Genomic DNA, 144,179 nt, shown 5'->3' on the forward strand with positions numbered 1-144,179 from the left:
AAATCACTTGGGAGGTATAGCAAAGGGTTTAAAATTCAGGTTAATTTCCCATAAACAGTACGATATCATGAATTATTTATTTTCAGAATTTCAGCTGACTGCCTGGCTGCCAAATTTCTGCTGTCATGCAAATTGTAAGATAAATACAATAAGTAAAGCCCAATATTGCATAACAAGAAATGTTTCTCATCTCCACCACTTGAAACTGAGAGCAGGGGCAATTCAAATTTTTCCAATTTATGTCAATAATGTTTTGGTGTCCCACACAGAACATCTCAAGGCACTTTCCCAGCTGATCTGCTCCCAATAGCACTTACCTAGCTATACCCAGAATCAAAGGATTCAGTCTATGTAACTTTTCACATCTCATTCTAGAGAGACCATCCAGGAAAAAAAGTAAAAATCAACCAAAAGTTACTTTACATGTCTCATCTATCTTTGCTGCTTTTTTTCTTCAAACCCCCAATTCTTGTTTACCCTTGGGAGACTAGTAAATTCCATATGAATAATATAATTAACCAAGTAAAGATCTGCTTCAATTGTTAGTATTCCCAGAAATCTGTTAAACACCTTTTTTTTTTTTACTATGTCATCTCAAGGATTGGATGAGTAGAGACAATATAACAGATTTTCCAAAATTAAAAAAAGATAAAAGTAAGCATTTAAGTGCTTGTCATTTATGCCTTTCTTTTAACTCCACAAACCTGTCCTGTGAAGGAAGAGAGCAGGAGACCCTTCCAGTGTCTCCAGTCCCCACTCAGTGGAGTTCATAATGTATCTTAAGCAAATGCACTTGTTCATGAAGGTAAGTCATCAGAAAGTAGGTTTCTCACATTTTTTTTCTCTTATAAAATGCTTTTGATTAAAAATAAGTCTGTGAAAAGCTCCAACTCATACCTGTCACATTTTTTCTCAGTTGTCAGGAACATTAGAAATCATTTCTGATGGTCATCCAAGTAGCTTCAAATAATATATGTTTCCAGCATAAATCTCTTTCCTGAGAGCGTCCATTCTTATTTTCAACTCATATTTTTACTTTAGTTTTGCCTTGACATAAAAATAGTGACATTTGCCCTCCAGAACATTCACACCATCAGTCACTACACAGCACTGAAAGTACTTCAATACATGTAGATATTGTTGCTTTATGAGATCTTCTGTGTCTTAAATCTGTTTATTGACACATTTTGCAAATGTGCCAATAGTGAAAACTACATTGTGCTAAATAAATATGAAATTGTTTTATTACTATAAAATGACAAAAATCAATTTCAATAGCAATTAAACAATTTAATTGTTTGGATTATATAATACGTGTTATATATAATATGCCTGATATGCTGCATTTTATAACACATGTTATGATACAAAATTTCCATTAATTAGAACTCTTCAAAAAACAGAATATCCTGATCTGATATCTTTTTTTTTTTCAACGTTTATTTATTTTTGGGACAGAGAGAGACAGAGCATGAACGGGGGAGGGGCAGAGAGAGAGGGAGACACAGAATCGGAAACAGGCTCCAGGCTCTGAGCCATCAGCCCAGAGCCCGACGCGGGGCTCGAACTCACAGACTGCGAGATCGTGACCTGGCTGAAGTCGGACGCTTAACCGACTGCGCCATCCAGGCACCCCCTGATCTGATATCTTTAAGTAGCAGAAAATTGTAGTATAAATAACTTCAGCATTAGATAAGCAGGTTTTAGAATCTGCTCCTTCTACTTACTACTCTGAACTTGTCTTCACAAAATCTTTACTTCCATCAAAGTGAAGCATGAGTTAAAAATACCTTCTTTCCACAAAACAAAACAAAACAAAACAAAACTATTTGGCACATGTGTCTCTCTTTTTCCATGTTTATTAAGAACATTTAAAAAATAGAATAAGCTATGTATTAAGTAATAATTAAGGTAAACTAATATAATTCTCTCTCTTCAGTCTAATTTCATTTTCTGTACTGGTTATAATATTGAAAACAAAAATAAGCTATTGGGACTAAATCGAAATAAAAAGCTTCTGTACAGTGAAGGAAACAACAAAACTAAAAGGCAACCCTTGGAATGGGAGAAGATATTTGCAAATGACATATCTGATAAAGGGTTAGTATCCAAAATATATAAAGAACTTATAAAACTCAACACCCAAAAAATAAGTATTTCAATTAAAAATTAGCAGAAGTCATGAATAGACATTTTTTTTTCCAAAGAAGACGTGCAGATGGCCAACAGACACATGAAAAGATGTTCAACATCACTTATCATCAGGGAGTACAAAGCAAAACTGCAATGCTGAATCACCTCACACCTGTCAGAATGGCTAACATTAACAACTCAGGCAACAACAGGTGTTGGCAGGATAAGGAGAAAGGGGAGCCCTCTTGCAGCGCTGGTGGGAATGCAAACTGGTGCAGCCATTCTGGAAAACTGTGTGGAGGTTCCTCAAAATTTAAAAATAGAAATACCCTACGATCCAGCAATTGTACTTCTAGGAATTTACTCCACCCCCCCCAAAAATACTAATTCAAAGGAATACATACATTCCCATATTTATAGCAGTATTATCTACAATAGTCAAATTATGGAAACAACCCAGTATCCATCTACTGATGAATAGATAAAGATAAATAGATATATACAATAGAATATTACACAGCCATAAGAAAGAGTGAAATCTTGACATTTGCAACAACATAGATGGAGTTACAGAGTATTATACGAAATGAAATAAGTCAGTCAGAGAAAGACAAATACCATATGATTTTACTGATATATGGAATTTAAGAAACAAAACCAAAGAGCAAAGGGGAGAGAGAGAGAGAGAGAGAGAGAGAGAGAGACGGAGGCAAACCAAGAAACAGACTCTTAACTACAGAGAACAAAGTGATAGTTACCAGAAGGGAGATGGATTGGGGATGGGTTAAACAAGTGATGGGGATTAAGGAGTACACTTGTGATCTGCACCAGGGGATATAGATGTATGGAAGTGTTGAATCACTGTATTATACGCCTGAAACTAATATCACACTGCATGCTAATGAACTGGAATTTAAATACAAACTTAAAAAATGATATTGATAGTGAACATAATAACCAATATTATTTAACATTCATCAGTATTTTAAGACTTTGTCAGAATTTTCAATGTTGCTTATAATACTCATCTCAATCAGGAAAGCCTTGGTCCTCTCTGGCTTCTAGTGTCATGACATTGTTGCTATTTCCCAAGTCCCCATTTGCCCTCAGTAAGTTGCATTCTCCATTGATGGGGCATGAGTTGTTTAGTGGTAAGAACACATAAGGATAGTTGGTCTATGAGGCAGAAGACATTGGTCAAAAGCACTGTAGCAGTTTCTTCTTTCTTCAGATGGGCTTCTGAGGCTTGGAAAAGGATTAACACACATGAAAATATAAAAGATAAAAGAAAATATCTGGAGCAAAAAAGACCTCCTCTTATAGATGTTCTCCTTTATGCTAAGATCAGTTTACAATGACAAAAGGGTCAATCCTTCAAGAAGACATACGAGTTATAAGCCTTTAAGTACATAAGAGTAGAGCCCCAAAATACATGAAGTAAAAAACTGACGGAATTGAAGGAAGAAATAAACAATTCAACAATAATAGTTGGAGTCTTCAATATTGCATTTTCAAAATAGATACAACCTCTAAGATCAATAAGGGAAGAGAATACATGAACACTAGAAGCCCACTATCTTCAGAACATTTCATATTTTATGTTTTGTTTATCTCAATGTAAAAACAGAGAGCTTCCATTATAGAATAATTAACACTAATAGTTAACATTTGCTAGGTCCCAGGTGCTATCCTAAGTGTTTTGCATGTTTCTTATTTTTTTAATAGTCACAACAATCTTAAGAAGTACAAGGATTTATCTCACAGCTGGGAAATGATAAGCAAAGATGTTATAGTATGAATTATGTCCCCCCACTCCCAAATTCTTGTATTGAAATCCTAATCCCCAGTACCTAAGAATGGGACTACATTTGGACATAGTGCCTTTAAAGTGGTAATTAAATGAAAAATGAGACTCTTAGAGTGGGTTCTAATCGAGTCCCACTCCTGTCTTACTAGAAGAGGCTCTTTGAACATGGAGAAATGTCAGGGGAGTTCCTGCACAAGAGGATAGACCATGAGAGGACACAGCAAGAAGGCAGCCAGCCATCTGCAAGTCAAAGAGACAGGCTTCAAAACAAACAAAATACACCAACATCTTGATCTTCGACTTCTGCCTCCAGAATGGCAAGAAAATAAATTGGTTGTTCAAGCTACCCAAGCTCTGCTTTTTCGTAAGGCAGCCTTAGAAAACTAATACAAAGGACTTAAACTCAAGAGTCTGATCTGAGAGACCACAGTTCTAAATACTACTCTAGAATGCCATGGCTTACATGATTATTTTTCTTTGTTCTCAATTTCTAAATATGTATGTGTTATTCTAATCCATCTATATTACTAATTCTTACTTTGAACCTTTTTATCCAAACAACTGTAGAGAGTTATTTAAGAATAAAAGTTACCTTAGGTTCTGAGTAACCTTAGCAACCTCAGGTTTTGTGATGATTCAAAAATGTTGAATCCTATAAGAGACCACCCCTGATTCTGGACCACCCATTCTGAAAGGCATAAAAGGATTTTGTTAAAAATTGTTTTAAAGGCAACCTGGAGGTTTCTGAACACTAAAGAATTTAGAGATAGAAAGAATCCTACTTGAATATTTTGGTTACTATAACATTTCCTCCTATAATCCTGCAATGATTTTATCCTTGTTATATGATTATTTGAAGAGAAGAAATCAGGGGCACCTGGGTGGCTCAGTCAATGAAGCCACCAGCTCTTGATTTCGGCTCCAGTCATGATCTCACCATCATGTCAGGCTCTGTGCTGAGCATGGACTCTGCTTAGGATTCTCTCTCTCTCCCTCTCTCTCTCTCTCTCTCTGCCCCATGCCCCCACCTCAAAATAAATAAATAAACTTTAAAAAAAAAATAAAGAGAAGAAATCCAAGGGAAATTACTGCCAGTTGAATACTTCCTGTGTATCCATGACCTCAGAAAATCCTGACTAACATTATGAAAGAGTGCATAGAGTGCAAGTAAAATCTGAGAGCTTTTTGCCTAGGCTAATACATAAATTATCTGCAAGGGAAAAATAAGTGACAAGGCAATTGTTATTCCAAGAAAACTTACTGTCCATCCCAACTGATGTGGACTGCCTCGCTTAATGTGCACCAACAATGTCTATGACATTTATTATTAAATCAGTAGGTATTTAGCTTTCTACACCCATAATATCTTTTCTTTTTTTTTTTTTAATTTGCAATATGGGAACACATTACATTGAGGTACATATCAAAAATGTTAGTAATAAAAAACACATCACAAAGGGAACTCCCAAACCATGAGATCATGACCTGAGCCAAAAATCAGAGGCTTAACCGATTAAGCCACCCAGGAGTCCCAAAAAGTTCTTAAAATGGCAATCAATTTAAAAGACTTTTGCACTATTGATATATAAATACTCTGGCAATACCTTCCTCTACAGAACAAGTAGAAATGCTATATTTAAAAAAAACTATTTAAATGCTGCTAAACTGTCAATAAAATAAGGGAAATCCTCAGAGGATATATATAAGGCAGGTGTGAGAATCCAAAGAAGGATACCAAAGACTGATGACAGCCATTGACTTGGGATTTTTTACAAATACTGTTTCACCAGAAGTTTTGGTTTGAATAGTTACTGAAGGTACAGGAGATAAAGGAGGAGGCCCGTACAAGCCTGGAGCATTGGAAACACAGAACAGTGAATGAATTCAGGACTGCCTAAGACTGTTAGACACTTGATGGAGAGAAAACAATATTTGATTTCCATCATTCACTACATAGAAACATCAATTCCACTGAGGTTGTCAAAGGCAAAGGTACAATATTATGAAAAAAAAGAGAAAAAAAATCATTTCCTACAAGAAAATCCATAGCTTTAACAATGTTTATTAAAAATAAGAAAGACTAATAGTTCAAAACCCAAATTAGAAATTTATATTAAAAAGACAAGATTCACAAAATTTAACATTAAGAGGCAAATTAAAAAAAGAATATAGTGAAATTAATGAAATAGGAAGCAAAGCTATAATAGAGTTTCAACTAAGCTACATAAATTTATAAAGCTATATAAAGAAGGTCTAAGACAATACTAATAAAGACACTGTGAATAATCTGAGGAGTAGGAAAAGGAGATGAATACAAACAAGGCATATATATGTTAAAAGGTAGAGATTATTATAAAATTTCTGCAAATCAATTTGAAAACTTCATTGAAAATGGTCACATTCCTAGAAAAAGAAAACAGTAACTGAAACTAACTTAACTACAAACTGGAAATTTCAATTGTCCTAAAATCATTGAGGATATAGGATTAAGAGTTTAAATATTTACATAAGGAAAATGCCAGTCCCAGATCATCTTAACTGAGTTCTGCCAGACATTCAAAGAAGAGATAACCCAATTTTACATGAACTAGCTGCAAAACTATGTTTTCTAGAGATATATACATAAGTGGTAAACTAGAAAGTAAAATTAAAAGTCAACATAATTTGAGACAGTTACCTTTAAACAGGAATCAGAGGGCATTGTGTAGAGACATAAAGGAGGATTTAAACTATTGGTAATGTTCTGTATCTTAGGCTGAGTGGTGGATACATGGTGCTCCTTCTGTTTTCTATATGTATACTATATGTATTAGCAATGTCAAAATGCTTTAAGACAGTAAAAAATTCTTAAGCTTTTTTAATTTGATTTTCAATAAATAATACATTCACAAAGTTCAACAATAAAAAAATGTAGAAAGGTGAAGAATGAAAATTTCCTTCTCACCCTTACCTTAATCCATCCAATTTCCAACTCCCCCAACAAACAACAAATGTTATTAATCCTTTATATTTTTCTGCATTTCCTTAATATACAAGAAAATATGAATTTTTTATTTCCCACCCCACTTTTTTACATTAAGCATAATATAGTCTCTACAATACTCTGTCCCTTGCTGCTTTTCTCAGCAACATATTTAGAGAGATATTTCAGCACACACAAAAAATGTTTCCTCATTTTTTAAGATTTGTATGGTATTCTCATTTATTTAAACAGATTATATCAGATCTACATAGTATCCTTTCCATGGATATATCATATATTTTTGTTTTTTCTTCCAAATTTTTGGTTCTTGGAAACCATTATCCTATAAATATCTTTGGAAATATTTATTCTTGGAAACACATTTGAATATATCTTATGAAATATTTCTCATGTGTGCAAGTATGCCTGAAGGATAAATTCCCCAAAGAGTAGGTGGATCGAAGTACAGTCTCATTTGTAATTTTGATAGATTATGCCAAATTGTCATCCTTCCTAAAAGCAATATAAGGAGAGCTTATGTCCTCATAGCTTCCTTGAAAAAGAGTAGGTTATTAAACTAGTCCATGGTTTCAATTTCTATTTCTCTCATTATGAGTATGGCATAGCAGTTTTTCATATTTTTAAAGACACTATATTTTCTGGGAACCATCTGTTCATATCAACTGCCTATTTTTCTACTAGGGTTTTCCTTTTCTTATCAATTTCTAGAAACCTTTTAATATATTAGAAAACTTGACTCTATGTCTGTGATATAAGTTGAAAATTTTCCCCAGCTTTTCATTTGCCTTTTGTTTTGATTTTGCTTATGTTTATTCCATGCAAAAATTGTCAAATTTCATTTTTTAATTTAGTCAAATGTGCCCTTTTTTAAACCTTTTCGGAATTTAAATCATAGTATAAGGCCTCTATTCTAAGATTATAAAGGCATTCTTTCATGCTTTCTACCAATACTTCTGTGGTTCCCTTTTCTTAATTTGAAATTTTTAATATATTTGAAATTTATCATAATATATGATGTGATGTATGGAGCTATGCAGTTTTTCACAATTTCCTTTCCTGAAGAGAAATCATATCTAAAGTAGATCACTGTCCATCTAGAATATAATAGTATCATAAGTACATTTTAAAAAATGCATTATTTTAAGAGAGCACGACTCTGTGTATTATTTATATTTTCAGTATGTGTCTAATACAAGGTCTTCACATAGTATTTTAAAAGCCATAAAAAAGCAGTTAAAAAGTCGCATAAATTGATTGTGGCCAAGTGATTCCAAAGCCACTGTCTTCCAAAGTCAGCAATAGCAATGCTAAAACAATCTCAAGTAAAATCTGATGCAGAGCCTTTTTTACTCCCTTTTAGTGAACTGAACTAAAGATTTTTTATGTTTAGATTAGCCAATTTATTAAGACCCGCATTTCTCTCCATTTTTTTTAAGATTTCAGAAAATCTCATCTGTTAAAAAGTCCATTCCACAAAACTCCTGTAGGATATCCTATGAGAACTGCCCATCATAAATCAATACAGTAGGGAAAACACCTGAATAAACTCATGGGAAGCTCCCAAACAGTACCTCAGCTCTCCTATACATCTGCATGGTTGCTTGACAGGCATCATGGTAGTAACATCCTGTCCCACCTGCCCTAACTTACCAACAAATATAGAGAAGATGCTCAAGAGCTAAGTGGAGCACCTGTGTTGAGATGTTCCCAATCCCATTTTCTTCTTGAAATCAAGGAACACATGCTTCTAAACACAGTAGTTGGCTTTGTTGAATGATTCTTTCTTTTAGAGATAAGCCTGATAAAGTTTCATCTTCCTTTAGGACTGGGCTCATCCTGAAGCTATTGATTGCTAAGATCCTGAATGGTTGGGAATAGTGGATACGCCCAATCATCCGCCTCTGATTTGAAAATCCCTGAGTCCTGCCCTCTTTGCATGAGTAGATGTTTACCGAATGTAATGCCAGTGGAGAATTCCAAGCACAGTAAACAGTATGGAGAAAATGAAACAGGTTCATTATGCAGGCAGAACAGAGTTACATAGAAAAAGGGTTAGGGGAACAAGGGAAAGTTATTAAAAGGAACAACAATATCACTGGAATGGTTGAGTCTTGGTTCTACCCTTAATTTGTTGTATGACTTCCAACAAGACAGAGTATTTATAGGCCTCTGTTAATATGCTAATAAAATTGGCAGCTTGGATTAATCTCTAAAGGATCTTCCAGTAGTGGCATCTATTATTTTCAAAGAATGCAAGAACAGAGGTAGTTTTTGGTTGAGGTGAGGGTGCCATAGCTGAGGGATAATAATAAACTTCTTTTCCTTTTTTACTGAAGTGTTCATAATAATCTGTCAGTCTCCATTAATCAAATATATTTGTAATTGGTAAATATTCTCATAATTATTCCAATTAAAAATATGTATACTTACATATCTTTAGTTTTTTTTAAGTCTTGAATTATACATAGTTTGTTTTACTACTCTCGAGAATAGATTGTTAAAACATGTTTACAATGCCCATTAAATGACATAAGAGCAGCTGTGGCAAAATAAGATTTGAAATTCTTTTCTATAGAAAAATGTTTTCAATCACCCTTTAGTAATAAAGTTGTGTAAAAATCACTATTTTTTTTCTGAGACTGGCTAAAATCCCCAGTATATATAAGCAATGAGGGAAATAAATTTATAGAGACTTCATAAACAAATAAGTTCACAAAAGTAGGCAATCTGAATGGTGTCCATAACTTCCTGCTTCTAGAAACAAGATGCTTTATTATGACCATACTAAATTATGGGTTTTTTTTCCTTCATAAATGTAATGAGTCAATTGCTGGTGTTCTTAAATATCTCTTTATAAAAGTCAGTATGTGAAATAACTCAATTTTTCTGTTTATTGATTAACATAGAATCAGCCTGCCCTAACACAAGCGCTCACCTTTAGTGATTTTCTATACGAATGAAAATAGAGAAGCTCCGTTTCCTTAAGATGAAAGTCATTTGCTGGTTTTTTTTTTCCTATGTTTCAAAAAGGGAAACTTTTATTTATTCACAGCTCCTTCTATCTAAGTTATAATCAATATTCCTGATACCCTTATTTTGAGACTTGCACATGGTGAGTTATTAAGGTATTTTATAATACGACCACTTTATAAAGGCAAAGATTCTCGCTTCACATACCAAGCAGGAAATAATCCTTTTAATGCTACCTACATTAGCGCCTCTGGAGCTACAATGGTCAGAGTTCCCCCTAACAGTGGGACATAGAATACATCCAAACATGTCCAGGAAAATAGTGGCTTTGTGGTTCAGATTAAATGGAAAGATTAAATTGAACAGTCTATCGGAATTTGTTTATCTTTGGTACCTCTTTGTCTTCTTTTCTGATGAAAATCAGTGTTCATTTTTCAGTTATAATGAATTAAAGCAGTAGGAAATTGCCTGAAAAGGGGCAAAACTGGGCAAGAGCTGACACCTCTGGGTCACCCCGAGAGGCAGATTGTGAGATGCTATACCCCTGAGTGTTGACAGCTTTGAACTACTACCAGTGCAGAGCAGAAAGGAAGGAACCAAAAACTGTAACAGTCTTCCCCAAAACAGCATGGATATGAGAAGATGATACTGCATTTTTCCATGAAAAGGAAGGGGCCAGGTTATCAAAAATTAGTTCCTGATTCTGTGCTGACAGCTCAGAGCCTGGAGCCTGCTTTGGATTCTCTGTCTCCCTCTCTCTCTGCCCCTCCCCCACTCATTCTCCCTCTCGCATGCACTCTCTCTCGCTCTCTCTCTCAGAAATAAATAAACATCAAAAGTTTGTTTAAAAAATTAGCTCATATTGTTGAAACAATAATTGCCCCATTTCACAGACGAGGAAATAGGGCCAGAGGTCACACAAATTAAACTAGGTGTGTTCATCACACTTAACACACTATCTGATTTCCGGAAGGGCAGGAACTTTGTTTCACTGCCACGTCCCTGGAACTTAGAACAGTGTCTGGGGCAGAGCAAACACTCAATAAACATCTGTTAATGTTAAAATGAAATAAACTGAAATCATCATTCAACCCACTCCACTGCTTTGGGGCTGGACTTTATAACTCATGCTGGTTTGTATCTCCATTCCATCATTCTAGAAATCAAGATGTGACTTTACAGTGATTTGGAGTTTATATCAAATTTTATCAAAGATATTGGATCGAATCAACAATAAATTCAAAGTAACATTAAAATATGCCCACACATGTTTAAAATCCATTTGAAAGCATTATATATTCCCATATGCTAATATCAATGCCATATCTCCATATTTTAATAACAAATCTATTCATAGCTATTTAATATGATAGGTTTTCTAAATTTACAGGAGTTTAGTTTATGATAAAAAGATTGAAAGAAATATATACACATTCACATTTCTGAATCTGAAATTTCATTTAGTGACATTTTATTTAGCAGAACTTCATTCATCTTCAGAGATCCAAAGGGACATGAAATAACCTTGACATGAAGTGACACATTAATACTATGGTTTTAAGAACATAATAGAGGAACTGTAAAATTTCTAAATCCATTTGAAAGCAGATAGAATTAATAAAATTTACCAATGAATATATTCCTAGGATTCAATCATAAAAATGACACATTAAAAAAACAACAAAATTCAGTATAAGATGATGTGAACAACAGCATCTTCCATGCACTGTGTATACTTGAACTTGAACCCTTTATTTCTGATGTAATGCTAAACACATTCTTGGAAACTGGCAAAAAAGGATGTCACAGAGGCAAATACCTCCCACTGTCCAGAGAATTCACACAAGAGAATTCTGCCTTTTCCCAAGCACAGGCCATTTAGTCTCTTCTCTATAGAAGGTTTTCCACATTCCTCATTAACCCTGTCATATATTTGGGTAATCGGCAAGAAATATGATCTACACTGATTACCAATATGCTACATCATGCCTATTACAAAGCCACTGAAAGACTGGTTGTCTTCCGAAACATTTTCAAACATCTATTCTCATTTTTCACATTATAGTTCCTTCTTCAATTTCACATTCAACACCATACTTATTCTCAGTGTCTTGTTAATAGAAGACCTGGTAGCAGATTGTAAAACTGGAGGCTTGAATTATTACAATGTAGAGAAAGGCACACAGTGCAGTGGAGTAAAGGGAATAACATAGGTTTGGCGAGAAAGAGAAGATAAACTGCAAAGGATAAAAATCAGAAACCTATCACACCAAGAACCAGTATCGAAGATATTTAGTTACTAAGATTATGCCGAAGTCAGTCCAAATTGTAGGGATACAAAGTATGGGGATAGTTAGGGGTAACAAATGTGATTATGAGTTTCAGAAAATGATAGCTGCAATTGTACAGAGGAGAAGGGAGTAAACCAGTTAGAATATATGAACAATTCCTGCCATGTGGTGTCAGAACTAAAATTTCCAAATTAAAAAATATACAAAAGGTATCAAATATAAAACCCAACTGATATGACTTCTGTTAAAGTGTTCCCAGACTAAATAGTTATAATACCTATTTCTAAGATCATGAAAAGATTATTTAGAAACACCATAAAACTTCATTTATGTTGTAATTGTTTCAGAGAAGGAGTGATCATAATTTCTTTTCCCCCTTCTCTTCTCCTCTTTCTCCTTTCCAGTTAAACTAACTATCTTGGTGTTTTCTCTTAATCTAGTTTCCAATATTGGAAGAGTTATGATCTTTTAACTTGCAAATTTTAAATTGGAACTAAGATAATCAACAAAGAACAATTTACTATGGTTTTGACCTCAAAGTGACTTTTCATCTGAGCTATCTTGTAGTCTTTCCAAAACTGAGTGTAAGCTATGCATATTATAGGTCAAGAATCAAATGATCTTAGAGTAACTTCCAAAGACAAAGCTCAAAGAGTCATGTAAAACTGAAGTTCTGGGGTAGAGACCAGATCTGAGGGAGAGGGGAATTTAATTATTGGTTCATGTTTCCATCATCATCAGAGAGGGAAAAATTCCCCCTTTGAAGATGAATAACAAAAAGAGGTTTCTTATTAAGGAAAAAAAAAACTTTTCCTTGGGGTATGTGGATGGCTCAGTTGGTTAAGCGCCCAACTCATGATTTCAGCTCAGGTCATGATCTCATGGTTCATGAGTTCGAGCCCTGAATTGGCATGGAACCTGCTTGAAATTCTCTGTCTCTCTCTCTCTCTCTCTCTCTCTCAAAAATAAATAAATAAATAAATAAATAAATAAATAAATAAATAACTCTCCTTAAAAGCATAACATAACATGCTGAAACAAATTAAGATCTTCATGCAGTCTTTTTGGATTTGCTGCTAAGTCCAGGCACTATTCAAGGCACCAGTAATGAAAGGACAGGCAAAAACCCCTGCTTGTGTGGAGTTCATATTCTGTTAGAAAAAGATGTAAAATAAACAAAATAAATAAGCTATTTGGTGTATTAGAAGGTGATAAAAGCTATGGGGAAGCAATAGACCAGAAAAAGGAAGTATGAAGAACCATAGGGCCATATAATCTTAAATAGGGAAATTTAGAGAGTTCTAAGAAGGTGACTTTTGAGCAAAGATGAAGGAAATGAGGGAATAAGCCACATGGATTTTGGGGAGTTGGGGGAGAGGCAGAAAGAACAGAAGGGCAAAGGTTCTGAGCTGGAGGAATGCTTAGCAAAGTCTTGGCACAGCAAGGATGACAATTTGGCCAGAGTATAAAGAGTAGAAGAAATATTCTTAAGAAATCTCTAGAAAAGCCAAAGTCATGGGTGAGGGGGTATATTGCGTAGAACTTTAGAAGCAAGAATTAAAGTATTTAACAATTACTTTTGCATTACACAGGTGACAAGATGCAACCCAACCAAAAAATCTGCTATTCTGCTCTTCTGGTGCTTACAAACTTCTTATCAACTCTCCTCATTCTCCATCATAAGGACATTGGTTTTTAGTCTTGTGGGTTTTGAGAAAGTGAAATGATCTGAGCTCACTCTCGCTAATGTGTTATAAATCCACTCTAGGCGCCAAGGGCAGAAGCAAAGAGACCACTTTTCAGATTATTAAAATATTCCAGGTGGAAAATGTTGAAGTCTTAGGACAGGGTAGTGATGTCCTGGTTAGAGAAGTGGTCAGCATGGATATTACATTTTGAAGGAGAGCCCACAGTATTAGTGAGCTGATTGGATGTGATTTTGAGACAGAGACAGGGAAGAGAGGATGATTGGAAAGTTTTGAGTCCTGGAACCCAGAAGGTTCCAGGACACTTGGGGAGATGGGAAGGCTAAAGGGGAAGCAGGCTCAGAGTGAGAGAAGAGAAGTTTGTTTTTTTTTGTAAATGTTAAACGTGACATGTTCATTAGACACCCAAATAAAAACTTTTAGATAAATGAATTCAAAAGAAAGAATATTACTGGTCTTCTCTGTGGATTGAAGATCCAAAAAACATTTCATAATTTTCTATCATGAAAATCTTATATATTTTTGAAAAACATTTACTTAAGCATTTACAAATCAGTAGGCAAATACCCAATCCTATACAACTGACTGATTTATGTTTTTATGTGTATAATGGCACATTTTTTCTTAAAACGTAGCAAAGTGTTTATGGTTTCTGATACTTTTATGATTCCAGTTAGAAAAAAAAAAGGGGGCAGAAGAGAGCATACTCATTTTTAGTTTTAGAGAGAAGTGATATTCAGAGACAAGGGTTTTTGATGTTGTTGCTGTGTAAAGACAGACTACACATCAGAGCCTTGACCATCATGTCCCCATGGACTCTTTTATTGGCCAAGTATTTAAGTCTTGATATCAGAAACCCTTGACATTTTGAAAACGTTTTCTGTATGTACACTTTAATACACTTTAATGTACTTTTTAGTGTGGAAAGAATTCCATATCTCTGGTTTTTCTTGCATTCTTTGGTTGTCCTGAATTCATTCCCACTTGTGATGCTTCTTCAGTTGCTGCTAGAAACATGGCCCCTTCCTGACATGGCTTTACAAAGAGGCAGCAATAATGATCCTTAATAATCTCAAAAGCTGTGTACAGGAAAATCATCTGCATCTGAGCCAGAGAAAGTCATAAAGTCTATTACAGAGGGTTCTAGCTAAATGTCTCTTTTCCCTCATTAGATAACTTTTCATCTATAGGTAAGTTAAATGAGGGGAACTCACAGAAGACACAAATGTGTATTTATTAAGCATTTTTTCCAAGTCAGGCTGAATAATTTTATTTTATTTAATAGTTTGAAATGGAGTTATGTTTAATAGAATTTATTTAAATCAATGCTTCTTTATAATTTTGAATGTATGTCTAATCTCACAACTTTACGTCAAAAGTGAAAATATCAGCTATTTAATGGTCATCCACATTGCTATATGCAACTTAAAAGTTAATTCACTTCTTCATTCAAACTATCCTTTGAAATCTTGTCTAAAACTTACAGAATACTAAAAATGATGTTTTGATTAAATGAAATGTTTTCTCCTTTAAGCTCCAAACATGTAAATGTCAGAAAATCTCAGATATCCTAACCTAAATAGCTAACTAAAATTTCTCTAAAAAGTATTGTCCATTTTTAGATGATATTTTAGAAATTTACATTTCACAGGTGCAACAGATCCAATACTACCAAATTCAACATTCACCATATGCAAAATTATTTTTAAAGCAGAAATGTATTTATTCAAAAATTATATTATACCATTTATAATGTTGTATTGGAATAAATCACTCCCTCAAAAGGTCATAGGTATTTAAACCAAATAGTAAACAGTGTGCTTGTATTCTTATGTAGGACTTTTATAAATTACCTCTTAGACATCTTGTTTTGTTTTCTTTCTGGACAGTTTGGGAAAAAAAAGTTTGTGGTTTTGGAATTTTATTTATCTTCTAAATAAGTCTGAAAGCTGAAAACTAGATTAGAAATAAGACAATGCTTGAAACTCTATTATATGTAAACCATTTATAGTCCATTGCAATTTTTCAAAATAGTTGGGGATTGATTAACTCTTGAAAGTTCTATTAACATTTATTTCAGTTTTCACTGAGGTCTCTCTCATTCACCACAAAAATAATTTTGACAGAATAAATGAATTGATATCATTAAAGATACAAATATTTGCATTGAAACTTGAAACTAAGCCAAATATTGACCAACACCTTCTGAATTGTAACATGTCCACTATCTACTAGAAAAGTGTATTCATTGTATTTAAATCTATGCATATTTGGGTTTTTTCTTAATTTAAAAAGTATCATTTGCACCCTCCACCTTTGAAAAACAGTAAAATTTGGCTGTTTCAATCCACAGAATTGCTTTGTATTTTTTCCCACAATGCAAAGGAATAAATTCCCACACTTATCACAGAATAGACTCCATAATAGTATCTCCATGTGTGGGGTTAACCTATGGATGTTTACAAAATAAAAACTTGAACTTGTGAAAACTTACATTCTTTAAGCCACTAAGATCAAGATATAATAATGTTTCAAAGTCAAGTCTCCTTTTGTAGTCTTACTTATTTGCCACCTTTCAACTAGCAAATAGTGTTAAATAATTCCAATTGCACGTTGAAATCAGTTTTCTTTCAACTAAAATGAACACAAAAAAACAAATCCTTTTTACTACTGAAGATAATTACACATCCTGGATATTTAGCCAATCTTGTACTTTTGTGCCAATATATTTTATGTAACTTGCTGATTCTTAAATGATCTAATGGTATCATAAATTTAAAATGCACCACTATTTTTTAGGCTATATATCTATATAGCATACTTAAAAAGGAATATATGCCTATGAGCTTATTGATGTAAAAATGTAAATACTATATCTGAAAGTTCAAATATCATGCCAGACCTTTGCTCCTTTTATTTTGTGTGTTGAAAATCACTCTAAAATGTCCTGATGGCTGATGGCAGCTTTCAAGTAATCATTAATAAATACACACAAAATAAGAATCAAAAAAGTTATTAACTAACCAGATCAGTTAGACATTTAGATACAACAACAGAATACATAGCCTCTCAGCAGGTTTTCTTCATATAATTTCTCTAAGGGGTCACAGACACATCCATAAACCTTTAGGTTGTTTGTAGAAGGAAAGGAAATCTGTTCCTGAAGATACACTCTGCCATGGCTCTAAGGGTTTCTTTTTGTGAGTGATAAACATGTTCCCCGAGGTCTAAAACAATGCTCCATTTTCTTGATGCATTAGAGGGACCTCTGCTCCCTCGGGAATAGTACAGAAACTTCAAATATTTACTTTAACAATGTGACCTAGTTAACAATATTAGAGAGAACCTAGCTGCTTGGCTTTCTTGCTTATGAATGTATGAATTTTCAGTATGGTAAAATAAACAAGCATTTTTCTATGAAAAGACTCAAGGAATGTCTGCCTACACTAAGCAAACTATTACCGAAATAAAAGAAATCATGCATGCCCACTTCAAAAACTTCCTTGAACAAACACTTGTATATTGTTTTAGCATAATGCCAGACTTGTCAATAACATGTTCAAGTTACGGTATTGAACTTACACAATAAAGACTTAATACTCTATGGGAATGTTCAAAGCAAGGCCTCAATATCCTTCTTCAAATGATATTTATATTTCACCCTTATGACATAGATGCATGTATTTACTTTTCCAAAGAGAATATAAATAGAATCCATATTCTAGTATCACTGCTTTATCTCATTTTTAAAGAGGCACTTCTTCATATTTCTTAGAGTGTATTTTCACGATAATCTCTTCCTTTAAAAATATCAGGCAAAAATGTGTATAAATATCACTGACAATAAAAGGAAAGCTATTTATTTTTAAACTAGCTTTGGAAGCAGCCGCCCCTGAAACAATGGAAGGAAGAAAGGATATAAGAACTAGCTGGCAGAACAGGCAGGGTGCGAGAAGTATGAACAACTGGCCTATTCCAAATGAAATGTGTAATTCTTTGATGTCTACTATTTTCAATAACGACGGCTACAAAAGTAAAGCATAGATCTCAAAATAGGCAAATCCATGAGGGCAAACAGCTGTGTGTGTGTGTGGTGTGTGTGGTGTGTGTATGTATGTGGGCGTGTGTGAGACAGAGAGAGAGAGGACTATCACAATTAAATTGAAAGAATATGGGGGTGCTTATTTATGAAGTTATGTGACAATAGATATAACACAGAATATCGCATCAGGGAAAAGCATCCCGAAATGGTGCAAGTTAGCTGGTGCTGAAGGGAAAATTTATAGAGTTGACCAAATATCCCTTGACCAAGCAGCTCCAAAAACATTCCTGGAAACGAGTCTACTCACAGATTGAACTAGATAAAGCAATTTCAAAAGGCATCATTGTTGTAATTTTTTCATTCACTTAAAAATATTTTACACAATGCAGCCAACTCTGAATTGCTCATTTGAAGAAGAACAGACACACAGCAATGGGAAATGAAGTTTCCAGATGTTGGGCAAGGGAGAGAGTGGGAATCATACTTAGATAGGTATGTATACACATAAAATATGCCTTTCTGGTTATTTTTACATATGACACTAGCCTTATGAGAGGGGAAAGAAGCTGGCTATACTGGTTGACATCTGAAGCTGGTAGAATCCTAAAAAATGCCAATAAATAGTGTATTTCAAGAGAAACACATGAGACTGAAAAGTTGACAATCCTTCTGTACTTTGTTTCTCTTTTATCCTAATGCATCCTATTGCCTAACACTTGCTTCTGTAGTATATGAAGTCCAAGACTATAAAATGTACATCAGGTAGGCAAAAACGTAAGAATCTCATGGGTAGGGTTCTAACAAAGATAAGAGTTGCTGTGGCTTTTTATCCCCAGGTCATGCTAATCTCTATCATATTTATGGGCAGGGCAGAGTACCTGACAGTTGTTATTCTTCTGCACTTCCTTGAGGTTGGCATTTCTAAGGTGTATTTCAATCATATTATTTATGTATAGATTATATATTTTTACAAATGTTAGATAGGCCATCAGTGAGACTGCAGATTGGTGTCCTGATCTTGATTTTAAGACTTTTGGCTATAGAATTGTCACTGGAATTTTTGAAGCTTTTGGCCAAAAATATATAAAAGCTGCTACATGCCTTTATTTCTGTTGGTTTCCAGAGCTCCTTGAGATATGTTTCTTTCAAAAGAATATTTTAGTGGTAAATTTTCGATCTCAAAAATTGTCACTCTGAAGAGGTGGTAAAAATCTTGCTTTTTCACACTGGGATTTGAAATTTAAAGTAAGATTTTTAAAATGTGCTATAATTGTACAATTTCTATGAAATAAAAACTAAATAACATAAGGATTCCACATCTAGATTTGAATTATAATATGCTATCTCAGATGCCCTCAGAAGCTTTCATTATGTCTTATGGATGCAATATGTTCCTTCAGTCTTTTCTGAAAAGAAAATCTGTACTTACAGAGTCATTAAGATAATTACTTGGATTTTTGAGAAAAATTGTATTACTCTTGGTCACCTAAAACCTATGTTACGTTGAGACCTGTTGTTTTTTAAAGGAAAATTTTTTTTCACTAAAATGGCACAGATTCAAGATTGCATTACAAATTAAATTGGAATTCCCTTAAACAGGTTCACTGAAAGTCTATTTCACTAAACATCATTTTCATTAACTTTAGCAGAAGTAGTTTTCCAGAGTTAGTATCTCACATAATCATTTATAACATCTCTAAGACCATTGAATATGTATGATTTATTTTATAAGCCTGTCACATCAGGAATTTATTAGAGCTCAATAAAAATATATATGTGCATGTGAATATATATGTTTATGTTTCCAACCAGTGCACAAGAATTAGAAACTAGCCCCTTATCCGTACATGGCAACTTTTATGCCCAAAATTAGCTGTCAAAACACTATTCACATATGAGTTCTCTTTCTCTTGGTCAAAGAGTTTTGGGGGGGGGGGAATGTTCTTAAAGTACATTAGACAGGGATACAATGGGGTCTTAAATACTACATTTGATCTTAGCCAAAAGGCCGAGAAACGATACAATGGGGTCTTAAATAAAAGACACGTTGTGAAGACAGCAGTTAAAAAAAAAATCCACTCTCTTTCAGAATTCGACATCTTAATATGGGGAACATATCCTTTCACAAGACTCCAGGAATTAAACAACATAGAAGAGTTCAAGTGTTTAGTTTACCAGCTCCTCTGCCATTCCTTGTCTACAAAATTCAAGGCCAGTGATAGTCACTAGGACACATTTTGTGTGAAATGAAAATCACTAGACAGGAAATACACTTATCATACTAATTTCCTAGAATCATCTAGTTACCTGTGTCCATTAAAAGTACATTGGAATATGACAATTTCAGAGAAAAACAATGAAACAATCACTATGATAGCTGAAATATGGCTTCATAGGAAACAGGGCTACATTTAATTAGCTTCCATTGCGTATGTGTCTTTTCTGGTTTTTGTTATAATTCATATCACTGGTATGGTCTCGAGCCAATCTTTTCCAATTTAAGTTACTACCAAAGTTTACAAACGTGACATGAAGATTACATTATATTTACAAAGAACTTGGCACTTACAGAATAAATTATTGACTTTTTTCTTTAACTCCAGACCAGGGCACCCATGGTTCAGGCAAATGGGAAAGCCCAATGCCTTATTATATATTATGCTACATTAACATGAATAAATAAGTTTCCAGCTGGTCATTCTTCCACAGTGCTGTCCCTGTTGCTGAAAACAAGTACCTTCCATTTCTAATCCATGGAGAGTGTAGAGAATTTATCAGTCCAGAGAGAGCAAAGGTTGCATGTTTTCTTCTTCATTTTTATCCATGCGTTTTAGTACTGTAGGATCCACTACCGACTGGGATCTGGAAATGATAAGGCTAATGTCAGAGAGTTATTACCAAATAATCATGTTCCCTTCTCCGTCTTTTCTCCATTATTACTGCTCTCATGGATGCGGATTATCTTCCCTACATCAAAGGCTTTATGAACTGAGAATGCTGCACGTTAACAGAGGGACATGCTTACCATAGGTTTCGCATCAGAGGGAGAAAAAAATCCCCTCTGAGCTCTAAATAAAATAATGAGCAGCAAAGAATTCTAAATGTACCATAATAGGCTTAAGTTCTACTCTTCCCAATCGATCAAGAGTCTTTTCTTTGAGAGTGAGAATTTATAGCGTAGGACAGATGGATGATAATAGCACATCCCCAAGTGGAAAATTATTACAGTGAAACTATTGTTATGAGAAATGGTGTAGAAGTGATAGGAGGCTTGGTTCCTGTTTTAAAGAGCTCTTGGAAACAAATTCAACACGAATGTGCATTTTAACCACCTTTTAAAATGTTTGTTTATTTATTTATTTATTTATTTATTTATTTATTTATTTATTTTGAAAGAGAAAGTGAGAGCAGTGGAAGGACACAGAGAGAGGGAGTCCCAAGACAGACTTTGCGCTATCAGCGTGGAGCCCCATGCAGCACTAGACCTCACCAATCGTAAGATCAGAACCTGAGTGGAAATAGAGTCCATTGCTCAAACATTCGAGCCACCCAAGCGTCCCTAACCATCATTTTTCATTTTGGATGACCACAATAGGAAAAGAAAAGGAATCAAAATTTGAATGTGAGCTTTTGTTAAATTTCCCACCAGAGCATCTGAATAAAATCAGTCTTACTCTGGAAAGTTTCATGAAATGATTTAAGGCTTTAAAAGAGTAAAAATCCCTCTTGTTGAGGCAGCAGCACTTTGTGATTACAAGAGCAATCATTTGAACTCCTTATACATGCCTTTGATAGTAGGTAGGGATTATATCTCAATTCATCATTAGGAAACAACTTGAAACTGGGCAGAGGGAAAGTCAATGAAACATACTACTGTTATGGCAGGAAACTGCATTCTTAATAGCTATGGCATTAAAGAAGCAGCTGCCCTTTTAAAATTCTCCTCAGCAATGAATTTCCCCCCCCCGCTGCTGCATTCCAGCCAATTGGCTATTGCTGTGGCAATATGCCTCTTAGCAGACCTCATTAACTCTCAAAAAAAAGACTGTAAGCTAAAATACAACTGCACATGCTAATGAAAAAGAACAGCAATGGAACTAATTATCAAAGCAAAAATAATTATAGGATTAACTGATTAATTGACTCTCTTATTTAAATAAACCTAAATTCATCTCTAAAGAGGGAGTGAAAAGAAAGGGGAGGACATTAAAATAGGAATGTTTTATTTCCTAAGTCATTTTCACTCTTTTATCTCAGTAATAGGTTATACATGTGTATATCAGAAAGGAGACCAACTAAAGTTGAATGAGCAGATGGGTGAGAGAGAGACAGTGGAGGAAAAAAAGGGAGAGGGACAGGGAGGAGAAGGGGAAATAAAGGAGGAGGAAGGAGAGAAGAAGGAGGAAGAAAAGGAGGAATAAAAGATTGTGTATCATTTTTAAAGGCAATAATAATTTATCTTCAGAAAAATAATTTTTAATGTTTATTATTTTGGAGAGAAAGAGAGGCAGAGCATGAGCTGGGAGGGGCGGAGAGAGAGAGGGAGACACAGAATCCGAGCCAGGTTCCAGGCTCTGACCTGTCAGCACACAGTCCGATGCGGGGCTCGAACTCAGGAACCAAGAGATCATGACCTGAGCCAAAGTCAGACCTTTAACCGACTGAGCAACCCAAGCGCCCCATATCTTAGGAAAAATAATTTATTTGATGAATAAAATAACATTTTAACACAGTGAAAAATGGCACAAAACACTTAGGAATTAGACCTTTAACACTGTTTTACTTGGACTCAACTAAAAACAAACAAAAAAATGGTCTCCTAAGAAAAATCCATGTTAAAACAAAAAAATTTCATTTGATGCCCTGCACTAAAGTATTAACGTGACTACTAGTAAATTCCATAAGCAGGGACATGATCAGTTTCTCTCCTTACAGTGAACACAATGTGTATCAGTCTGTTACACAACAGGATCTTAATATCTTTAATTCTACCCAATAAATAGTTTCCATAACTGAAAGAAGTTTGGTATTAAGCATTTAAAAGCAAGAGTAATAAAGATAAAGCCATTTATCCTATAAAAAAGAAATTCTTAACAGAAAATCCATTTTAAAATTCTCACCAATTAGATTTATTCTATGAATGTTGAAGCATAACCTAATAATATTGAATAAGTACATGCCAAAGCTCTTCAGGCAGCATAAAGTGCACAATTTAAGCATTTGCCAAAAGGTTCTATGAAAACATATATCATACACACACATGTGCACACACACACATACAGTCTTTTAAATCCTTAAGTTCCTTGACTATTTTTAAAAAGTGATTAGAGAATATGGTTATTTTAATAAAATATTTTAAATTACAGTGCACTATTCAACCTGGGATTAAATTCTTAGTTTGCTTTTATCATGAACTACCAGTATCAAAATTGTTGGATGATGAATGTTGGCTCCATATGTAGAATAATTCCTCAATAAAACAAGCCAGGCAGAAACGATTTCCGATTAAGATTTTTTGGTATTTAATTGTCCCAAGTGTACCATTATTTTAGTCCAGATTTTTTTTTGCTGTGTTATACAAAACAGCAGGGCGTTTTTGTTTTTTTTTTTTTTTCTTCAGTTCATTTATTTTTGACGGAGAGAAAGAGCATGAACAGGGGTGGGGCAGAGAAAGAGGGAGACACAGGATCTTAAGTGGGCTCTGCACTGAGAGCAGAGAGCCAGATGTGGGGCTGGAACTCACAAACCGTGAGATCATGACCTGAGCTGAAGTTGGATGCTTAACCAACTGAGCCACTCAGGTACCTCATATTTGTGCAGGATCATAATTGTGCAGGATCATAAGTGAATGCACCTGTTTCAGCTACAATAGAAGGAGTTGTTTATCATTAACTCATAGTATATGGGAACCTTCTCCACATAGCCTCTACTGTCTTTGCAATGAATAACTTCTATTTTTTTTTTGCATGAATCCCAATAACTTAAACTTAATCACTCAGTTGTAATTTATTCATTTATTATGCACCCACAATGTTGCATTATACTTGTGTTTAAGAGGATAGATTTTGGACAGAAGTGGATTCCAATTCCAGGTCTGCTATTTGCTAGCTCTGTGACTATGAGAAGGCTATTTAAACTTCCTAGATTTTGTTCTCTTAACTGTAAGAGGGAGAATACAACACCTACATCATACAGATGTACTAAGGATCAAACTCAATAATGCATGCATAAAGTCCAGCACATACTTTGGCAGGTCACAAATGGTAGCAGTTAAGGAAACGACTGATGGAATTGGATTGTTGGTGTTCCAATATTAGCAGTGCTACTTTGTGTCTATGTGACATGTGGGAGTTATTTATCTTCTCTTTATCTGGATCTCCTCACCAATGAGAGAGGAATAGTACTAACCTATTAGTTATTTATAGAAGCAAACGAGTCAATGTATACAAAGCATTAGATGGAGTTTGACATGTAGTAACAACAGATGTGGAATATTATTCAAAAAAATCAGAGCTCATATTACCATGGCAATATTAATATTGCTACTCACTCAACTGTTACGTGCCTACCCTAGGCACTATCCTAGGTACTAGAGATATAAGGCAAAAGACATTCCTCCACTTTGAAACACCCACAATCTTTTGAACTTTGTATCTTTTCATGGACCATGGTATTCCTCCACAAATTGACACAGAGGCAGAGTCTTCTTCCTACACCTCTAGCTAAATGCCCCCAAAGGAGGAAATATCTACAAGTCTTTGGTGAAGTAATGATTTTTTTTCCCTCTCAATCTAATGATAATATAAAACTGGGGGGGAAAATAGACAAAAGGAGACAATTTTCTCCCATTCTTAACAGGGAACTGCCATTCCCTGACTTAGAGAAGATGAGACTCAAGTGAAATAACTTTCTTAGGCTCATTCTTCACAAGTTTTCAGATAACACCCTAAGAACTTCACATAATACAAAACCTACCCCAAACAAAGGATGTCTGAAATTCTAATCAATCCATGTCAGAAGCAAGAAACTCAGGGTTGGGAGGTCAATGTGCTGTGAGCCAAGTCGTCAGAGGACAGAATGGCCTAATTAATTGGAGAAGAAAATCAAGACCCAAAAAGACTTCAAAAGGTGGACAGACTGAGCCAAATCTAACAAGATGGTGTTAATCAATTAAAATTGTCTGCTTGGAGGAAAAAGCTAAACACAGAAAGAGAGAATTATGAGGATATGGATCTGTAAGTAAAGAGCCTTCTAGTGTTAGGGAGCTCAAGATGACTCAGCAATGTGCTTTCGCTGCCTGAACCATAGCAATAGAGTCAAAAACAGAAATCAAAGGAAGCCACTGAGGACAAAGCTAGGGTTCTGGAACCTAAATGCAAGTAGTGATAGCATCAGATGTCACCTATTCAATTCTGGACATGGCACCTAAAAGGGGCCACTGACAGCAGAGCACTCCTTCATTCACTCCACTAGTACCCAGTGAATACCCTCTCTTTGTGCCAGGCCCTACTTCAGGCACTGGCAATTCAGAGAACAGGACAGACAAAGCCACTGAAGTCTTCATGAAGCTTAAATTTGGGGAGAGGAAATAGAATTAAATAAAGTCAGTGATTTGACAGACAAAAAAATAAAGGAAGTGACTGATAAGCAGTGACCAGAATGAGGAGGATGTAGAGTTGATTAAGACCAAGTGGTTGAGGGGCGCCTGGGTGGCTCATTCAGTTAAGAGCCTTGTTAGAGTCTCTGTGAATATGGAACAAAACTGTGCTGACATTACCTTGTATGACTTTATCTTTGACTTAACTTTCTTAGACATCTAATGATGGAGGCATAAAAGGATTTAAAATCCCACCAAATATATATTCCCCAAAAGTATAAAACCTGGAGTTAACTGGGGGCACCCTCACACTGGCTCCAGCCCACTTCCCAGCCACCTCCAGCATACCTCTTCATGGACTTGGGAGAGAGTTCCTTTTCCACCTCTTTTACAGGCATACTGTAGGAGTCCACATTGTATTCACTGTCATCATCGTACTCGTGATCTAGCAGTGTTCTTGCCCACGTTCCCATATCATAAGGGGGCAGCATTCCTCCAAACTCAGAAGGCAGGATCTCAGGATGAATTAGTTGGTGTAGACTGTTCAGGTTGTTACCATGCAAAAATATCTACAAATGCAACAAGGGTGAGGGGAAACACACACAGGAGAATAAATACAATCCAAAGGCTAGGAGCAGGGAGTGAGGCTAGGAAAAGCAAAAATAAGGGTTTTCCATGTCTGTTAAAATATTTAAGTCCTTCATCCACTCTGTAAAACAGACAGGGATGGTATAGTTATACTAATATTTCATATAAAAATCCTGAGGCATAGGAATTTTAAGTAGTTTCTAGAAAGTCAGAGGGTGGTTAGGTTAAAGAGCTGGAACCCAAAATTTATAGTTTGAGGTCATGAGTAGAATCCAATGTGCATATTGATCTGTACATCATCCTGATGTTAGTTGTGCAAAGCTAATGGTGTGCATAATGAATGCTGTTAAAATAGACCATTCTCATAAGGGACTCATCAACTGTAGAGCCCATGCAAGTTATTAAGCCCAAAAGCTGTTACTACTTTGGCTTTTTCTTTATCATCAATAAAAATAAGAACACTGTAACCACTAAATTACTGCTTTGTAATGCAAAGTGTGTAATGTAAATAAAAGTAGATTAGCATCATCATAATGAAAGGTTGAGTGAAGGTTCACATCCCAAAGGACTTAAGTTCTATAATGTTGCCAGCATCTTCTCTACTAGTGGTTTCTATATTTATTGTTCAAATAAAAATAAAATAATGGAGTGAAAATGTAAAGATTATGTATACATTAATTATTGGTATTACTGTCTACATCTAGCTTTTTTTTTAACTGGAAAATTATTCAAGCTACAGATGCAAGATTTATTCCTCCATGAATTACTACCTCTTTCCTCTTCTTTCATTTCAATCTCAAAACTATAGATTGGTCTTCTCTGAAAAAGCATTGTTGTCATCTCAAATAATTTATAGAACATTTGTTTAAGGATTATAGTTTATAAGTAACTTAGAAATAGTCACTTATAGTTTAAAAGTGATTCATATTTCAGGTTCATGATGAACAAACAGGCTAATATATTTATCTTCGCTGTCTGTATTTTTAAAGTCCACTAAAGTAAATATATGGGAAAACAAAGAAAAACTAGTCTACAGTATTCAAACAAAATGATAGGGATGGGAATGATCAATCAACAAGTAATTTCAACAGATTATGGACCAGTAAAAGCAGGTGAGAGAGGGTCACTGGCCAAAATAGGCAGAGGAAATGGCTGCCTGAAATCCTTGATGTGGGGCCAACAGAGGGCGAAGATGCCATCTGCTGCCAAGTACATCGGGCCAATTGCAAACTTCACACACTTCCACTCCTCTTTGCAGAGCACAACAGTCCCCTTACCTACCCCCACCACACAATACACACACACACTCTTAGGTTCTTCTTAGGAGAAATTAAAATAATTGAGGCCGGTGGTAAGTTGAGTTCTGGCACCTGAAACTCTTATTTTATTAGTTATACAATCTTATTTCATTAGATGTGTTTCTTCACGTAACAAACCTCCTTTCAAGTCACGCATGAGTTATCATCATAAATCCTTAGGGAGGTAAATGTAATCCTAGCACACTACTTCCTCTCTCTTTGCTAACATTCTGCTACCTCCTCCCTCAACATCATTTTCAGCTTTGGCCTTGCTTCCTCTTTCACTGAAAAAATAGGGCAACCAGATGAGACCCACCCACCAGCATCTGTGTCCCTATGCTGTGCCTCCGCTTCTAGTACAATGGAAAGATAAACTCTACAAAGGCCAACCTCTCCACCTGTGCACTAGAATCCATCTTCTCTCCTCTACTCAGTTATGCTGCTCAAGCAGTTCTTTCCAGTCTCTCTCACATTATCGCACTTCCTCCGTCTGGTGGATCTTTCCCATTAGAGAACAAACCTGCCAACTCTTCTCTTTCCATTCCCTCTCAAAAAGACACACAAAACCTCTCACGGCCAGATTTCTACTTCCAGTTATTCTTCTATTTCTCTCCTTCTCTTTATAACAAAACTCATCAAAGGAGTTGTTTATATTCACTGTCCAAATACTCTAGTCCTATTTTTCCTGAATCCGGTCCAAACAGGCTTTTCCTCCCACGATAACATGGAGATAGTTCTTGTCAGGCTCTTTCTCATTGCTAAATTCAGTGTCCAATTCTCAGCCTTTGTTTTTCTTGAACTCTCAACAGCACTGGATATAAATGACTCTCCTCATTGAAACATTCCCAGCATCTCACGATTTTCTCCTACTTTGACAGATGCTTCTTTTCGGTCTCTTTTGCTGATTATTCCTCATCATCCCAACATCTTAATGTCACAGAGTTCCAGGCTTCAGTTCTTGGATTTGTTCTCTTCTCTAAGTGTACTTACTTCTTGGTGACCTCATTCAGTCCAGTGGACCTAAATATTGTCCATACACTGAAACATTTATATATCAAATCCAGACCTCTCCTTTGAAATTTATATCACTATTTCTACTCTCTACTTAACATTTCCACTTAAAAGTTCGATGGGCACCTCAAACTTAATATGTCCAAAACTGAACTCACAACTTTCTTCTCAAAATCAGCTCCTCCCTGTTTTCAATGTCAGTTAGTGGTATGACTGCTTCTAATTTCTCAGGCTAACACCTTCAACCCATCCTTAATTCCTCTCTAAGTTGTCAGTAAATCCTTTTGGTTCTTTCTTCAAAATATATCATGAATCTGAACACGTGACCAACTCCGCCTCTACAACCCTAAATAAAGCTATCATCATCCTTCAAACTGCATTACTGCACTAACCTTCCAATTGTTCTCCCCACTGCCACTCTGGCCACCTGTGCTCTATTCTTAACACAGCGGCCAGAATGACCATGTCAGATCATGTTATTCCACTCACAATTCCCCATTGGCTTCTCCTTTCTCAAAGAGTAAATCCTGTAAGGTCCTCCATAAACCTCTTCTTTGAACACACCTACCCCTTTACTTCCTGATAAAGCATACCATGCATGCATTTGTCCCAGGACATTTGCAATGGATGTTCTGTCTGAGGATTTTTGCCTTTAGATATTCCTATGGCTTATTCTCCCATCTCCTGCAAGCCTTTTCTTGCAAGTCTCCTTTCAGGAAGACCTCCTCTGGTGAGCCTTTTTAATATCATAACCCTGCCTAACCTGGAAAGTTCTGTTCACTTTCCCTACATCATGTTTCTTTATATCATTTCTCACCATCTAGCATATTATATAGTTTACTTAGTTTTACTGTGCATTTACTGTTTTGACAATTCATAAAATACTGTCATGTCTCCAAACCCAAGGTTTCTTGAAAAATATATACTATATGAAGATTCCAGAACTCTTAAATGTGAATGCACCTCTGGGATGGGCAAAAGGATGCATTGCAATAATCCAACTATTTAATTTTTGCTTTAGATATTTCTTTGTTTTAACTAGTTGTTGATAGCGGCATGATTTATTAAGGTTTTGCTATTTTTTTTTCTCCTTATATTTTTCTTTTCCACCATTTCATTCAGGAAGTCTTGTCTTTGTGGGCTCCCTAGCTTCAGTGTACCTTACAATTCTACGAATTAGCCTAAATAATGCTTCTATTTTATTTCCCTAAACCATGCCATTAAAGAGATTATGGCAAGTGACCTGAGTGGAAGGGAGGAAAGTGAAATACATTTGGGAATTAGCAAGGAATAGCAGAGTCCACCATATGGAGGCACAGGTGGAAATCTGTACCCATCAGTAGGGAAAGCTATATCCTGTCATCTCTTGGTGAGTGGCAAGACCACAGCCCTAGAATAGCTGAAGGGTGCATGAGAGTTGAAGCCTAGCCATTGGTTTCTAGCTTAATTACAGATAACTTGGGAGCAGAAGGAAACCTTTATTCAAGGAACTAGTACTGGCTTCAACAATGAAGATGTCAAGTGGCCATGATGGATGGGAAGTTTGGTTCTGCATGAAAGACTCCAGATATCAATGAGATTTGGGGAAGAAGGGACCCTTCTACCACTTTGGGTTCATATGCCTATCCGTCCAGCATGTTGGAGACTCAAAGTCAGATTTCGTTTAATGAAAATAAATAAATAAATAAATAAATAAACAAACAAACAAACAAACAGATAATCAGGTGTTTCCTTTTTGTGACAAAAGATTCACAATTATTCCTTGAGTTTTCTTTTACCAGTTTTTCACAGCATAGATTTATAACATCTGAGGAAGTGTTTGAGTAATGTGGTGATGCTGAATGCATCACTTGGAATACCTGTAAAGAAATATAATTGCTTTGTACATTACATTAATTATTTAAGTAAAAATTAAAAGTGTTTTAACCTATAACTATTTATAAGTCATATAGTTTTAATTAAAATGGTAAAGCTCAGATACCTCACTTCCATCTGGAATAATGCTACCAAAGAATTTTTCTAGGCATTGTCAAAACTGTTCAGTTCACTCAAATAACCGCAAACCTGGAACTTTCCTCATTTTTTAGACTTGATCCTCTTTAGTCTTTTTCAACAGAGCAGAACATTGTGCTCAGAACAAGTCATCCCTGTACTCATAGTCTTTCAAAGTATTTCTCATTTCACTCTGACTGAAAGCCCAGACCCTTGCAATGGAATACAAAGCCCCATGTGATCTGCCACGCCATACCCCCTTCTATCCCATCCTCTACTACCCTCCTCAGCAGCTCATTCTGCTCCAGCTTTCTGAGCCTCCTTGCTTTTGCTAAGTGTATATCCCAGGCATGTTTCTACCTAAGGGCCTTTGTCTTTGCTATGCCCTCTGTCTGGCACTGTCTTTCCCATAAATCCACATATTCAGCTCTACTACCTCCTAGCTGTGATTTAGAGCAATTTGCTTAACCTTCTGTAACTCATTTTCCCATCTATAGAGGGAGAAAAATAACAATGCTTCCCCTTGAGCCATTGTTGTAAGGATTAAATGAGTTAACATATGTAAAGTACTTAGAACAGCATGTGGCATAGAGTGAATACTACAGAAGCATTCACTAGTATAATGCGTACTAAAAGCCCCAGCAGGTGTTTTGGATCACCTGATCATCTCTTCATAAAACAAAGTTTGAAAGTGTTACTTGTGAAGCACATCAATACATTTTTCTGAATTCTAACACATTTTTCTGAATTCTTAAATCTAATACACTTTTCTTAATTCTAGTAAATTAATTTGACTCTCACTGGTAGAAACTATTCCTGATATAAATTATAATTGTTTACAGAATTCTTCCTCCTAAACTACTGAAACATTTTCAACAAACTCATATCCAGAAGACCTTCTGCTCACTAATGTTTGATACAAACACATACTGAACAATTACTTCGCTTTTATGCTCACAAGGAGGCTTCTACAACATTGCATGGAAATACCTGAAGTGCCTTCTCATTCATTGGGAAACATGGAAAATTGCATTCAATAAAGATTTAGAAGTAAAGTATACTTTACTTTGGAACTAATCGTTTGAAAATTGGTCACAGCACGGTGGTAAAAATAGCTCTAAATCTGGAGATGTCTGGATTCCTATACGAGCTTTATAGCTGTGGAACTGAGTAAGCAAGTTGCTCCATCTTAAGACTTTCCTTAGCTCCGAGATAGGAGATACTGCTTACTAAATTTACACTTCAGAAACTTTTGGAGGCTAAAATGAAATAATGTGCGTTAAAACACATTTTAAAGTCTGTATTATTAATAATGAGAAATGCGTTCAGCATTTATCACGTACCATGCACTGTGCTAAACGCTTTATATAAATCATCTTATTTGCAGAAAAAATGATTATTTTGTTGCATGTACTTTGAATATCCTCATTGTTAAATGAAACCGAGCCTTAGAACTCAAGTAACTTGCAATCTAAACAAATATTAATATTTTTAAACATCAGCATTCTTTCTGAAATGTGTGATCGATCATGATGATCACTACAAAATTATATTAGATTTCACAAAATTCACTGTATTCAATATGATACACATTGTGAAATAACTAGCATTCATATATCCACTAATAAAATAATAACTTTTCTCTAGATCTTACTTGAAATTAGGTGTACTAATAACAATCTAGTAACATGGCATAATTTTTTTTTTTACTTTAAACTGGGGCTTTATCATGAATGTACTGACATGTTCTCCCAATTTGTGGGAAAATAGACAAGCAGGCTTGCGGGCTTTTGAATATTTCTTTTATATGGTCTTTAAGAATTTTTAAATATCTTGTATGTTGAATATTTATATGCAATATAGAGGTACATTTACCACACCCGATATTATATACACATTATGCATCATAATTCATTGAATGTGGGAGGAGAAAAAAGTATAAAAACAAAGAAACAAACAAATACCCTTTTCCGAGTCTTCTCCTTTAGGAAAGGCCGGATCACGGTATACAGGGCATGGATATACCATGGCTGATTGACAAAATGAATTCCTCCAAATCGTGCTGGGAAACTATCCTAGAGTAACACGAAGCGGGGAGAAAAATCAAAACATGCTTTAATATATTGAGAAGGCTTAAGGAAATCATATGGTATATAAATTTGTTATTCCACACACTTAAATGAGATTATTTGTATAGTTAAGATGAATAACAAAGACCCTTACCATATTAAACATTATAATGTTCATACCGAAAGTGAAGCAATAGTAATAAAGCAAATCCTTCTCAAGAACAGTTAATTGCTAACTTCAGCGCTTTTAAGAGTGCCATATTTTAAGCCTACAAACTGTTAACAGTCATTATAGGCCAAGAAGAAGAAATAAATACTTTTATTTATTTGTCAAATACTGAATCTAGTTAGATAAGTGTTGTATTTAAATCATTTATATTTATATTAAAGTGTACCTAATTTAAAATATTTTATTAAGTTCACTGTAGTCAACAACAATGTGAGCACCATCATATTTCAAAACTCACTTTATCTTATTTTGTCAACTTCATTGTAAACATTCTCCTTCCCTTATCTCAGCCATAAAAAAGGGGAAACAGACTTACGCAAAATAAAACGTTAGCGTTGTAGTGTAAGAAATTTGGGGTTGTATTTTGCTAGGTTAAATTAAGTCAAAACCCTTTGAGCTCACCCCACAGGATGAAAACGGGCCTGTCAGAAAGCCACCCTCCTCTTCAACAAGAACTCACTTGTGTAAGGTTCAAATCTGAAGTGATGTAGAGAGGTAGAGAGGGCTTTTCTTCCTATCTGTAACTAAATAGGTGCATCCCATTCACTCTATATTATGAAGGGAATCCTTCAGCTGAATGAATTACAACATCTCACAGTGCACTTGAGGAAGCCACATAAATGGACTGATTCTTGCTACTAGTTGAAAAATTCCACACTGAACTGACTACAAAAGTCTTCTTTAAAAAAAAAAGGGCTATATCACTAGAAGTCTCTCTCAAGGCGTATCATGATAATTAGCATTCTTCTGGATTCTATTTAGAGCATGAATGGGAACAAATGAAAAGTAAAGGAACTGAAATAATCAGATGCATTTTTTTAATTTAATATTTTCTTAAACAAGATTGTCTAGTCAAAAACACACATGGCATAACCCCATTAAAATATTTTAGTTTTGGGGGGACACTTTGGAACATTAATAATTAATTAGTGGTTTTGCATATTGATTTTCAGAGCGAATAAGCATTTTTTTTTTTGCCAAGCGATATCTATCTCTGAGACTAACACATTATAAAAAGACAACAGTACTGGCTGCCTAGGTGGCTCAGTCAGCTAAGCATCCAACTCTTTATCTCGGATCAGATCATGATCTCATAGTTTGTGAGTCTGAGCCCCACATCGGGCTCTGCAATGACTGTGTGGAGCCTGCTTGGGATTCTCTCTCTCTCTCTCTCTCTCTCTCTTTCTGCCCCTCCTCTACTTCCTTTCTATCTCTCAAAATAAATAAAAATAAACTTAAAAAATAAAAAGAGAACAGTACTAGATAAATAAATAAATAAGAATAACTAAAGATAAAATTTGTCTCCTTTAATGCCAGTGTCTTACTTCTTTTATAAATATATAGTTTTCATTTATCAAGAAGTTATTACAATAATAGAAATGAATCAGATAGAAATACAGACATAGTATGTTTTTAAGTTATGACATTTTTATACATAAAAAGAAAATAATGTATATACAATAAAGAGAATGCTAAGATAAACACCCATGTGCCCTCCACTCACCTTAAGAAATAGAACATGGTTAATAACCTTAAAGTTTATTGTATTCCTATTCTTTGATCTTCTACATTTTAAAATTTATATTGTAATTCTTTTGTTTATATTTTATTTTCTAAACATTATAAATATATAAATATAATATTTTACTTGTTCTATAGTTTATATCTTATATATTTTATTTATTTTTATATATTATAGTTTTTGCTGGCATGTATATATATATATATTTTAGGGATATATGTGTTTATATATATGTATGTATATATATATGTGTGTGTGTGTATATATATATATAGAGAGAGAGAGAGAGTTAAGTTTTCTAACTACTTAAACTTTATCAAAATGTCAGTGAATATATTTTTCTGTTGTCACATAACATTGTTTTTAAGGTTTCCTGTATTTGAGTTTTCTACATGCATAGGTATAGTTCATGGTCACTATTGTATAGTATACCATTGTATGATACCTCACAATTTATTTTGTATTGTCAATGCATGGTGTTTTCCAAATATTTTGTCTATTTTGCCATTACCAGTACAGCTGCTCTGCAGACTTCATTCTTGGACATGTCTCTTGGGCATGTTCAAGTGTATATGTGGGGTATATATCTGAACTTTTAACACTGAGTCATAGAGTGCAGAGACTTCAGCTTTACACAACTGGTAACACCAAGTATATCAGTTTATACCCCTCCTTCCCCCAGCAATGAGGAAAGTTCCAGCTCTTACCCATACCACACTTGGTACTGTCAATCTGTTGAATTTTGCCAATTTATTGGGTATAAAATAGATTTTCATGTAACTTTAATTCCCTAGTTACTTGGTCTTTGCTTATTTTAATTCCATCATTAATAACATTATTTAGTAACATAACCATTTAATTAATACATACTTATTTTGTTTTATAGTCCTTGAGCACATGAATTTGCTTACTGTCTCTACTGATCTTGCTTACAGTATCTTGTTTATGGTGAACTTATATTTGGCTAATATTAGCCATTGGGAATCCTGAAGGAGCTGGCTTGAGGATGCTTTTCCCCAGATGAGATCTGTATCAGCTCCTACTCAGTGCCATCAACCTAGTTTGGCTTTAATTTAATTTCCCATCTTGGGGTTTCTGATTGTACAGTGTATATTCAAACCTCAGCCTCATGAGATAATTATGGCCTCAGACTATCACAGAAGATAATTACCATTATTATTAATACCAATATTATCATTATTATTATTTTCCCACCTGCTTATGGGAAAGGCAGAGAGGTTTACCTAAAGGTTTCCTAGCCAGCAGTGATTTTCCTAGCACAAACCTTCCCTAAGGGTGCCACACCTGGAGGAATGCAAAATCTCACATCTAGTCCCCCATTTACCCTCAACTAGTGCAAATCTAGTCTCTGCTTCTGCCCACCCCACACTTTAGGCAATCATTACACTAAATCTGTAGGCTCCTGCAGCCAACATTTGCCTCCAGAACCACCCAGGCTTCACTTATTCCCTGGGTTTTTTTGTTTGTTTTGCTTTGTTTTTTCAGTAGACTTTGTGTTCTTGTCTCAGGGTCCAGAGGCAGGTGAGGGGTAGGTGTGATTCTTTTGCTGTGATTTACCTAACACCTTTGTGTTTCCTGGCAGGAAGATCTTCAAGAAATTTTAACCTACTGCATTACCTGAAGCAGAACTACTTGGAATGCTTTTAAAATACACTCTTGAATGAGCATTTAATCTCTAGAACAAAACTGAATAAACACCAGCTATCAAGTTTTATGCCAAGTGTTTAAGACTGTGATTTTTAAACAAAATCACACGGAGGCCATGCTGCTTCTATTGAAAAATGAATATGCACACATATACACAAAACTTAAGCATGAGTTTATGGGCATTCTTGACTGTATCTTTACATAAAGAATGACTTAATCAGTACCAAATCACATTTAAGACAGGGTGAAAGTGGAGAACACTGACTTTGCAATCAAATTAATCCAGGTTAAAATTCTGATTCAATGCCATCTCTCAGGCATCAAGGTCCAAAACAAGGATGACATAATCCCTGATTCCTTCCTTCTCTTTACTGTGATGCCCTTGTTTCCTTCCTCTCTCTCTTCTACTTGTGGTATTACAATTACACATATGTTATACCTTCTATAGCTGTCCTCCAGTCCTTGGATACTCTATTCCATTTTTCTTTTCAGTGTTCTTTCTCTTTGCTTTTCAGTTTTGGAGGTTTCTATTGATATATTCCCAAACTCAGAGATCCTTTCTTTAGCCATGTCCAGTCTAACAGTAACTCCATCAAAGGCATTCTTCATTTGTTACAACATTTTTTATCTCTAGATTTTTTTTTCTTTTTTAGACTTTCCATTTCTCTGCTTATACTATCCATCTGTTTTTGTATGTTGTCTACTTTATCCATTAGAGCAGTTTGCTCTGTCTCTTCAAGTTGTGTTTTTGGACTTTTTTTAGTATACTTTATAATTTTTTTCTTGATAGCCAGACATTATGTACCAGATAAAAGGAACTGCTGTAAATTGGCCTTCTGTAATGTGGTGGTGAGGTGTCATGGGAGGGAAATGTTCCACAGTCCTATGATTAGGCTTCAGTCTTTTAGTGAGTCTGTGCCTCTGGACTGTGAACTCCCAAGTGTTTCTCAGTTGTTTTTTTTCTCTTCTCTTAGGTGGGACAGGTAGCCTAGAGTTGTGTATTTCCCTTCTGCCACCAGAAGGCTGGAGTGTGGTATCTCCCTACCCCTAGGTCAGTTAGGTTCTATTAATACCCTTGCAAATTATGCTCTGGTTAACTAGCTTCTCCTGAGGGCAAGCCCTGTTAGGAACAGAGGATGGCAATTGTGATGAGCACCAGGTGCTTTATGTAAGTGCTGAATCACTAAATTCCACACCTGAAACTAATAATACACTAAATGTTAACTAAATGGAATTTAAATAAAAACTTGGAGAAAAAGGCAGTAAAAATAACAGAGTGCTCTGGCATATTTCAAAGGTTTTCTTCTCCTTTCCCCCTGACATAAACACAAGGGGATTTTTCCCTAATATTTACTGTGAGAACCTGGTCCAGCTCCTAGAAGTAAATCTCACAAAAGCGTGAATGGCCCCCTATGACTGGGCCCCCTGGAATTTTTAACTCTCAAGTTCATTCCCAACGAGACTCCAGCAATTTGTCATTCAAATTTCATGAGGCTGGACACTGATTCTCACCATGGTTTGTTTCCTGTTAAGAGTCTCTGCTCCAGTAAGCCAAGACTCCCTGTGTTCACCTGTCTGCCCGTCCAGTCTTGTTGATAGTGGTGTTCTCTGATACCTCACCTCTCTTGTGAATCTAAGAAGAGTTGTTGATTTCTCAGTCTGTTCAGTTGTTTACTTGTTAAGACAAAGTGGCGACTTCCAAGCTTCTCACAAACAGAACTGGAAACCAGAAGTCTGATTCTCTCACTTCCAATCATGCCCGACGCCCTGCAGTATTTATATCTTCAGCTCTGTGTAGCTTCACATTTTCATATTCACCCTCATGACCACAATAAAAACCCAAACCCCACTGTGTCCACTCCCCTGTTTGGCACCATGTCACTTCCCTGCAGCCTCTTCATGTCTGTTTATGTTCAAGTGCAGTTTTATAGCATGTTGACTTTGTTCTCTCCCTCATGCCTGACATGGCCTTCCTCCCTCTTTGAATTGTCTTCTTGTGCTGATCTTTTAAGGCCTAGCTCATGCCACACTATCTCAAGGAAGCTCTTTTTGATCTTTTCTCTCATTTTTCCATGCCCTACTCTCTCCGTGAAAAGTCCATTCTGTCATCACGAGCACAGTGTCTAAGTACCTTAGCATACTTGCCACAAGACCCTTAAATTTTCTATTTGTCTGCCTCCACTACTAAACTGTGAGCTCTGAGTGTGCGATTGTGTGTTGTATATGGTCTGTTGGTGCTTGGCCTGGCATCCATTTCCACCCACTTCATGCCCCACCCCATAGGGCAGGAGATGGAAGGCTAAAACAAAAGAACTTTACAACTGCGATTCTAAATAACAACGTTCTGTCATTCTGTCAATGAGAAGCCCTTCAGCAAGATTTAAAGAACCAGTCATTACATTTACATACGGAGGCCACCATTGCATTGTTGCTGCAGTGGCAGCTGCTAGGCAAGCTCTAGAGGGGCAATTGTTTATGGCAGTGTCTGAACACTACCTTCCACTTCCTAGGTGGCACTTTGGAGAGTGAGAGACTCCTGGGATGGGAGTAGTGAGAGGGTGGAGACAGCAGTTTCTTGACCTCTAGATCACATCTACACGGCTGTGACCTCAAAACCAAGAAAGCGGACATAGTCTGCTAATGACATTGTCATCCCTCCCATTCTTCCAATGAGGTTTTAAAGCGTGAACTCCCTGTATTTAAATCCATTTGTCTTTGAACTATCCAGAGAGATTTCTGTTTTGTGCATCGAACTCAGTTCCAGACTGTGTGTAATTCATCTTCACATTCCCAACATTTTGAAAACGTGTGTGTGTATGTGTGCATGGGTCTGTGTGTTTGTGTATATGTCCTATAGCAAAGCTAGGTGGATGTTTCTTGAAAAGAATAGATTCTGATATTATTTAAGTAAACTATTTAAGTAAACTGAGCCACAATTTCCTTATCTGCAAAATGAAACATTTAATAGGACTGCTAACAGCCAACCATAGCTGTTAGCCATTAAACACACCTCCTAAGTACTGGGTTACCATATTAACAATCTATTTTTTTACTCTACACATATAGAAATGACTATGAAGGCAATTTTATAATGTGGTTTAATGGGTAGTTATTTGGTCCTAAAACACTGCATAGTACAAAATAAATCAAAATAACAATATACAGCATGCTGATCATTGACTCTGCTGGCCACAGTGTAATTCACGGGAGACAATGAAATAAGAAGTACATTGCAATTAGTGAGAGTGCAGTCAAGATAGGTGGAAGAAAGTTAACAGAATTTCTACCTTCTGAAAGCTTTTGGCAATTCACCTGCTTCCATTCATTTTCCTCTTGAGTGGTAAACTTTGTTGTGCTGGTTGCACAGATTATCTTGCCTGAATGCTTGAGTTAATGGAAACTTGGCCCACCAAAGCTCCAGTGGAATTCAACATTTCTCCAAGCCTCTGTTGACCATATGCTCAAGTAAATATCTTTCTTTGGGAGAAGATAGATTTGGAAGTACTCCCTTCATGCAATATGTGAGTTTCCTTAAAAGTTGATTGCTATTGCAAACAATTACAAAATGATATCAATCAAAGCAAAACCTCTACCTTCTCCTCATTGGCATATAAACAATATACACATTACAGATATTGACACTATGGGCACTATATAGAGAGGTAAATATATGTATATGTATCAAATATACATAAGTAAGTTATTCACATATTTCTAGCAAAAATATGTATGCCTTACATGTCTAGCTATTCAAGAAGAAAAATTAGAAAATGAACCATTAATATATTATTCAATTTTTTAATTGATTCTTATGAAATAAAAAAATTACATGTTAGGATAATACTATTACAAGTAAATTGTTAGATCTGAAAACACATAAATCAAAATAATGTCTGGTGTAATTGCAGTACAGTTTGTAGTCATAAACATGAACAAAATGAACTCTTCCATGAGAATTAAATCCACAACTTTGGTCTTGTTTCACAAGATTGTTTAAGGTTCCTAAAACAATCAAGTGTGTTAAGAAGTATCCTCAGTGTGAGCATAGGCAAAAATTGTATGTGTAACTCACTCATTCAAAACCAAGTTCATTAGTCTTTTTTAAAAAATATAACTTATTATCAAATTGGCTAACATACAGCGTGTGCAGTGTGCTCTTGGTTTTGGGGGTAGATTTCCATGGTTCATCACTTACATACAACACCCAGTGCTCATCCCAACAAGTTCCCTCCTCAAGGTCCATCACCCATTTTCTCTTCTCCCCCACTCCCCCATCAACCCTTGTTAGCCTTTTTTCAATGCTTGTTTTTCTTTTCTACCTTTACGGTACTTTTTTGAAGCACATAATTTCAACTATTATGTGCACTATAGAAATTACTCTTCTAATTCCATAACTCTCTCTCTAAAATTATACTGAGATTAAATATATTGCACTATTCTGTTAATGTTTTTAGTATAATTAGAGAACATGATTATTGTAGAAATTCTGAACATCAAATAATGTGTAATTTTTTAAAAAAGCTACTCATAACTTTACCAACCAGAGACAAAAGCAATATTTAAGCATTTTGGTGTGTGCTTCTAATTTTTTTTAGTTAAGCTTTATATAGATGACATGAAATTCTATATAAAAGCCTGGAATTATGAGAATAATTATGAGAATAATTTTTACAATGCCTCATAGGAATACTATATATATATATGTATATATATATATATAGTCTTTAAAAATATATATATATATACAATATACATACAGTATATATACTATATATATATATATATATATATATATATATATACTCTCTAAAAGTGTGCCCAGGTGTAGAAAGAAGAAGGTGGCTATTATAGCAGATGGTACTACTAGTTCCTTAGATCTTATCAATATTTCCTTCAGATATATTTAAACTTATTAAGATTGGTCTGCTTTACAAAGAAGTGTTAGGAAGAGGAGAAATTGGGGAAGGCATCCCTCAGGCAGAAAGATCTAAACGGCAGCCCAGAACATTGAAGAGAATGGAATGAAACTACAAGAGTGACTAGTGAAAGGTTGCCATTGTGAGAATACAGATCTAACATTCTGGATGGTTTTAGGAAAGGCTCAATTAAGAGTTCTGTTAATAAAGAATTCAGAAAATTTTATTAAAAAGTTTTCTCGGCCAATCTAGTAAAGAAAATCAAGACATGGCCAAAAAAAAAAAAGAAGAAGGAGAAGGAGAAAACTTTGATGTGTCTTGATGTGCTAACCACACCATATTTTCCCAAATATGTCTTTTGAGGGTATTCTTTCTAGCTGGTATAATAGCATTTGAATACTTATATCTACCTTTTTGAATGAATGTTGTATAAGCTATTTGTATACACACTCTACCTATCTTGTAAAAGGTTAAGATTCCTGAAGAAAGTCATGTTTGCCCTACTTCCAAAGCCTTGCTTCCATTCCCCACCTCTAGTATTCTGTTCAGTGTCTGAAACTAAAGAGAATGGAGCTACCTCTATAATCTTATATTTTTAGTCTCATCAATACTAGACAGGCAAACCTAGGCAAGTCATTCCATTGCTTTCATGAGGTAAACAAGGATTTTTACCAAAATATGCTAACTAGCATATTTTGCCAAATTGAAAGAAAATAATCAGGAAACTATTTAATGACCAGCTAATTGGAATGTCTTTTTCTATGCCTGCTTCATAACTGGTAATGAGCCATGTGTAAATGTATGCAAATAACAGATTGAAAACAAAGGCTCTTGACCTGGTACAGAGAGATAGCAGTTTAAACTGGGGGGTACAAATACAGAAGGATGCTTCACCTCCAATCTCTTAACTTCTAAATGCCCATTAAAACCTCATGTTGCCCAGGTAGCCAGACAATAAAGGAGATGGGTTAGATACAAAGTATTGTGTAAGAAACAAAATTTCACCCAGATAGGTATTGCTCTGACATGTAGGGAAACAATAATTATTAACATTTTCTATAGTTTACTTAACACTTAAAAGGGAAAAAAATAAATAAATGGTTAAAAAATGAATAGTCAATTCTTGATAGAGGAAACAATCAGCCTTCAAAGGTATATCACATTGTATTTCAAAACAAGCACTTAGAAAGCCTTTCTATTTGATGAGCAATCTCTGAAACAAAATGCACATAAATTACATGCTTAAATTCTAATGATTTCTCAGCAAATAGTGTCTTAATTTTAATAAGTGTTTTAAGAAACATGGATTAACTGTGATGGATCATTTAAAAAAGTAATTAATAGTATACATTAACTTTTCATTAATGGTATTTTTATAATTAAATTTTTTTAAGATATGAGGGGCACCTGGGTGGCTCAGTCATTTGAGCATCTGACTTCAGCAGGGGTCATGATCTCACAGTTCATGGGTTCAAGCCCTATGTCAGGCTCTCTGACTGTCAGTGCAGAGCCTGCTTCAGATGCTCTCTCCCCTCTTTCTGCCCCTCCCCCCCTAAATAAATAAGTTTTTAAAAAGATTTAAAATTTTATGGGGCACCTGGGTGGCTCAGTCGGTTGAGTGTCTGACTTCGGCTCAGGTCATGATCTCATGGTTTGTGAGTTCGAGCTCCGCATCAGGCTCTGTGCTGACAGCTCAGAGCCTGGAGCCTGCTTCTGCTTCTGTGTCTCCCTCTCTCTCTGCCCCTAATCCACTCGCATTCTGTCTGTCTCTCTCAAAAATAAACAAACATTAAAAAATTTTAAAAATAAATAAATAAAGTAAAATTCTTAAGATATGAATATATTTTGAAACTATTTTGCCCTCTCAAATGGTAAAATCCTAATCTAAATATGCATTAAAACAAAGATACCTTCTTAGATTAAATTTTTTAATTTAAAAATAATGTCCCTATTTGCATTTGCATACTTTACATACATAATATCTGTTTGTTTTAAGACGTTTGGCAAAATGTCAGCTATTGTTTAAATTGTCTATCATGAATACAGATGTGTCAACATGTATATCTCTTAAGGGTGGTCAACAGAATATGCTCTCCCCAAAGGCAAATACATACCATTTATGACATTTTTAATTAAAAAAATAGCCATCTCCCCCTATATACATAAATATTTAGCTAATGAAGACTTCATGACACTGTGACTCCTAGTAATTCTCTTTTGCTCTGTCATTCTCCTTTTATAAAATCCAATTCCTATTATAGAGATGTGTTAGATTTTCTCTTTTTCAGTTTTGTCTGAGGGTGTCCTCTGGTTTAATTTTTAAGTTAATTAGAAGGGCGCCTGGGTGGCTCAGTTGGTCGAGCGTCCAACTTTGCTCAGGTCATGATCTCACGATCTGTGAGTTCGAGTCCCACGTCAGGCTCTGTGCTGACAGCTCAGAGCCTGGAGCCTGTTTCAGATTCTGTGTCTCGTCTCTCTCTGACCTTCCCCCGTTCATGCTCTGTCTCTCTCTCTGTCAAAAATAAATAAACATTAAAAAAATTTAATTTTTAAGTTAATTAGAAGTGGTGCCCATGTACGATAATGCTGCCGGATATTCTCCTTTATAGGGTGCATAAAAGAAAGTATGAAGGGACTTACTGAAGGGCTATGTCTTCTCAACGCAAATTACTAGGAAACCTGCCATAGGATTCTAAGGTGTTAAATAATCATGGCTTTTAATTGTGAGTGGACATATGCTGTAGGAAGCTCAGGTCTCACGCCAACATTTTGAATGCAGAGGGATTGGATTGCATTGCTTTCATGATGCTACAATCAGCATCTATTGTTTGGACTGAAAGAGTCTTTTAACTTCCATTCAAGAGGACTAGGAGGAATCTGCTTGGGTCACTCAGAACACAGTGGTGGTCAAGGGCTACTCCAGTTTATAAAACTGCAAGCCTAGAGAAAAGCAAGGAGTTACACTTTCCTCATCCAAGATAGCACATGATTATCATCTGCTCAAAGTGAAAACAATGTAGTCTTAATATAGACGATCATTTCTAAATTTTTACTTTTGTTTTAAAAATCTTAAATAACGGTAAATTTGGCTTGTTTAAATCTATAAGCAACCCCAATTCCTCTTCAACCAGTAAATTACCATTTATAAATAACAAATACAACAATCGCTTATAAATAACATTTAAATATATTGTAAATAACAATATAATAATTTGTTTTATCCTGATGCCACAGGCAAAACACAATGTTATTCCTTTTTGTTCTTTTCCTGCTAGTTATGAACACATGTATTGAAGGAATCCATACACTCTTGGCTTCTAGGTTCCAATGATAAATCTACTTACCCACAAGATAAATGAGTCTCTGTCAGCAAAAGTATCCCTGCCACATATATAGAATTACTAAATAGAACAGAGAGACTATAATGGAGAGAAAGCCTCCTAGAGTACACTATGACTATATGGTCAGGACCTCTGAAATTCGTGGACTAGAACTGACCAATCTATCTCAAAATCTCAAGTATATTCTAATTCTAGACAAATCATTATTTTGTTATTTTTTCCTGTGCTCACCATTAATCAGTTAATGCTGGCTAACGGGGCTTCAAACACAACCCTCCTCACCCTACAGGGGTCCCCGGGACACAAATTCTGGGGTATTCATTTAGATAAATCCCTACACCTAGATAAAATTCTTAAATTACACTGGTGACTCACTTTGCATGTGGAGAGGAACATCTGAGTCTTTTGGGTTTTCTTTTTTTCAGTAGGCTCCAAGTGGAGCCCAATGCAGGGCTTGAACTCACGACCCTGAGATTAAGAACCGAGCTGAGATCAAGAATCACATGCTTAACCAACTGAGCCACCCAGGTGCCCTGATCTGAGTCTTGACTAGGGTAAAATATAGGCAATTTAGTGGGATACTTATATAAAATATTCCTCCTTAAAAGAGTTCTTTCTAGACAAAACTATTTCTTAAAGTAAAACCAACAAGGAAAACTAATTGCAATACGTTTAGCCATCATGTAACTGAATGGGCAGGAAGATCTTTCTTTTGTGAACAAAAAAAGTGTGGTATTCTGCCCAGCCACTTTTTCTGTCAGAGAAAGTTGATAACAGATTGAAGCAAATCACAGCTATTGAGCCTTAACATGGAGACACAAGGCTTATTTAAGTTTGTCGCTGCGGGTGTGTGCCTGGTACGTGCGGAAGTCAAGACAACCTGGAGAACATGACACCAGCCATTGTCACAACTCTTCACAATCCATGAAATACAAGTTTCAATCAAGTATAATAGCAGGAGAGAAACCAAAGTAAAAACTACCAACTTATAAAATTGTTACATCATCATGTTTCTAAGTTAGGTTCTTCTATTAAAAGTGAATGCATAGCAAGAGTAACAAATAATGGTGACATTTCTAATCAAAATAGAATATGTAGTCATTTTCTATGACCTGTATCTTGAGGCCTGTAGCTCCAATCTCTAAGTCAGCTGCAACAGGCCTTACTATCAATAATGGATTAGGTCTCTCACTTGACTTTTAAACTACTTTAGTAACACACATTCAGAAGTGCTGACATTCTCATATTCAAAATTGCCAAAGGGGAGTTAAACTGCAGAACTTCAGCTAGAGGAATTGAGAAGAGCAAATTATAAAAAGAATTAGGCAGAAGTCCTTAAGTGGATATTTCAAGACACTCCTGCCTACATCAGGCATGTGCAACTAGACCAGATTGTTTTTAATGATGAAACTCAATCCTGCAAGGGTTTGGCAAGATGGGAGCCATCAGATTCTGTTGAGGGGATATAAATTGGTAAAACATTCCTGAAAGAAACCTCAAAATATACTTCTTTTGTTTCCTAATACCAGTATGAGAAACCAATTATAAGGAAATCATCATAAATTGGGGTAAAATTTTATGCACACCAATGTTTCATACATATTTTGTGGTGAGGAAATCACTAGAATCAATTTAAATTTATTTAAAACGAAATATAAAAGAAAATATTTAGGAAAATATATCAAAATATTAACCTGGTTAATTCTGTGTAATTGAATAATAGATGACTTTTATTTTGTGCTTTGTGTATTTTATACTTTTCAAATGTTCTAACATGACCATGTACCGTACACAAACACACACGCTTGTTAATATGTATAATAGTAAAAACACTATCTACTTTAAAAACATCAACACAAGGACAACAACATAGCCCTCTAAGCATCTATTAAATTTAGCAAATATGTACTGCACACTACTCAAGCTTGGGAAATGTAAGGGGAATGTGAATGAAGCAAAGTCCTAACTGAAGAAACTTATATAATACTGGTAAAGAGAGTAAGTAACATAAAGCAAGAAAAAATAATTTCCACAAAATGTGATTGGGTTTGAAGGAGAGAAACAATTCCATCCTGAAGAGAAAATTTGGAATGATGATGAAAATACTCTCCAAAGAGGTAGTACATGGAATAGATCATGGGGCATCAATGAGAATCTGGTACTTGTGGATGAGGCAATGGAGTGAGTGTAAGAATGTCCCAGGGAGAAGGAGCAGTAAAACCAGAGATGGGAAGACTGGGCCACTTTTAGAATATAGTTTTCAGGAATGTTTGTCAGGAGTTGAGGGTGAATGTGAGGAAATGGTGGCAGCGTGGCGAAGAAGACAGTTATGGGGTCTACTTGGACCGCCATCCAGGTTGTCTTGCCAAAGGGCTTGTAGTGGGCATTCTTGAGAAAAGAGTGGTATGTTACAGTTGTGCTGTAGGAACATTAGTTGAGTAGGGGTGTGTAGTCTGTTATGGAATTCTGACATTTTAATGTTTATGTTTTAGTGCAACCACTTTGATGTGGAGACATTCTCAGGTTAAAAATAAAAACCAGGTAGATGTTTAGTTTAATTATTTTTTAAAATGACCCAGTAATGTGTGACCCACGATCTACCAGGTCTTCCATCATGGCCACCTACCACAGGGCAGCAGGAATGAGGTGGTGAGGGTTAGAGATGGATAGGGGTGGAGTTGGACTAGGGAACTGTTAGAGTTAAGGATGAAATAAGGGTTATGGGTGTCTCGGGTGCATATTTCTTGAAATAGAAAACGGTGATTTGATGCTTTGACCTGCCCAGTTTGTTTGATGAAGTCTTGTGAAATGTCCTACTTTATTTGATTTCAAGAAGATGGAGACATGCAGTCAAATCTATTATCACTATACAGATAACTAGAGCTGAATCTGAGTCCTATCATGGTGGTAAACCATAAAAGGAAAACATGTGACATATGTTAAGAAATGATTGGATACGGAGAACACCTGCCATAGAATGGCTGAAAACAGGTTGATACTTTTTAATCTTGCTTAGTTCACCGCTAATTGTACTAGAAACATATAACAGAAGGATCATAGTTAAGAGGAGGTCTGAAATGTTGAGCTCTCAGTGTTAGCAGGCCATACGTGTGAGATATCCCCAAGCTTGGATAGCTCACACTGAAATAAAGACATAGAGAATCAGAAACAGAGAAAGAAATTGAGATTCACGAATACATTGAAAGGCTCCAGTAATCTGTGTACTATTAAAATAGTAAAAATACACATTTTTCCCCTAATTGAAGTCCCTGACCAATATCATGGAGCTGGCTTGAGTCAGGGGTTGGAGAGAGGAGGTCACTGAAGCCAGAATGATGTTTTCCAATCATTTGCCAGAACGCTTTTAGCTCTACTACCGCCTTCCAAGACTGTGTGGTGTCCATATGGGTTGTGAGGCAGTGGATTATAAAGACAGCTTGAGAGAGTCTAAAGATGTTTCAGGCACGTGTCCTTCAGAGAAGCACACATGAAAAACAGCACGACTAGGGCTCATGATGTAAGCAATCCCCCATCCACCTGTCTGCTAATGAGGAATTCCCATTCAGTCTCTGAACATCTCCTGCAGGGCTGGGGATAATGAAGACGATGTCACAGTTTAGCTAATCTTGGAATATTTGCTTGTTCTTACTTGTTAGTTTTATAATGGGAAGGAAGCAAGGGTTCAGATTGGGATCATCATCCCCTCTCCAAAATTCAGAAACACTTAATAAGTGTACCTCTCACTACAAAAAGAACTTTTAAGTTAATGCTTCAAAGATTTCACTGTGCTCTTCTTGTGTTTATCACACAATTTTATAGACACTTAAAAATTTTCGCTAATTTGAGAATATTCTAATTAAACACCAGGAAATTCATGTGGCCTCAGAAAGATCCTTTTTCCTTTTGCTTTACTCCCTGTTTCTTTGTTGGCAAATAATAATCATCCAAAGCTATTCCTTATAAGTTTTCCTTTCCATTGCTGCAAAGTCTTTCTACAAATAAAGTTCCTTAGGAAGTAATACTCAACAAGTTGTTTACCCATGGTACACTTCATTGGATTAGCAATGTCAGTGATTAGCCTTTACTGTCTCCCCATTGTGGTACAATGCACTCAAGGTCTCCATTCATTCTGGAAACTTGCAGTGTAATTGGAGAGTTCATATTAGTCTTTGGTCTGCCAATTTGCATAAACAAGATATGCAAGCATCTATATCTGATCAAGCATTGACATCAGGGCAACCATACACATTTGCAATCTGTCTTTCCATAATCTCAGTAATGGCATGTAAATAAAAAAACAAAATTTCCAGCCCAGCCACATAAAGTTGCATAAGATCTCAAGGAAACACAGATTTTTCTGAATTAAGAAATGTTCCTGACTATTGCTGTGTGTATGGATATGTGCTTGTGTGGTTAAGAGAGTTCCGTGGCTTTGACTTCTTCCTTGCAACTCATGAGTAGAAGCAAGAGGTTACATGCCTTGCCTTCACTCATCCTTGAAACCTAAGCGAACACAACAATTCTGAATTAGTGGCAAAGCTGATAGAGATCTGTTTTATGTAACATATGAATCTGACTTAGGGTCATGCATGTCATTTTAGACATTGAAGTATGTGACATATTTAGGCTGCTTTTGATCTATATAATGTTTTAATTCACTCTACTTTTTAGAATAGATTGTGGTTCATCTGTGAGTTACAACTTAAGTGGATTCTAAAAATTTTGTAGACAAAACAGTTACACCTTTTCTCCAACAACTTTATCTTCAATACTTTCCCAACCCCATCCATGTAGTTTGCCATTAGATCAGACTTGATGATATTCCTTTTCTCCTACCATCCACTTCCCATTCCTTCAATATGGATCTTATTTGTTTTCAAGTGTGTGTGTGTGTGTGTGTGTGTGTGTGTGTGTGTGTATCCAAAAGAAAGCTGCATTGAAGGTTTATGTATTAACTCTGAAAAGATAGTCCCCATGCTTAGGTAAAGTCATCAAAACATTCCTCTACATATAAATGTTAACAAAGAGGTGGATTTTTCTTTGAAGAGTTTTGCTTTTATCTTTCTAATATTCTTTCTGTCATATAATCAAAACCAAAATGGAACAGCAAAAAAAAACCCAACTTCTTTTAATAATTCAAATAAAAATGCTTTTTAAATATTATCCCATGGTGTTCTTCAAAAGAGATAATAGACAGTGTCTCTTCATTCTCATTCAACAATTATTTATGGTTCCTACTATATATTTGCACAATGCTGGTGGTGGGACCCAGATTCTGTTACTTTGTCACTTTTTTCACCATTCAGAAGGTATCTGTGTCTATCTATTGACTATTTTTTTTTAATTCTGAAATAATTATAGACACACAGGAAGTTGCAAAACTGAACAGGAAAATCCTATGCACCCCTCACCCAGTCTCCCCAAGTAGGATACCTTACTAGAAAAAAAAATCAAAACCAGGAATTTGATATTGATACAGCCATAGAGCCTATTTAGATGACATCAGTTTTGTAAGTACTCCTTCGTGAGTGTGTATTTATGTACTTCTATGCAATTTTATCACCCATGTAGCTTTCTGTAACCATCACTACATTTCATATTATTGCTGCTATATAGATATCATATTTGTAAAAAGAACAAAATCTATGTCTTTTAAGGATGTAAATTTAAAATACTTTCTGAATATAACCCCATGTTCTCTGAACGTTAAATAAAATGGATTTTTAAGGAAACGATACCTTACCCAGAAAAAGCTAAAAAATTACCTTGTTTTAATTTCATGAGCCAAATAGTATTGGTTTGAAATGTTTCCTTTAAAACAAAAAAAGATTAATACGCCAACATGGAAAAGATAAAACACAATGTTGAGACAAAATTACACATCTAAACATTGAGAAAATTTACTAGGAAAGCATACCACCCTAAGGAATAATTCATTTTTAAATATCTCACATAAAATAAAAACTAAAAAAATCTCACATAGGTAAAGAAACAACAGACAGCAAATAGACTTTTGGTGTTCATGATTTACAGAATGCCCACCGCCTCTTGGACTGGCCTGTGATTGCACCATCTTAATTTTATAACTGAGAAAAATGAGGCACAGAAAGCTTACAGATTTGAAAAATTAAAGTTCCAGTCAAGCTGTTACTGCTCAAGGTGATCATGGACTTCACCATGGTTCCAAATCTACTTCTTAGTCCACTCTGCTGTAAGTTTATATTCATTAGTAAGTGCAAAAGAGATCAAAATTTGCTTATTAAGCTAGCTCTATCATCCTAAGAAAACACAGCACACACTCATACAGCAGTGGCATTGTTCGGTCACTCTACAACCAACATCTACCTTTATCATTTTCTTAGAATAGGCAAAGAAGAAAAGCAAATTTTATTGATGATATATTCATTTAAGAAACATGTTAAGTCCCATTTTTTGCCATCCCTTGGTGATATTAAGACACCATCCCTGCCAGCTATAGATTTTACCACTTAGTTGAAATAAAATGTTTACACTCTATTTTACCAGGGAGCATTTCCATGGCTCACAATGATACATAAAATTATTTAAAAGTAGATGAGTATTGGGGGCGTCTGGCTGGCTCAGTCAGTGGAGCACATGACTCTTGATCTCGAGGTTGTGGGTTCCAGGCCATGTTGGGTATAGAGATTGCTTAAAAATAAAATCTTTAAAAGAAAAGTAGATGAGCATTTTCTAATTTAAAATGACTGAACACATATACTTGTTTCCCTTACTCCTGAGACACCATTGAAAATGATGGAAGATGAATATTTTTAAAGGAAATGAAAACTGTAAATAGTGAGTGAAGAAAAAACCAACATCGCATAAATTATTTCAAAGCATTTTTAAAATAAAAGAATGAGATAAAACTCTTATGAATAAAACAGAAGCAATGTAGATGTGAAAACCAGGGTAGAGGAGAGAGAGAGAGAGATTCAGCAAGAAATGATAGATTTAAACCAGTTCAGTGAAAAAAACAATCCAGAGTGACAGCCATCCAGCAAGATTAGAAAGCAATTAGACAAGTTAGAAGAGAAGGCCACTGGGCTAAAAGAAGAATGGTTTTTAAAAGAATAGAAGAAATTTCATGAGTAAATACTATCAAAAGATAATAATATATTGGCAGGAAATAGTAGAAAAGGGCCTTTTACTTTTTATTATAAGCTCTTCTATTGTATTTTTATGAAGAGGTAAATATCTTGTATGATATAATACTTTTGAATGGAATTAAGTATAAAAGAAGGAAAAATAGGACCGAGAGGCTGAATCATGAGACTAAGGCAATAAAAAATATCCAAATATATACCCATGTGTGTTTTAGCAGCAGAATTTACAGGTGTACTCCCTGACAATCTTCTTAAAATGACCGCTTGAAAGCTTATCAGATTCTTTAGCAGATATGTGAGCCAGAGTTAGAACTGGCATTTCCTTGAGAAAACAGAGGTGACCTGTTAGAGACACCTGACACAACAGAAATTTATCCTTCCTCTGCTCTCTGATGAACTAAATGATAACCTTTCAGGCAGGAATAAGATGGCTTTTACTGAATTATTTCAACCTCATCCTAATGCATTGCAAATAAAAGTACCATGTGAAGCCCTAGGATTTACTCCCTGTAGTTTGTCAGAGGTAGTTTGAGTTTCAGATACTAACATGAAGAAGAAATGTGTTGTCATTTGGGTCTGCACAGCTTGGTTCCACTCCAATATTACCTGGACAGCAAAGTTCACTTTGGAGCTATGGAAAGAGACAAAGGGAAGCACATCTAGAAAAAATGTTACTGAAGACTGGGGTGACCTTTATGCTTAGCCAGAAGGGAATGAGCAATTCTCCAAGCATTCATATATGAGTCTGAACAACATATACTTTCAGGTGACATAAAGCTTGACTTCAAAGTGACTCATTCCTACTGCTCACTGCTAGAGCTTTGAGAACATTAAAACAGAATATGAGATAAGGTTCTTGGATAACTGGGACTCCACTGAAGATTAAATATTACACAATGGATTCAAGAATCCTCTTACCTGTCTCTTATAATAGCTCCGTAGGACCAGAAATGAGATCAAAGATCAGGCACAGGTAGAATTGAACAAGAAAAGAACTAAATTTACACACTTTTATTAACAGCCTATTTCAAAACGTGCTTCAAAGAAATAAGAAAAAAATCATAAAAGGAGACACTGGGATATTATAAGACAGCACTGTGATGGTGATAAACTGTAACTTCCTGCCGTTTTTGACAGTCAGTATTTGCAGCGCTTTGACAGAGCTTTGCTCTCTTTGTATGGCTTGCTAAATGTCCAGTGTGCAGAGGTTACGAGCATCTCACTAAGTGAGGGTGATACATCTTCAGGTCTAACAGCATTCTCCATGTAAGATGATTCATGAGAACTATTCTCCCGGTGCATTTGACAAAAACTGCCTCATCAATCTGTGTTTTAATACACTGCTGCTTTGCTATCTATGAATTCATCATCAGGAAGTATTTATTAGAAATATGGTTGATGGCATGCTTACAGTGAACCACCAGAATGTCCCAACTGTTACAATGCTTCCCTCTGCTTAATCCATCCTTTATCACAGGACCACTAGATTTAGTTATCTATTGAAATATACTATCCTGTCAAGTTGAAACTTAACTGGTCACCTACAAATAAAAAAAACTTAAAACAAGTGAGAGTGGCATTCATGACCTTCTACTATTAAGTATCACCTAGCTTTTGCAGAATACACCCTATTTTACTTCTTCATGAATGTTAAGATACACTAAATTAACATACTTGATAATACCCAAATGCACTGTGTACATATTCATCTCTGTTTCTCCCCCAAACTGTTCTCAGCCTATAATGTTGCTCACAATATATTTTCCTTCGTTCAAAATCCTTCTAGGGCCTTCTATGGATATCTCTTTTCTTAATCCTTTCCCTAAGTAAGACCTATTCGCCCTGTCCTTGCTTTCCCTTTGGTATATCATTTTCACTTTTACAGAGCCTTGTCTGTTTAATAATATACTAAATAATATAATAACATATATTAAAATAATATAAATGATATAATACATGTACATAATATATTAAAATATAATATTTTCTAATAGTGAGAAGTATTTGCCAAACTGATCAAAATATATTGGAGCAATTATACTTTTACTTGGGGATAAATTGACAAAATATTTTGGGTTTAGTAGTCAACCAGAATGATACAATATTTAGAAACTATGTCATGAGAGAAAGGTTGGAAGAATAGGTGGTATGTATTTGGAGAAGGATATTGTAAAACGAAAAATATCAGATCACTTCTAATGTTCAAAGGACACACATTCTATGTTTTTGAAATATTGTTACATAAAGGACAGTGTATTCGGTGGTCTGGCATTAATCTTGTTTTCAAGAGCTGGCATAAAGTGCAAAATTCAGAGGCCAGTTTTAGCTGAATTTAAGGAAGAGCTTTGTTGCCAAACTCTTAAAGATGAAAAGGTCTGCCTTGCAAGGAGCTGCACTAGCAGCTGAGTGTGTATAAACAGAACTTGCATAATCATCTCTTAAGACTACCACAGAAGTAATTCTTATGTAAGACGGCTTGTGTGATTTCTAAGTTTCCTTTAAATGCTAAGATTCTAAGATTCTAGACATGTCTACACTAAGCTTTTCATTACAGGATTTGACATAGTACATGCTCCTGTGTCGTGCACCTATTAAAACTGATTTAGATCTGTACTGAATAGCCAACAGCCCAATAAAGAATCACACAACATGACACGAAATAGCATCCCTATTAGATGAGGAAGATCACATTAGGATGCTCTCTGATATTTTAAGACTCAGTTTCCCACTCACCTGGTCTTAATTACTAGTCTAGAAAGTCTCCGGGAAAAAGAAAAATCCAATCATGTATCTGTAACCCTTAAATATTTAAAAGTATACAAATAATACAACAGGCTGTATAAGATCATGTTTTAGGAAAAAAAGTTCTGATCGCCATGTCAAAAGGGGACTGGACAGGGGCAAGTGGGACTCAGGGCCAATCACTTGTCTTTTGAGATTACCAAGGTGAGAGGTTAAGAAAGATTTAAATGATGACAGGAGAAAAAGGTGAATAGGAAAGGACATAGACAAAAAGTACCCTCCCCTTCTTTTCCTTATTACTTGGCCTGCACTACTGTGGACTTGCAGCATCTCTGGGCTGAATTGCTACAAAAGTCTCCTGACTTCCCGCTTTTCCAAATTCTTCCTTTAAAATTATTCCACACAATAGATATTTATAGAATGAAATCACTAGCAGATGATGTCAATCATTAATTTTTCTGTTGGTCATTTCTCATGAGTTATTCTCCTCAAAATACTCATTGATTCTCCATTCTTCATAAAATACAGTTTAAATGGAAAGTCGCTCCTATTTTGACCCCAACCTGTCAGATTCCTCAAGCTTATCTTTCTTGCCTGTGTTGTATCAACCCTTTACATCAGACTGCCTAGACTCGCTACATATTCAAAATGCAATATATGCATTTTCACCTCTAAACCTTAGCTCTGTTGTTTCCTTCCTTATGTCTCTCTACAGACCAATACAGTGTCATCCTTGAAGATCAAGCTCAATTTTCAACTCTTCCATAAAACCTTTTTAGCGTTTTTAGTCATACACTATAATCCCCTCCTCTGAACTACAAATAATTTCTATCTGTAAAATTTATTTAGTCACTTATTTAATTGATTTTAATCACAGGAAATCACTGACAGAAATAGCATGTATTCTCTAAAAAGCATGATTGTCTTTCTCAGGTGTAATTTATGTTCACTTTTTTGTCTTTTACTTAATTCCTTTCTGGCTATCTTATTCAGATTTGCATAAAAGTATTTTTTTAAATAAGGCTTACTGGTGGTTCCTTGAATTCAACTTCCTTCCTTCCTCCTACCAAAAAGTAGTTAATACATGCCAAGTATAGTAGTATAATATTTCGAATTATATGCCAGCCTGGTAGCTTCATAAAACATGTTTTTTTAATCATGTTTGACTTTTTACTCCAAAGCATATTTATATTTCCATTGACTCTGCTTCCCTGAGTCTTCCTGTAAATTTCTTTTGTGGTCCCCAAATGTGACCCATCACAGCCATGTATATTAGCACTGCATAATTTTCTTAAGATTAGCAGCTGCAGCTGCCTGATTCTATTAATTTACTCATCAACCTATGTTAATATTATTTTAAAATAGAAACTAACCTTTTTAACATGGCATATTGTACACTCGTTAAATAATTTGCTTTGTTTTCTACTGTATATCATGGCTATTTGAAATAAATATTTTATATTTAAAATACCATGTCTCCAATGGTAAAATGTATAAAATGCAGGAAGTAGAAAAAAGAAAATGTTACCATAGTCCTACAACTCTCGCATAATTGTTCACATTCCAATGCATTTCTTCTCTTTTTTAATACATTATTAACATAAATGTGATCATATTTTACGTTCATTTATATCATACATATTTCACTTAACATTATATATAGCCATTGCCTATATTATTACAAACTCTTCGCAAACATCACTCCTAAGAGTTGAAAGAACACTCATCAGAGAAACAAGTTGGTGTTGCAAGGTCCTTCTTTATGGGGCTCTGTAGTCTTTCTCTTGTCATGAATTCTGAGTCTGAGAACCAGCTCAGAACCTAGAAAACTAGGCATGGTATTGTAATTTTACACTGGGATCGCCGTCTTCATTCCTTTTCATTTGTTTTGACTGAATATTTTAAGCATCACTTATTGTCTTCTCATCTATCTCTCCCATAGGAGCACTGTTGCCCCGTAAAGGCCAGGCCCTTAACTGCCACTTCAGCCTTGCCCCTCATCGTAATAATTGCTCCCAACACACTTCTGATGTTTAAATGCCATCACCTGGCCAATATTTTTTTCCGAATCCTACCACCCCCATTGGTCAAGAGGTCCTTTTACTGAGTTACTCTAATGTATGAGCTCTCTTTTCCCCATAGTTCTTTTGATTTCTACTTCCTCTGAATCTTTCAAATGCCTGAGATATTGCATCCTCTAGCATATGCTCTTGCAAAAGTCTCCCATCTTACTTCACCATAAGTGAAAGTTTTAAGAACTGCACTTCTACTATATGCCTTTAGTCCACCCAGAACGAGTGATATGATCCTCCTTGCCAGACAGCCTGTGAGTCATTTAGCTGAACTAAATGTCATTCTTGCCATGGAGGAGCTTATCATACAGCTGAGAACAGTGAGGAGAAATATGTATATTAATCACATCTATACCAGTCTCTTCATGTGGTTTTAGTAGAAAATACTTGTGATATTCCCAAGAGTGAAAATCTCAAGAGTCTTACACCACAGGAGTAAACTGATGAGTTCCACATGCCATAAAGCACCCATACTTATTATAATCATATTTGGCCACTATCTTACAGTCTGGAAGGACAATGGTAGGGGCTATAAACTTCTAAGAGAAAATTGCCTACAGTTTGTCTTAGAAACTGGGAGGGGGGGGTCTTTCTTCTCACATAATTTTAGTTGGTGAGTTTTGTATGATCTTCCAAGTTAAGCTGATTAATTACATTACATAAAAATAATATTTCAGTTTAAAGGAATAACCTTCTTGTTACATCAGTTTGCATAGCTTCTCTTCTGGAGCACAGGGCAAGAAGTACATGGCCAGAACCGATTTAACCAAGTGCCTTTTCTGACTAGGTATCATGCCAATCTCTCTCATATTATATCTTGTTTAATTCTCATAATAATACCAGGTGGAAGGTATTGATCCCATTTTTAAATATGTAATAACAAAGACTGGGATCAGTTAAGTCGTCTATCTAAAATTGAAATCTGGATGTGGCAGAGGCAAGACTTAAGTCCAGGAATACCTGATTCTAAAATCTGACCTATTCTGGCAATTGTCAGGAGGAGACGATTTTGCTTTCAACCATATACCTTATCATTGTTCTCCAAACAGTGCCTTCTAGAGAAAGCAGATAATCAAAACATGACTTTCCCAGCAGTTTGCTTGAGTGAAAGAAACTGATCTCTTTCTTCCTTATATGGTCTCATGATGAAATACAAATTATAGCGTCACTTCTCCTACACTAAATCCAACTTAAGAATGGTTCATGTTCTTTTTTTATTATTATTATTTTTAGAGAAAGAGAGGAAGAGAGAATGTGTATGTGCATGTGTGGGTAAGGTGCAGAAAGAGAGGGAGAGACAGAATCCCAAGCAGGCTCTGTGCTATCAGTACAGAGCCCCATGTGGGGCTCGATCTCATGAAATGTGAGATCATGATCTGAGCTGAAATCAAGAGTTGTTCGATTAACTGACTGAGCCACCACCCAGGTGCCTAAGAATGGTTCATATTCTTAAAATTAGGTTATAAATAACATGTGGGAAGCCTCCAAGAAGAAAAGAAAGGGAAGGCATAGTTCTAATTCCAATGCCGATACATGAGCTTCCAGTAAACAATGCCAAAAACAGGAGTTAAATAATAAAGGAAAAGTCTTAAAAGGAGAACCTTGAGCCACATAAAAAATGAAGCCTTAATTCAAACACATAAACCATAAGACTCAGGATAATGAAAGAAATATTTACTTCTGCTGGGATTGTGACCTATTCTAGAGGTAGATGGGCTTACTTTAGAGGCAGTGATAACTAGAGAAAATCAAAACTGGAAAGCATAAAATTACAAACCACAACAATGGAATTTCTAGGAGCTCTCCATGGTGCTACTCAATTCAGCCTCAGCCTCTTTTGATGATTTTTATGCAGTACTGACGTCACCTTAGCTCATCTTTGGGTTAAGGTCTTTCCCAGATCTAAAGATTTATAAAACTAGAAAACAGCCTTATATTTACAAAACTATGATTTACAGCAGAGTGATTTGACTCTTCTTTCACTAACTTAATCACATCTCTAAGTTTAGCACATAGCAGTAACCCATTATGATGCTGACCATCTACCTTGGTTGAGATAGCAGACCTCAGTTACCACTAAATGTAGTTTGTTTGCCAATCCTGTAGCAATACATTATTGTCCTGTGTGGAGTAGAATATGCTTTCCTTATCCATATTAGCAGAGATAATGGGCTGACCAGAGGCATCTCTTTGAAATCTTTTGATGGGGCACCTGGGTGGCTCAGTCGATTAAGCATCTGACTCTTGATCTTGGCTCAGGTCATGATCTCACAGTTGGTGAGTCTGAGCCCTGTGTCAGGCTCTGCATTGACAGTGTGGAGCCTACTTGGAGTTCTCTCTCCCTCTCTCTATACCCCTACGCCCTTGTGCTCTCTCTCTATCAAAATAAATTAAACTTAAAAAATAAAAAAAAGGTTCTGAAATCTTCTTTTGAAACCAGGTGATAAAGCTGACTATCTGTCTGAATCACTACCCAGTTGCAAATAAACCCAGCTTTCTGCGCTTCAAAGTTTTAGTTTAAGTAGGCCTATACTTATTTATAAAAAACTGTAAGTAAGTATATTCTTTAGAATTTTGATTTTGGAAATAAATTTATTCTATATTTCACCTCAGAAAAAATATCTCTGGGAATTTAGATTGGAAAACATAATAATAACAACAAAACTACTACCTCATGAAAGAATAATTTCTCTCTAGACCTATATGTAAAAGTAAAAATATGATGCCTCCTGAACTTTATTTCTATCATTCTGTGATCATAAACCTGATAATGACTGGCTTTAAGGAATTACTTACAGGCATTTAAAAAGACTTGAAGGCATTATGGAGCTTCCCAGTCAATATAGCAAACTGAGTGAGCTTAATGTCCTCACCTCCCTCTATAAATTTAAATGATAGTAAACAGTTCGAACAATAACAAATTTATAGAAAATTTACACAAACGCTGTAAAAGAGGCAAAGTAACATTATTAAATCAGGTATTTGATAAAATTTTAAAAGATAAAAAATACATGGGGGTCTGACTTCTACTTCAAGAAGATGGGATAGTCATACTTTTCCTTATTCTTCCCATTAAATATAACTTTAAAAACTGGGCATTATATGTAAAACAAACATAAGAAGACTATGAAAGTAGTTTCTAACCAGCTAGAAACTGTAGGACCCAAAGAATGACCTAGGTCAATTCCCTGGTTTGATTTTTGCCTTATATATTTCAGACTTAGAGCTCAGGAAACTGGCACCTGGAAATTCCAATAGGCACAGACAAAAAAAGGCCCTAACAAAAGCTTGCCCTCACTGGGCAAAGGACCAGGAAAGGTATACTCACAACATACAAAGCTTTTAGGCAACAGCTACTTTACTCCAGCTGTACACCACAGGGAAAAGAAAAGAGAAGAAAAGAAAAAAAGAAAAGGAAAGAAAAGAAAAGGCAAGGAAACGCAAGGCAAGGAAAAGAGAAAAGAAAAAAGAAAAGAAAAGAAAATCATGTGACCTCACCACCATCCACACCAACAAAGGGGGAGAGGGAAGCCTGAAAGTGGCACATTTCCAGGCTGTTATGAGGCACACCATCCCCCACAGAGTAATGTCAGAGCAGGTTGAGTGAGCAGTCAGGACTTTCATTCTCTATTCTATCAACATTAACACCCTAGTTGTGAGATGCTATAGTATTTTTACAAGATGTCATCACTGAGGGAAACATGAGATTTCTCTGTACTGCTTCTTACAACTGCACATGAATCTACAATGATCTCAAAACAAAATTTAAAAGTTTAATAAGAAAAAATACATGTGATCATGAAACATTATGATATGCAGAGGATTAAGACCACAGACATAAAGTCCATGCTATAGAAATACAAGAAAAAGGATCAGAGAAAAATTCAGAGGAAAGAATAATAAAAATGTTTCTTTTTCTAACTAAAAGGAATAATAAAAAGTTTCATTATGATCTGGTAGACACATAAAAGATCTGCTCCCAAGAGCATGCTTACAAATGCCAAAGGTGAAGAAAATCCTAAAATCTTTTACAAAGTGTAGATACCTACAGAGCAACAAGGGTTTATCTGAAGCCAGCCTTCTTATAAAAAATAATGGATGTCTAACAACTATGAAATAATGATTTCAAAGTTCTAAGGGAAAATTATTTTGAATTCACATTTCTATATCTAGCAAAACTATCAACAAATGTGAAAAAGAGAAGAAACACATTTAAGAGAATGCAAATACTCTGCCATTTTACCTCCCCTGTACTCTTTCAGGTAAAACAAACCAAGAAACAAACGAGGCATATAAACTGCTAGCCCTTTACCTAGGCAGAACTAGTCTGGTACAGAGTCATATAATGAATTGTAGGAAAGATGCATTTATTCCATTGTGCTTGAATGTAGCAATTAAACTTCCTTGAAACACTGTCTAATTATCACCTCTTACTTTCAGAGAGCATAAGCAAACATTTAAAAAAAAGTTATTTTAGAGACTCAGTTTTCTAAAACAGAATACAAGATGTCCACCATTCCTCTTCTTCCTATGATCACAGCTAACCTACATTTCTTCACCTCCTTTATAGTTATGGGTGTCTACTTGGCTGTTTTTTCTAGCCAATAAAATGTGAAAGAAAGCAATGTGCACTGTTTTCAGGTCTGTCCCAAAGAAATATATAATGTGTGATTCTCCATGCTTTTTCAACCTTTAGGGAAATAGAATGGAATTGAACAAAGTGACCCTGAAGACTATACCTAGAAAATGGCAGGACAGTATGGTGGAAGGAACGTGGGTCATTGATTCACTAGGAGAAGCACCTTATTGGACTGCGTGGCAAGATGTTTGAACCAATGTACACATTTTGATCTGTTTGTTATAGCAGCTATTAGTACCTTATGTAACTACCTCATATTCATTCACATCTTAAATTCCAACTAATTGGGGCTTTGCAAAATGCAGTCAACTTTAAGCTATAGAAACACACTATTATTAATTGTGCATCAAATAGTATTCTAGGAGGCATTCCTCTTATGAGTTTATTGTGGTTTCTCTAACTGCAGCTCTTTTCAGAATAGTTATGATGAAGGATAAAGAGTATTTTATTTCCAGATAAATCTTAAGAAAATATAGCAAATGGGAATGCAAGCTGGTGCCGCCACTCTGGAAAACAGTATGGAGGTTCCTTAAAAAACTAAAAATAGAACTACCCTATAACCCAGCAATTGCACTACTAGGCATTTATCCACAGGATACAGGTGTGCTGTTTCGAAGGGACACATGCGCCCCCATGTTTATAGCAGCACTATCAACAATAACAAAAGTATGGAAAGAGCCCAAATTTCCATCGATGGATGAATGGATAAAGAAGATATGGTATATATATATATATATATATATACACAATGTATATATATATACAATGGAGTATTACTCGGCAATCAAAAAAATGAAATCTTGCCATTTGCAATTATGTGGATGGAACTGGAGGGTATTATGATAAGTGAAATTAGTCAGAGAAAGACAAAAATCATATGACTTCACTCATATGAGATGAACATAAGGGAAGGGAAATAAAAATAATACAAAAACAGGGAGGGGGACAAAACAGAAGAGACTCATAAATATGGAGAACAAACTGAGGGTTACTGGAGGGGTTACGGGAGTGGGGGATGGGCTAAATGGGTAAGGGGCACTAAGGAATCTACTCCTGAAATCATTGTTGCACTATATGCTAACTAATTTGGATGTAAATTTTAAAAAAAGAAAAAAGAAAAAAAAAGAAAAGAAAATATAGCAAGAGTGCTACCCATGGAAGAGACAGAAGAATCACGTACCTCTATGATTTGGGCAATATGGTACCAGAATTTTAAAATTTACAAAAACAAAATGACACCTCAATTTGATATTCCAAAAAATTTTGATTTAGATGTCCATGAAGTTATATTTATGAAGGTAAAATGGCTAAACATTTGAAAAATAAGCATGTAAATTTTATCAACATCTGTAGGAGAATCTGATGACACTAGGGTCCTAATATTTTCCCAGAATTATTTAGTAATGACTGACAAATAAAAAATGCATATATTTAAGGTACACAGCAGATTATCTTACATACACACATTGTAAAATCATTGCCACAATCAAGCTAATTAACATATGTTTCACCTAACATAATTACCGTGTGTGTGTGTGTGTGTGTGTGTGTTAAAAACACTTAATGTCTACTCTCTTAGCAAATTTCAAGTATACAGTATACCACTACTAACTATAGTCACCATGCTGTACATTAGGTTTCCAGACTTATTCATCTTATGACTGAGACTCTGTATTCTTTGGCCAGCATCTCCCCATTTCCCTCATCTCTCCACCCCTGATAACCACCATTCTATTCCTGTTACTATGAATTTGACTTTTTTTAGATTCCACGTATAAGTGAGATCATGTACTCATTTGTCTTTCTGTGCATGGTTTATTTCACTTAGCATAACGTCTTCCAGGTTCATGCATACTGTTGCAAATGGCAGAATTTCCTTCTTTTTTAAGGTTGAAGAGTATTCAAAACTAATTTTTTGAAAGGATAAGTGAATGTTCATTTTGCAGTTTAGAATTGAAGAGAGTAAAAAAATAAAGTGCCATTGGGGAAGAGGGATATATCAAGATGCATTTGCATTGATACTAAAAAGAATAAAAGAGAACTTGCACTTACTCATCTTTTTTGTTCTCTAGTTAAGGACATGTCTAAACATAGCAAATAAAATGAAATGCAGAACAGCTCATATGGTTCGTTCAGTTTTTCATTACAGATAATTACTTTCTATCCATTTATCATTATCTCACTGACTCAGACCAAAAGATTGCTATTTGCTTCTTTCCATTTTGTCACTGCAATTATTTGGCTATTTGAAGCAAAATGATAAGTAGTCTCTTCCTCAGTAGTTGAAAGTGTACACGTAGTAAATTTTATTGATAATACTCTCTACTTTAAGTCAGTAAATACGTGTTGAATAACTCAAGAGCACCAATCTCTTCATTTTTGTGAAAGTTGACACCTACTTCCTACAACTAGACATTTTAAACAGATTTAGCTGCTAATCAAAAAATAAACAGCAATTTTGAGGCACCTGGGTGGTTCAGTCGGTAAGCGTCTGACTTCGGCTCAGGTCATGATCTCATGGTTTGTGAGTTCAAGCCCCGCTTCCGGCTCGGTGCTGACAGCTCGGAGCCTGGAGCCTGCTTCAGATTCTGTGTCTCCCTCTCTCTCTGCCCCTCCCCCGCTTGTGCTCTGTCTCTCTCTGCCTCTCAAAATTGAATAAATGTGAAAAAAAAATTTTTAATAAAAAATAAACAGCAATTTTAACACAAGAAAAAATAATGATATATACATTTATATATACATGTATGTGCTGTGTGTGTGTATATGCAGAGAATTAACCTAGCCCATTATCAAAGATTATATAATCCTTAGCTTGCTTGCTGAACTAAATATTATATATAGCTTTTACATGCCTATTGTCAGCTTTTAAAAAGACTTCCAACGTCCTACTTCTGGCGACTAAACCTCTCAGCCAAACCACCACATTATCACACCATGAAATAAAGCAACTTCAAGGGTTTCACTCATTTGTTTTAGGTTAAGTAACAACTGAAAGGAAGCACACTTAGCTCAGACAGCTATGCATGTGATGAAGAAAATGTCACTTTTTTTACACACTGCCCTTGTCACTGTTTCTCAATATGGTTCTGCCTGTGCATACACAATGTGGAAATAAACTCTCCCACCTTCAGGCTGTCTGAATGAAAGCAGTTCATGAATCTGTGTTCATTTTTAAAAAGACAGGCATTGTTTCAGCCCTCTCCTATCAATGCACCATAATGCTGCCTTAAGTTTACAAGGTAGCTTGAATGCAAGAGGTTTCTGCTGCTGTCCAAAGCACTATAAGCTTGCAAACTATTGGCAGGTTAACAATCATTGCAAAGAACACTGTTGCAAAGCACAGAGCCCTTTTGTTTTATTAGGAATTCCTAATTAACTCAATATCTCACTGAGTTCTTTTTGGATATTCTCCCTTAACCATTCTACACACAGACACACACACACAAACACGTGCAATTTGGAAGCTGCCAGAAATTGTAGGTAGGATTTGGAGGACTGCACAAACTAATGCTGGACTGAAGTTAATGGGGCTCGTCACCCGCTAGCCTTGGACAGTGATGTTCCAAGTCATTAGCATGTCTTCTGTTTTTGGCAAGCTCCCCCTGGTAGGACTGGGCTTCCAAACAGTCAGAGCCAGAATTTGTAGCAGCAGCACTTTCTGCCTTCCACATGAATGACTAGAGCTCTCAAAGCTAGCAGATTGGTGACCGCTTCTAACACTAGACCCTTTAGACAGAAGAAAGGGCTGCCATTAGGTACTGTGAATTGATTACATATTCTTTATTCTTTCACAAGTCCTACTTATTAAGGGCTCTTAAAATATCTGGCACTGATTTAGGCATTTTGCGATGGCCCTTACATCTGAGTCTTAAGTAGAAACTCAAAGAGCTATTCAGTTCCTTGTTACAGCCAACCCCCCTGACAGCAAGCTGCGCCTTGACTACATTATGTACTTTTCAGCAGATGGAGTTTGGGGATTCCTGTGAAATTGTGAAACAAAAGCACTGAGACACAGGAGAACAGAGCTGGGAGGGAATAACAGATAGATATATCCAAAGAACAACAAACAACACAGGTAGGGTTAGGATAAGTTAAAAAAAATGACAAGAGATTCTGGATTCGTAAGAGTTTGATTTTTTCATTACTAAAGAGTTTTAAGAATGCTAGTATTTTAGAAAAATAGAGCAACAATGACAAAAAAATATTAAAAAGGACATTGCTTCACTGTAAATTCAAGCAGTCTAAGCTGTGCCAGGTATCTCCAAACATTTCATGTTTTAATTGGCTTCCCAGGGCTACAAGTCACATCCACTTAATCGTGTATTGATTTTCTAAGATGCTTCCTGTTACTATGACTACCCCAATCAATGAACTTCTTATAAGTAGCGAGATCATTTTCTTTCTTGTTTCTTTCCAATGGAGTCTGAATAATTTATTTCCACAAAAATGTCTGATGTTGCTTCTCATCTATCAAGGAGCTACGTTATATTGATAAAATTGTTTGATGCCTCTCATTTGTTTATTTGTTTATTTATTTATTTAATATTTATTTATTTTTGAAAGAGAGAGCGAGAGAGAGACCGCACACATGCAAGCAAGGATGGGGCAGAGAGAGAGAGGGACAGAGGATCCAAAGCAAGCTCTGTGCTGACAGCAGAGAGCCTTATGAGGGGCTCAGACTCACAAACTGTGAGATAATGACCTGAGTCAAAGTCAGACACTAAACTGACTGAGCCACCCAGGTGCCTCTGATGCCTTTCATTAAAAAAAAAAAAATTAACAACTCAGGCAACAACAGATGTTGGCAAGGATGTGGAGAAAGAGGAACCCTTTTGCACTGGGAATGCAAACTGGTACAGTCACTCTGCAAAACAGTATGGAGGTTCCTCAAAAAATTAAAAATAGAACTATCCTATGACCCAGCAATTCCACTACTGGGTATTTATCCAAAAGATACAAAAATGCTGACTCGAAGGAGCACATGCTCCCCAATATTTATAGCAGCACTATCAACAATAGCCAAATTATGGAAAAAGCCCAAATATCCCTAGACTGACAAATGCATAAAGAAGATCTGGTATATATACACAATGGAATATTACTTGGTGATCAAAAAGAATTAAATCTTGACATTGGCAACAATGTGGATGGAACTGGAGGGTATTATGCTAAGTGAAATAAGTCAATCAGAGAAATACAAATACCGTATGATTTCACTCATATGTGGAACTTAAGAAACCAAACAGATGAACGTAGGGGAAGGGAAGCTAAAATAAGATCAAAACAGAGAGGGAAACAAACCATGAGAGACTCTTAAATACAGAGAACAAACTGAGGAGGGTTGCTGGCAGAGTCTTGGGTGGGGGATGGGCTAAATGAGTGATAGACATTAAGGAGGGTACTTGCTGGGATGAGCACCAGGTGTTACATGTAAGTGATGAATCATTAAATTCTACTCCTGAAATCATTATTACACTATACGTTAACTAACTTGGATTTAAATAAAATTTTTAAATTTTTAAAAAATTTAAAAAATATTTACAGATTCTGCACAGAGAAAGCATACAGAATTATCTTGGACCAAGATGATGAGTGGCTTATCAATCTGTGGTTGTGTTGATAAAAGTTCTTTTTGGCTATGAGAAAAGTTCCTTTCACTTGGGCCTTCATCACAGGGACTAAGAGGCTGACAATCACTCAAAGTGGATGCTCACTGGGAAGAATAAAGTGGTTCTACCACTAGGAGTCAAAGAAAGTGCAAGGCCACGGGCCAGCCATTTGTGACTTCGTTAGTTAGAATTGTGCTCTCTACCCCAAGAAACGAATTGTATATTGTGAGGATTTTGGCATGGGGGAGGGAAGTCACTCTAATCTGAGCCTACCCACTTTTTCTGAAGCACAGCCCTAGAAACAATAAAACAAGATTCAGGAAACACATTGGTCTTTGGAGTCAGACAACCTGGACTCAACCCTTCATGTCAGGTGAGAAAAATTGGTTAAGTCTCTTAAACTTCTTGAAGTTTCATTTCCTGTCCTATAAAATGAGATCAACGTAGTTACCACCCGGTAGTATGGAGGCTCTCTAAAATTTTTTTTTATGTTTATTTTATTTTTGAGAAAGACAGGGCACAAGAAGGGGGGGAGTGGAGAGGGAGACACAGAATCTGAAGCAGACTCCAGGCTCTAAGCCGTCAGTGCAGAGCCTGACATGGGGCTCAAACTCACCAACCATGAGATCATGACCTGAGCTGAAGTTGGTGCTCAACTGACTGAGCCACCCAGGTGCCCCAGTATGGAGGTTCTCTAACTCTAACTACTCTATCCTTCTATCAAAGTCCATTCTTCTACTTGAGACATCTTTCCAAAGCAGAAGAGTGACCAGGTCACTTTCCTGTCCCAAAACTCCCCAAGTCTGGAGAAACACAGGCCAAACCACATAGGGTGCCATCCGCCACCCCACTGAAACAGTTCTCAGCCAGTCTTTCTTTGCTCACCTCTGATCATTTGCCTCAATTCACTTCTTGGTCTAGTTTCCTCAAAACAGATTTATCACGTACTTTTGACCCCTTACAGCTGTGTGTTTGTTCAAAACACCTCCCCAAAGTTTTCCTGTCTGACAGGTTCTTCCTGTCCTCGTCCACTTAGTAAACTCTTGTTCATCCATCCAGGCCAAGGATATCCACATATTTGCTATCTTTCCCACTGTGCCTGGAGTTTCTCCCCCAAAAAATAAAGATTAATTTTCACCAGGTGAAACAATTTCGTTTTTCATTTGGTTTCCAGAATGAACAAATATTTTATTTGGCGTCTAACGTGAAAATATCTAGATGTTACTTAACCACACAGTGAAGTGATAAAAAAAAAATGCAACCTGCGTATTGAAAACCTGAACACTAAAAGTAAAATGTGATGTTATTCAGATTCCCAAAGTCAATCAACTTTAAGTCTTCACAGTTTAAGTAGTCACCGAATTGTAAGAAAAACAGCACACTTGCAGAAAAATATGCCGCCTGACAAATGAGCTTAACCACATCAATTACTTTGAGCATTGCTATCACCTCCTAAGCAAAAGATGTATCATTTCTAATTTAATACTCTAAAATTGGTATAAGTGAATGGACTGAGATTCAAACAAGGTACGTCATTTGCCCAAGTATTTAATATGTAGCATTGTTGTCATCCAAACCCGGGTCTATCTGCCTCTAAAGACCATTCTATTTCCACCCCTCTGCATTATCTTTCTATTGACCTTGCACTTTGATCATAGGTGGATCTTAAAAGCAATGGTCTATGTGTCTTTTTCCCAGGTGTCAGGTGCTATCTCTAGCCAGATCACTCAAAATCCTCTTTTGCTTGAGAAAAGGGGGGGTTGGTGTGTGAATTTAGAAAGGTTATACAATCACTTGAAAAGGAAAAGAGATGGGGCCTCTTCAAAACACAATTACATCATCCTATTAATAACACACATAATTAAAGTAAGTTTTCTTCCTGGCACTAGACTCACTGGTAGCCTTTCTTATTTTTGGTTCAAGTACCTTGAATATTTGTTGTGTTCGCCTAAATAAAAGTAATATATTATAGCAAGATTATAGCATGGTATAAATTCTCACTGAGTTGTTACAAAATATCCTATCTCTTCATTTCCCTGACTAGGTTCATTGGAAGGGGTTTACTATTGTGGTAGTGGTGGTGGTCTTGATGAGGGTAGTAGTTGTGTTTAGCAACCTGACATTGTGTATATATCTTACTTCAAACTTTTTTTTGGACTTACATTAATCTCAAAAAAAAACCAGTTTAAATTGATGCTTAGAGTGAAACATGTATCAATATGCAATAATATGTCATACATAATATATGCAAAGTAAAACAGAGTCATGATTACGAAAGCCATAAAAAAATGTTACTTCAGTAGAAGACTATGAAATGCCCTGTGCCCCAATGAATGGAACGTTTTTAGCACATCTTATATTCTTATTCAGAATTGCTATTGTTTTTAGATCTAGATATAGAAGTAGTCATAGATACAGAGACAGAGATACAGAGCATTTAAAAATCAATCTGAACTTGAGAAACATCTAGCTTAAAGATTAGTAACAAGTCAAATTTATTCCCAGAAAGAGTTCCTTTAGGTGGCTTCCCAGTTGGCAATTAGAGGAAATCAACTCTCTTACTCAGTCTGGGTCCTGGGAGAAAGAAGGGGACTGAAACATTTATGGGAAATAGAAACAAGGCAGGCAGCCAGCACAAGGGATCCTTCCCTCTCCAACACAAACACAAAGATTTCAATTGACGGTAGCTCCTGTTGTGCTGACACTTAGCACTTAAAGAAATTCTGATAGTAGCCATGCTTATAGGGAAGTTCCCAAACATGTCCAAGTTGTCAGTTTTCTCTCCTGGAATGGCTTACAATGTTACTATTAAATGACTCCAAAAACCATGTAAGTTGGTAAATAGCAAGATACTGAATCTATCCTGAGATGCTTTTTTTATTTTCAATTTCTTACAAATAATATGAGTTCTCCAGTCCTTCATGTAGCTGAAGGTCTGCCTATCCCTAGTGCAGAAAGAAGACGACGGCAGGTAGGGGCACCTGGGTGGCTCAGTCAGTTGAGTGTCAAACTTCGGCTCAGGTCATGATCTCACAGTTTGTGAGTTTAAGCCCCACATCGGGCTCGCTGTTGTCAGCACAGAGCCTACTTCAAATCCTCTGTCTTCCTCTCTCTCTTTCCCTCCCTTGCTTGTGCTCTCTCAAAAATAAATAAAACATTTTTAAAAAGCTAAAAAAAAAGAAGATGGCAGGTTAAAAAAATTATAAAAGGCTAGATTACCATTATGTGTTAAGTAGCATGGTTGTAGAAGCCAATTTTCTTTACAAAGTGACACTTTATTTTTTTCAAATGTTTATTTTTGAGGGAGAGCAAGTGGAAGAGAGAGAGAGAGAGAGAAAGAAAGAGAGAGAGAATCTCAAGCAGGCTCCTCAATTCAGTGCAGAGCCCAACGTGGGACGTGAACTCACCAACCGTGAGATCATGACCTGAGCTGAAATCAAGAGTTGGAAGCTTATCGGACTGGGTCACCCAAGCACCCCGCAAAGCAAAGGACACTTTACACACTGCTGACAATAGGGTAGAATCAGGAGTGATTTTACATGATATACACATTTCCAAACATGCTTATCCTATGTCCTCTCCCAACACCTATTATCTATCTCTATGGAGTTTTAAAAAAGGTGTTGTTGAAGAAAAGGCAGCAGCAAGTCTGACTCACCAAGAGCAAGTCAGGAAACCTGCATCAGGAAAAACCTATATAGAGAAAAAGGATCAGTGTGTCTCATTCACTTCAGAGGCAACATCCAAACTGTGAATTCAATTTGGTGATGATGTCCTGCTGCCTGGAGAAGAGGACCCTTTTTATTGAGTCATCAGCCATCAGTTTAGGTGCCTACAGACACAGTCAGAAATTCCTATGGAGCAGAGGTCTGCATGATTTTGGCTATTCAACATAAAAAAATAAAGTCTGACCTTCCAGCCTAATGAATGACAAAGATATAATTAGTTATTTTAAAACGAGTGGTATTTTCAGTGGTAAGAGCTACAAAAATTGACTGTTGACTTGCAAACCTCTAAAATGCATGTTGAATACACGGAAAGTAAACAGTAAATAATATCACTGAAGAGTAACTTCTCAAATCTTTTTTAGGAATTTAAAATTTATCCCATAAATATTGTATACAAAGTACCATAAAGCAAACTACAGAGAGCAGAAGGACATCCTAAAAGTTAAAAAGAAATTATCAGTAGTAGGTTTATGACATGTCGCTAATTAATAATTGATTTTCCATTTTATAATTCCTAACCAGGTAAGTGTCATTCCCTGGAAGAAGCAGCATTCCTATATAAATTCTATGTGATAGGCTTTCCACCAAAAACAGCAACAACAACAACAGCAGTAGCAGTAGCAGCAACAAGAAAATCCCCAATTAAGTCTAGAGAAGTAATTCAAAACAGTTATTCCAAATCTTAGATATCAAAATACATACTGACCGATTGCCTTTCTAACAGCTTTTTGGGCAACACGAAGGTATTAATAATCATAGCCTCAATTCATCAGGTTAAATTGAGTAGTAAAGCAAACAGTTACCTAATTAATTAATACACACAGAAAAAGAAAGAGAAACAAAACAAGAAAGCTAAATAGCTAATAATTAAAATCGAAAACGTGCTCTTTGTTCTGCTTCTCAAGATAAAAATCTCCAATTGGCACCCACATTTATGTTTAGATGTAGTAAGATTTGCACTCAGTATTACAAACTCCCATCTACAAAAAGGCCACATCTTTCAACTTTCCTTCTATAATCCTTTGTCCAGTTATGGTTTTAGTGCTTGTGCTTAAAAACTATTTTTAAAAAAATGTTTTTATTATTCTTTTTTTTAATTTTTTTATTTTTAATTTTTTTTTAAGTTTATTCATTTTTGAGAGAGACAGAGACAGAGTGTGAGCAGGGGAGGGGTGGAGAGAGATGGAGACACAGAATCCAAAGGAGACTCCACGCTCTGAGCTGTCAGCACAGAGCCCGACGCAGGGCTCGAACTCACTAACTGAGAGATCATGACTGAGCTGAAGTTGGACGCTCAACCAACTGAGCCACCCAGGCTCCCCCTTTTATTATTCTGTAAGTAAGACATTTCGTCATTCTAACACATCAGATGAGAGAAATCAAACATGAAAGACTGAGAAACTGGATAATTTATAAATCTTTACCTGAAGGCCTTCAATAGCCAGTCGCAGCATGCTTGGTGTAAGTTTGGAGGCTTGCTTGAAGGTGAAGTTACTCCAGTCTATGATCAAAACAAATCCATTCACTTGAAGCTCAGGATCTTCAATCATAGCTTCTAAAGAAAGTAAGATGGCACGCAAAATATCCACCAGTGTGTACCTATCAGCAATAGAAATGTACTGCATTAAATTTGACAACCACTTTCACCAAAACTATAGATAGTGTTTACCACGCTGTAAATTTCCTTTAAGATACCTCAGGAGTCTTAAGATTATTTTATTTAAAAATCTTCTCCTAAGAGGACATTTATTTACTGCACTCAGGGGACATATTAGAATTTAACATGTACTACCAAACCAAACTAAAATGCTTTTGAAAACATACACTGTTTCATATTTTATAACCATTTCTTTACTTCCAGGCCTTCCTATGATTTTCTAAAATCTCATTTCGACTATCCTGAAAACTAGGCATGGTAGTTTTTTAAGCAGCTCAGGAACACTCTCAGTAATTCTAACACTTGTACCTTCATATTTCCAAAATTTAAAAAAAATGAGATTTGAAGAAATTTTACCAATAAACAAGAACACTAGGGTTAAATAACACTAGGGTCTAAACCTGTCAACAGATTTTAATTACTTGTACTGAGTTTATGTCATAAAGCTGCAAGAAAAGAAAGGTGATTGAGTCTTGATCTTTTTCAGCCTTGCACTTAGCACAGTGCCTGGCACATTGGAAGAACCCAATGAATGCTCTTTATGTTGCTGTAAAATGGGAGTAGACTAGAGCACAAGAACACTAATTGTGGAGTAAGACACAGCCTCAGTGAAGGCAGCAGAAAGAAGCGCAAAAAAAAAAAAAAAAGGCAAATTTGAGAAGTATTTTAGAGATGAACTTGTTAAAATTTGATACTTGATTAGATGCCGAGACTAAGATTAAAGGAAGAGTAAAAGATGACACACACAAAGATTTTCTAGCCTCGGAGCCTGAGTAAATGGTAAAATCTTTAATCAAAATCAATAATGCAAGAAGAGGATACCTTTGGGGATAGTTGGAAATGTAGAGTTTAGAATAAAACCCATTGTATGAGAAATATGTGGTACACTCAGAAAGATATATCAAGTAAATATCTGAAAAAGTAGATCCTAAACTCAGGAGAAAGCTCAAGGGTGAAAATTCCAGAGTCAAAAACATACAGATCTTAAGTTCAAGTAAGTGAAAGGGTAATGTAATCAGAGCTGAGAAGAAAATGAGATAATTATTCAAGAAGGCAATCCCAGCATTTCAAGAGGAATCACTGAATTTATGAAAATGTTAACAATTTCAATTTTTGAGCAGCCTGCATTTTAAGTTTTCTCCCCTCATATATTCAGGTGGACGTGTCTAGGAAAAGCTAGAGAAATAAATCTTGACCTCAGGAAACAAGTGAGATGAAGAGGATTGCTGGATTAGGTGAGTGGAAGTAATGGGCTCACCAGGAAGACAGTATGAGACGGTGAGTACATATGAGGAAGTAGTTCTATTTTTACTTCTAAAAACATTTGGAGGCAAATGGAGAAAGCATAGTAATTCAGAAGGAACTTCAGGTGATTTTTCACTTGCTTTGGGTATCATTTCCTCATCTGTAAAATCAGTAGTTTGGAATAGAATCCCTTTGGGACCCCAACATTAATCAAGCATGGTGTCAGAAGACTTCAAGATGGAATTCCTTCCCTGTCCCTCATTAGCTGCGTGGTCCAGGACATGTCATTGATCTGTAATTCTGAGCCTCAGTTCCCTAATATGAAAAATGGAAGTACCTATTATTATCTTACTCTATCTCACTGGTGATGGTGGGGGGGGGGAAGGGGGGAGGAGAGGAAAGTCAAAGACATGATGCAGGTGAAAGCACTTCCATAGTGCTAGGTGTACAGAAAGTGCTCAGTAAATGTTGGTTGGAATACATACAGAGCATGCTTTTTATTGTAATGGTAACCATAGACATAGTGTACTAGGCAGGATATAATCAGAACTGAAGGCTGTTTACACTTAAAAATTATTGATGATCTTTAGACAACTTATTCTTATAAAAGGCGAGGATCAAAAAATTATTTTTAAATCTTTGGAAAGTATACAGGCTTTTTATAGGCCTAAGGATATAACATCTCAAAATACTTCCTGAATACATAAGACAATAAAACTTTATGTAGAGCTCTGTTACCTATTTGTCTTTAAATCTATGAAATATGTATGGCTGAATACCTTTATTTGTCACGCCATGGCTGGCCTATCTCCTTTATAAATATAATGGCCTAACTTAGTGTTATGACAAAAAGTCTATAGACCTACACAGACTGGAAAGATGAAGGAAAAAGGTTATATTTCTGGTTTAGGCTTAGAGCACCATTTAAAATATATGTTCATTTTAATTCCTGAAATTCATCATAATATCATGCTAAAGTATTTTTAATTAGAAAAGCCCAATTTAGAATCTATCTCCGTTATGATCATCCTTATGTTACCTATAGAAATACCAAATAGCATTAATACCAAAATAGCATTAAGTAACACTTGAATCTGAAATCAGCTTTGGAAGGATGATGTATTATTTGCAGTGAGAATAAACCATAGCACCAGTGAAGGCAGAATTCAAGAGGCATTTTGTTTCAAATAACACACTTTGAGTATGGTTTTCCAAAACTGAGGCCAAGTCAAGAGAAAAATTTATGCATATATTGTTATTCCAAAGGAAATAAAACAAGGCAAATCCTATTATCAGCAATGAAGAAAATCATGTTTGCAAAGTTTTCAAGAGTAAATTTCATCAAGTTTTTAAATTTAATATCTTGCTTCAAAAAGAGAGTCAAATGATCTTTATCTAAATCATTATATGTCTAAATCAAAGAAAAGAAACATTAAAACATCTTAGCTAACTGTATTCAAAGGGCAGGTCAAAACCACTCTTGACACACCAGTCCTCTGTTGTCAAACATGTCACATTACTACCATTAACAGCTCAGCAGGCTATTCATAAGCAGAATCTTATTACATGAGATCTTGCCAAAGTCTGTAAAATATCTTCCAAAGAAATGAGGGATTTTATATCTTCAGGAATCCTACCTTCATCCTTCTCTCTGAAATTATGTTTAGCTGTTGTACTCTACAAATCTGAGGTCACTGCAATAAATATGTTCATGTGTGAGGTTTACATCCCAACAACAGGAGCTCCACCATTTTTCTTCTTCCCTCGTATGTTGGAAGAAAGCCATAAATAACAAACTAGCACATTAATGCAGCTCTTGACTCTGAATTGTGCTTTCCAAAACAGCATTAAGTAAATCCTGAATCTGAAATCAACTTGGAGAGGATGATGCATAGCATGTAGTAAGAAGAAATAATAACACCAGAAAGGGATTTTACAACTGGGACACCAAGCTATACAGACCATGGCTCTTGAAAGACAGCAGAGCTGCTATAATATGTAAAAACTGTATGGAGAAGACTGACACCTATATCTCCTATTTACTACCTGTACAATCAAGACCAAGGAAGTGTGTTCTCCTGCCTCAGACCACGCAAGGATTTGGGGGGCTGACTGGCCTGTGCTCTCCTGGGGCATCCTCTACAACTTACAATCGGTGCAAAGAGCAAACTAAATCACAAACAAGTCATTACCTTCCTACTTCCCAATCTTTTCTTCCAGCCTGACAAGGAAAAACTGGCATCTTGGCATCACACTGAACAGCACAACAGCAAGCAATTTCCCTTTGTCACTAAATCAATCAGCCATTATTAAATTCTTCATTAAGGCTGCCCCTCCCCTCAGTTTTCATTAAGCCATGTTTCTAATGTCTGAAGCACTTCCTATTAGAAAGGTGCTAAGGGGAAAGACAAAGGCGAAGAATTGCCTGTATTAACGCCTCAGGGTATCATCAGTACTAAAGTTGATGAACCTATCTAGGTATTTTATATTACTCAGTGGCAATAATAACACCTCTATCTGTGTAATCACTTAAGAGTTCCAAGGCAATTTCAAATACATTATCTTAATCTCAAAACAAGCCCAGAGTCTCTGTGCTGGCTTTGTTCCTATTATTTTGGAGATGAGGACACAGGGTCTCAGGGAATTTGAACAGTTTGCCCACAATCACCACGGGAGTAAAGCGGGAGCCTAGATGAGAAGCCGGGTCCTTCTGACACCTCAGTCCTCTCCACACCCCATGGTGCCTCGTACCTAGAACGCAGTCTAATGAATAGCTGATCTGATTTTTCAGGTCTCGGCGGTATGTATGTCAGAAGACAGATCAGGAAGTCAATACCAACGTGGCACCATGCCAGGTTCCAGGGCCTGTTCCAGCCTGGCCCCAGCAGCAGGCTTTGGTGAAGGAAAGGCAAGAAGACATTCATAAGAGTCTGAATAGAAAGAGAAGTCTACAAACCATAGAGAAAATATGAACTCTGAAATATTCGTCTGTCTGGCTTGTGTCACTGAGTGCAGAAGATTAGCTGTATGAGCCTTGCTTTAGTTTTACTGCTGTGGGAGTGTAGGTGAGTGAGAACAAGTGAATCACTGAAAATGAAACATCTACAGGAATAATGTCTTTCTTTGGGGGAAAAAAGTTTTAAAAAATGTACACCTACTGCCACCAAAATAAAATAAAGTAAAACAAAACAAAATAGAATTGTAATGGAAAAAATGCAAATGTCAGAAAGGCAACTCTTCAGGGTAGAATACTCTAAGCAAATGTCTGCTAAGTCTTTGTCTTCAGATTTATTCTAGCAACTTAACTTTCTCATTGTCTATTCTGACGTTCAATCAAGATTTTGTAAATGACAGATGGAATTTTTCCGCTAGGTTTATGTTTGTCCTTAGACTTACGTTGATAGCTGTCTACACACACAAAAAAAGTTTGACCAATTCACCTACTAGTTGTATGATCATGGGTGAAATATCTCATTGCCCAGTGCCTCAGTTTCCTAATCTGCAAAATGTGGATGTTAATAACACTTGGCCTTGTAGGATTGTGATAAAGATTTACTATCTTAATGTTTGCAAAGGACTTAGAAGAGTGCCTGGCACATCACACATGCTATAAAAGTGTTTTAAATCAATGAATAAATAAAGTAATTAATTAAAGCATTAAAATGAGACAATAAAAGGTTGAATTCAGTTAACAGAGAAGGCGATGTTCTCTCGGCACAACACTGTGTAGTCCACAGCTGCCCCTTTGCCCTAAACTTCGAGCGCAGGCAAATGGTACTCTCATTAAGCACTTACAATCTTTCTAGTAGCTATTTAATGTTTCATGTTTTTTCCTCCCAGAGGTCATCTATCTCTTGATGGTACAAAGAATATGTCATATGTCTTTATTTGCCCTGTCACCTACTAAATTTCCTTTATATAACAAATGCTCAACTCAGGTGTATTTCAGCATTTATTTATTTATTTATTTATTTATTTATTTATTTATTTATTTTAGAGACAGAGGGAGAGGCAGAGCATGAGCAAGGGAGTGGCAGAGAGAGAGGGCGACAGGGGATCTAAAGCTTGACACAGGGCTCAAACTCACGAACAGTGAGATCAGGACCTGAGTCAAAGTCAGACGCTCAACCACCTGAGGCACTTTTTGTTTTTAATGATTTGAATGGAGTACTGTTTGTTCAGTTATTTGATGTTATAAGGACCTGACATACAGGGACATCCTTTCCCTCATGTCAGTAGTACTGTTTATTATGTTAGTAAAATATATGTACTTGCCCTCAGTCATGTAAAAGAGCTCAACCTTTCTAAGAATGGAAGAAATGTGTTCATTGACTAAGGATAACAGTAATTTACTAACTATTGGCTTATGTTTTAAAATATCTTTAAACATTTCTTTAGAGGTATCCTGTCAGTGCAGTGTAGTAAACCTCAAATCCTTTGCTTCTCTTCAACTTTGTTTAAAGTTGTATATCTAAAATATGAAAATAGCCCAGTTCAAGTCAGACCCAATCAACATCCTACTTTAAGGTTGGCACTCTTGGTCTTTGCTGTTATTTCAAGATTATTTCACTAATTACTGTATAATTGCCCCAGTTTCTAGAGACCGTCCTATTTTTTTCCAAAGATTCGTTCCAATATTCCACTAACATTTCGCAGGACAATTTTTTTTTCTTTCCCATTTTCCATGGTATGAACCAAGGGCATAGTCTGGAATAAGATGCAGTTTCCAGAATCTTTGTTAAAAGAGCCTCCTTATAAGGAAGCAATACAGAGAGGTTCTGCTGGAACAGAAGTGCCATGGAATCCACACATGCTTTTCCAGTTTTGACTGAATCTCAAAACCCACCCATAACATAGCACAATGATGTCTCCAGGGTTTGAAAGGTAAGGATTCCTGACCTTGACACGATATATAACACCTTAAAACAAAACGTTGAAACATAAATAAATATAAACTTTAATAAACTGAGTCTTCAAAAATCAGGCCTCAAGATGAAGCCTATTTTCTTTTGTTTTGTTTTGTTTTTTGTTTTGTTTTCAAGATCACTGAGTGTGAGTGTTTCTCCCTAATTATCTAGTTAATTATGCTTGACTGTTCCTAGCAATTTTTACTTCATTTTGTTTTATTTCATAGCACACTTCCAGAGAAGAATGAAACTTCATGGTGGGATTAAAACAAATCTGTATAATCTATGTCTATCTTAAAATTTTAATCTATTATCAACCTAACCTTCTTTCAGTTTGGAGACTGACCACATTATTTTAAAAAATGTGAGCAGAATCATAATTCAATCTGAACTTGCAAACATTATCATTGTCTTTTTTGTGAAAAAGCCACACAATAGGAACAAACAAACTACAATGATATGTTTTTTAGGCAAATTCCAGGATAAGTTAGAGAATCATAGCATGATGTTTGACCTGCTAGTCTTCTATCCCTTCCAGAGCTTCAATACTGTAAGTGATAATCAATGTTTATCATGACAAGCCAAACATAACGGTCAGTGCTTCTGAATTGCCACTATATTAGGAGTCCTTTATTTTAGCTGTATGTAATTGTTTTCTAAAGGTTATTAACCAGCTTCCAGATAAATGCTTGTTTGCTGTACAAAAGTGTAGAGGACTACTCTGAATTCTAATGAGGTAAAATGCTACTTGCATGCTGACAGCCTACGGGCCAACTATCAGAATGGGTGTCATCAGGACGTTTCAGGTGACATAATTTCCTCACGAGTGTTTGCAAGAACTACGGTCCAGTGAATTTCAACTTCTCAGATACCTGCTCTCATGCTCTAGGTTCTAAACTGTGATCTACTTTCATTCCAAACGTCCTTTTCTTAAAGTAGTATGATCCCTTCTAGCTTCAGTGTTACATTATCCTCACGTTCTGTTGTTGCAATCAAATGGACAGTTTGAAGGTATCTGTAGAGTCCTAATCAGGGCACTATCATCCAGGAAAGAAATACAGCACATGATATGTGGAAGATTATTGCATCCTAGTGATGTGGTGTAACGATTCAATTGTTTGTAATTTTGTGGAATTTGCTTTTGTTTTCAGAAATTATGTTAGACAAACTGAAAGAAATGAGATGAAATTGTATGAATCTTTACCAAGGTAGAGCCTACTCAATAAATGTAATAAGTAATCTGAGCCTGTTCTATCCTTTTGAGAAAAACCACAAATCACATTGAAAGTCATTTTGACATTTCAGTATTTTAATTATTTTTTAGATATATTAGAATGTGATAATGCTGTGAATATTATTATTTTACCTTAGTCTTCTTGAAGATTCCATGTCTCTTATAAAAGCTTTGGAAATGGTCCAATTCTTTGCAATAACCTGAAACTGACCTGCACTACATTGCAGTGGAAAGAGCCACTATTTTATTTATAGTCACCAGCTCACACACATTTACTTTTGCTAGTCTCCCGAGGAGCACAGAAAACTGTCCTACAAATTTAACATAGGAGAAAGTATATATAAGATAACTTCCTACTTAGAATTCTTTCTTTTTAATGCGTAACTCACTTCAACTCAATATAGATTTGCATTAACTCTAGGTCACGTGCTATTGTAAATATAATAACATAAGACTTCATCTTTTTTGTTATACAGATCGGTTATTTCAGAGATCTTTACAAAATTTTTCAAAATTCATTAAAAAAAAATCTTGCTTTTCCCTTGGGAGGTTGGAAATAACCTTATTTCCAAATAAAGGAGACACTTTCTTCTACCTTGTTTCTGGAATTTCCCTGTGTAACCTTGGACATTCCCACCTATTGTTTCTTTAAAACAATGCTATTTTATTTTCTTTAAAACAATGCTACTTTTCAAAAAAGTTGTTGAAAGCCAGGCAATTCACTGAACAACACAAGGAAGGTGGTCCAAATCATGATCAGATGCACAGTCTTCTCAAGACACCCAGGTTGTTTGGTCTGGAAGGATGAGAGCAGGATCTGACTCCCAGAACAGGGAAGGCATGGGAACGAAGAGAATTTGGCAGGTAGCATGTTCACCTAACAGAACAGCAGTAAGGTAAACATCGAGGGAAGGTGACACAGACTTCTGTAGAAGTCCAGTCAGTTAAAAATTGAGGCTGCGCAGTGTGGGAAGGAAAAGGATTCAGACCAAAGGTAGGAGAAGAGCTGGTGAGACCCTGATACTGCCAGAAAGGTATTGCCAGAAACTGTCCTGCAGGCTCCAGGGCAGTTCTTAGACACATATCTCAATGATAAAAGTTTACAGAGAATGTTAAGACGATAGAACTGATGATCCACTAGTCCTTGTTATTAGATACATGTAGATCTGAGATAGGGGGCAGGTAGGAAGGAGGGAAAGATTTTTTTAAGAATATAGGAGGAATTTTAGACAAGCTCAAAATAACTTGTGTGCCTTCTGTTCTTGACATTCTATAACTTCTTGATTATACCTGTTTATTTCCAACCATAGAAACAGAATTTACAAATTTTAGCCTAAGGGTCCTGATAGAGTATTTTTTTTATAAGAAATAGCTTCTCATTTTTAATTTCACACGTATGAGATTTTAATGTTTAAATTATAAAAATAATTTTATATACCAATTAATAAATCATCCATTATGGATTCCATTATGGATTTCCAAGGAGATAGATTCTGATTACTAGTAACCTATCCTTTCTATGAAAGAATGAGATAGAGAACTAAAACATATTCTTTAAATCTGGAATATTAACTTCCCATATAGAGGAGAACTCTTTCATCTTAATTAGATTTATGTCAGTGTGAATATTAGTTCACTTATAAAGATAAGTGAATAAAGGTCTGATGTATATGCAAGTTTCACTGAATGCAATCTGCCTCTCTAATATCTTTAACAGAGAGATTTTGAGATATATTTCAATGTAAAATTTCCTCAGCTCCCATTTTACTGTAGCTCACAATAAACAAAATGCCACTCTGATATATGGATTAGGTTCTTTCTTGAAGAAATTTTTTAATTTTGATATACACAATAATTGATTTGCCTAACCCTACAATGTCCATCTCAGACAGGAAACAAAAATTTCTTAAAGAGAAATTGTGGCCAAATAGCGGTTTTTCTTGGTCCTTTAAACTTTGCCACCTCATAAAAAGTAGAGTGAGATCTTTATAAATAACCAAAATAAGAAACAGAACTCTATTCCCCCTCAATAGCTAACTCTAAGTTTCTTAGCTTTATGATTCTTCAGGTAGTAATTTGTCTTTATATTTATCTAAAAGAAATCAGAGTAGTTCTCAACTTAGAATTACAGGGAATAGGTGACTATATAAAGAGTAAAAAAAAAAAAAAAAACACCTGTTAGGGGCATCTGGGTGGTTCAGTTGGTTAAGGGTGGCTCACTCAGTTAAGCATCTGACTTCGCCCAGGTCATGATCTCATGATTTGTGAGTTTGAGCCCTGTATCTGGCTCTCTGCTGTCAGCACAGAGCCCACTTTGGATCCTCTGTCTCCCTCTCTCTCTGCCTCTTCCCTGCTCTTTCTCTCTCTCTCTCTGTCTCTCTCAAAAATAAATAAAAATATTTTTTAAAAACTTAAAAAAAGTAAAACCCTGTTTAAAATATTAGCTCACATTCTAAGGTTTCAATAATCCAAGAAGCCTATCTAGAAAGCTGTAAGATCAATAAACTTTTTCAGTAACTGTAAAAGTCTTTTACAATCGTTCCTGAGATGTTTTCAACTAACCAGATGCATCAAAAGTCACCATTCACAGAACTAAAAATACACCAATGTTATAACAACCAGCTTCTTATGATTCATAGTTCTGCTAACATTTTTAAGTCCATGAAATATATTTAGCTTTGAACTTAATTGAAACTACCTTACACAAGAGTCTTTCATAATGTTTTATATCTTTCAGTCTGAGAAAATAATTTTGACTGAGCAAGTGGAAGAGTCCCTCTCTGCATCTTGCTATTATAACGTAGATGAAATAAAAATATTATTTCCCTCCATTAAAAAGCAATAGAGCTCAAAAGTCTACCAACTGACATATCTGAACATTTTCCACTTCCTTACAAAAGATGAGAAATCACATCAGACAGGAAACACATTCTTTAGATTAGTGGCAGGTGTAGAACACACACACCAGTCAGCCTTTATTTTCAGTGTCAGCAGGCATGCTCAGCGAGAGGGCACAACTCTTCCTTTTCATTGAAGTGACACACATCGTATTATTCCTTCATCTACACATCACCAAGCAGAAAAGTTCCCAAGCCACAAAACTACTTGATCTTGCTTGAACACCACGCTATTCTTTAAAAATAAAACTTCAGTGCTAAGAAGAGGGATGATGGTGATGGTGATGGTGATGATGAGGATGATGGTGATGGTGATGACAGTGATGATGATGATGAATTTAGTTTAAGAATTTCTTTAGGAACAAGGAGGAAAAGTGGTCTCCACTCTCAGACTCACTTTTCCATAGAACAGTAAACTTATTCAAGAGGTGAAAAATATAGCAGCTGTATTTAGAAGGCGAATGATTCAGATTGCAGCACAATAACAGTTCTGGAAAACACTTAAAGCTGCAGTAGAAACTAGGTGCTCACGAAGCATGAGTTTCAAAGGTAAAAAGAAAAGCCTTTCTTCCACTGCCCAGGATGTCCACCAAAACCTCATTTTGTAGTTTCAGTTTCTTTTCCCCTCCCCATGAGCCAAATAAACAAAAACACCAAAGCTGTAAAACTATGACATGACTCAGGGTAAAATCTGGAAAATGGGGGAGTAAAAGAATCCCTAGTACAAGTTTGAATTTAGGATTTACCTGCTCTGATCCCAGTTGGCTGCAAAAAGGACTAGAATCTTCCTGCCATAGTGGTCCAGATTGGCCAGGCCCCCAGGGAAGCCATCTTTCAGTGCCTGCTTGATTCCAGGGTCAGTGGCCTTGAAGCTTTTGAACATGTCCAGGTTCTGCTGTCGGTACTCAAAGTACTGGGCCAGAAGGCGGAAAGCTTCAAAGTGATGAAACTTCCTGGCCCGCAAGAAGCGTAAGATGAAGGCATCATCTGTGCGCAGAAAGCCAATGTCCGGCCTGGTGATGACCATATCCCTCACCTCCTGGATGTCCTGGTGCAATGTGTCTGGGTTCTCGTTCAGCTCCAGGCGAGCTTTCTCCAGGGTCTCAGGAGAGAGACCAGCTTGTAAATGAGTCATCGTCCCGCTTGTTCCTGAACCTTCCCTTCCTCCTGCTGACTGTCCCACAACAGACCTGGCCCTTGCCACCACCACACTCTGGCCTCCAGACCTCCCTGCCGCCTGCTTCCTCTTCTGTACAGGAAATTGTTTGTCTTGGCGTCCAGACCAGTACCCTGTTGCTCCTGCCTCTCGGCAGCTCTTTTGTGGGAGTACGAACTTCTTTTCCCACCGCCTAAAAACAACACCTCACTTTGGTTCCCTCTTCCTTTCCTTTAAAGAGCTGTGGACCTCTGGCGGGCCCAACACTCCTTGTCCTTCCTCAACCCTAACAAAACACCCCTAAGCCCACCCAGCACGGTTGGCACTGATCTTGATGCTGTCCTCTTCTCTTCCAAGATGCAACAAAAACAACCCCCACGCACATCTCAGCCCCAGCTCTGTGATGCTTCTGCGGTCCCTACTGAAGGATGCGCCTGCCAGGGATAACGATGGGAATTCTGATTAATAATAAGGTGGCTCTTCAGCGCTGAGCTCCAGGGCGGGGAGAGAGCGTCTTTGCCAGAAAGAAAAAGAGAGAAGGGGGGGAGGAAATTATTTTTCCTTATGCTTATTTAAAGATGTTATTCTTAAAAGGCATTTGTGGGATTTTGTTTAAAATGATTATGATCCAATTAGGCGGAGACTCTGCAGATAGCGCACCTTCCCTCCTCCCTTCCTAGATACACCGTGATCTCAGAAGGCACCAGAAGGGTTTTGGTGGCGTTGGCACCAGCGTGGGCTACCCACCCCCCAGCCCCACCCGCAACTTCTGCCTTCCTCTAACCCTTTATTTCGACGGAATTATCCCGGAGGTGGAGGGGGGAGGTGGAGGGAGGAGGGGGATCTTTCCCAGAACACACATTTCAAATACGAGGTTGGGGGCGGGGGGCGGGGGGAGAGAAGGTAGAGAAGAGGAGTGGAGGATAAAATTAAAATGTCTCTACCTTTTCTACAAAACCCGAAAGCAAGAGAGAAGAGCGGCGGGCTCCTACCAGCAAACCCGGAGGCGGGGACGCTAAGCAATGCGGCACTCCCTGGCATCCATCAGCCCCGGCTTCGGCGGCGGCGGCGACAGCAGCATCAACTCCTCTCCGCGGGATGGAGCGAGCAGCGAAGAGGGGCGGCAGCTGGGACCCGGGCCGGAGACGCACTGGGGAGCAGCCGCGACCACATCGTCAGCCAGCAGCCCGCTGCCTCTCCCAGCGGGAGGGTGGGGGTGCGGAGCTAGGGCCCCCGGCGTCCCAGGTCCTCGCCCGGCCCGGCCATTCGCGTCTCCGGGAGAGGAGAACGGAGGGAGCGGGGTTCGAACGCCTGGATGGACAAGGCCACGCCGGCTGCCGCCGCCTTTGTGCGCCGGAGCCGCGGGGCGGTGGGCGCGGCGGGGCGGCAGCTGCGGGGCGCGGGCCTCTCCACGGGGGCCCCGGGCGGCGGGAGTCAGGCGCGCCCCTCCGGGCTCTTGCTGCCGCTGCTGCTGCCGCTGCTGCTGCTGCTGCTGCTGCCGCGGCCCCGGCTGCCGCTGCTAAAAGAGGACTCGGCTCAGCCCAACTCCTCTCTAATTATCCCAGCACAGATCTGGCTGCGACGTAAGCGCTCACTCAGCTCGCGCACGCACCCCGCTCCTCTCACCCTGACTCCGCTGGGGAGGACTGCGATTTCCGCCGCATGCAAATATCCTGAGCCCCAAGTTTAGCCTTCCCCTTGTCCCCACTCCTCGGCAGGCTACTCGAGCGGGCATCACCTGGTCAGGCGGGGCATCGACGCCTCGCGGCCTCCCCACGCCCCTCTCTCACCCTTTGTGTGCAAGACCCCGGAGCGGCCGGCGAGTAGCTGTTGTAGATGGCAATGCACACGAACACACATTTTCTAAGTCCCTTAGGAGATCATTTCGATGTGGGAAGTACACAGAAATATTTTATACTTTTTGCATTTGTTGTTGACAGATATGTTTAATTTAGAAAAGGAGACCAGAGTGGTCCCAAAGCTTTGTGTTGATGATTACACCTCTGGAGGAACTTACATGAATAGTATTTCAACGATGAATTCTGGCTGCTGACTTACTATTGAACAAAATGGAAATGAGCACCGGGGCAAAAAACAAAAACAGTCCCAGAGGAAGGAAAAATAGACACTTCTCATCTCGTAATAAAGCATGTATTTCTGGAGACACATGCAATCATTCTCTTTAGTGTTACACACCTGTATACTGGAATCATCATTAAATGAACAGTCTTTCAACCTCAGATGACTGTCTAAGGGTTTGAGGAAAGGGATTGTTTTCTCTTTTCAAAGCACATGTTTTACTGCGCATGTCCCTAAGAGCAACTTTTGGCTTACAAACTAGAATAGGGTCCTAAATTCAATGCAACAATTCAAAGTCAACTCAATGCAACAATTATTTCCTGAGCTCCACTGTGTGGGACGTTCTTGTAGATTCTATGGATTGGCGGTCTTGAAGACAAGTAAACATTGTCATCCTTGATGACTACTAGAACCCTCATATTACAGGCACACACTTCTTATTGTTCTTTAGCAATGATGTTCACCAAAAGAAAAAGGAGAAGGATGACAGACCTCTGGCATTTTATTCATTAAATTAATGCAAAGTTTAGTAAGAACCAGAATAAAAGAATACATTACATACACACACACAGTCATTACTCCCAAGGAATTTACACTTTAAATGGGAAGGCAGAAAATTACACACACACTCACACACACTATATTTTTTAATATAATATATGTATTTATTTATTTAATGTCCTTCTAGGACTTTATGTAATTATGACTCTTCAAAGGCATTCTGAATATAATGTGAACTATCAACATAATTTAATTCACAGTTCAAAAGATTTCAAAAAGTTTCTTTTTGGCCAATATTCCAGAACTTGAAGAAAATTTGTCTCCTGTGGATTCTATAAAGAGATTTTCTGAAGAGGTTTCACCAATATTGAGAGACAGTTCTTCATGGCTCTCTTGCGTTTCTGAATGTCATAGGAGCAGGGCACAAACTGCCCTTTTTGTCCTATCTTTTCAAGGCTGTGTGTACAGTGTTAGTACACAGCCTTGGAAGAGATTGGAAGCTAGAGATAGTACCTCCATCTGAATGAAAGGTTTGCTTAGAGCTTGGGAAGATAGAGGTAGTATCTCCCTTCTTAGCACAGGGCAGGCAGGTTTATTTTGGTCCCCTGTTCTCAAAGCTACTGTCCTGTAACACCACCTACTATGTGGGCCAATAACATCCGACCCTCTTCCCTTAGGCTTGTGAGAATCAGGGCTTAGGAAACAAGCCTAAAATATGTTGGTGCTTAGACTACTTGCTGTTCCTGAGTAATAAAGTTGTTTATCTCTAACTCAGAGGTTTTGCAACTTCCACAGCATACATGAAACTCTGGCCAGCTAACCTTTTAGCATGAAAGTAGGCTTAAATCTTAGAACCTAAAGGTACTTAAAAACCAATTACTTAATTTTGTTCTCTGAGATGGAAACAGTAGACCATATTTTTAGAAAGGAATTATAAGATAAAATTTACTTTGTTAGTCCAAAGTATGGTGTGACCTATATTTAGTGATTATATTTTTATTATTTATAAATGATAGGCTTCTTCAAATAGGTTCATTTTACTATATCAATATATGATGTAAATTGCCTCTATCATGCAGTAGGTTTGTTGGAATAGGTCAGACAGGTATATATAAGAATTTCCTTCATTATATTTACAAACTATTAAGTCCTCACTCTGATAATTTTACTCTTATTCTCCCTCTACTCTTACATTTGAAATCAGTTCTGAAACCAAAATAAATATGCAGAGTAACCTAAGAATTAAACAAGGTGTTTATCCAGATGACTTCAGAGTGTTTGATTCTTATTCAATATTAATTTACCTTGCCAAATTAATGCAAAGTAATGTAAGAACTAGAATAGAAGAATAAATTAACTAAAGGATTTATTAAAGTATTATTGGAAAAAAAAATTAAGGACTTCTGGTGTTTTCAAGCAAACTTAAACCACAATTTGGTTTGCTATTATATTTAAAGTGGACATAGTAAGTAATTTACATTTTAAAATACTTTATCCCATTTACTGTTAAATAAAATACACATACAGAAAGGGGCACAAAACAAGATGCACAGCTCAGTGGTATATTACAAAGCACGGACTTGTGTAAATGCTCACCCCAGTTAAGGAATAGAGCATTGTCAGTACCCACATAGCCCTTCTCTCCCCACCTCCTAACTACTTGCCTTACCTTCCAACAAAGGAAGCTACACCGTCTTCATTCTGAAGGTCATCACCTCCTTGTTTTTCTTTAAAATTGTACAAACTAGGTGGCTGTGCACTACAATTTAGTTTTTCCTGTTTTTTTTTTTAACTTAAATGAATGCAATCATTCATTTTAATCTTGTGATTGGCTGTTTTCATTCAGTGTTACGTTTGTGAAAGAGGGCTCTTTTCTCCATGTTGTTGCATGTAGTTAGTTCGTATTTGGTGATGATGCATGGAATTCCATTTTATAAACAATATTCTTGTCTATTCTACTGTTGGTGGAGATTTGAGTTGTTTTTCTATTTTGGGCTATTATGAATCATGACGTATAAACATTCTAATATATGTCTCTTGGTGCACATGGGTATATGTTGGAATGAAACTGCTGGGTCATGTGGGATGAGCATCTTCAAATTTACTAAATGACACCAAACTCTTTTCCAAATGGTTGTGCTATTTCACCCTCCCCCCCAGAAGTATATGAGATTTCTCACTGTGCTACATTCTCACATATCTTATTATTATCCATCATTTTAACTTATCCCATCTGATTTTGAACTGGCATGTTTGTATGGTAGTTTGAGTATAATTTCCATAATTTTTAATGAGGTTGAGCAAATTTTCATATTTTTTGGCCATTTGTATAAACTTTGTGTGTGAAGTGTCATTGCACTTTTAATATGGTCTCTGATTAGTATAATTTTAAATTTTAAAATAGTTCAATTTTTCTTCAATGAATAGTATTTGGGGGGTTTTGTTTAAGAATATCTCAAGGTCACTCACATATTCTCTGATAGTACCGTTTAGAAGTTTTATTATTTTTGCCTTTCATTTTAACCTACAATCTACCTGAGACTGATTTTAGTGCATGGTGTGAGAAAGGGATAGAGTATTGTTTTTTTTTTAATATGAATATCCAGTTGACTCAGCACCATTTATTGAGACTGTTTATTGAAAAGACATCTTTTTCCTATTGAACAGAAGAGCTACCATTGTCACAGAATAATTGTGCATATATGCATAGACTGAATTCAATATAAATTTTAAATTTCACAAGACATCCTTGTTTTATAAACCAATGTTCCTCAATGGTTTGCAAAATGTGAGCTTCAGACCAGCAGCATTAGCATTACCTGGGACCTTATGAGAAATGTAAATGCCCACCTCTGACATCTTGAATCAAAATCTTGGGATGGGATCTCACAGTGTTGTCTGGCCAGCCTTTAAAGTGACTATAAATTACATTAATATTTGAGAGTCATTGCTCTAGATTTACATACATGTGTATCCTTTTCCGTGTTCTTTATTCCTTCTACACAAGGAGTTTCCAGAAATTCTGAGTTTCCAGAAATAATTGTTCTTCTTTTACCAGACGCACACCCTTTAATATGTCCCTCAGTACAGATCTGAGGGTTATAAATGACTTGTTTCATTTGCTTGAAAGTCACTATCTTACTTTCCTTCTTGAATATTTTTGCTAGGTATGAGATTCTGGATTTGCAGCTATTTTCCTTCAGCACATTAAATATTTTAATTCATTTTTTCTGGCCTATAGTATTTCTGTTGTAAAGTTAGATCTCACTATTTTCATTTCTCTTTTGAAAGTGATTTTTTTCTAGCTGAATTTATTTTTTCTTCCTGTCTTTCATAATCAGCAGTGTCCTGTACTCTTTTTATTACTTTGCTGTTTCACCACTTTTTATTCTTCTATTCCTTTATATAGTTTTTTAAAAATCCTTCTTGAGTTTTATCGAGCTTCTTGATGCTATCGTGATGTCTTTCATGTGTTTTGGAATGATTTAAGTCATACTATCTCCATATGTTGCCTCTATTCCATTTTCTTTCTCCTCTGTTTCTGGAATTCTGATTGTACAGATATATATCTTCACTGTTTCCTCCATGTCTCCTTAATGTATCTTCTGCATTTTCCTTCAATTTTCTTGGCATCTTTCCTTTTGGATATTTTCTGTCTGAACTGGTTTCAATTTATTAAATAATTTTTCAAATCTCATTAGCCTACTAGTCTGCCTCATAACTGTCTCTTTATTCAATCCTTAATTTTAGTTCCAGGATTGCTGCTTAATGCAAAGAGAGATACACATATGTCGATTATGTAGGAATTGTCAAGCTCAGTTTTTATCTCTATAAGCATAATAAACATAGTTATTTTAAATTCTTTGATAACTCCACTATCTGGGTTCTTGGTGGATCTGCTCTATCATTAATTATTGTTTCCATTGTTTCTGCTGGTTTTCATTTGTTATTGTATTATCTATCCCCTTGAGTTTCCACCTATTTTAAAAATTGTATCTGTTCTTACTTCCCTCTGATCCTGTTTTTGTCTCTCTAATATCTTTAGGCAGGGTTTCCTTTTGTTGATTGTCACTTCTAGATGTTCTCACTCAGCACTCTGATCAATCTCCAAAATGCCCAAACTGAATCTTTTTTCTTAAGAAACTATCAGATAATTTAAACCAGTTTCCGAATTTTCTTATTACTGATAGACTTTGTTAGATGTTGAAGACCATAATTTTATATCTACATCTATAATGTATAATTAAGAGATATATAAAGATGTTTTACCTGCACAAACAATGCCTGCATAATTAAATCACTCCTAGGAGCTCATATGTTCATGAAAAGAACAAAACTTTACTTAAACATTAGAACACATTTCTAAATTTTTCCTTTAGTATTTATTTCTCAAGTGTTTTTCTATTTCATCATCTGTGAGTCTCATTTGCAGACAAGTGACAGCTGAACTCTAAAATATAAGAAAACATTTATATGTTTAAAATTTTAACTAAATTAAAATTTTAAGTTGGGAACTTTTATTTAATTTTTATTTTGAGATAATTTCATATTAATATGCAGTTTTATGGACTAATACAAAGAGATTTCACTCACCCTTAACTCAGTTTATCCCAATGGTAACACATCACAATCACGATATTGATATTGATAATCAAGAGACAGACATTTCAATCACCACAAGGATCCCTCTTGTTACCTTTTTATAGCCACACCCACTTTTATAAGCTCTACCTAACTCTCAGACCCCAAACACCAGTGCCCCAATATATCTAAATACACAAAATTTTAGAATTTTCTTCCTTCCACAATCAGAGGATTCATAACCAGTAGTCTCTCTAACATAAGAGAGCATTAGAGAACTTTGAAATAATACCTTGGCAATCCATTGTCACTTGTGTACACAGTCTCCATTATGGTAGTTAATAGGCAAAATTCTTTTTTCCAGAGGTTTATTTTAATTTTTTTACTCCTTTTTGTCATGTCTATGTAGTACTACAGATAAGTTAAGAATTAAAACAAAGGTATTGCCTTTAAAAACATCACATTGACTGGTGTTGCAGACGGAGTTGACAAATTCTCATTTCATCTTAGTGTTGTGTTACCAATGATATCACACCTTTACAGAAACTAGTAATAGGAAATTGATCCACCTATTCCCCTGATGATACAAATGCTTCCCAGAAACCTTATTAGATGCAGTGGAGGCGATTGTATTCCTCTTCTTCCTTTCAGAGGAGTAAATGTGATCGAGGAGATGATTATATTAAGTCTTATTAGTCTGATAAGTTTTATTTAAAGCTATAATAAATAATATATATGACAATTTTAATACTATTTCATATTACAGATCTATAGGAATTAAGTTTTGCAATTTTATTTTATTTTATTTTGCCAAGGTTCTCCCTACTTTTAATAAAGGCTTTTCTAAATGGATACACCTTGCCCAGGTACATTGCCCAGGTAGTTCCAAGTGTCAACAGTTTCCATATAGTTGTACAGGTGAAACTAGATTAAAATAATCACTAAGGACCACCTCGAGGAAAAACACTCCATAAAAGATTGAGAGGTGTGTGTGCGCATGTTTGTATATGTGTGTATAGGTAAAAGAACCGGTGAAGTTCTGGATGGATGTATATGAGCCTCAGCTATTTTTAAGACAGTGTGCGGTCATGTGTCACTCCCTGGGCAGCAGTTTGGGATCAACAATGCTAACCTCCCTAAAATGTGTTTCCCTATTTACAATACTAAAGAGTTTGTCAGGGTGAAGGTCCTTCGACAGATAAACATGGTAAAAACTACTATTTTGCTGGATTTCCCAGAGTTGTCATTTCTTAAATGAATGCACTTGTATTCAGACTTGTCGATGTAGTGCACATGCCAGTGAGTAAATGTCACCCTGTTGGTGATGTCGTGTCAGTAGATAAGAACAAATTCAGTTCTTCCTCATTGCTCTTGTTTTGAGGCATATAATTTCAATTGTAACATATTTTCAGACCAACTGCTCAAACTTAAATCTCTTTCATTTTCTCAGGAATGATTTTGTCCTTCAAAATATTGACATTCCTGTTATTGTATCATATCTACTAATAATCATGGGATAGGACCTGAGTTTCTTTTAATGGAATATAATTAGCTAACCTTCATGAGAGTTAGAAGTAAATTTTCTACAACAAGCACATGGCAACGATAGGTGTTTGCCCTTCCTTACAGTCCCAATGCTAAGTACACATTAAACACTCAAAGGCCACCAGTGAAAACAAGTGGAAGAAAAGTAAAATTTGTAAAGTTAAAAAAAAATCCCTATGTGTTTCATCTGTATTTTTTTTAAAGTGGAAATAGTCCTCAAAATATACAAGTAACATATTTTAGATTCTTGAAAGAAATTGTCTTTGACATTTGATTCAATGTGTAATAAATTGGTTTTCTATGATTTTTTTTTGTAGTTCACTTAAATCATCTTTTGAAAGCGTTTCCCTTAGATTTCCAGTGGTTCACTTCCTCTCAAGCTGCAGTTACAGACATTCACGTGTCTTTCCCAAAGTATTTATCTTCTGGCTTACTAAAGAGGATTATATTATAGAAGAAAGCCTTGAAAATGTCTAGCCGACTATGTGTTAATGGATTATTAAGATGAAATTCTTAGTGATACAAAGAATGATTTAGGAAGTCATAGATTAATCCTCCCATGAAGTTTGAAAAAAATGTTGTTTAAAGATGCAAATGCAGTTTCAATCCTTTACTAATTCATTTGTTCTTTCACCAAATGTTTATTGAGAACCAATTATGATGTGCTCCCTGTGTTAGGCAACTCTGCTTCATTTTCAGCTCACCACTGTAGGATATACTATAGATAAATTATCTGAACTATTAGAGGTTTATTTTGCCAAAGCCTCATTTTCAGAGTTCCTAAGGTGATGTTTTCTAGTTTAAGATAGGCATAGTTCCGTAAATTTAAACAGAATCCTTCAGGATAATGACCACTACTGGTGATAGTATAGCTTTTCACATTGATGCTATGACCAAAACGTTCCCCTTTTAGCATCTTACACACTGATTGGCTGTGTGTCTGGTATCTTGGCTTTGCTTAGTCTGGTTGCTCTCCTTGTTGGCTAGAACACTGCCTTTTATCTGATACCAGGCACCAGTCATCAATAGACACTTTCTCCAGAAGATGACTGTGAACTCTCTGCCTTCCAAATGTTCTCCCACCAGTCAAAGGGCTGCAGGCTGTTCCTTGACTACGTGAACATGAGGCCAGGTCCCAGAGCCTCCTGCTTCCAGAATCATGGTCAAGAGCACATCCCTCCTCCAAAACTGTGTGAGAAAGAGATAGGCCCCTCCAAAAAAGCACCAGGGGCCCAGCAACATCTCAGAGCGTAGATTTTTTGGCTCCATCTTTCTTCCCTTATCTAGCCAACATTGTTCCTCAATCTACCAAAATTGCAACTCAAGGGAGAATATAACTTGAATAGCCCAGAATAGGTCTTAATGTGGCAGTCAGCTCAAACTGTTAACCGTCCATTTTCACAGTACTTGATTATAAAAGTTTAGAGACAGGTTTATGATAAAAGTTTCCCATACCTCAGCAACCCTGCAGTATATGCCTGGGTACTATGAAAAGTAACTATGGAAAAAGATTTGAACAACGTTCACAATGAGGTAAAACATAATAACACAATATCACAATAAGAAAAAAACTGTGAGTAGTCATTTATACAGCTAGGGTTTCCAAATTGTATATTTCCAGAACACTAATCACTGAAAATCATATCCTACTTCTATCTTCTGATCTTATAATCCTTTGGAAGTTACAAAACAAGACTCTAAAGACAGTTGCAAGTTTTCTAGGATCCAAGTTACAAGGGAATACCAGAAGAGTTTGATGAATATCCACTCTAGAGCAGAAAAAATAAAATATTGATGTCATGATTTCAAAATTAATCAAAGAGTAAGTAACTTTATAAGGTTATGAGAATTCCTAAAATATAAAACAACTGAGGAAAAATAAAATTTGCAGCTCAACTCTTCAAAGTGCCCCTTGCTTCATGCGCATGGATTTACTCATGACTCCCGATAAGCATACTTTCTCCAAAGGCTACCCATTACTTCTGCTCACAGCCTTGGAGTGGAGCTGCAGCCAGATGGGGGCAGGCTTCCCAGCAGAGGGAGCCACAAACTTGCTGGGGCTTGACTAACATCCTGGGGCCAAAAGGGCAATGGTCACCTGGGGTCTGGGCTGTGTAATGCCATCTGAAAGTAGGGTTGCCTGTTTTAGGGGGGAGAAAAGTTCTTAGATAAATTTAAATTTCAGATCAACAACAAATAAATCTTTTTTTAGCATAAATATGTCCCATGAAATACTTGAGGCATACTTACACAAATGTTTTTAATAAATTCAAATCTAACTGAATATACTGTATTTTATCTGGCAGCCCTATTTGAAAAGTCTGTTGACTACAGAGGGGATGAGAGAAACTTTAAGAGTAAATACAGGACCTATTTTACCAACATGAGAAATTTAATGGAAACAGGAAAGAAATGGGGGAAGAAGATGGAAAGCAAGACCAGCCTCATGGTGATGGCTCTGCACCCATTGGTAAGGTAAGCAAATGCCTGGATGAGGTTGGGGTGATGGGGAGTATGAGCAGTAGATTAGAGAAGCAGTGGATGTAGGAAGTCAACAAGGTTCCCACAACCTGGAAAGCTGCTCATTTGATTTATCTGGTCCATCTTACCTGACTGCCTGGACTCTTAGAGGGAGGGTAGACTCCAAAACATGCCTCTGTCTCCTGCAAAGAGAACTGGGAGCTGGAGAGTATGAAGTTCAGAGAAACTCAGTGAACGAGTGAAATGTGTCTTTGAGTGTAATCTCAGCCTTTGAAATGTGCTGTGGCTTAAAGGACCTGGAATCATCAGGCATGACTGTGTCTACTTGTCTCCACAAGGAGATCCTTGGACTTCCTGAAGAAAAGGACAAAGTCATATTGATAGTGACTTCTCAATACCTGATGCAAGCCAGTCTCAAAGGAGCTTGCTGTGGATGTTTATGCTGATTTGATATTTTGTGATTATGAGACTAAAAATTGTTTTTCTCCAAAGAAAAGAAATAGACCTTTCAGAGCATCAAAAACTATATATTTATTTCAAAAATGATCAATAAATCAAAATATAACTCAGACTTTTAAAGGGGGGAATCTGGTAAAAATCTGGTAAAAATGATTGCAACTCTTTATTAATATAGAGTTCAACTATTTCACTTTCTTTGAACATTAAAAACTGTTGAAGCTGTCTCTGAGAAAGACAAAACACTCCTGTGTTACAGGAAATAGTTAGCTACACTCTGGCATAATGTGACCAGGATTTAAATTATTGGATGGATGAGGAGTACCATGCAGAGAAGCAATGAGCTTGATTAATTTCTGCTGATGTGCCTCTAGAATAATGTCCCATCTTATCTCCCTTCATGTCACGCCACCAACCAGGTGCCTTGACTGCCATGAGACTCACTTTTATAAACAGCACATCCTTTCCACTAAATGAACAGCATAATGCACAAGGCAGACGGGTGCTTCAGCCTAAGAAGCTTAACCTGGAAAAAAATCATTTTGAGCATAAAATTTTATATTAGACACTTTGACAATAAGGAAACGGCATGCAATTAAGAACATGAGTCAGAGAAAAAGCTCTGGCTTATCTCATAAGCTTTATCTTTTGCTATAATGCCCAGACTGCCTGGTTTACATAAAAATTAACTTAGCTGGTGTGGGTTAAATCACCCTCTAAAGTTCATTTTACCACTTGTATAAAAATATCTTCTGAACTTTTTCAAAATTGAGTATTTCTCACAGTGTCAAATAATCGATCAATATTTTATACTAATGCCTATTAGCTGTCATCGTGCTTCCATGAAAATGTATTCCTACAAAACATTTTACCTTCTAAAGAGAAGTCACCAAGTTCATAATACTGGCAGCTGTTCAGGTGAAGACAGAGAGGCAGGGTCAAAGAGGGATACCATAGGGTTTTAAGTAATTTACTACCATTTTATTTTTTAGTATGTTAGTCGGTATAAGGGTTTCCTCATAGTATTCTTTCCATTTCTATGTCTTCTTGAATGTTTTATACTAAGCTGTCAAGAAAGAAGACATCAGAATTGCTTTAATCATACGCATACTTTCGTGATGCTTATATACAGGTCAAGGTATATGAGGCACATTTATTCAGTATTTAGTATTTTGTATAGTATTTAGTATTTTATTTAGCATTTTGTCTTGTTTCTTCACCCATCCTTTCTGATGTTTATATATTCATTCAATTACAAATCAAAGGAAAGCATTTTGATGAACTATAAAAATGGCTTGGATTTTAACAAATGGTATCGCTTATAGAGTTCTTCAACCTCAGAAACCCCTCCAACTACCACCCTATCTTTTTCTTCTCCTCTCCTTTAAAAGTTTTGAAAAAGCTGGTTAAGTCCCCATCTCCTCTGCATCACCTTCTAGTCACCTTCGACCATGCCCTCTGACTTGCTCCATTAAAATGTATTCACCAGGCATTAGTGGTTGTCACTAACAGGTTCTTGCTAAAGATCACTTCATCTCTGCAGCATTTGCACTGCTAATACCCCCGTCTTTCCTAGCACGTCGTCTTTAGGCCTCCGACGTCTGATATGTATTCAGCTTCTCTCTCTTGAGTCCTATTTCCACCATTTATTACCATTTTCCCTGACAATTTTACCCTAAGCCTCTTATAAGCCTCATTTTCTTCACTGTGAAGATTACTCATTGTAGCATTACTTGAACTGTGTTTTGCATCCTTATAATGGAATACGAGGCCGCTATTTTAAAATATAAATCAAATCAGTTGCAATCATCTGGAAAAATTAAGTTGCACAAAGGTAACACAATCCTTTAAAAGAATTATCAATAGCAATATAAATATGCAAAGTGTAGGAAAAGTTAGAGGGATTTGCACTAAACTTCACCAAAAGTTTTTTATAAAATGGAATAGATAGTAGAGTTACATCCTAAATTATGTATTTGTATCATTGTAAATTTCGTGAAAGCATACATTACTTTAGCAGCTATAAAATATGAAAGTGAAAAATATGGATATAGTAGACATCATTTTTGTCAGATTGATTAAATGATGTAGCACTTGGCACTATGGTATATGGAAAGCCCACAACAGACATTTACTATTATTGTTATCTCACTGCACCTTTGTAACAGTTCATTATGACTTCCTCCAGTCCTAAAATGTTTGTGTTTCTTAAGCTTGCATTTTCAGCTCCTTCCTCTTACTCTATTCACGTGTCCTGCCACTCTTATGTCAAAGACTCACACCTCTCTAGCCAAATTACCCTAAGAAGCTCCGGACCCTCATACTGGCGTCTCGAGCATATTTTTGCTTGTAGATCCTTCAGGTCTAAAGATGCATCATGCAGGGGCCCTGGGTGGCTCAGTCATTTGAACCTCCAACTCTTGGTTTCAGCTTAGGTCATGATCTCACCGTTGTGGGATCTAACCCCATGTCAGGGCTTGCACTGACAGCGTGGAGCCTGTGTGGGATTCTCTGTCTCTCTCTCTCTCTCTCTCTCTCTGCCCCTCCCCACATGCGTGTACACGCTTGCGCATGAGTGCACTTGTATGCACGTGTGTGTGCACGCGCTCTTGCACTTATTCGTGCTCTCCCTCTCAATTTAAAGAAAATTAAAAATACAACATGCATAACACTGAAGTCTTGAATTTAACCTTCTATAAGGACTCTAGCTCTGAGCTCCCTGTTTTAGTGACTAGTACCAAGACATTGCACAAGCTAGAAACCTAAAGATCAGCCACTATTCTGCCATCATCCTTCACAGCTGATCTCTGGTCCAGTCAGGTCTTCCCCTTTATATCCTTTACAGCCCTAGAGATTATCCCCTTCCATTCAACTCCATTGCCATTCTCTTGGTCAGGCCCTACACCACATCTGTAACCACCTTCTATTGGTTTAATTGTCCCAGCTTTATACCAATTCATTTATTCAACAAGCATTTACAGAGCCAAATTTATAGCCAGTGGGGAGAAAAATAAGTAAATCTGTAGTTACAACTTATGTTTTCATCAGTGTCAGCTCTATTACTCTTATTTCATAGAATACCACATACACATTATTCAGGTTCAATTTTCTTAAGAACACAAGAATCTTAATGCAATCATATGATAGGATGACAATGATATTACAATGATAATACAATTGGCCTTGAAGATATAGAGTAGACAAAAACTGGTTTAAGGATTGGGAGATTTCAGAGAAAGCTTCCTGGAGGAAGTGATACTTGAGTTGAAGCCTAAAGTATGAGCCTGTGCTGCCTGGACAAACAGAAAAATGAAAAATGTCCCAGGTAAGAAGTACCATCTTCAATGTCCCAGAAGCCAGTTTTCTTAGCATGAAGCATTCCGTTCTAGTATAGCTGAAATTTGGCATCAGGATGGAAGAAACAGACAGATCCCTCTAAATTCTGTAATAAGATTAGTTATACTCTGTCCTGTGGAGGCTGGCAGCCATTGCATGATTGAAAGCAGGAAAGTCACATAGTAAGATGATCACCCTGGCTACAGGGGTGCCAGTCCCAGCCCTTGAATCAGAGTGAACTTTGCATCTCCTCTTTAAGACCTTTCAACAGATCTCTATTTCCCTCAGCTTAACGTCCAGGTATTATCTGACCCTGGCTTACTTCTCTACTCATTTCTCTTGTCATTCACTCAGCTTCAGCAAAATCAATCTCCTAGCACATCCTTGCGAGAGTACTGCACAGCCTTGCTTCTGAGTCTTTTCACACTCTGTTCCACAGTCTGTTCCCCAATCCTGAAATATGCTTCTTGCACCCTTCTTCACTGGTTATTTCTGGTTATTCAGGACTCAACTTGAAATCAACCTCATTATAAGACCTACCCACTTCTGCCCAAGATTGATCTGTGCTCCTATTCTGTACTCATAACTTTGTGTGATAACCTCATATCATATCACATATCATGTTCTAGTGCAATTGCCCATGTTCTCTTTTTTTATCTCATTCTCTAGTGTGCATAAGTTCTGAAAAGTTAGGGCTTTGTCTTTTAGGGATGTGATAAATATATGTTGAATTAATGAATAGCATCATTTGGTTTTCTGGTTCAGAGTCAATGCCAAGTTTTTCAAGGAATTCAAAAGCTCAAATAAATATAGCAAATAAAATATAATAACAATGATTTAAAACAGATAAGAAGTAGCTTTATAAATTATATGGTAGAAATTACATTAGTAGGAGTCAAGATACCCGATATTAGTTATGTCTTTCTCACTTGCTGTGCTGCTAAGCTTGATTATTTAAGATCACTTAACCACTTTTTCTTCACTTGTAAAGTAAGAGTGTTCAGTTAAATGATTTCTAACATTTCCTTCAAATTTAAAACCCTTTGTTCAGATAATAACATTAAATGTAAGTAGAATATATGTAAAAGTACTAATGTTTACCAGACTGCTTAACTAACAACATGCTTTATTTACTTCTATTCAGTTGTTTAAAATGGGAGTAATGGAAAAAAAATATTTATCTCTATAAGCCATCATGGTTTGACTAAATATGTTTCACACTCTCCTTAAAAATCAGTTTGTCTCTTGTGATTTTGCTACTGAATGGAAAATCTAATTTTTAAATAAAATTGAAGTGGAATACAGTTTATCTCAACTATAAATGATGACTTGAAACCTACTTTTAAATCTATTCTCAGTAATTCAATTCTAATCACTATGATTCAACTTTAGATAGAAATTCACTTATCAATTGAATGATCCTTTTCTCTGACTGTGTTTTATTAATATATTTTCATGCATCACCTTCTTTGATTAGAGCAATACAGAAACTGGCATGGAGAATTCAAAGCCTTCGGATTATACTTCTTCAAATGTGTATGATTTAATGTCAGAGCATTGCCATATGGCTTATAGATGTAAAATTTCAGTTTTGGATGAACAAGGTAATATCACCTTTGAGAATCTATCCACAAACTGTCAGAGCAAAATTAAAAGCAATTCATCAAAAGAGCATGCTGACTGTCTTAGTAGAATGGACATTGATTATGTACCAATTAAAGCAAACATGACTCACACTGAATGGAAATCAATTGACTCCATCCATATAATAAGCTTGATCCTCCCCCTCACTGTCTAGGAGAAGGGGACCACGAAGGTGGCTGGGGGAAGGAGAGGTGTCTGCATGTTACACAGCGCTGTCCTGAAGTTCAGGTAAGCTGAATATAGTCCCAGAGAATGCGTGGCCAAGTTGACAACAGACAGGCCAGCATACAGGCTCCATTCCACTTAGTGGCTAGCTGATCTGAAGAGGGAACTGTTCAGGGACCCCTGTGCAGTGCTGGCCCCCAGGGAGAGATCCAGTGCTTCCCCATGGAGGAAGACTGCACTAATGGGAGATCTGGGTGAGGGGCAGAAGAGGCCCCTTTCCCCATTAGAGCCAGTGGTGTGCATTCCTCAGGGCAAAAGCATAAAGCGCGTGCTTTCTAAAGCGTTGGGTGTTGGGGTCCCTGGGTGGCTGAGTCAATTAAGCGTCCGACTCAGTCTCAGGTCATGATCTCACAGTTCCTGAGTTCAAGCCCCGTCCCCCCGATCAGGCTCTGTGCTGACAGCTCAGAGCCTGGAGCCTGCTTCGGTTCTGTGTCCCCCTCTCTCTCTGCCCTTCCCCCACTCTCACTCTGTGTCTCTCTCAAAAATAAATAAACACTAAAAAAATTTATATAGTGTCAGATGTTGACATATCCCTCACAGCAATGGGAATTTCACAACGCATTCTCCCAGTGCTGCTATCACACAAAGATTCCCAAATGCATTTTTTAAATGGAAAAAAAAAAATCTGTTTCTATATAGTTTGTTACATAGTGCTAGAATGGTGAGAGCAAAAGACTTAAATCTCATCAACTCCATTTATCAGAAGTTGTAAACCTTTTCTGGTTTATACAGACAATTGAGGATTGCAGTGGGAGAAAACAAGAGCAACCACTGTGGTGCCTGAGAAGCTCTCTGAGTAGCGTGAATTCAGTAAACCTTACACAAAATCATGACTACATGATTGACTAAAAAAGCTTACTATAATTCTGTGCCCTTTTTCCCACAGAAACTGTTTAATTACATGATGTGATATAGCACATTTAGAAAAAATTGCAGATTATAATCGTCTGTTCTCTTATTTTTATTTTAAAAGGTGTTCTCTAATATCAATTACAAATACAACTCTATTTTCAACCTTCCTTTGAGCTTGTGGATAAAAAGAAGAAAGGAAAAATCTGCATATATTTCTTTAGACTTCACACTTGTTTCATGCAATTTTTTTTAAATGGTCTCTCAGGGCAAGAAAATATATTACCTTATATTTTATTTTCTCAGGCTCTGATTACAATTGCAACCCATTAGTCCAATATTTTGTTTCTTTACCACTCAACTTTTCCTCTGGATTTAATTGCATCTTACTTTGTCCTAACTTATTTGCACCTCCTTCAAGTACATGTTTTATTCTGTCTAGCAGCTGACGCTTTTTTTTTTTTGCACGTTTTTCTCTATGACAGGATTGCAAGTTCTTAAAGGGCAGTACCCATGGGTCTTTCATCTCTTACAGCAACAAAAAAATGATACTCTCTGAAGAGAAAAAATACTCAATATTTTTGTGTCTAATTGAAAGGACTTTAACCATTCCAAAATAATCTTTTTTTTTTTAATCATTTAGGAAAAAAACTGGTTTCTTGTAAACAGTCGATCGTGTTCACCATGAACAACCAATGATCTGGAAGAGTCTTTGTGAGAAGATCCATTTAATCACCATGTGAGGCAGCAACACACCCTAAACTGAATGCAAAGATAGGATGCTTTAGTGTAAGCAGCAATGCACAAAACATAGCACTTTTTTCTTGCTATTCCTACATAACAATAAACATCTAAATGAAAAATGGAAATGTCTGTCAATTATATGGTGTTTTATCAACAAAAGACCAAAATGTCAAATGGTCTAAAGGTATACTTTATACACACTATATATTCAATTGCTATTTCTAAATAGCTACCTGCTTGACGTCAGTTGAAGTGACTCACTTTATACTTTTCATACAACCCTGTACAGACTATATCTTTAATTCATTTTTTACATACTGGTTCTGCCATTTAGCACATTTTTATTTGGTACTTACATACTCAAGCCTTGATAAAATGTGCCTTTGTATTTGAGGTTTATAAAGCCAATTTGCATTCTTTACATGTTGCATCCTCGTAACAATGCAATATTTGGCTCTGTGGTAAAAGACATTTTAAAATTCTCACCTTAGAAACAAGAACTGAGGGCCCAGAGGTTAAGGTGCATGACTGAAACCCCATTGTCAATACGTGCTAAGTTAGAACCAGTAACTCAAGGGAACTAAAAGTTTTCAAAGGCTCCTTTCCACCCTCTAGGACATGAGCATCTATAGAGAAATAACTGTGATTGTCACATTCATTTGAATATTTTCTTGCATAATTCTTACCCTTTAGCAAGAGCTCTAAGCACATGAAATTATTGACAGGTGAAATGACATGATGTTATGCTAGGAAATGGGGTGCCTGGGGTGCTCAGTGGGTTCTTGATTTTGGCTCAGGTCATGATCGCAAAGTCACGATCTCATGGTGATAAGATCCAGCCCAGCTTCAGATTCAGCACTAGGCATACAGTCTGCTTAAGATTTCCCCGTCTTCCTCTCTCTCTGCCCCTCCCCCACATGTGCACATGCTCTCTTTCCTCCCTCTCTCTCTCTCTCTGTGAAAAAAAATTGCTAAGGAAAAAAATTGAGAGTAGTGGAAAGTTTAAAAGCAATGGAGAAAATGTTGATAATTGTTGAAGCTGGGTTATGGATATTTGGGATTTTGTTATGGTCTTCTCTCTAGTGTTGTGTATGTTTGAAAATCTCCATAATGAAAAGTTAAAGAAAATAAAGAGGATTTTGAAACACCCACTTGGGAGCATAGATGGTAAATTATTCAAGTGAATGGTTCCTTCTGATGCTTACAGGAAAGTAAGTTTGGAGAAAGTCCAAGGTTACAACTCAGAATTTTAGACCTGGATGTTCTGCTTAAATCCATTCCCTTTCAATAAATAAAACTTTCACTTTCCAAAGCATTCACTGACTGCTCAAATTATTCCATGGACTAACCAAACAAATAAACAGTCCAAGGTACAATTAGGCATAAAAAACAAAAATTAAAATTCCTTTTCAGAACAATGGTGAGAATTATACAGAAGTGGGAAATGATAAGAAAACACCATTTGAATATGTTATTTTCAAATTCTATCTACTATGGCTTGGCAATCTTTAAGTTTAAGACATTTTTTTAAATTATCTTAGGGAGAGAGAGAGCACAAATGAGAAAGAGAGACAGAGAGAGACAGAAAGAGAATCTTGGGCTGTCTCCCCACTCAGCACAGAGCCCAAAATAGGCCTCGATTTCATGACTCTAGGATCATGACCTGAGCCAAAATCAAGAGTCTGTCTCTCAACTGACTGAGCCACCCAGGTAACCCTTAAGTTTAAGCTTCTTTAATGAGACTTGGAGAATATCATTTTAAATAATGCACAAATAAAACCAAGAACATATATAAATTTAACATATTATTAAGAAGAAAAATGAAGGGCATTTGACTCTGGCTCAGGTCAGCTGTGTTCACAGCTCAGAGCCTGGAGCTTGCTTCAAATTCTGTCTCCCTCTCTCTCTCTGCCCTTTGCCCACTCATGCGCTCGCGCTCTCTCTCTATCTCTCTCTCAAAAATAAATTAACATTAAAAAATGTTTAAAGAAGAAAAATTAAATTTGAACTTGAAAATCATGATATTGGACAACTATTTTGAGATCCTTCTACAGCAACATGAAGAAAGGATGATACAGGAAAATGGCTACAGATTCTTTACTGCTGCACCACAGGGTAGGTGTGACAGCCCTCAGCATGCCACCTATGAAGGAAAAGGAATGTAAAGTAAGAATCCAAAAGTAACAATGGAGATGTAAAACATCAGGCTTGCTCCCACCTGGAGTGACACAAGAGTAAGACTTGGCCCAAGAGATTAAATGTCCCCTGAGAAAAAGACAATTTTTCCCATTTCTTCTAAAGACACACAGACCTGAACTTTCTGTGGAGTGTAGCTAAGCTACCTCAAATGATTTATGGCCACCGCTTTGAGCATTTAATTGTAGTCTATGTCTATCAAAGTAGGCAGCAATTAAGAGAGAAAAATAGACACATTAATAGTTTTTAATTGTTTCTGCATTAACTAAGGCCAGTAGAATTCAGTTTTTTTCAGGAAGTCAGGAACATACCAAGCTTGAAAACTGAAGGAGAAGAGAATATAAGTTAGCAACACATCAAGTGAGACCAAACCTAAACGGTGAGTAATGCTCCTAGCTCTTCCCTTTACCTTCACATCATCGCCCAAGATGCTATGAATCAATGTCAACATTTCTGTTGCTTTTGAGCCGCCATAGTGACTTTGTCAATCATTTAAGGAAGGCTAACACTAATGTAGATTTTCTCCTACTAGAACCCTCATTAGCTTTCTCTCTCATGTTTTAAGGGAATGGACTCTGCAATTATGCTGCTTGGGCTTGAATTCTTCCACACATCACTTAGCTGGAGCAAGCTGCTTAAACTCTCTGATCTTAATATATGTACAGGTAAAATGGGCATAATTGTATCTACTTCCATAGAATTTTTATGAGGGTTAAATTAGATAACACATGTACAGAGCTTACCAAAGAATTTGACACAAAAGTAGGTACTTAGTAAATGGTAGTTAATAATATTCTGCTCAATATAACATATATTCCTTTTTCCTAAATTTTTTTCTCTATTTAAGTGAAAACTGTTGGTCACAGGCCAGTACATCCCAATTTCTGATGCTAACATATAGTCTTGATTCCCCAGGAATCAAAGATCCTATCTTATTAGAATATAATCAACTTCATTGTGTACTTACCCAGAATCTATCCTAAGTCTCTTTTTTCTTCCTAATAGGACTTAATTGATTTTTATTTGTTTTTATAGTGGTAAAAAAGAAAAGAAGAAAACACAAACATACATGTGAAATCTACCTTCTTAAATGTTTAAGTGTGCAGTATAGTATTGCTAACTATATGCACATTGTTGTACAACAAATCTCTAAAACATTTTCATCCCATTGAAATGCAACTCCCCATTTCCCCATCTCTCCAACGCCAGGCAACTAACATTCTACTTTCCTTTTCTATAACTTTGCCTACTTTAGATACCTTACATAAATGGGATAACACATTATTTATCTTTCTGTGACTGACTTATTTCACTTAGCGTAATGTCCTCAAGATTTGTCCATATTGACAGAATTTTTCCTTTTTTTTTTTTAAGTTTATTCATTTATTTGGGAGAAAGAGAGAGCACAGGAGAGGCAGAGAGAGAGGGAGAGAGAGATAATCCCAAGCAGGCTCCACACCACTAGAGCAGAACCAGAATCCACAAACTGTGAGATCATGACTTGGGCCGAAATCAAGAGTTGCATGTGCAACCAACTGAGCCAGCCAGGTGCCCCAATTTTCTCCTTTTTTAAGGATCAGTAATATTCCATTGTATGTATATACCACTTTTTAAAATCTTTTCATCTACTGATGGAAATTTAGGTTGTTTCTACATCTTGACCATTGTGAATAATGCCGCGATAAACATGGGAAAGCAAATACTTTTCTTTCACATCCTGTTTTCATTTTTTTTTATATATATATACCCAGAAATGGGATTTCTGGATAATATGGTAGTGTTTTTAATTTTTTTGAGGAACTTTTACATTGTTTTCCATAATTTACATTTTATGTTCCTACCAAACAGTGCACAAAAGTTCCAATTTCTTCACATAATGACTCATTATTTTATCTTTGTTTATAATGGCCATCCTCATAGATGTGAGGGTTTTGACTTGCATTTCCCTGATGATTAGTGTTAGTGAGCATCTTTTCATATACATTTTGATCATGTGTATGTCTTCTGGATAAATGTCTATCCAGGTCCTTAGCACATTTTTTAATTGGTGTCTTTGTTTTTTGGATATTGAGTGTTAGGAGTTCCTTATTTTTTATTGGATATAAACCTTTTATCAGATATATAGTTTGCAAATATTTTCTCCAGGCTGTCTTGTCTTTTCACTCTGTTGATTGCTTCCATTGCTGTGCAGAACTTTTGTCCGAAGTAGCCTTACTTGGGTTTTTTAAGGTTTGTTTGTTTTGCTTTTGTTACCTATATTTTTGATGTAATGTCCAAGAAATCATTGCCAAGACCAATATTATGAAGCACAGCCTATATATTTTCTTCTAGGAGTTTTATAATGTCAGGCTGTATCTTTAAGTTTTTAATTCATTTTGAGTTGACTTTTATATATGATATAGGGGTCCAATTTCATTCTTTTGCATGTGGATATCATGCAAAAGATACGTGGATATCCCAATACCATTTGCTTGAGAGACTGCCTTTTCCCCATTGTGTAGTCTTGGCACCCTTATGTGGACACTTTAACAATATTACTTCTTCCAATCCTTGAAAACAGGATGTCTTTCCATTTGTTTGTCTAATTTCTGTTGCAATTTTTTGAGGTACAAGTATTTCCACCTCCTTGGTTAAGTTTATTTCTCAATTATTTTATTCTTTTAGATGATATTGTAAATGGAATTGTTTTCTTAATTTCCCTTTGGGATTATTCGTTTTATTGTATGGAAACAAATAACTTTTGTGTATTGATTTTGTATCTTTAAGTTTTCCTGATATTATTTGTTAGGTTTAACAGATATTTCTTTTTAATTAGTCTTTAGTATTTCCTTTATGTAAGGTAATGTCATCTGTGAGCAGAAGAAATAATATTACTTCTCACTTTCTAACTTTGATAACTTTTATTTATTTTTCTTGGCTAATTGTTCTAACTAGGATTTTTATTTACTATGTTGAATAGAAGTGGTAACAGTGAGCCTCACTGCCTTATTCCTGATGCTAGAAGAGAAGTTTCCAGGTTTTGTCATTGATAATGTCAGGTATGAGCTCTTCATATATTATAGCCTTTATTATATTGACATAAATCCTTCTATTCCTAGTTTTTTGAGGTTTTTTATCACAAAAAATGTGTTGAATTTTGTCAAATGCTTTTCCTGTGTCTATTGATCATGTGATTTTTGTCCTTTGTTCTGTTAATATAGTGTATCACACTGATTCATTTTCATATGTTTATGCTTACTTCACAGGGATAAACATACTTCATATGTTTATGCTTACTTCAGCCACAGGGACCTTCAAAAGGTCATGGTTTATGATCCTTTTAATATGCAGTTGAATTTTATCTCCCACTATTTTGCTAAGGATTTTTGCATCTATACTCACTGGGGTTACTAGCTTGTAGTTTTATTTTCTTGAGGGTTTTTTTGTCTGGCTTTGATATCAGGGTAATGATGATCTCATAGAATGAGGAGTGTTGCCTCCTCTTTCATCTTTTGGCAGAGTTTGAGAAGACTTGGTGTTAACTTTTCCTTAAATTTTTGGTAGAATTTGCCAATGAAGCCATCTGGTCTTGGGCTTTTTTTTATTTAAAGTTTCTTCCTTCCTTCCTTCCTTCCTCCCTCCCTCCCTCCCTCTCTCTCTATTTCTTTCTCTTTCTTTCTTTCTTTTTCTTTTTTTCTTTCTCTCTCTCCCTCCCTCTCTTTCTTTCTTTCTTTCTTTCTTTCTTTCTTTCTTTCTTTCTTTGAAATTTTGCAATTACTGATTCAATCTCTTTAGTAGTTAAAGATCTGTTCAAGTTTTCTATTTCTTCATGATTCAGCATTGGTATGTCATATTTATCCATTTCTTCTTGGCTATCCAATATGTGGGCACATAGTTGTTCATAGAAGTTTGTAGAATGCTTTTTATTTCTGTGACATCCACTGTAATGTCTCCTTTTTTATACCTGATTTCATTTATTTGGGTTTTCTCTCAGTCTCTCTCTCTCTCTCTCTCTCTCTTAGCCTAAAAGTTTGTCCATTTTGTTACTCTTCAAAATACAAGTCAGTGTCATTGATTTTTTCAATTGTTTTTCTATTCTGTATTTCATTTATTTGTTATGATCTTTATTATGTCTTCTGTTCTGCTAACTCCTGGCTTTGATTGTTTCTTGACATATAAATTTAGTTTATTTGAAATCTTTCCTCTTCTTGAACATAAGCATTTACTGCTATAAGCTTTCCTGTTAGTACGGCTTTTGCCACATCCCATAAGTTTTGCTATGTTTTCATTTTCATTTGTCTCAAAATATTTTTTTAATCTCCTTTTAGATTTCTTATTTCATCCATTTGTTGTTCTAGGATATACTATCTAAATTCCACACATTTGTGTGTCTTCCATTTTTTCTTTGGCTATTAATTTCTGGTTACATTCCAGTGTAAGGCAGAAAGTTATTTGGTGTAAGTCTCATCTTCATAAATTTGTCAAGACTCATTTTGTGACCTAATATATGATCTACCCTGGAGAATATCCATGTGTACTTGAGAAAAATATATTTTCTTCTGCTCTTAGGTGGAACGTTTTGTATATATCTGATTCATTTAGTCTCTAGTGTTTTTCAAGTCCTTTGTTTCCTTATTGAACTGTCTGGATGTTCTATCCATTACTGAAAGTGGGGTACTAAAAATCTTCTATTTCTATGTTACTGTTTATTTCTCCCTGTAGTTCTGTCAATGACAGCTTCATATTTTGGTGCTCTGGGGTTGGGTGCACATATGTTTATCACTGTTATATTTCCTGTTGATGTGACCCATTTATCATTACATAATATTTTACTTCGTTTCACGTTGTGATAGATTTTTACTTAATTTTTTTTTTCTAATGAAAATATGGCAGTCCTTACTCTCTTTGGTGACTATTTACATGGAATGTTTTCCATCCCTTCACTTTCAGCCTATGCATCTCCTTAAATCTAGAGTGTTTTCTAGACAACAACATATGGTGAGATCTGTTTTTTAATCCATTCAGCCACTCTATGTCTTTTGATTGGAGAGTTTAATCTTTTTATGTTCTAAATACTTACATATAGGGAAGGATTTACTATTGACATTTTATTGTCTTTCTGCCCTATAGATTTGCTCCTCTTTTTTTCCTATTTCCTTCTTTTGTGTTTTGTGATATTTTGTAGTGACATTCTCTGAATTCTTCCTCATTTTTTTTCATGCATCTCCTATAGTCATTTTTTTTGCATTGTTATGGACCTTACATAAAACATCTTATAGTTATAATAATCCATTTTGAATCACATTCAAAAACTACTCTTTTACTTCACACCCCCTCACACACATTTTATGTTATTGACATCACAAATTTTATTTTTTATATTTGTATCCATTGACATATTTTATTAGTCTATCTATTATTTATGTATTTATTTATTTTTGAGAGAGAGAGAGCACATGTATGTGCAGGTGGGGAAGGGGCAGAGGGAGAGGGAGACAGACAATCTTAAGCAGACCCTATGCCCAGCAGAGTCTGATATGGGACATGATCTCATGACTGAGATCAGGACCTGAGCCCCAATCAAGAGTTGTCAATTAACCAACTGAGCCACCTAGGTGCCCCTAATATATTTTTAGAGTTATAGTTATTTTTTATACATTTGTACTTTAAATTCCATACCATGTTTTTAACTCAATGATATAACACTGTGTTTAATGTATCTTAATGAATCTGTCAAGTAGCAGCTTAGATACATTTTGTAAGAAGTGTTCTTCAAGAGTTATGTATAAGCTTTGGAGAATGGCCAGGTGTTGAGTCACATGCTTATACATAACTCTTGAAGAACACTTCTTACAAGATATATTAAGTGAAATGTGTCTTGAAAAACGCATTACATGATTTATGTGCCACCATCATAGTATTACTGTATTCTTTGTCTGTATATTTATATTTATCAGCAAGCTTTATACTTTCTTGTTTTTGTTTTTGTTTTGCTTTCTAGAATCCTTTCATTTCAACTTGAAGGACTCTCCTTAGAATTTTTCGTAAGGCAGGTCTAATGGTAACAAACCTCCCCTACTTTTGTGTATCTGGGAAAAACCTAATGTCTCCACTTTTGAAGGACAATTTTAGTGGATATAATATTCTTAGTTGGCAGCTTTTTTCTCTCAGCCCTTTCAATATATCATTCTATTCCTTTGTGGCCTATAAGGTTTCTTCTGAGAAATCTCCTGATAAGTCTTATGGGGGCTTACTTGCCCTTGACAAATCCCTTTTATCTTGCTGCCTTTAAAATTACACCTTTGTTTTTGGCATTTGAAAACTTGATTATAAAATGCTTCATTGTAGACATCTTTGAATCGTTCTAATTAGAGTCTGTTCATCTTATTTAATCTAGATGTCCATTTCCTTCTGCAGATTTGGATTTTCAACATTATTTCTTCAAATAAGCTTTCTGCCCTTTCTCTCTCTCTCCTTCTGGGATGCCCATAAAGCATATATTGGTTCATTGGATGATGTCTCATACACTCATAGTCTCATACACTGTCTTCACTCTTTTTTATTTTCTTTGCTTCTCTAACTTGATCATTTTAAATGTTGTCCTCTAATGAATTTTTCAATGCAGTTATTGTATTCTTCAGCTGCAAAATTTCTGTTTTGGTCCTTTGTATATTTTCTTTCTCTTTGTTGATATTCTCATTTGGTGTGGACATCATTATCCTGAGCTTATTTAACAAATTTATGACAGTTATTTTGAATTCTCTGTCAGGTAATTCATATGCCTCCATGCCTTCAGCATGAGTTTTCTTTCTTTTTTTTTTAATATGAAATTTATTGTCAAATTGGTTTCCATACAACACACAGTGCTCATCCCAAAAGGTGCCCTCCTCAATACCCATCACCCACCCACCCCACCCCCCATCAACCCTCAGTTTGTTCTCAGTTTTTAAGAGTCCAGCATGAGTTTTCAAATATTTTTTTTCCTTTGTATTGGGATCCATACATTTGAAAGAACAGCCAGATCTTTTAGTCTTTACAAACTGACTTCATACAGGAAAAGACTTTCACCAGTCAGCCCAGCTGTAGATTATGGGAGCTTCTCAAACCTTTTCTGTAGATGCATTTTCTCTGGACTTGTGTGTGTGCATTCCCAATTATAGGGATTTTCCATTTATTTTTTTTCAGCAGTTTGTAAACTCTTGTTTCCTATGTTGTCTGTCTGTAGTGCTATAGGTCCTCTGGAGCTGTCACAAGCCATCGTCTTCTGTTCTCAGTGGCTCCTAGGCTTCTAGAGTATGCCAGATCCTATCAGCACTCCCATTCAGGTGAGGTAGAAACTAATGCCTTTAACAGCCCCCTGAAAAGCTGGCAGTTTGGATGCATGCTCTATTCTAGTCTTCTTCCCCCACCCCAAAGGAGAGTCCACCAGGCTACATCTGCCCTTATTCTCTGGAGGAGCAACAAGCCATACAAATCTCTTTTATTCTCAGCAGCCCTCAGGCATTGAGTATGCTGGTCCTGTAAGCACTCCAAGACAAGCAAGACAGAAATCTGTCCCTTGGTCAGCCCCCTGAAACATTGGAACGTTGTATGTATGCTCTAACTCTTCTCCTCCTCAAGGAAAAGCCAAGAGGTGAGGATTTTCTCCTGCTTATTCACACTGACCTGGGAGTAGGGACTATGGCAAGTGTCTGTGTGCTAGTCCAAACTGTCATGTTTATTCTTAGAAGCCCCCAACCTGATGCCCTTTCCTATCAGTGCTTAGATTCAGGGAAGACAGAAACTAGTCCCTTGGGCAGGCCCCTGAAATATCTGAGTGTTGGAAATATGTCAGTCTTTTTCTTCCAAGATTTTATTTAAATTCAAAGTAATTAACATATAGTGTAGTATTAGTTTCAAGAGTAGATTTTAGCAATTCATCACTTACATATGACACCCAGTGCTCATCTCAACAAGTGCCCTCCTTAATGCCCATCACCCATTTAGCCCATCCCCCGACCCCCTCACCTCCATCAACCCTCAGTTCGTTCTCTGTATTTAAGAATATCTTATGGTTTGCTTCTCTCTCTGTTTTTATCTTGTTTTATTTTTCCTTCCCTTCCCCTATATTCATCTGTTTTGTTTCTTCAATTCCACATATGAGTGAAATCATATGGTATTTGTCTTTCTCTGACTTATTTTGCTTAGCAAAATATACTCAAGTTCCATCCACAGCATTGCAAATATATCTTTCTCTCCTTAAGTTGAAGCCCGGAGCTTGCAGTTTTCTCCCAGTCATGCTGCACTGTGCCAGCGGGTTGGGACTATGGTGAGTGAGCACCACAACTTTTCCTCCCAGCTTCCAAGCAGTTGTTCCCACACTTGCTTGGGGCATAAAAGCTTCTTAGTTTCTGGATTTCTCACAAAGGCAATTGGTCCATGTATTGTTATTCAGTGTCTCTGTGGGAGAAGCAAGGTTTGGGGCCTCCTGTTCTACCATCTTGTTCTAGCAGAACCCAATTTTCTTCATTTATCAATTCTACCCATTCAGTCCCTGACTCTCAAGGGAACTGACTCCACTCCCCATCTTTAGGGGTGGACCTAAGTGCTCTAAGTGTCATCTCGTCTCTTTTGCTAATGATAAGATTAGTTGGGTTTAAGCCAATGAAATTCAAAGAAAGGGCTGCTGCTGTTGGAAGGTTATAGGAAAATCCGCCTTCTTCTGGGAGAGCCTCCTGAAGTGATGTTCTCTCTCACTCTCTCTGCATGTGAATGAGGAAGCATGAACCTCAGGCATATCTTAGGCATATCTTAGCAGGCATATCTTAGGACCATGAAAAAGTAGGTCTTAGGTTGAAACCCAAACCGTGTGTAGCTGCACAGACAGACCAAAGAACCAGAGTCCTTGGCAACATATTTTGTTCATTGAATCCATCAACTCTAAAGCCCATTCTTAGCTTTAGGTTTCATGCGGTGTGGATCCTTATTATATAAGTTTGAACTATATACGCTGATAGTTGCAGAACAAAGCAAATGGGATGAATTAGAGAATATCAATATCTCTAAAGTTCAGGTCTCTGATCTGTAAGGTTCTTGTCATGACTAAATATGATAATGTTTGTAAAGATTCTATCAGTGTAACACATTCAGTTCTCAGTAAGTATTAGTTCCGTCTGCTTCCTTGTAAAATGAAACCTAGGATTTCTTTCTCCACATACCTTTAGATTTGTCAAGGAAAGTGCTTTCTGTTTCTTGTTTACTAAGATAAAAATAAATCTCATATGGTTCCTAGAAGGAAAGAGTACAATTTCTCCCCCCAGAAAAAAAAATGTTTTTTTTTCTCTTTTGTTCCCAGGAACAAGCTTAGTACAAATCCCTTGTCAATTCTCACCCTTATACCTCAGCCTTATTTTTTTTTTTTTACAAAATTTTAAATTTGCATGCCGAGAGAACTGTTGTTCATGATGTTATAGACATTGAGGCATAGGAAGGTAGGATCCAGGAGTGACAGTTTGTGTTCCAAGTCTAAGACAAGAAAGAATATTGCCCCGGCAAACCCTACAGACCACAGTTAGGCAGCAGTGTTTACATAAAAGCAAAAGAGAAAATGTACTAACATGGTCGGCAATGGACTATATTCCAGGTTTTACCCAAATATACATAATATACAAAAATGCAAAAGTAAGGGGAGACTTGAGTCCCTGCAGAGTATCATTTGTAGTTTGAGGAATCCATTGGTTCAGTAACTTCCACTCTGTAAGTTGTTATTGAAACTCCCACCTTTTTTCATAGAGACCTTGGAGCATCAATCAGATGGACATTATGCCAGATAATAAGCTAGAACAGATTTACACTGATACAATAAAAGTTTAATATTTCATGTCCCCTCGTGAAAGATTTGTGCATTTATGAACTATATTGTTTATATGGTTTCTGGAGTCATTGGATAAATGGCACTGATACAAACAGTGCCCATTGTGTAACATAGAGAAGATTCTTAATTTTGTGTGTTGTCAGGCAGTGTTTATGATACTTTAAAACTTCCACACAGCTAGTGACAAATTGTAATGGAAGAGACAGCTAGCTCCAATATAACTCTACTATAGATTTTTGCTCTCAGAACACATTATCAAAGATATTTTTTTTCCAACGTAGCGCACATCACTGCCCTGCACTTATGGATGTAGCTTCCTGCAAGTTGTTTTTATTTCTCCTACCTGCATTTTCTTTTCAAACAAGAGCTGTGCTACTTTAAGCAGCTTCAGTGTAGCACGCAGTTTGGGACTGCATGGTTTCAAATATTGGTCATATTACTTTTTAATCCATCTATGTCTATAGCTTTTAAAATGGACTAAAAGCTCTGTAGAAAAGAAGCACACAAATCTAACACAGAAAGTTCTGGTATAGCATATCAAACTGTATATTCCCTGTGTATAACTGTTTGTTGCTAATAAGGCGCTTTAAGAAGTTCATTAACTATGAGACTACTTCATCACAACTCACAAAGGACCTTGTACTTATCATGTACACAAATAGCTGTTTATACCTTTCTTCTAGATCTCTGATATAAGCTTCCAATTTGGAAGCAAAAGATTATAATAAGCCAGTGGGTTACAAATTAATAGAGCTTAAACAATTTCATGTCAATTCAAGTATTTATTAAATACTGTAGCATCAGACTAACTTGGGAGTAACAAAGAAATGATAAGACATAGTTCTTACTTTAGAATTTAGTTGAGAGGCACCTGGGTGACTTAGTCGGTTAATGTCTGACTTCGGCTCAGATCATGATCTCATGGTTCCTGAGTTCGAGCCCTGTGTCGGGCTCTGTGCTAACAGCTCAGAAGCTAGAGCCTGCTTCAGATTCTGTGTCTCCCTCTCTCTCTGCCCCTCCCCTGCTCACACTCTGTCTCTCTCTCCCTCAAAAATAAATAAATGTTAAAAAAAAATTTAGTTGAGAAAGGACAATAAATGTGGATATATATGTGTATGTGTATATATTATATAGGGAGAGTTTCATACAGCTATAGCTATATATCATCATATAGTTATATATAATTATGTAGTATAGTTACATAATTATATATTGTTTATATATTATATAACATACTTTTAAATGTACCTAATAATAAGTGATAAATATCATATTTACATATATGCTTACATGTATATATATACATTGCACATTTACATTTAATGTATAATGTTTATTATGTCATATACATATATTGTCCATAATAATATAATTATAAGATAAAGCACCAAAATCTAGTTGTTTTATTCATTCACTCAACAGCCATTTGTGGAGTAGAACAGAGATTGGCAAACTTTTTCTGTAGAGGGCCAGATAGTACGTATTTTAAACTTTGAAGGGGCCGTATAGTCTCTGCTGTGCAGTTCTACAATACACAAATGAATGGATGTGGCTGTGTTCCAATAAAACAGCTTTTCCTGTAACCGGCAGGGCTCTATGAACTAGCCTTTTGCTTGCCCACTGTCATCATTGAATCCTTGTTTGCTCATAGGCACGAGGACTCCTTGTCTGTGGCCACCACCACGAGGCTTAGTATTTGTTTCTACCCAGAATTCTATTTCCCCAGATATCTGTATGACTTGTTTCCATGCCTCCTTCAAATCTCTGCTCATATATCACCTTCTGAATCAGGTGTTTTTTTACCATGTTATTTACTACCACAGTATGTGATATTGAGACCTTCCCACAACCTTGTCCAAAACCCTGTATTTTCTCCAAGGCACTGATTTAGCCCAGTGGTTAGTAAGAGCATAGATAGACTGAGGCAAAAATGTCTGGGTTGAATTCCGGTTCCTTTACTGCTGATGGTATGACTTTAGGCTAATCATTTAATCTCTTTAAAATTCAGTTTCCTTTATCCATAAAATGAGCATACTAACAGTATATGACTCATGGAGCTATTTGAAATAGTTAGTGGGTATACAGTTAGTATAATATATATATAATGTCAAATGACTATTGAACTGAATTAAATTTCTAAAATAATAGAGGAATAAAAAGAAATAACCAACAGAAGGCAGGAATGCAGGAAAAAAAAGAAAAAATATGAAAAGCGGAAAACACAAAATAAGTTGCAAAAAGAAATCCACATAGTTAACCATTAATTATTATCATTAGCTCCAATATCTGTAAATGGTTTAAATTCACCTATTTTTTTTTTAAGACTGTTGGGTTAGATTTTTGAAAGAAATCCACCTCGGGGCACCCGCGTGGTTCAGTCAGTTAAGCATCTGACCGGCTCAAGTCATGATCTTGCAGTCTGTGAGTCTGAACCCCACATCGCACTCTGTGCTGACAGCTCAGAGACTGGAGCCTGCTTCAGATTCTGTGTCTCCCTCTCTCTCAGCCCCTCCCCCACTTGCACTTTGCCTCTGTCTCTCAATAATAAATAAACGTTAAAAAAAACTTAAAAAATTAAAAAAAGAAAAAAATCCACCTCTATGCTACTGACAAGAGAAACATCCATCATACACATACATACATGTATATACATACATGTACACATACAGATTGAACATAAAATTATGGGAGAAGGTATATTTTGCACAAACGAACCAAAAGAAAGACAAAGTAGCATGCAAATTTTTGACAAAACATAAGTTAAGGCAAAGTATCTTAAAAGAGGTAAAAAGATACATAAAAATAGAAGTACAACTCCATCAAAAAATATAACAATGATGAAATTGTATATACCTGTCTCAGTCCGTTCAGCCTGCTAAAACAAAATACTACAGACTAGGCAGCTTATAAACAACAAACATTTATTTCTTACAGTTCTGGAGGCTGGAAGGCTGAAATTAGGGGCCCAGCCTGGCTGTATGAAGGCCCTCCTCCAGGCTGTGGGCTTCTTGCGTTATTTTCAGATTGCAGATTGAGCTGGGAAGCTCTGTAGGATATTTTTTATACGAAAACTCGTCCTATTCATGTGGATCCATGACTAAGCACCTCTCAAAGGTGCCACCTCCTAGTACTCTCACATTGGATGTATTGGATTTCAACATATAAATTGAGGAGAGGGACACAAACATTCAGACCGCAGCAGCACCTAAGGTACACATGTAAGAATTTTATTATAGCACTATTTATAAAAGGAAAAAAAGCATAGTAACTCATTTTAAAAATCACAAGATAAAAAAATTTTTAATTAAAAATATATTATATATGCCACATTTGTGGCAAACATCTAATTCAAATATTTACCAGTAGGGGCGCCTGGGTGGCTCAATCAGTTGAAGGTCCGGCCTCGGCTCAAGTCATGATCTCACCGTTTGTGGGTTTGAACCCTGCATCAGGCTCTGTGCTGACAGCTCAGAGCCTGGAGCCTGTTTCAGATTCTGTGTCTCATTCTCTCTCTACCCCTCCCCAACTTGTCCTCTGTGTCTCAAAAATAAATAAACTTAAAAAAAATTACCAGTAAACCACAAAAATGTAGGTAAGTATGAATCATGACATCAACATTAATTTTTATTTTCTGGAAGGAATTGCTCATTAGATGCTTATAAAATTGCTATTATCAATTGAATATTGTTCACATGCAGATGTTTCTATTTTTTGTTGCTTCTACCCTTAGTTCAGTACAGCAATTTTAGCCATATACCTATAATAGAAATTCTTCACATTTTTATTGAGAACATAAATATTTATTAGCTTGTCTTATTTCCCTCCAGGGTAACCTCAATCTATATCACCACCCACCATTCAAGCTCTCATTTTCCACACTTCAATTTTGCAAGGATGAGGGTATATTATTTATGTTTTTTTTCACATATACATTCTACACATTTGGGATGCTATGAAAACCTTCTATTCTCATTATCACTCATTTAAATCATTTTGCTCAATACCACAGGAGAAATGGTTTGAGAAGGAATAAAACAGATTTCAGTTGTTACATTTTAAATATCTAAACAAAAATGTCTGGATAACATTTTTTTCAAACTATGTTATAAATGACACTCTATTGTCATACGAAAGGGGAATTTTCTGTATCCATAGGTGGCTCTTTCTTAAACAGTCCCCTCACTTCAGGGGACTTGTGTTTGCCTACGTATTCTCTCTATCTCTCTCTCATCCTCTTTCCCTTTCTTTTTCTTAAGCCTTGAGTTAAGTTTGAGCTAAGGAAAAGAGACAGCATTAAATTCTAGGTAACATTTTGATTTACACTTGATTTTATTTTTTAATATCTAAAAATGACTGAAAAGCTATAGAGTCTTTTTAAAACACTGAGAAGGGGTAGGAAAGATTGATCCTGGAGAATGTGTTTGAGTGGATATACTAGAGAAAACCTCTGCTTTCTAGTAGTACCCTACTGAGTTCCATCCATTTACAGAACCAATTAAAATTCATTTCTAAGGTCTGGATTTTCATATCATCCCTATCCAGATTGTGTTCACTGGGCTCCATACAGGTCTTTGTTTCACAAGTGCTTCCAAGTTGACATACTCTCCAAAGGACTTTCCTGCAGTCTTAAAATATCTAACCTTCACTTTGTCTCCATCAAATGAGCTGAACCACTGTCTTCAAAATACCAAAGTTCCATAGTAATCTAATGTTACTTGGAAAAGAATTCACTCTTACTTTAAGCTTTCTTATTAAGCCAATTCTTTCGTGCACCATTTCTCCTTAAGATGAATTACAGTTCGTAAGAGAGGACTTCCATATGATTGTCCCACCAGTTCTCCAGAAATGTCCATATACGTCTGATTCTCAGATATGAATACAATTTGAGCTCAAGCTGGAATTCCCACTGTATCAGTCAAAATTGGTACTTCATCAAGTTATGTAAACTGCTGTTGTTTTGTTTTTTTAGCAAAGGAGTTACCAGAAAATAGTTCAATGCACACAAAACAGCTAAAATTATCACTGAAAATAACTGAGCATTAAATATATGTGTCCATGTAAAAGTGTAAATATCCTATACCACTAGACTATGTGCCACATATAACTATTACTGTTGGGCTTACATCCTTCTGGAAGTGATGTCAAGACAACCCTTCAAAAAATTAAATCTTCCCATTTGCAATGATGTGGATGGAGCTAGAAAGTATTATGCTAAGTGAAACTAGTCAGAGAAAGACAAATACCATATGATTTTGCCCATATGTAGAATTTAAGAAACAAAACAAATGAACATGGGGGGCAGGTGGAAAGAGAGGCAAACCAAGGAACAGACTCTTAACTATTGCAAACAAACTGAGGGTTGCTGGAGAGCAGTTGAGCAGAGGGCTGGGTTAAATAGGTGATGGGTACTAAGGAGGCACTTGTGATGAGCATTGGGTATTGTATGTAAGTGATGAGTCACTAAATCCTACACCTGAAACTAATATTACACTGTATGTTAACTAACTGGAATTTAAATAAAAATTTGTAGGAAAAAAAGATAACTATTTCAAAAAGCATCAATAACACTAATACTTTTTCAATAACAACAACAACATATACTCTTTATATCTCTTGCTGACACTTCCTAATTATTGAGACTAGCAACCAACAGATTTCTTCACTTTAAAACCTTCCATGCCATAGTTGTTTTGTTGTTTTGGTACATAGTTGTTTTGGTACAACAGGTACCAAAAAGGCCATTCTAGGGAATGGGTTGTCCTGGTTATGCAGAGATAAACAGAGGCATGATATTAGCATACTAACTACAAATGGGTTAGGTATGGAAATAGATAGAGTGCATGGTTAAAAATAATTCCAAAATGAAAACCTAGATCTATCTTTTCAAAGTACATACCTGGCAACATCTGCTTGTAATGGAAAAGTTTGATTCTTCATTGAATATTCTGACACTTGATTTTACTGATCCTCGCATTTTAAAGAAACTTTTCTTTTTCTCTTTCTACCTATTTGGTTATCATTATTTACAGTCATCAAATCTCTCCAAGAAATCTAAGTGCATATATTTATGTCAGAATGTACATAATTGGGTATATTTATGTATACAGATATGTGCAACAGCACAACAGCAATACCAGAAAAGACTGGTTTCCAAGTGTAACCTGTGAGGAATAAAGAGAAAGAGAAAATTTGGCATTTTAGGCATCTACTCTCTGATGAGACTAAAGTACCATCAATAAATTATCTCATTTAACTGCCATAAGATTTCTAGTACGTCCTCTTCTTGCTAATGAGGAAACTGACATTCAGAAAGGTAAGTAGCTTGCTAAAATGTATACACAAGTTAATTACAAAAATGACATTCCAGCCTAAGTCCAATTACAAAGTTCTTATTCTTTAAATTGTATAATAATTCCTCTCTTTTGTGCTTATATTCGAATACAGTAAGGGAACATGTGTTTTCCTGAATACATTTTTTTAAGACACCATAAATAGCAGATATCTGCACATACACAGCCTGTGTATCAAAAGGACTGAGGACATCATATAGACTGTCCCCAAACATAATTGGGGCACCTAGGTGGCTCAGTAGGTTGAGCATCCAACTCTTGATTTTGGCTTAGGTCATGATGATGAACTCTTGGGGTAATGGGGGAGTTTGTGGGGTCGGAGCCATCGGCCAAGAAAGAATTCTTGAAGATGTCTTTGGTGCAACAAAAAAAAGTGATTTTATTAAAGCATGGGGACAGGACCCATGGGCAGGAAATGCTGCACTGGGGTTTTGACAGGTAACTCATTATATACCCTCAGGTTGGGTGGGGGTCAGGGATACAGTAAGCCTCTAAGGTATTTTGGAAGCAAGGTTTCCAGAACCTTGAGGGGCTAGCTGTTGCTAGCCACTTACTACTGTTTAATAAAACCTCGGTCATTAGACCCTTCAGATGTATATCGGGGGCCATAAGCTTGGAGTGTGATTGCCAGCATATATCTTGAAGCAGTTGGGATAAAGGAAGTAGACTTACAGGATCCTCAAGGTTGGGATAATGTTAAGGCTCTTTTGTGCCCCTCGCAAAGTGTCATCATCTAGGCAGCTGAGCTTCTAGAGGGAGGTCACTCTGCTGGTTTCAAGGACTTGTCAATGGGCTGTAGGCAGTGAAGGAATTTAATTTTTCATTTACCTTGGTTTCCCACATTACCATGGCAAGCAATTAAACCCCTTTTCTTTGTTCTTGGGTAGTCAGGAGTGTCCGAGGAATATCACACATATTCCACCTGTGTGTGTGGTGGTGAGGGGGGTGGGGTGGGGAGGGGGAGGCATTGTGCCAGCCTGTATTTTGCCCTCAGCTGGCCCCAATCTCCCTCATCAATGATGCCAGAATCGTGGGGTTGAGCCCCTTGTCGGGGTCCTGCTTAAGATTCTCTCTCTCTCTGCCCCTCTCCCCAGCTCATGCTCTCTCTCTTACTCTAAAATAAAATTTTAGGGGCACCTGGGTGGCTCAGTCGGTTAAGCGTCCAACTTTGGCTCAGGTCATGATCTCACGGTCCATGAGTTCGAGCCCGGCATCAGGCTCTGTGCTGACAGCTCAGAGCCTGGAGCCTGTTTCGGATTCTGTGTCTCCCTCTCTCTGACCCTCCCCTGTTCATGCTCTGTCTCTCCCTGTCTCAAAAAAAAAAATAAATAAATAAAACGTTAAAAAAAAATAAATAAAATGAAATAAAAATTTAAAAAGACAACAACAACAACAACAACAAAAACATAAGTCTTATCCAGGAACCCAGATTTTACTGATGATTAGCAAAAGTCATGACAAGTGAAGTTAGCACCATGTCCAGCATCAATATAATAGAGGCCTCCAACTGTCAGATACAGATTCCTGAGTCTATTTTCCCGCACTGGGAAAAGTCGAAGTTTCATGATAATGGGTTAATTGAGGACAAGTTCAACTAAAGAAAATCCTTAGTTTTGGAGTCTGTGCACTTATGTATCATGTTACTCACCTAGCTCTGTTTTGGCTATATAACTATCTTTTATTCTTTGGTGCAGCTGTGGTCCATATATTGCAAGTTGTTTACAATAAACAGACTGAATAAGGTATATGCTTCTAAATGCACTCTTAAGTCAGTAATCAGTACATAACAATTTATCATCTAGCTAATATATTCCTTTAGTCAATATTAGAGAGGACTTGAAGTTGTAGTCAAAATGATGTTAGATGTTTTTGAGAAGGAAAGAAGATGTCAGGTATAACAATTTCTTGTTAACTCATTCTCTCTGCCTACTTTATTGTGTAGAAATTAGCTATAATTTGTTCCTGGGTCTTGAAAAATATGATAAGAGAAATATACTCTTCTGCCTTAAAACAAAGGATGGTTATGATTGTGTATAGATGTATGCATAGATCAACTGAATGCATTTACAAACCATTTGTGATAATATAAGGCTCTTTCAGGATTAAGACATTAAGTTGCTGAATACTGTTTTAATGTGTCTGGGACAGAGCTTCTGAGAATCTCGCTAGAGAAAACAAGAGGCCCTGGAAAGGCTCTCAAAAATGTTCTTCCTTCTCAGTTATGCCAATTAAAGATTATTAAGTTTTCAAGACCTCTCTTTGGACCATCAGTCATTCACATCTAAGCATGAATTAATCAGTTAATTTTGATATGTTTCTTGCTACAGATTGGCAGATTTAATAAAAGAAGATTTATTTTTTTTAACGTTTATTTATTTTTGAGACAGAGAGAGACAGAGCATGAATGGGGGAGGGTCAGAGAGAGGGAGACACAGAATCCGAAACAGGCTCCAGGCTCTGAGCTGTCAGCACAGAGCCCGACGCGGGGCTCAAACTCATGCACTGTGAGATCATGACCTGAGCCAAAGTTGGCCGCTTAACCGACTGAGCCACCCAGGCACCCCAAAAGAAGAATAGAATAAGTAAGCCAGGTGTACTTTGGGGAAAGGAAGACCTAAGTAGGATATTAGCATAAGCAGTTTGAGAGCAGTAACCAATTTGAGGATGGAGAAAATTGGGGAAAGGCCAATACAAAATAAGAAAGAGAAAGAAAACCAGAACACTCAACACAAATCCAGCATCCTAGCAATTTTGACAATGGCAAATCTTGATGATGTCCCCAAGACCACACCATTAAAATCAATATCCTGATCATCATATATTGTTGATCTTTATATACAACACTGTCCACTCTGCCTGAATTAGTCTTGTCAGCTAAGGAGTAATAGCTTTATAAAGTCAATATCTCTGTACGGAAATAGAGCTACTAAAGTTTCCTTTCAATTCTTTTGTCAATTCAGAAATACAGGAAATATATTATCTGTCTATTAGCAGTTAAAATGAGAGAAGTTGACTTTAGTTTAAATGCAGTTTAGGTGGAGGAGATTTTGTGTGTGTAACTAAAACGGAACGTTCTGCCATGAGAAAGGAAAAAAATAAAAAGATCATGAAACTTAAAAATATGATTACTGAAATAAAAATTCAATGAGGAATTACCTCATAAGTTGGAGATTATCTCCCAGAAATCAGAACAATTAAAAAGAGGTGAAAATGTATGAGAAAAGATAAAAAATAAACAAGACCAATTCATAACATCAAACATGTAATTACTAGAAATTCTAGAAAGAAACAATAAAGAAAAAAAAGGGGACAAGGTTGTTATTTAAGCAATAAAAAACAAATATCCCAAAGTGGAAGTAAGATAAAAGACTCTAGATTCAAAGGTGGACAGTATTGAAAGAAAAAAAACAAAACATAATACCTCATTATGAAACAGTAGTGTAAGAATGAAAATCACTTCCTAAAAGCTGACAGAGGATTACATTGATGGCTTGCAAAGTTCTCATCACTGGAACATGATAGACATACAGCAATCCCTTCAAAGTTTTGAGGAAACACTTTCTTGTTCTAGGAGTCCAAAATTAGACAATTGTCAGTCCCTTTGGAGATAAAATTGAGACATTTTCACAATTCAGAAATCCAAAAAATTAACCTCCATACACTTTTCTTTGGAAAACTGTTTAAGGCAATATGGTCCAATCAACAAAGATTTCAGCCAAGAAAAAGTGCAGCAGACATGTTTCAAAAGCCAATCTTCTATTCTTCCTGCCTTTTTTTTTTGGCCGGGGTTGGGGGGGTGGTGGTGGGTGGTGCTAGGGGTGGAAGGGCTCTCTGTTTATCTGTCTTCCAGATGGTCTTGGAATGGTGATCCTAGCTCCTCCCTAGGTAAATTTTGATTATTCAAACCATCATACCAATTCTGTTTTCCTTGACAGTAATTGGTTTAGGAGTGAGATGAGAGCAGAAGTCTGCACAATGGCTTCTAGGGAAAGTTTTGTTAATTCTGAAATAGAGAAATAAGGAAAATACCTTGGATATGTCCATGCCTCATGTGATGCTTAGCATTGTGGCAGCCATGTTGCCACACTGACAGCAGCAAGAGAGTTGGGCAAAGATGACGTGCTGAGGATGGCAGAGCTGAAAGGTGGAAAGTAAATTATGATCTTGTTTTCATTTAGCTGCTGAAGTAAACAACCCTGGAATTACCAAATCTCAGGCTTTCTTCTGTGTGAGGTGATTATTTCTGTAATCACTGAAGTCATCTGTGTGTGGTGTCCTTACTTGTTGAAATGATCATAGTGATACGAGATAAAAGGTATAGGATTCAGGCAATTGTGGAATAAAGGATGGAAAATTAAGAAAGTCTGAAAATAATAGTTAAGCAAAAGGCCTAGGTAGCAAACAAGGACAGCAAGCTTTCAGAAGAGAGCCTCTAAGGGAAAAAAAAGGAAGTTAATAGAATTCTTGATTGGTAGGGAGGTTAAAAAATGAAAATACTAGAAACTGACTCTTAACTATAGAGAACAAACTGATGATTACCAGAGTGGGGGAGGGAGGGAGGATGGGTGAAATGGGTGATAGGGATTAAGAAGTGCACTTGTGATGAGCCCCAGGTATTTTATGGAAGTGTTGAATCACTATATTGTACACCTGAAACTGATACTACACTGCTATATGTTAGTTGACTAGAATTTAAATTTTTAAAAAAATTGAAAACCCTAAAATAGAAGGGGAAAAGATTTGGTAATGAAATAAAAAATTAAAAAATATATATATAAACGAAATAGTACAAGGGGAAAAAAGCAAAAGAAATTTCTGGAAACAAACAAACAAAAAGAAAACTGTACACACAGAGAAAAAAACTCACAGAAAACCCCTGGTTCAGTAGAGAACAAAATTTTACTATTCACAATAATTTGAGCACTGCTTTTGAATTTTTAGAATTAATTCTTGGAAGAACTGAATGGCTTAATCTTGTCACAGGGCATAATATAGATATTAACATTAACAGTTTAAAAGTTTAGATGACAAACCCTAAAATGTAAAATATGGAAAAGAAATTTGTAAACACTGAAATCCTTACCTTAAATATTGAGAAATGAAGACATGCTATCTAATGTAAATGGTACAAAACCTTTTGTGTAAGTATAGAAATATACTAAAATTTATGTAGTAGGTAATTATATCCTGAGGGTCTTTGCCTTTACTGTCTCTAGAGTCTGTAATGTGCTGCCCAGATTTCTATAAGGGGAATCCTTTTCCACTCAGCTAGTAGCCCAAGACCTCTCTTCCCAAGACAGCCTTCCATGACACGCCTACATAAAGCTATACTGTGGTTTTGACTACTTTTTTTTCCTTAACGTTACCAAACTTAATTGTCTTCATTTCACTCACTAACATTTGAATTTTCTCATTAATTCAGTTATATACTAATCTCTGTCCTCACTGGACCATATGTTTTTTGAGAGTAAGGACCTTATGTGTCTCATTAATTGTTATATCCTGATGACCCGGATCAAAGTATGCCTCAGTGAGTATTTCTGGAATGAATAAATGAGGAAGGGGGATGAGATGGTGTAAATACGCCAGCATAGCAAGAAATCAAAATATGAGACATAAGATTGATAACATAAAATATATCAATATGAGGGTATTCCTTGGAGATATAAAAACAACCAGGGAGGAAACAGTTACAAGATTTACAAATCATTAAGTTGCCTTTGACAAGGCATTTTGGGAGGCATTATTCACAGTCAAATATGGATTTTTTATACATTGTGTTTGAGACTATATTTAGAATTTTCTGTTTTCTTTGTGATGACATTTAATATCCTCAATCCACTGTTTTAACAACTTAAACTTGTCTTCTTAGTCTTCCCATGCTAAGATTAAAGGTCATAAATTGAGGATGACAGTGCAATCGCTTCACTTCTTACACAAATAAATACAATATTTGGATGAATCCTCATCCTGCAGCCAATGCAAGATGGTAATTTTATGCCTTTAAAACTTTTTCCAAGAGCTTAGGAATACAAGTCTGAAACAGATTCATTTACTGGAATGTTTCACATTGCAAAAGACCTACCCGTTCACAGCCATCTAAGAACTTGATCTTGACTTTAAATTTATTACAGAAAACAGGAAATTTAAAGAAAAAGACATGTATTTGCAAGCATGCCAGTGTCTCTTACCTATCCATAAAGAGTTTGTTTTAGAGATTTCATAATGAATACAATTTTTTTGGATGTTTATTTATTTATTTTGAGAGAGAGAGAGCACAAGCTGGGGAGAGGCAGAGAGAGAGAGGGAGAGAATCTCAAGCAGGCATCACACTGTCAACACAGAGCCATCTGTTGCGGGGCTCAGTCTTAACAAACTGTGAGATCATAAACTGAGCTGAAACCAAGAGTCAGACACTTTAACCGACCGAGCCACCCAGGCACCCCTAGATTTCATAATGAGAAGATGTTTTCATTTGAGCCTAATATTTCTGGGAGAAGTAACAAGGATTCACTTAGTGCTTAAAGATAAGGCCTGAAGGAAATATGTACTTTCAATTAAAAAATACTAATTTTTGAAGGATACTGCAACCAAATTGAAACTCCTGGGGTTCTAATTTAATCATAGGCCTAAAAGAAATATTTCAGAAAGAATTTCCTTCTAATCCCATAACATAAGCATTTCTCAATATGCCATTGACTGTCTATTTATTCCTGATGTCTTGTATGTTGTATTCCCTGCTGTCATGAGGTCAATTGAATTTTCTGTCGAATTAAACAATCGATTATTCCTAACATTGAAGCGTTTGGCATAAAGTTTTTGGTTTGACTCTGATAAAGTAAATGGCTTGTGGAACAAAAATCCTTGATGAACTGTGTATACTCAGATTTGATATGCCTAATAATACCCTTTACTTCCACCATGAATATGAATCAACTTCTTCAGTATAAGACTAAATCAGCTCGGATAGAGAGCAGTGTAAAACATGACAATAAATGAAGGAGAAACAAATGAGATCGTTTCAAGCTGTTAAAAATGACAGCAAAATCTACACAGAGTAGTTAATTCCTTCTAAAATCTTGTTTCAGGAATTTTCATTTCCAGCCACATGATGGAATACATGCCTATTTCACCCTTCTTATAAGAAACATCTTCTCAAATATATCTATGAGTTGGTTTAATTGATGTATGTCAATTGACATATGAATTGGGACAATTTATACATTGATTTCTTCTTCTTCATGAGGACTAGAGAACAGGAGGCAAAACTAAGGGCATATCTAGGATGGAGAGACATAAAATTTAAGCCTTAACAGACACACTCATTTGGTCCATAGTGTTCAAGTCCTCTGTTTGCCGATTGATCTCTCTGGAAGTTCTGCCCATTACTGAAAGCTGGGTATTGAAATCTACTACTATTGTATTGCTGTCTATTTTTCCCTTCAGCTCTGTCAGTGTTTGCTTCATATATTTGGGTGCTTTGGTATTGGGTGCATATATATTTATAATGTTATATCTTCCTGGTGAATTGACCCTTAATCATTATATGATGACCATCTTTATTCCCTTTGACAGTTTTGAGTCATTTTGTCTGATATACATATGTATATGTATACATATATGTATATATTCCCTTCCTTAACAGACTATATGTGTTCTTAAATCCAATGCGAGTCTCTTACAGGCAGCGTTTAGTTGGATCTTCTTTTTTTCTTTTCTTTTCTTTTCTTTTCTTTAATCTAGTCACCTACTCTATGGCCCTTATTAGGGAGTTTAATCTGTTTACCTTTGACATGATTCAAGACTTACTATTGCATTTTTTTCATTTTTTTGGTCTGTTTTGTAGTTCTTTTGTTACTCTTTACCTTTTTTGCTGTCTTTTTGATTCATTGATTTTTTTTTCTTTTTAGTTACATTCCTTGATTCCTTTCTCTTGTTTTTTGTCTGTGTATCTTTGATAGTTTTTTTTTTGGTCATTACCATGAGGTTTACATAATACATCTTGTAGTTATAACAGTCCATTCTAAGCTGATAGCAATTTAACTTCAATTGCAAACAATAACTACACTTTTAATCCTCTCACCCAATACTTTGTTATTGATGTTACAATTTACATCTTTTTATATTGTGTATTTATTCACAAATTTGTGTAGCTATGGTTATTTTTTTCTTTATGTTTATTTATTTTTGATAGAGAGAGACAGAGCACAAGTGGGGGAGGGGCAGAGACAGAAGGAGACACAGAATCTGAAGCAGGCTCCAGGCTCTGAGCTGTCAGCACAGAGCCCGATGCCGGGCTCGAACCCACAAACCGCAAGATCATGACCTGAGCTGAAGTCAGATGCCTAACCGACTGAGCCACCCACGCACCCTACTATGGTTACTCTTAATACTTCTGTCTTTTAACTTTTATACCAGGTTAGAAGTAATTTACATACCATCTTTATAGTATTCCAGAATTCTAGTATTTTGTATTTGTCTCTATATTTACCTTTATCACTGAATTTTATACTTCCATATGCATTTATGTTGCTGTTAAGCATCCACTGCTTCAACTTAAAAAGCTCCCTTTAGCATTTCTTATATGACAGGTCTGGTAGTAAAGAACTCTGTCAGCTTTTGTTCGTCTGGATAAAATTTATCTTTCTTTTATTTTTGAAGGACAGTTTGTCCAGATATAGTATTCGTGCTTGCCAGGTTTTTTTTTTTCTTATAGTACTTTGAATATAGTATCCCACTCCCTTCTAGTCTGTAAGGTTTCTTCTGAGATTCCACTGACAGTTTTATGGGGGTTCTCTTTTATGTAATAAATCATTTTTCTTTTGCTACTTTCAAAATTCTCTCTTTGTCTTTGATTTTTGACAATTTGATTATAATGTGTATCAAAGGTATATTTATTTAAAGGTATATTTATTTAAAATTATCCTATTTAGGGTTCTTTGGGGCTTCACAAATCTGGATGCCCATTTGCCTCCCAAGATTTGGGAAGTTTTCTGCCATTATTTCTTCAAATAAGTTTTCTGCTCCTTTCTCTCTCTCTCTTCTTTCTGAGACCTCTACAATACATATATTGGTTCTTTGGATGGTATCTCAAAGTCCCGTATGCTCTCTTCACCATTTTTCTTTCTTTTTCTTTTTGCTTCTCTGACTGGATAATTTCAAGTAACTTTTGAGTTTACTAATTCTTTCTTATAATGATCCAGTTTAATACTGAAGCCCTCTAGTTTATTTTTTAGTTCAACTATTATATTTTCCAGTTCCAGAATTTCTGTATGGTTCCTTTCTTACAGTTTTAATATTTGTTGATATTCTTATTTTGTTCATATATCATTTTCCTGGTTTCATTTAGTTGCCTACTTGTTTTCTCTTATAACTCACTGAGCTTCTTTAAGACAATTATTTGTAACTCTTTTCAGGCAATGAATGGATCTCGATTTTTTTCAGGGTCGCTTACTGGAGATTTATTTTATTCTTTTGATTGTGTTATGTTTTTCTGACTTTCTTCTGTTCCCTGTAGCTTGGCGTTGGTGTCTGCACATTTGAAGAAACAGTCATCTCTCCCAGTTTTTATTAACTAGTTTCTACAGAAAATTACTTTCACCAGTCAGCCTAGCCAGACACTCTGGGATCCTCATAGCTTTTCTATAGATCTGCCTTTTCTACTCTTATGCAGGTAGATTCCTAATCAAAGGGGATATACTGATTTCCTTTCCTCCTCCCCTCAAGCCCATGATCTCTTGCTCCCTCTAGTATCTGACTACTAGGCTGAGCTGGAATGTTGGAAGTGCACTCATTCCACTCCTCTACCTCCTTCCCTGTGGAGAGAAGTTCTATGCCTTCTCCAAATTTCACAGAGCTCTGCTGGGTGCAAGTCCCCTGGACCTTTTCCCTTGTTCTTGGCTGCCTTCACCAAACTGTGCAGGTTCTGTCCAAGTTCTGAGAGGCAAGACAGAAACCAGCCTTTCAGGCAAAAGCACTGAAAGGTTAGGATAGTAGAGGCATGATCCATGACCCTTCATCATAGGAAAGAAGCCCCAGGTTCTGTGTCTCCTCTTAATCTTACAGATCTATGCCAGTCACAATAAGCTACCTCCTCTTTTTCCTTTGTTCTTAACTGAACTGAGGCATCTCAACTATGTTAATTCCATCAGTTTTCTCCATGTGAAGTGAGACAGAAACTGGGCCCAGGGCAGTGCACCAAAAGACTTGGTCATTGGAATCATGTTCCATTCTCTCTCCCTGAAATACTGAGATGTGCCATCTTGGGGAGGGGCTGATGGAGGAAAAGTGAGATTGGTCTTCTTACCCATTTTAATGTATCTGTTCTCAGTTTCATATTCATCTGCACTATGGAAATTTTTTTTAACTGGATTCCAGACTTCTCGTAAAATTATTTGGTCCATACATCATTGTTAATTGTTATTTCTGTCAGGGATGAAGCCTGGATCTTTGTATTCTGCCATCTTTGTGGGACCTTTTATGTCATGAACTCCTTCTATAAGTTTACATTATATACATATATTTTATAATTTTGTTAAGATCTCTAGCTAACAAGATCTCCAGCTAACTTCTTCAACTGTAAAGACAATAGAATTGTTTTAATATACTGTTAAATATCTAATAACTGTAGTCAAATGCCCTATGATTTGTAGGGCACTCTCCTTTAGCTTCATTTAACTTAAATTTTGAGGCAAAATTTTAAATATTAATATTGCTTAAATGACAGTTTTAATGTTACAATAAAAGCTACTTAAAATTGGGAGGGGACAGTATTAAATTTGTGTTACTTATATACCTAGCTTTATTTAAGTTTATCAAATATAGTTACTATGACAGTATTTGCTTCTATGAGTTGTGACAATAAAATAGAAAGATTTACTGTTTTAAAGCTTAATTTTCTGAACAGTAAACATCCAGTGAGTGCCACCATCCAAGCAATTTTTTGAAGGGCTAAACACATATGCCAATTACGCTGCAACCATTTTTGGAAAACCTCCTTTGAACTGTTCTTCCAAGGAAACTTAGGAGTGCATTCACCATTTTATAGTTTCATATTTTATTTGTAAATCAAAATTCTACATTTCAGTGAACATAAAATGAGACACAGAAAACTATTGTCGGTGTCTTAAAGTGTAGAACAGACAGCACAGATGACATGGATAAATGTACAACTGACAGATGGAGAGCAATAGGTGGCCCCTGTACCTGGACCAGTTCAAGGAACAGATGGTATTTGTCTGTGTTTCTGAACAAGAATGCAGGGACACTTATTGTATTTGAAAGCATGATCCAGAAAGATATGAAAGAACAGAAGATCACCTTAAGAACGACATGGTGAGCAAACAATGAGGGCAAATAAATTCTATGTGATGCGAAAAGAAAGAGGACATTTTTTTTCAATTAAAAATAATGCAGTCTAAATAAGTTTGAATCAAAGCCCAAGTCAAAATATAGAAAAAACGTATTTTGAGATGCTATAGGTCCTAATCTTTTTACCACTCAATTACACAACCACACATTTATGTCAAACTTATGGTAGAAGCTATTATATTTCAGAATGTCTTTTGCTTACTATCTGAAAACTCTCTGCCCTCTCATTCTCCTTGGGTTGCCTAAGTAACAGAAATTGATATGATGAATAATATGATGAAATAATTGGCCTAAGTTGGTAATGATGGATAATAGAGTTAAGTTATTTCTTCCTAAAACCCTTCCTGGACTAATGGCAGGATAATACAATACCTTTTTAGAAACCAAAGAATTTGCACATATAATTGAAAGTTAGCCTTCTGAGTAAACTTCACCTTAGAGAACAACAATATAAATACTCATTCTAGAGAGGCTGTCGGTAGTTGAAATTATTTTTGAAATTTCTTTTGCAATTATCAGTATTCAAGATCTGAGACAACAAAAAAAATTCACAACTTTACATTCATATTGTGATTATCATACCTACTGATCTAATAAAATATCTTTCTTGTCACTTTTAGAGCCAAACATGTTTTGGAAGCCTCCATTGAGCGTAGTTCTCCACCAGACAGAAAAGCTGGACATCTGACACCATTGAAGATTTCCATAAAAATCTGATGCAGATTCTGAGGATTCAGACCTGAATTTGAATCTTGCCTCTATATTTATAACCATGGGAACTTGGGTAAATATTACTTAAACTCTCCAAGTCTAAATTTCTCATGCATGAAATTATTGTGATAATATTGCTAATGTTTGAGCCAAGATGGAGAATAAAAAGTAAAATTTATGCATTTAGTTTATCCAGAGCCTAACAGCATGCAATACATGGTATGTATTCAATAGATGTCTACTGACTATATAAATGATAGATTTATTTTTAAGCTATGGTTATTTGGATAGAAGAGTTTGTACATTTATTAAGAAGATTATAGGAAGGTTTGGGAAAATACAATTTAAGACTCTTAAAAATGGGAGATACCATTTTAAATAGGGAGTCAAGAAAGAATCTCACTGGAAAGATGGAATGTGAGCAAAGACCCAAAAGAGTTTGGGAGATGGATCACGAGGCTACGTTAGGGACAAGCATTCCAGTACTAAAGCCCTAAACTAGGAGCACTTAGGACCTGTTCATGGAACAGCAGAGAGGCCAACAGGGCAGGAGCAATACAAAGGAAAGCGTAGCAAGAAATGAAGTCAGAGAAATATGTTGAATAGGCTCTCCTAAACCATTGTAAGTACTTTGGAATTTACCCTGCATGAGATGGAACTGTTGGAGTGTTTTCAACTGATTTCAAGGATTTGAAATTCTTTCTAATGAGAACTTCTGGCTGTACTGTGTTGTGTAAAGAAGGGATGGGAAAGAATGAGGCCAGTTAGGAAGTAATTCCACCAATCCAGAGCCAAGATGATGCTGGTTTGTTCCAAGGTTGTAGAAGCAGAAATGATGAGAAATGGATAGATGCTTAGTATATTTTATTGGTGGACTTAGTGTGTATGCATAGACTAAATGTTTGTGTCCTGCCAAATGTATATGTTAAAATCTTGACCCTCAATGTGATGGCATTTGAAGATGCACTTTGGGAGATGATTAGGTCATAAGGGTAGAACCATTTAATAATGATATTGTTCATGTATGCTGTATTTTCCAATTAAAACTTTAAAAAAATAAAAAAGAAATTTCAAGGATATCTCCTCCCCAATTCAACCATCCCCCCAGTACACACACACACACACACACACACACACACACCCATGCACACACACAGGCACACACACACACACACACACACACACAGGCTTGAGTCCTCAAGGTCTGAGGAATTTTCAGAGATGGGCTGGGAAGTTAGAAGTTGAAGAAATAAGAGAACCAGCCTAGTCTGGTTTTTGTGATAAAGAATATAGGAGAAAGAAGGAAGGGCAAAGAATGAACCCTACCCTACCCTACCTTAGTATAAATATTCTTAGGTACTATATTCTTCAATGGTAATTGAATTCATTAGACTTGAGTCACAGAATTCACTAGGCCACCCTGAAGCACCCCTCTCCACCCCCAAAAAAGTGCAAGAGTTATTTACTTTCACTGTATCATTGTCATTGGCTCATTACCTGAGCTAAAATTTTACAAAAACACTATCCAAAGGCCAAGTGTGTAAGATGGGGCTTAGAATGAAAATGAATAAAATAAAAGCCTAACAGAACCCTTTCACATCAGAAATACTAAAATTTTAGGTCCTGGCTGATGCCTGGCTTCCTTGTTCTTTTTGTTTCTCAAATCCTACAGTCAATAATGTTCCCAATATCCTCTCAGTAAATTCATTTTCTGCTTAAATCTGTCAGAGTTGCTTTTTGATCCTTGCAACTAATGGACCTTGACTGATACAATTTAGTTTCATGTACTATCGTGTGATTGAATGCATACTCCTCCAACCTATTTCCTCTCACAGCACCTTGGGAATATTTGATGTAGAAACAAATGCTCTTATACTAGAATCATAGGAAGAAGTTACATTAATAGAAAATATACAAAATACTGTGTTAGTATTTATTTCTAGTTCTTCTATAACAAACTACCATTAACTTAGGGATTTAAAACCATTTAAATTTATCGTCTCATAGTTCTGGAGGTCTGAAATCCAAAATAAGTCTTACAAGGCTAGAACCAATGTATTTCAAGGGCTTGTTTCTTCTGGAGGCTCCATGGGAGAATTCATTCCTTGCCTCTTCTGACTTCTAGAGGCTGCCTACATTCCTTGTCTCATGGCCACACCACTTGCATCTCTCTGTTTCCTTCCTCACATTTCCTAGTACTGACTCTGATCTTTTTCATTCCTCTTCTAAGGAATAATTACATTTAGGGTCAACCAGAATGATCCAGAATAATCTCCCAATCTCAAAATTCTTAACCACATTAGCAAAGTCCTTTTTGCCATATTAGGTAACATTTACATGTTCCAGGGATTAGGATGTAGATATTTCTCAGGGACTAGTGTTCATTCTATCATAAACACCTAGACCACCTATTACTAAGTATAGCCTAAATTAAGTAATCCCAGGTCCTCCAGCGACTTCTGATCTTTTTTTAGATTAGAAGTCTTCAGTCTCCTCCAGCCCTCATCCTACTTCTGGGGATTAAGAAGACTTGAGTGGTATAAAGCTACAGGCTGCCAAATTCAAGGAAATGGAAGGTATTCTTGAGACCTTAAGGAGGAAAAAAGACACACATATTGATGTATAGAGTGCTGTGATGTATGTCATTGCCTGCTTAGCTTGGTTATGACTCAAAGATTGTACATCACCAGAATATGCTTACCTACATGTTCCAGGCAAAGAAGGAAATTCTGCTCAATCTGGTGTCAGTCAATGTGTGTGTGTGTGTGTGTGTGTGTGTGTGTGCATTTGACAACCATGAACATCAATATAGGACAATATAATCCTAATACAAATGCATTATCTTTATTTATATAAGGATGCTTTCATATCCCATATACCTGCTTTAAGAAGAAGAAGAAGCACTTCCTGATGGTCTCACTAAACAATCATACAGTTGCCTCTACATGTTGGGAACCATTACGAACACAGAACATCTCTTTCCCTTGGACAAATCTACCTTGCATTGTCAAAGCATCAGCTGGCCCTTTCTATGCTCACTCTACTCTCGTCACTAATCACTTGGTTGATTCTGCTTTCCCTTTGACATCACAGCTCTGCAGAACTCCATTCAGCTTCATTTACTGAAGGTCAAGTGTCATTCCGTGAATTTAAGGACTCCTACATATTCTTTGGTTCCAATGCATCAGGTTATCTCATGCTTTTGGTCTTGCTCTGAGTCTCATTCCTTTCCTTTCTTTGGTTCTGTCAATTCATGCCTTTGTTTCCTTCCACCCATTAATACAAGCTACCTCCTTTGCTTTATCTAGAAATGTGAGTTATCTTCAAATATTTGAAGAAAGATCACATATTGATAAATTCAAATTACTAGAAGTGGCTCTAAGGGAAGAATTTGTAGGAATTAATCACTAGAAACTATGATGAAATATATTTAGATTATGTTAAGAAAGACTTTCAAACAGTGCTCTTTAGAGGTAGAATGAAGTGACTTACAAAAAAATAATTCATTAGAGATATTCATTTGGGGTAAGATGGTCATCCATCAGGAAAAATATTATAAGTAGAGTAAATTCTATCATTAAGTAAATGATTGGGTCAAATAATCCCTCAAGACTTTTTCATGTTTAAGTCCTATTATTCCAAGTCATATGGCATATGTATTAAAAAGTATATTTGCCTGTATCTGAAACTTATGCCATATTTATTTATTTATTTATTTATTCCATACCTCTTTTAAGTTTGTAGTGGCCCTTATCTTGTGTAAACGGAAAAATAAGTATGAAATAGAAGTATATGTTCAATATGAAAGTAAAACAGTAAGCAGGAAAAAAAGTAGTTATTTTTACTCAGTGTGAGATTTTTCTGAGGATGCCTATGAAAGTAGAGTTGTGATAGTGAAAAGGATCATGATAAATGTCTAAAGTGTGCTAAGATTTTTAAATTATCAATTATCTTGAGACAATACATGTACTACCAGGACCTGAATAACACACATGTGATACTTTGGTGTTAGCAAGTTTGCCCCTAAGAAAATATGAAGTACAGCAGGTGGAAAAATTACCAGAAAAAAAAAGGCAAATGCAACTAGAGAATTGGAGGTTGAAGAAGCTGAAAGAACAGATGGGCAGAAGAGGCAGTGAGGTTAGCAACAATTTCTGTAATGGTGAAGTTTCTGCCAGTGATGCCGCCATTAAAGTTTGCCACCCAGAAAGACACGCCATTAACTTATATTAAGGCTAATTCTTGAGGTTATATCACTTCATCATAATAGACCTAGTTCTACCATCATTCATTTTGCTTGGAATGCTATTCTAGGAAATATGCCTGAATTTAATTTAAGAAAATTAAGATTAGGGAACTTTCTAAACTGTACAAAATTCAGAGAAGTGCTTTATTGAGTGAATTACTCACTTGCCCAGAGTACATACATGTTCCATCTGGGCCTGGTATGAGGCATAAAATTAGATCTTTGCAGGAGGCATTAGAGTTCAAAGTTTCTAGAAGGTAATCTCAATTGGAAAATCTTATTTTAAGAACAGAGCAAAGTTGATGTTAGTTCTGGAGAATGGAATGATCTCCCTAATCATTCTTAAAGAAAGCAGAGAGCTTTCTCTGAGCTGGTGAGGCATCCAGACAGTAACCTGCATTCATTGAAAAATCTCTCTAGTATATTTAAGGGCACCTATATTATTCAGGAATTATTATATTATACAGAACTGCAGTTATGTATTTTTTAAATTTTTTTCTAATTTTTCTGTATTTCCTTGGTAATTTTTAAAAATTAGGGTAGTCATTGAAATATCTACTTTTTACTTAATTCTGACTGTCAATAATGTAAAACCAAAGGCAATGCAGTTTTACACTTTCGTACCCATAATCCACTTAGTCCAAGAAAAGGACAAATGTGTATGTGCTCTGAATGTGAGGTGGCATACCTCAAGGACCTCAAGTTTATAATTTAAAGAAATCTCCCTAACAGCTCAAGTCGCTGAAGGTAATTTAAAGACAATATATCTTAATTCACGGCAACATTTCTTAAAACATTTTGGCCTGTCTTTCCTGGTTTGTAACCCTGAGTCATTCTCCAAAACCTTTGTGCTTAATCTCTAGCTGCTACTATCATGAAGCTTGTCACATTCAGGTAGCAAGTGGTTTTTGTCTGTTCTCCTATCTTCCTTTGTTTCCCTAGTCTTCTTTCTGCCCATGTGCCTAATCCTGAATCATAAGATCTCAAAGATAACACTGGGAAAGAGAAAATTTTTATATGTGGGGGAAGGTAAAAAGTGAGTAAATAAAAAAATTATCTTTAGCAATTGGGTAACACTAGATGTGCTAATAAACTTTGTCCATTACCTTTACTAATTTGTTAGACAAATAGTTATTGAGTATCTACATGTTCCAGGTACTAATCTATTGCAATACATCAGTGAAAAAAAACAAACAAACAGATAATGGTCCATGATTTTGTGCGGTGTATAGTATAGCAGACTGACAATAAAATTCTACAGTGAAAAAGGAAAGATAAAAGCCTTTAAGGAAAATTGGGATTTGGGGTCAGAAGGATAATGCATGGAAGAAGGGTGAGCAAATCATGAATGGCCTCATAGATACCTGTAAGTACTTGACAGTTACTGAGTAAAATAGGAATCCCTATCAAAGATTTGAACAGACTTTCCCTCCTGGTCAAGTAGAAAAGGTTGATGAGAGAACTGAGTCACTGCATGAAACATAGTGGGATAGAATTGTCAAACTAAAAGAACTTTACTCATAGCAGCCCTTTCCCCATTCCCAATAAGAGTAGATACACCATGCAGATTATGTTGTTATAAGTACTAAGTTCTAATAGCCCATTAATATGCCAACTAATAACAGCTCATTGCCACTAAAACAAAATATTTTTCATAGTTTTATTTTGAGATACACTATTAAATTGATTGGCTCTTCAGAAGAATGATTGATGGAAAAAAAATAAAATAAAAAATAAAAACAAAAAAACATTAGTTCCTTTTTCAAAAGGAAAACTAATAAAATTATAAGTGACACAATTAATGGTCTCTCATCTTCAAAAATCTAAAGGATTGATCTAATAACAAGTGAAATTAAAAAATACAACAATAACATCTTTCTACTATTAAACCCAACATCAATTATTTAGTTTTAGCCAAAGATCCTTCATTACATAATACTAATGGTATTTGAATTTTCTGGCTTTGTTTGTATTTGATTTGTAAATGTTTTATGGCTGTAACTTATAGTTGCATTAAAACCAATAAGTATAAAAAATTTATACCTGGTTGTACGTTTATAGATTTTTAAAAATAATACTGTGATAATAATTACCAAGTCGACATGGGGAAAATCCACTTAAAACACTTGTGTACTCCTTATGTGTGAGAAATCTGGATTTCTGTTTGTTATTAATCATATACATTGGCTTGCTTTTGACTGAAAGTAAAAAGAATTGAGAGAATAACACATAGGTCTTTTAGGGAACAGTATTTGTGAGAACTTAGGGCTCCTGTCAGTGTGGCCCCCTAGAGGGATTTCACGCCCTGAGCAGGGGATCCCAGAGGCCCAGCTGAATAAGGAGGAGGCAGAAGGAAGTATAAGGAAACTTGGAATTTCCCATAGACCCAGCCCCAATATTTCTGCCTTTTTCTACTCCCTCTTCTTAGAACAATAACAACAAGACTCCTGACTCTAGAAACCAGAAAAAAAAAAAAAATCACAACATACTTTAAGGGCAGGTAATGCTAAATATGTTCTCATAGAATGGAAATCAGCCAGACAGTTATTTTCTACAGAAAAATGCTCTATTTGTTCCTAAACAACTAATTCATACATAAGCTTTGGGTAAGCAATATACTTACAAGTTGGAGACTATCTATAATGTTTCATTTTTATCCTTACATGTTTCAGTTGGCTTAATACCTACATATATTATGAAATATATAAAAATATAAAATGAATATACACTAAATAATATGTACAATATTCTAGGTGTCATTAGGAGGAAAAAATTCTCAAAAATTTCTGCACAAGTTCATTTTTATGTAAAATCGCAGTACTGCCTACCTCTTGCTAATTCACATGTCCCATGAAGGGCTAGCAGCATGTTATTCAGACAGTGGGAAATGATTAAAAATTATTATCCAGACAGATAATTCCTGGGATTAGGAGGAGGCCACCTTTGCTTTACACTGTGAGAACTATCTAGATTATTGCTCCAATTTGGTATTATGCCTTAGTAGTAACGGCTTGGACTCAGAAGCCTCTAAGGCTATAGCACTCTACCTTCAGACCCAGAAACCATGGTAACCGACGGCCACAGTGAAGGCAACTTCCTGTGCTGCTGTGTATTTTCTAGATCCTTACAGCGGAGATTCAAAACACAGCTGTACAATCAGCCAATCCCACAGATTCTGCAGTGAGCTTATTGCCCTTTATTGATAGGACTGGCATCATTAGTTTCTGGATGGATGTGCACATAAGGCAACATTGTGGAAAAAAGAGATTAACTTTGTGCTGTTCTATTCTGCTGTCATCATTATGTGACAAACTATGGTAGCTCTATTTTTATTATTTTAATTAAATTCCCAGGAGGCAAAGAAAAGTGAGGAGATGTAATGTCCTTAACATAAAAACACAGCGTAAATATGACATTTATATTTTTCTCATAAAGGAATATCCCAGAGATTATCCGTCTCCTGGGCTATAAAAAGCCTAAGGATACAAAAGCTTCAGGGTACAGTGTGTGTCTATGTGTATGTTAGGAAAGCTGGAAATTTATTAAATCAAATACCATTGAAATGTAGAAAGCAGCCTTATTATTTTGGGATTCTGCAGCGTTATAATGTGTCATTAAATAAAATCCACTGATTATCATGTAAGTCCTCCACTCACAGCACCTAAAAAATATTGTAAGATAGTATGTGACAGTTTGAAGAACAAATTCAGGGGTCAAATTACCTCGCTTAGTCTTCGGGCACATACTGGCTGTGGCATCTTGAACAGGCTACTTACCATCCCCACCATGTTTCATCTTCAACATCTCCAAAATGGGTGTAGTAATAGTTCCTGTTTATTTAGACATTTATGAGGATGAAATAATTTAATATAGATATTCCTAGAATTTAGTGTTTCATAAATGTTATCATCATAATTATTATCATTAAATTTTACTATTATTGAACTATTAGGTATAAAATTAGACTTCAAAACGACATGAGTAACTGAAGACCAAAAAGTTAAATAAATAAATACTAGAGAAAAGGAAATAGATGTACACTTGCTTCAAGTAATAAAAATAAATAAATAAAACCATTGTCTATTCAACTGGAAAGGGTCTTAGCAATCATTGGATGCCAATGTCACATTGTATACCTGGGGACACCAGAGACAACATAAGCAGTCACTAGCCCAGGGTCCTGGAACTGGTCTGCACTGTGGGGACAGGTTGGGGGAAATCACTTACTTGAGTTCCTAATTTCTAGTCCGTTTCTACCTCATTACACTAAATCCCTTTTTAATTCTTATTCTACCAGTTGAAGTTGACTATGCTACTCTGAATTTAGGAGTTACTAAGCTAAATTGCAATATTAATAAATCTAGTAATTATGGTCTTCCTATTACCAGGTCTGTTTATGTGTGTATGCATGCCTAAATGTTGTAAGTGTGCACAAGTGTGTATGTTGTGTTCTTTAATAGCTGGTAATGACAAAATAAACTTCACTTGCTAATGGTGTATTATGTTTCAAAGTTATTGTAGCTGTAATTTGGTGGCTAAGAGCATGAGCTTTATTTTTTTTTTTAAGTTTATTTACCTATTTTGAGAGAGGGAGTGCAAGCAGGAGAGGGGCAGAAAGAAGGAGAGAGAGAGAATCCCAAGCAGGCTCCACACTGTTAGTGCAGAGCCCGATGCGGGGCTTGAACTCATGAACTGTGACACCATGACCTGAGCCGAAATCAAGAGTCAGACACTTACCCAAATGAGCCACCCAGGTGCCCCTAAGAGCATCGCCTTTAAAATCAGACAGACCAGTATTCAACTCTCAAATCCTGACTCTCCGTTTGAATAGGTGTGCCTCAGTTTCCTTATTTGTAAAATCAGGGTAATAATAACTCCCTCGTGGCTTCACTGCCCTGCCAACCTCATAACACTGTGATGAGGGTCAAATAAATCAGCACTTGGATAAGAGCTTGGTAATCATTAATGTTCTAAAGGTAAGTAATCAATTTTTATTAGTTATTAATAATCAGTAAGTAACCAATTATTATTCCTCTTGACCCAAGATATGAGGTGGCTGAGGTGTACAGATGACTGAAGGCAGAGAAAAGGGAGAAAAAAGCTGGTGACTAAAGGTAAATGAAGCCCTCCAACCAAGCCTGATGCCAGAGCCAGCTGCCTGTCTGTTGTGGCATACCTGGGCAGTGAAGAGCTCTTTCCAGTATTGTGGAGAAGCAAGCCCGTGTTCTTCCCTCAAAGTGGTTGCACTGGTTCATTTTTCCCTTCCCATTTTCCCTGTACTTCCTTAACCCCAAAACATAGCAACCAAGACCTCCGACTGCCCTTTATAACCCTTCTGGAGACAGCCAACTGAAAACTGAAAACTGACACAAAACGGGAGTTCTGACCTTCCCCTCTTTTTCTCTCACTTTCGATCGATCAGTAAATCCTGTTTATTTCTTCTCCTTAATATTATCCCCTCCCTCTCTACCACAGCCCTCCCCACTTCCCATTTGGAAACGTTCTAATAAATCTTCCAGTCTGCAAACTTCCCCCCAAACCAGCCCATCCCCTAACCTTAGGTGGATATTTTTAAAATATAAATTTGCCAAGTCACTCTACAACTTAAAATCCTTACTTCAAGTTTCTGGAAACAACTTGGTTCCATCCTCTATGCCTTTTTGTGCATTTTTCCTCTGTCCCCAGAATGTTCTTCCTATCCCTATCCATGGGACATTTTTGGTAAAGGGAAAACAATTCCTCACTTTAACATTTGTCAGGAATGAAGGCTGATTACTTCTTATGTTTTGAGAATGAAATTGATGGACTGGTTAGTTTATTTCATTCAACAGATTTGCTCTTTATTCAGCATATCATGAAAGCCTTTCAAAAATACTGTAATGTTGCTCTCAGAATTGAGGATGGATTATGGAATAAAAAGCTTCTCAACCAAATATGAATCTTGAATAGGATGTGGTAGACAGAATTTTAAGATGGCCCTAAGATCCCCAGGCCCTGGTGTACACTCACTTTCTTCCAATTTTTCAATCAAACATTAATTTAGTATTGATGTGAAGGGATTTTATAGATGTAATTAAGATCCCAAGTCAGTAACCTTAAGATAAGGAGATTATCAAATGGGCCTTATCTAATCACATGAGCCCTTTAAAAACAAAGCATTTTCTTTGACAAGTAGCAAAGGCAGAAATCAAAAATTCAAAGCTCAAGAAATAATTGACCAGCATGGAAGCACTGGCTTGAAGATCGAAGGGACCTTGTAGCAAGGAATGTAGGTGATATTTTGGAGCTTATTTCAGCCAGCATGGAAATGAGGCTTTCAGTCTTAGAGCTAAAAGGAACTGAGTTTTACCAATGTTTTAGAGTGGCCTTGGAAGATTTTTCCCCAGAACCTTCAGATGAGAACTTTATGTAGTCAACATCTTGCTTTTAGCCTTGCAATACTCTGAGTGGGGAATCCAGCCTGCCTTGCCAGACTTCTGACCTACTAAACTGTGAGCTAATAAATTGGTGAGGTTTTAAGCTACTGAGTTTGGTGATTCATTACACAGCAATAGAAAACTATTCTAAGAAGCTTTTCAATATATTGAAAACAACTGTTCTCTATTAACCCTTCCTTAACTCCTTTCTCTTCCCTTTGTGCACCTGGCTGAAGGAATCCTTGTTTGTATCATAGCAATTAAATAATTTTATTTATCAGAATTTTTTTTTTAGTAATCTCTACTGCCAATGTGGGGCTTGAACTAATGACCCTGAGACCAAGAGTCGCATGCTCTTCAAAACGAACCAGCCAGGCACCCCAGAAAATTTATTTTAAGGATGCCAGGAGTGACCACTGAGAAAACAATAGGACTTCATGTCCATGCACATATCTCCTTGGCGTCTACCATGCCAGCTCCCACCACTTTGAACTCCAAACCAAGAGTCCAAGTGGTGTGCAGAGTAAATCAGAGAACCGTTAAGAAACTTACCCAAGATGACAACACTAAATAATAGAATTTGGTCTTAAATATCAAGCTGAATTTAAATGCAGCTCTGTCCCTAGCTAATAATTTGACCTTGTGTAGATTTCTTTTTCTGGATCTGTAACACTGATTCTCAACTTGACTGCACATTAGAATCACCTGGGAACTTATAAAAAAAATTCTAATAGCCAAAAAACACCCAAACTAATTTAATCTGAATAGCTGGGTGATATGCCCAGGCATTAGTAATTGTGAAAATTCCCAGGTGATTCCAATGTGCAACCAAGTTGAGAACTACTGGTCTATAAAAGAGAACTCAGACTACATGATATCAAAAGCCTCTTCCAGTTGTAACACTTATGAGTTTTGTTTAGTAAACAGAAATGTAATTTAACAAGTAATATTTTAATGATGAGGGGGAAAAGTCGGTCAATTACTATTTAAGGTGACAATTCGTTACAGATGTTTCTGTCCCTATGCCAGTTGGCATAATTTCAGTTCAGAGGACATGGCCACTTTACTATTTTGGCAACACCTATGTATATGAATTTGAGGAGATAGAAGACAGAACAAAAGAGAGAAGAGGTATGTGTATTGGTATGGTGGGTATAGAATAAGGGAACAGGAAAAAGCAAAGCAAAGGGAGAGACAAGGAAAAGAGGCAAGAGACTAGAAACTGGAGAAATAGACAATGACATCCACGAGAATGAACTAAAGGATAGTTCAATGTGGATATGTAATAATAGCTGCCCATTTTGCAAAGCCTTCTGTCAATTTGTTACGTAAAAAGCCTTGTGAGTGGGGCGCCTGGGTGGCTCAGTCGGTTAAGCGGCCGACTTCGGCTCAGGTCATGATCTTGCGGTCCGTGAGTTCGAGCCCCACGTCGGGCTCTGTGCTG

The 144,179-nt window shown here is 36.3% G+C and overlaps 2 protein-coding genes across 2 annotated transcripts; both read right to left on the minus strand.

Annotated features, from left to right (window-relative positions):
• Window positions 1-18,026: 18,026 nt before the first annotated feature.
• On the minus strand, window positions 18,027-83,673 carry CLVS2 (clavesin 2). The gene is made up of 5 exons (XM_015068262.3): window positions 82,764-83,673; window positions 71,502-71,676; window positions 32,383-32,493; window positions 25,878-26,098; window positions 18,027-20,794 (listed from the first exon to the last, which is right to left on the minus strand). Exons 1-5 carry the CDS (start codon window positions 83,150-83,152, stop codon window positions 20,707-20,709), a joined length of 984 nt encoding a protein of 327 aa, XP_014923748.1. The 5' UTR covers window positions 83,153-83,673; the 3' UTR covers window positions 18,027-20,706.
• On the minus strand, window positions 83,549-84,908 carry LOC128315767 (translation initiation factor IF-2-like). The gene is made up of 3 exons (XM_053223351.1): window positions 84,786-84,908; window positions 84,166-84,689; window positions 83,549-83,687 (listed from the first exon to the last, which is right to left on the minus strand). The coding sequence occupies exons 1-2, from the start codon at window positions 84,906-84,908 to the stop codon at window positions 84,189-84,191; spliced, it is 624 nt and encodes a 207-aa protein (XP_053079326.1). The 3' UTR covers window positions 83,549-83,687; window positions 84,166-84,188.
• Between the last annotated feature and the right edge of the window lie 59,271 nt (window positions 84,909-144,179).

This window comes from Acinonyx jubatus, chromosome B2 (assembly GCF_027475565.1).
Source record: "Acinonyx jubatus isolate Ajub_Pintada_27869175 chromosome B2, VMU_Ajub_asm_v1.0, whole genome shotgun sequence".
In the NCBI taxonomy this organism is placed as follows: Eukaryota; Metazoa; Chordata; class Mammalia; order Carnivora; family Felidae; genus Acinonyx; species Acinonyx jubatus.

Coding starts and splice junctions, on each gene's coding strand:
- CLVS2 (XM_015068262.3), bottom strand. CDS start 83,152: ATGACTCATTTACAAGCTGGTCTCTCTCCTGAGACCCTGGAGAAAGCT. Junction 71,677..82,763: donor GCCAACTGGGATCAGAGCAG/GTAAATCCTAAA, acceptor TATTGCTGATAG/GTACACACTGGTGGATATTT. Junction 26,099..32,382: donor AGGAGAAGACTCGGAAAAGG/GTATTTGTTTGT, acceptor TTGCATTTGTAG/ATATTTTTGCATGGTAACAA.
- LOC128315767 (XM_053223351.1), bottom strand. CDS start 84,908: ATGCCCGCTCGAGTAGCCTGCCGAGGAGTGGGGACAAGGGGAAGGCTA. Junction 84,690..84,785: donor GTCAGGGTGAGAGGAGCGGG/GTGCGTGCGCGA, acceptor CTCTTTTAGCAG/CGGCAGCCGGGGCCGCGGCA.